This window comes from Tamandua tetradactyla, chromosome 3 (assembly GCF_023851605.1).
Source record: "Tamandua tetradactyla isolate mTamTet1 chromosome 3, mTamTet1.pri, whole genome shotgun sequence".
Classification (NCBI taxonomy): Eukaryota; Metazoa; Chordata; class Mammalia; order Pilosa; family Myrmecophagidae; genus Tamandua; species Tamandua tetradactyla.
The window spans coordinates 198,257,446-198,391,126 of record NC_135329.1 but is presented as its reverse complement, the minus strand read 5'-3'; the positions used below and the strand labels follow the sequence as shown (position 1 = coordinate 198,391,126).

Here is a 133,681-nt window from a genome sequence, read left to right as displayed (position 1 = left end):
TGGGGCCCAGGGAGTTATTAGCTCCTATTCTGATGTAATAAGGGGGTTCAGGGTTTCAGCAAAGCCAACAGTCTTCAGGAATAGGTGGACTGGTTTGATTCATGAACTGGAAAACTGAATTTAACATGTTGAGCAGGGGTTTCTTAGGGGAGGGAGAGGAATTTATGAGTCTGGGGGGCTGTGCCAGTTTTATGCCAGGGTTGAGAGCTCGATTAGGTCCTATGGGATTGTCCACTTTATGGGGACGGAACCTTTGAATTGTAAAAATGGTGCCTGGGCTGTGACCTGAGACATATAATCTCAATCCCCAAGTTTTTCCACCCGCCCAGGTTTGGCTATCCAGGAAGGGATAGTAATAATCATTGGGTTACAGGCGCTTTGGGTGCAACTGTTGGGGTTATGGGCTGGTGCCCTTGTTAAAGTTATGAACGGGTCTCGGTTAGTCCATTCTGCGATTGTTTCACAACCCCAGTTGGCACAGTAATATTGGCCTCCCCCTTGGCAGTTAGAACTTTCCTCCGCAGGACAGGCATAGTTTTGAGTATGCCATAAGACTTTTTCTTGGTGGGGGGTAGCACACCCATATCTGAGCATGTTACCATAACTACCCTTCCCCAGGTGTCCAAACAGTTGGCAGAGATCAAAGTGGAGGGTTTGGTTGGGAGGAAGTGGTGTTTGTAGCCACCAGTACTCCATCCACCATTTTTGTGAGTTCCTAGGTGTAGTTTATAACCTGGTGAGAATTTTTTCCCACGGACCCCACCAGGGATATTAAGAGGACCCAGAGGGATTTCTGGAAAGTCTTATTTTTAGTGGATCCTTGGTTCACTGGATGGTCCGTTTTTCGGGGATCTGGTCCGGGGCAGCCTTTTTTATCTGGGTGTGATGAATCCGGTGCCATTTTCCCACAACTTTCACTGCCATTGGAGTTGAGAGGATCACTGGCAGGGGTCCTGTCTACTGGGCTTCCAAGGTGGCTGGCTGAAGTTTCTTTATCCAGACGAGGTCTCCGGGCTGCACCTGAAATAGATCTTTTTAGGGGCAGGATTTGTTAGTCCCAGATGGGCTGCCTTCACCAGTTCCCGAGTTTGCTGGGTGGCAGACTGCAGGGCCTGTAATGATTTTAGAAGAGAATGGTTATTTAATTCAGCTATTTTTTCTTCCCCCAATTTAGGGATTAGTGGAGGTGGTCGTCCAAACATGATTTCATATGGGGTAATTCCCTTAACACAGGGAGTACATCTAGTTTTTAGGAGGGCAAATGGAAGGAGACTCACCCAGTTTTCGCCAGTCTCGAGCTTTAGTTTATTGAAAGTTTCCTTTATTGTTCTGTTCATTCTTTTAACTTGCCCTGAACTCTGTGGCCTATAAATACAATGTAATTTCCATTTGATATTTAATATTTTTGCTAACAATTGGGTAACTTGGGCGATGAACACCAGCCCATTGTCGGACCCCATTGCAGTCGGGAGGCCGAATCGGGGGACAATTTCAGAAACTAGTTTTTTACTACTATTTGTGCTGTCTCGGTTCTGGTAGGAAATGCCTCAGTCCATCCGGAGAAGGTGTCGATGAAGACTAACAGGTATCTGTATCCATATGGACCAGGTAATATTTCCGTGAAGTCTGTTTCCCACTGTTCCTCTGGGGCTTGTCCCCTCAGCCTGGTTCCCTGGGGCATTTCTCTCCCTCGGCCGGAATTTATCTGGGCGCAGATGTGGCATCTGGAAGATACCTGCCGGGCTTGTTGCTGCAATCGGGGAATTCAGTAATCCCTTTGTAAGAGTTCAGTTAGTTTTGTACTAACTACAAGATGTGTACTTTGGTGAACCTGGGCAACCAAATTGTGCCCCAGGCGCTCTGGCACTAGGATTCTCTCGTCCGGGAGAATTTTCCAACCGTCCGGATCTGTTTTGGTGCACAGTGTTTCACCTAGTTAATTTCTTCCCTGGTATATTCTGGAGAGCCGGCAGCACTCGCGCTGGTAAAACAGGAAGTATCTGCAGCGTCCCCACTGGTTTTGGGGCAACTTCTTTTGCCGTTTTATCAGCCAGGGCATTTCCTCTGGCAATTTGAGTTTCAGCAGTCTGATGTCCTTTGCAATGTATAATGGCTGCCCTTTTTGGTAACCAGATAGACTTTAGCAGGGCGAGTATTTCTGGTATATTTTTTATTTCCTTTCCCCCCGATGTCAAAAGTCCCCACTCCTGATACAGTGCCCCATGGACATGCGCAGTTGCGAAGGCATATCTGATGTCCGTGTAGATGTTGACAAGCTTCCCCCTTCCCCACCTTAGAGCCTGAGTCAGAGCTATTAGTTCGGCCTGAGCCCAGATGACCCGGTCCACAGTTACCACAGCTGCCCCCACATACCTGATTCCCTCTGAGACGTAACTGCTCCCGTCTGTATATAATTCTTCTTCGGGATTTGGCCAGGGGTTGTCGGTGAGATCAGCCCTCAGGTTCATGAAAGATTCCAAGATCTCGCAACAGTCATGGATGGGCTCAGATGGGTCATCATCCAGAAGCAAGGTGGCAGGGTGAAGAGCCACCGTTTTTAGGAAGCAGATTCTTGGGGGATCCAGTAGCAATACCTGATACTGAGTTATCCGGGCATTTGAGAGCCATCTCTCGGGTAGGCTCCTTAGTAATGTTTCTACTGAATGTGGGGCCACTATGTGTAAGTCCTGTCCCAGAGTTAATTTAGATGCTTCTTTTACCAAAATGGCAGTGGTTACAATGGATCAGAGGCAGCTCGGCCACCTGGGCAGCTACATAGTCTAGTCTTTTGGACAGGTAGGCAACTGGCCTTTTCCATGGTCCTAACATTTGGGTGAAGACTCCTTTTGCTATTCCTCAGGTTTCAGCAACATGTAGTTGAAAAGGTTTGGACAGGTCAGGCAAAGTCAAGGCAGGGGCACTCACAAGCACCTGTTTCAACATTTTAAAAGCTTTTTGCTCAGCCTCGGTGCAGGTTAGAGCTTCCTCCCTTCCCCCTGTGCTAGTGTACAGGGGTTTTGCTATTTCTGCAAATCCAGGAATCCAGAGCCGACAGTATCCAACTGCTCCTAAAAACTCGTACCTGCCTTTTTGTTTTTGGTTGGGGTATTTTTAGGATAGCTTCAATCCTACTAGAAGACAGAGCTCTTTTTCCCCCTTCTAATTCATACCTTAAGTATGTGGCTGAGCTGAAAAAATAGCTGAATTAAATAACCATTCTCTTCTAAAATCATTACAGGCCCTGCAGTCTGCCACCCAGCAAACTCGGGAACTGGTGAAGGCAGCCCATCTGGGACTAACAAATCCTGCCCCTAAAAAGATCTATTTCAGGTGCAGCCCGGAGACCTCGTCTGGATAAAGAAACTTCAGCCAGCCACCTTGGAAGCCCGGTAGACAGGACCCCTGCCAGTGATCCTCTCAACTCCAATGGCAGTGAAAGTTGTGGCTTTTTGGCTGAGACCCAATAGCCCAATTGGGCTAGTTCCTATAACAAGTTTTCGGTTGCTTTTTTGCAATTTGACAGATCATTAGCTGCCAGTAAGAGGTCATCCACATATTGTAGGAGGGTTATTTCTGGATGCTCTTGTCTAAAACAAGCCAGATCCTGGCTTAAGTCCTCATCGAACAGGGTGGGAGAATTTTTAAAACCTTGTGGCAACCGAGTCCAGGTTAGTTGTCCAGAGAAACCCCCCTCAGGGTCAGTCCATTCAAAAGCAAAGATGGGTTAACTTACCGCAGCCAGGGGAAGCGAAAAGAAGGCATCCTTTAAGTCCAGAACAGTGTAGACCTGCTGGCTGGGAGGTAACAGACTCAAAAGCATATATGGGTTAGGCACAGTGGGGTGAATAGTTTCAATTCTTTTGTTTACCTCTTGGAGATCTTGCACTGGCCGGTAATCATCAGTCCCGGGTTTTTGGACTGGGAGAAGGAGGGTGTCCAGGCCAAATGGCAGGGACCAGAATACCTGCCTCCAGGAGTCTTTTGATATGGACTGCAATGCCTCTTTTAGCCTTTAAGCTTATTGGGTATCGTCGGACTCTGATTGGGGTGGCAGTGCTAGTCAGCTGGACAATGATCGGGGGCCCGGTGGGCAGCTAATCCTGGTAGGTCAGTTTCTGTTCATACGCCTGGTATTTTTTCTTTAAACTCCCACAAATATGGACCAGGGGCTGGCAGTGCCACTTCTGCAGTAAGTAATACTCTTCTGATAAGGGGCAAGTGAGGAGGATTGCCAAGGGGGCTGTATCAAAAGAGAGCTCAGCCGAATCATTTTTGAAAGAGATGGTGGCTTATAATTTCTGGAGAAGGTCTCTCCCCAAAAGAGTGTATGGACACTCAGGCACCACAAGAAACGAGTGGGTGAGAGTTCCTTCCCCAAGGTCAGTGATCCTGGTCTTAGTCCATGGGTGAGACTTTGTCTTTCCCGTTGCTGCCTGTATGGGGGTTTTCTCCTTAGATGTGGCCCTTCTGCTCGCTGGAGGACAGAGAAGGTCGCCCCCGTAGCCACAAGAAAATTTACAGGCTTGCCCCCGATTTCTAATGTGACCTTGGGCCTCTGGGGGCTCAACGGAATGGAGCCCTGGCCCCGTCAATTCCCCTCTTCAACCAGAACAGGGGCCGGTTTCATTCCTTTAAGTCCTCTTTTAGGGCATTCATTTTTCCAATGTCCATTCTCTTTGCAGTAGGCACATTGGTTTGTACCTAGGCCCAACCTTTTTCCTTGGTTTCCCTTTCTTTTTTCAATAGTTCCCCATCTTTCTTTTTGTTTTTCCTGTTCAGCCATTGAGGATACTAAAATTTTGGCTATGTTTTTGGACTGCGTGGTCATGAGGTCATCTCTGTTATTAAAAGTCTTTTGGGCAATCTCTATCAGTTCAGACAGCACTTTACCCTCAAATCCTTCTAACTTCTGTAGTTTTTTGCTTATGTTTGGGGCCAACTGGGTGACAAATGCTATATTTACAGCTCGCCTGTTTTCGGGTGCCTCTGGATCTATAGGGGTGTACAAGTGGTATGTCTCAAGGAGGCACTCAAGGAAAGCGGCCAGAGATTCATCCGGCTTTTGTATGGTTTTGCTCACCCGAGACAAGTTGGTCGGCTTCTTGGCCTCCGCTCGTATCCCCCCGGAGCAGAGTCTGGCGATACCGATCAAGAGCCTCCTTACCTCTATCAGTGTTGGGGTCCCATTCGGGGCGGGTGGAGGGGGACACAGCCTCTAATCGGGTTGATTCAGTAGTAGGCTGTCCATCAGGTCCAAGAATGAACTTCCTCGCCTCTCTCCTGACTCGATCTCGTTCCTCAGAGGTGAAGAGGGCTTGGAGATGCTGTTGGCAGTCATCCCAGGTGAGCTGGCTGGTAAAAAAGACAGTCTCCAAGAGGGAGATGAGCCCTTGGGGCTTTTCAGAGAAAGAGGGATTCTGGTTTTTCCAATTATACAGATCGCTAGAGGAAAAGGGGACATAGACCATGAAAGGTGGGCTGGCATCCCCCGGGGCAGGGCCAACCTGCCTCAAGGGTAAAATTGGAACTCCGGAAGAATCCGGTGATTGTGAACGAGAACAAGGGTGGTGAGCAGAGCCACTTCTGGTATGGGGGGAGCTGAAGGGCACCTCCCGGCCATTAGAGGAGCTGGTCGCCACTTCTTGGCTGTTTCTCCCCTCTGGAGGTGGAGGGGCTGTTGGGTATGGGGGAAGGTCTATTAAGAGAGCGGATCCTCTGGTGGTCCTGTTAATACTGGGATCCCATTAGTTTTTTCTTTTTGAGAGGTTTTTATTAAGAGGGCCATTTTAGCTCTGGGGGGGGCCTTTCTTTTTGGAACTCCAGGCAAGACCGTAACCACTTGGGTTTTTCTGTTAAAATTTCAATCCAAATTAGTATATAGGGGATTTGGTCAGGGTGGCCTGGATCACCAAAAATCACCCTTTGGACTTTATAAGCTATAGATAGGTCTGTGGTGTCCCTCAGGAGGCCACCCAGAACCAAAAGTTGGCCACACCTGTGAGCAGAATTTTTCTAAGTCAGAGGCACTGACAGGGGCTCAATAGTCTCCGGTCTTCTGCCGAAATTCCTGGAAATGTTTCAAGAAACATTGAAGCGGAGTGCAGACAGATGAACTTGACTGATCCATGACAATTACAACAAAAACAACACAAAATGTGACAAGACCAACAATTAAGAGGAGGGACAAAACGAACTAAGACAAACAAATGCTTTATCCCTATTAGATTCCTAACCAGAATCCCGGGCAACGTCTTGCTCCAGGACTGGACTTTGGAAGTAATGCTGTGTCCAGCCTTCCAGAGGTCCCCACTGGATCCAGTAACAGACCTGTACTCACCGGTGAGGCTTCCATAAACAGATGACTCCAGCAGATTTTGTGTAATTTTGGAAGGTCCTGTAGAACCTGTCCAGTTCCTGGTCCTTGCCTGGGGTGGAGGAACGTCTCTCCGAGGCCTTCCCCTAGGCCAGAGGACCTCAGTTCTGGGGGCGATCCCCAGGACCCATGGTCACCAGATATTCCGTCAGGGATGATCTCGCTGGGGCCTCCAAATGTTGTGGGGCGCACCGAAAGAGAGACCACACAATTCAAAACTGCAAGCCAATTTGGAGTCTTTTATTAGCCAGCCGGCGACTGCCTCAGAAACCTCCAAGAAAGAGGATTCAGAGAGCAGCCCCTAGAGGTTTTCAAGGTGTGCTTATAAAGGCTAAAATCATGCTGTGGTTTTGTTTGCTTTTTTTTTTTTTTTGCAGTTGCTAGCAAGCAAGCGGTTCACAGAAGCAGAAGAATGCCATTAGCCGTTGCCAAAACCTATCCCATCCCCACAGTTTCTTAGCATTGGTCATTGTTTAACTCACAGGGACATTCCGCCCCACTGGCGTGGGGACTGTCCCTGCTTGGGCTTGATTGATTGCTCCTGCTTGGGCCTGACTAATTGTTCCTGGCCCTCCACACTAGTTTACAGTTCTAAGGCTGAGAAAATGTCCCAATTAAAACAAGTGTTTAGAAATGTTCAATCAAAGGTATCCATCCAGGGAATGATACCTTGGTTCAGGAAGGTCGATGAAGTTCAGGGTTTCTCTCTCAAGTGAGAAGGCACATAGTGAACACAGTCAGGTCTTCTCTCTCAGCTGGAAGGGCACACGGCAAACATGGTATCATCTGCTAGCTTTCTCTCCTGGCTTCTGGTTTCATGAAGCTCCCTGGGAGGTGTTTTCCTTCTTTATTTCCAAAGCTCGCTGGCTTGTGGACTCTCTGCTTCGTGGTGCTGCAGCATTCCCTGCTCTCTCTGAATCTCCCATTCTCCAAAATGTTTCCTCTTTTATAGGACTCCAGAAATTTATCAAGACCCACCCAAATGGGTGGAGATATCCCTCCAGCTAATCCAGCTTAACAACCACTCCTGATTAAATCACATCTCCGGGGAGATGATCTGATTATATTTTCAAATATATAATATTGAATAGGGATTAGTCTACCTTTATGAAATGGGATTTTGATTAAAACATGGCTTTTCTAGGGTACATACATCCTTTCAAACCAGCACATGGGGCACGTGGAATTTGGGTCATCTAGCTTCCATCAGGTGATTTCCTTCGGGGCAGCCAGGAAAATCCCTCTTTCAGTGCCCCTTTTTCTTGCAGTGTGCACATAGGTAGATTCCTAATTCCTCAGGAATTCCTCTGGCTGAGCCCAGGGCTCTTACCTTTGTGCTGTTGTCTCATCCTGGTTGTTCTCAATTCATGAAAGCCCTAAGAGTGTCATTTGCCTCCTAAGATATCGATCCTCAAGATCTGCTAGCTGTTGGAAGTACTGATCCTCTTTAACTTAATCCCTATTGTTATAAACTTTCTAAGCAAGTTCAAGCAACCTAGTGATAGGCAATCCTAGTCCTCCATCAATTTTCTTTAACTTTCTCTTTATGTCAGGAAACTGAGTAATAAAAGTCATTTTTAATTCCTGGCATTCCCTGGACTTTCTGGTTCTATATCTGTATACTGCCAATAAGTAGTATAAATTCTTTCAAGGAAAGCTGAGGGATTTTCCATTGGTCCCTGCATTACTTTGTTTATGTTTTGTAAGATTATAGCCTTAGGGACACTTTCAGTTTGCTAACGCTGCAGAAACGCAACATACCAGAAATTGATAAGGTTTTTCAAGGGGGTTTATTAGGTTACAAATTTATAGTTTTAAGGCCATGAGAATGTCCAAATTAAGGTATCAAGAAGATGATATCTGGTCCATGATGAAAGGACATCGGCATCTGGAACACCTCTTCAGCTGGGAAGTCAAGTGGCTGGTGTCTGCTGGTCCTTGCTTCCAGTTCGTTGCTTTCTTCTCTAAGCCTTTGTTGGTCCTCTCTTTGCTTTTCTGGTACAAACTGTGGATTTCATCTCTTAGCTTTCTCTCAGCTCTCTGAAGGTTCTGGGTCCTTCAGGTTCTGTGAGTCCTTGTTTAGCATCTCCTAGGGTAATTCTGTCTTCAAGCATCAGCCATTTCTTTGCTCTCTGTATCAGCTCTGAGCTCTCTCTATGCTTTCTGCCTTTTATTCTCTTCATAGAGGACTCCAGTAAAATGAGTAAGACCCACCTTGGATTGGGTGGGTCACGTCTCCATGGAAACAACCAAATCAAAAGCCCCACCCACAATCTGTCTGCACCACAAGATTGGATTAAATATACATTGCTTTTCTGGAGTACATAACAGTTCCAAGCCAGCATAGATTTTGTTTTGTAGACACGCCACAAGGCACTCTTTATAATATTCTAGTTCAGCCTGCATGATTTGGATTCCACTCCGGGTCTCTGATTGGTACTGCAAAACTTGCTCTAGCATACACTGGGTTGCCATGATTTTCTCCCTGTTCATTATTTGCTTCCTGCTTTGCCTTTTCTATTACCATCCTGTTCTTCTCCTATTATCAGGGCATTTAATAAGGTCCAAATATCAGCCCAATTTGGGGTGAAATGTTGCAAATATCGACATAATTAAGTTTCCCATTTTCTTTGGGTCCTCTCTATAGAATGGGGTGTTATTTTTCCAGTTATATATAGAGAATGGGGTATGCACATATGTGAATCCTCTTGGGCCTCCCTGTTTTTCTACTCCTATAAGCACTTGCTGGAGGGATAGAAGTTGTTGCCATGACTCTGCTGCAGGTTTTTAAGAGCAGTCTGACCAAACTGAATACCCTGGCAGGCATGGGAGGGGAGACCATTTTTATCTCAGGATCCTTTACCTCTGATAAAGGTGGATACAGAGGAGGAGGTAGGGGAGCTTCTTCCCTTTCTGATCTATCGGCCTCTTGGCTATAGGGTGGAGGTGGGTCAGATGAAGGTGTTTATAAATACTCTATTAGATCTTCCAGATTTGAACGAGGAAGGTTTTGGTACTAGACTGGAAACTCAGGGAATTTTCTCAAGAAATGATATTGACTTCAACTATCACTGTGTCAACAGAAGAAGTGATTGAATATTAGGAAACACATGCGCAATGGCCCAGTGCCTGGAACTCAAGGACCAGAATGGTAGAAGTTTAGGGACTAAAGAGGAGATGCGGGTGAGATGTGGACAAGAGTTGGACACTGCCAGGGCTTGAAAGTTGTGTTTAAGATTCCAGTCTTTCCCCTAAGAGCAATTCTAGCCTTGAAGACTTTCAGTTATAATGTGTTAAATGGATAGAATCTAAATAGTGTTTAATCATTTTGAGCACCCACTGCATTTTCTTTGTAAATATTAATTACTGTACAGTTGAAAATATTCCAAGTATCTGTCAAGTCATTGCTAGAGGTGATTGGGAATAGGGCAAAAAAAACAGAGTTGATCCCCTTCCCCCAAAATATTAACACACAGAAACTTGAATAAAAATAATACAGAGGAACAAACCAGGGCCCTGCCCCCCCAGACCCATGTACCCACACAGCCACATCCTTCCTGCTGCTGGGCACCAACACTCACATGCACCAGTGTAGTATCCTCAACCTGCACCTATACTTCCATGGCAATGCATCACTACACTGTTGTGCCCCATTTCATGCCCTGCATCTTGTTTCACATCCGACCTACAAATACAAGGCATTAGACTACTGATGGAAATCAACTTCCAAAGTAAACCAATCAAGATATTTAAATGCCATGAAGACAATAGATCACTAAGCATAGCATGACACAGACAGATACAGCCCAGCCTAATGACCAAATTAAAACACCAGAGAAGACACAGATGTTGGAACAACTCATCAAAGATGTTCATATAACTCTACCAAATAAAATAAAAGGGATGGCTAATGCCATAAAGGATATCAAGAAGACACTAGAAGAGCATAAAGAGGAATTTGAAAGAATAAATAGAAAAATAGCAGATATCACAGAGATTAAAGATGCTGTAGACCAAATTAAACATATATTAGAGACATACACAGCAAATTTGAAGAAGTAGAAGCGAGAATAAGTGAATTAGAGGACAGAACAACTGATTTTGAACACTTACAAAAGCAAATGGCAAAAAAGATGGAAACATATGAATTGGATCTCAGGAAAGTGATGGACAAAACAAAGTACACAAATAAAAGAATCACTGGTGTAAGATAGGAGAGGGACGTCTGCAGGAGGGCACTGAATTGAAGAGTACCAGTAAGGGTAACTCAAAGGATGAAAAGAGAAAGAAGGAAAGAATATATATATATCTGACAAATAAAATCCAAATGATAAGATGGTGGATTCCAGAAATGCCTTTTCAATAATAACTTTAAATGTTAACAGACTAAACTTACCAATTAAAAGCTACAGACTGGCAGAATGGATCAAGAAATATAATCCAGCTATATGCCACTTAGAAGAGATTCATTTAGACACAAGGATACAAATAGATTGAAAGTGAAAGGATGGAAAAAGATGTTCCTCACAGGTTGTAACCAAAAGAAAGCAGGAGTAGCTATACTTATATCAGACAAAATAGACTTTAAATGTAAAGACATCATAAGAGACAAAGAAGGACACTATATAATAGTAAAAGGGACAATTAACCAAGAAGAAATAATCATAAATGTTTATGCTCTCAATCAAGAAGCTCCAAAGTACATGAGACAGATATTGATAAAACTGAAGGGAGCAATAGATGTTTCAAAAATAATAGTAGGAGATTTCAATATACCACTCTACTCTATAGATAGAACAACCAGGCAGAAAATCAACAAGGAAATAGAGAAGTTAAACAACTTGATACATGAATTAGACCTAACAGACATATATAGATCATTACACCCCAAAAACACCAGAATATACATTCTTCTCTAGTCATGGAATTTTCTCCAGGATAGATCATATGCTGGGGTACAAAACAGGTCTTTATAAATTTATAAGCATTGAAATTATTCAAAGCTCTTTCTCTAATCACAATGGAATGAATCTAGATATCAATAACCACCAAAGAATGAGAACTTTCACAAATACATAGAGATCAAATAACACATTCTTAAACAACCAGTGGGTCAAAGAAGAAATTGCTAGAGAAATCAGTAGCTATCTGGAGACAAATGAAAATGAAAATACAACATATCAAAACTTATGGGATTCAGCAAAGGCAGTAGTGAGAGGGAAATTTATTGCTCTAAATGCCTATATTAAGAAACAAGAAAGAGCAGAAATCAAAGACCTAACTGCTCACCTGGAGGAACTTGAGGAAGAACAGCAAACTAACCCCAAAGCAAATAGAAGAAGAGAAATAACAAAGATGAAAGCAGAGTTAAATGAATGGGAGAACAAAAGGACAATAGAAAGAATCAATAAAGTAAAAAGTTGGTGTTTTGAGAAAATCAATTAAAGTGATGGGCCACTAGTAAGACTGGCAAAGAGAAAAAGAGAGAGGATGCAAATAAATGAAATCAGAAATGAGAAGGGGTGATTTACCACAGAACCTGAAGAAATAAAAGAAATCATAAGAGGATACTATGAGCAATTATATGCTAACAAACTAGACAACTTAGATGAAATGGAAAGATTCCTAGAAACACACAAACAAGCTACACTGACTCGGGAAGAAATAGAAGATCTCAATAAACCAATCACAAGTAAAGAGTTTCAATCAGTCATCAAAAAATCTTCCTACAAGGAAAAGCCCAGGGCCAGATGGCTTCACAGGGGAATTTTATCAAACATTCCAAAAAGAACTAACACCAATCCTGCTCAAACTTTTCCAAGAAATTGAGGAAGAAGAAACATTACCTAACATTTTATGAAGCTAACATCATTTTAATACCAAAACCAGGTAAAGATACTATAAGAAAGGAAAACTACAGGCCAATCTCTCTAATGAACATAGATGCAAACATTCTCAACAAAATATTAGCAAATCAAATCCAACAACACATTAAAAGAATTATACACCATGACCAAGTGGGGTTTATACCAGGAATGCAAGGATGGTTTAACACAAGAAAATCAATTAATGTAATACTGCATATTAACAAATTGAAAGGGAAAAATCACAAGATCATCTCGATTGATACTGAAAAAATATTTGACAAAATTCAACATCCTTCTCTGATAAAAACACTTCAAAAGATAGGAATCAAAGGTAACTTCCTCAATATGATGAAGGGCAAATATGAGAAACTGATAGCCAGCATTGTACTCAATGGAGAGAGACTGAGCGCTTTCCTCCTAAGAGCAGGAATGAGACAAGGATGTCCTCTGACATGACTATTGTTCAACATTGTACTAGAAGTTCTAGATGGAGCAATCAGGCAGGACAAAGAAATAAAAAACATCCAAATTGGAAAGGAAGAAGTAAAACTTTCATTATTTGCAGATGACATGATATTATTCTTGGAAAATCCTGAGAAACCTACAACAAAACTACTTCAGCTAATAACCACATTCATAAAGGTGGCAGGATATAAAATTAATGTACAAAAATCAGTAACGTTTCTATACACAAGCAATGACCATACTGAGGAGTCAATTAAGGAAAACATTCTATTCAAAATAGCAACTAAAATAATCAAGTACTCAGGAATGAACTTAACCAGGGACATAAAGGACTTGTACATAGAAAACTATATAACATTGCTAAAAGAAATCAAAGAACACCTAAATAGGTGGAAGACATTCCCTGCTTATGGATAAGAAAGTTAAATATAGTTAAGATGTCAATTCTACTCAAAATGATCTATAGATTCAATGAAGTACCAATCAAAATTCCAACAACCTACTTTGAAGACTTGGAAAAGCTAGTTACCAAATTCATCTGGAAGGGAAAGAGACCTCGAATAGCTAAAAGCATCCTAAAAAAGTAGAACAAAGTGGGATGGTTAACACTTCCTAACTTTAAAACTTATTATAAAGCCACAGTAATCAAAACAGCATGGCACAGGGAAGATGGCGGCTTAGTAAGACGCGCGGATCTTAGTTTCTTCTCCAGGACACCTACTAGGGGAGTAGAAACGATACAGAAAGCGCCCAAAGCCACAACAGAGATAAAAAAAGACAGCGTACCCCATCCTGGAACGGCTGGCTGGCTGAGAGTAGCAGCTCGGGTGAGATCGCCGAGGCGCGCGGGCCTTACCGGGCGGGGTGGCAAGCGGCCGGAGTTACTCCCTTCCCCCTTCACGGGCCGGCTGGGAGAATTGGAGAGGTGGTCCCCTGAAACCAAGGCGACTGGCGCCCACACCATGCGCAGCCCCCGGACCAACTGAGAGAATTGGATCGGAAACCCCCAGGCCACGGAGAACGGTGACCCCGTGACTCCCGGGGAACGTGCACTCTCTCGGGCGGGCCGCTGCCGCTGGCGCCCTCCCGCCACGCTTGTTGCCCAGGGCCGACTAGGAAATTCGGACGGGCTCTTTCCCTGGCTGCAGCGACCAGCAACCCTCCCTGCGTTCGGACACCCTCCCTGCGTTCGGACCCCGGGCCGGCTCAAGCCGTTTCGGCTAGCGAACCCCCAGGACGGCGAGAGTTTTCCAAAGTTTAAGGTCCCACAGCACCTTTTACTGGTGGGACCCGCAGACAAACGTGTGCCACGAGCGCCACCTACTGGGCAGGATAAGAAAAACAGAACCCAGAGATTTCACAGAAAAATATTACAACCTTGCTGGGTCCAACACCAAGAGAAATCTGAATAAATGCCCAGACGCCAGCAGCAGAAGATAACTGTCCACGCTCAAAAGATTGAGAATATGGCTCAGTCAAAGGAACAAACCAATAGCTCAAATGAGACACAAGAGCTGAGACAACTAATGCTGAATATACGAACAGAAATGGAAAACCTCTTCAAAAATGAAATCAATAAATTGAGGGAGGACATGAAGAGGACATGGGCTGAACATAAAGAAGAAATAGAAAAACTGAAAAAACAAATCGCAGAACTTATGGAAGTGAAGGATAAAGTAGCAAACATAGAAAAAATAATGGATAGCTACAAGGATAGATTTAAAGAGACAGAAGATAGAATTAGTGATTTGGAGGATGGAACATCTGAATTCCAAAAAGAAACAGAAACTATAGGGAAAAGAATGGAAAAATTTGAACAGGGTATCAGGGAACTCAAGGACAATATGAACCGCACAAATATACGTGTTGTGGGTGTCCCAGAAGGAGAAGAGAAGGGAAAAGGAGGAGAAAAACTAATGGAAGAAATTATCACTGAAAATTTCCCAACTCTTATGAAAGACCTAAAATTACAGATCCAAGAAGTGCAGCGCACCCCAAAGAGATTAGACCCAAATAGGCGTTCTCCAAGACACTTACTAGTTAGAATGTCAGAGGTCAAAGAGAAAGAGAAGATCTTGAAAGCAGCAAGAGAAAAACAATCCATTACATACAAGGGAAACCCAATAAGACTTTGTGTAGATTTCTCAGCAGAAACCATGGAAGCTAGAAGACAGTGGGATGATATATTTAAAATACTAAAAGAGAAAAACTGCCAACCAAGACTCCTATATCCAGCAAAATTATCCTTCAAAAATGAGGGAGAAATTAAAACATTCTCAGACAAAAAGTCACTGAAAGAATTTGTGACCAAGAGACCAGCTCTGCAAGAAATACTAAAGGGAGCACTAGAGTCAGATACAAAAAGACAGAAGAGAGAGATATGGAAAAGAGTGTAGAAAGAAGGAAAATCAGATATGATATATATAATACAAAAGGCAAAATGTTAGAGGAAAATATTATCCAAACAGTAATAACACTAAATGTCAATGGACTGAATTCCCCAATCAAAAGACATAGATTGGCAGAATGGATTAAAAAACAGGATCCTTCTATATGCTGTCTACAGGAAACACATCTTAGACCCAAAGATAAACATAGGTTGAAAGTGGAAGGTTGGGAAAAGATATTTCATGCAAATAACAACCAGAAAAGAGCAGGAGTGGCTATACTAATATCCAACAAATTAGACTTCAAATGTAAAACAGTTAAAAGAGACAAAGAAGGACACTATATACTAATAAAAGGAACAATTAAACAAGAAGACATAACAATCATAAATATTTACGCACCGAATCAGAATGCCCCAAAATACGTGAGGAATATACTGCAAACACTGAAAAGGGAAATAGACTCATATACCATAATAGTTGGAGACTTCAACTCACCACTCTCATCAAGGGACAGAACATCTAGACAGAGGATCAACAAAGAAATAGAGAATCTGAATATTACTATAAATGAACTAGACTTAATAGACATTTATAGGACATTACATCCCACAACAGCAGGATACACCTTTTTCTCAAGTGCTCATGGATCATTCTCAAAGATAGACCATATGCTGGGTCACAAAGCAAGTCTTAACAAATTTAAAAAGATTGAAATCTTACACAACACTTTCTCGGACCATAAAGGAATGATGTTGGAAATCAATAATAGGCAGAGTGCCAGAAAATTCACAAATACGTGGAGGCTCAACAACACACTCCTAAACAACGACTGGGTCAAAGAAGAAATTGCAAGAGAAATTAGCAAATACCTCGAGGCGAATGAAAATGAAAACACAACATATCAAAACTTATGGGACGCAGCAAAGGCAGTGCTAAGAGGGAAATTTATTGCTCTAAATGCCTATATCAGAAAAGAAGAAAAGGCAAAAATTCAGGAATTAACTATCCATTTGGAAGAACTGGAGAAAGAACAGCAAGCTAACCCCAAAGCAAGCAAAAGGAAAGAAATAACAAAGATTAGAGCACAAATAAATGAAATTGAAAACATGAAAACAATAGAGAAAATCAATAAGGCCAGAAGTTGGTTCTATGAGAAAATCAATAAGATTGATGGGCCCTTAGCAAGATTGACAAAAAGAAGAAGAGAGAGGATGCAAATAAATAAGATCAGAAATGGAAGAGGAGACATAACTACTGACCTCACAGAAATAAAGGAGGTAATAACAGGATACTATGAACAACTTTACGCTAATAAATACAACAATTTAGAGGAAATGGACGGGTTCCTGGAAAGACATGAACAACCAACTTTGACTCAAGAAGACATAGATGACCTCAACAAACCAATCACAAGTAAAGAAATTGAATTAGTCATTCAAAAGCTTCCTAAAAAGAAAAGTCCAGGACCAGATGGCTTCACATGTGAATTCTACCAAACGTTCCAGAAAGAATTAGTACCAATTCTCTTCAAACTCTTCCAAAAAATCGAAGTGGAGGGAAAACTACCTAATTCATTCTATGAAGCCAACATCACCCTCATACCAAAACCAGGCAAAGATATTACAAAAAAAGAAAACTACAGACCAATCTCTCTAATGAATACAGATGCAAAAATCCTCAATAAAATTCTAGCAAATCGTATCCAACAACACATTAAAAGAATTATACATCATGACCAAGTAGGATTCATCCCAGGTATGCAAGGATGGTTCAACATAAGAAAATCAATTAATGTAATACACCATATCAACAAATCAAAGCAGAAAAATCACATGATCATCTCAATTGATGCAGAGAAGGCATTTGACAAGATTCAACATCCTTTCCTGTTGAAAACACTTCAAAGGATAGGAATACAAGGGAACTTCCTTAAAATGATAGAGGGAATATATGAAAAACCCACAGCTAATATCATCCTCAATGGGGAAAAATTGAAAACTTTCCCCCTAAGATCAGGAACAAGACAAGGATGTCCACTATCACCACTATTATTCAACATTGTGTTGGAGGTTCTAGCCAGAGCAATTAGACAAGAAAAAGAAATACAAGGCATCAAAATTGGAAAGGAAGAAGTAAAACTATCACTGTTTGCAGACGATATGATACTATACGTTGAAAACCCAGAAAAATCCACAACAAAACTACTAGAGCTAATAAATGAGTACAGCAAAGTAGCAGGTTACAAGATCAACATTCAAAAATCTGTAGCATTTCTATACACTAGCAATGAACAAGCTGAGGGGGAAATCAAGAAACGAATCCCATTTACAATTGCAACTAAAAGAATAAAATACCTAGGAATAAATTTAACTAAAGAGACAAAAAACCTATATAAAGAAAACTACAAAAAACTGTTAAAAGAAATCACAGAAGACCTAAATAGATGGAAGGGCATACCGTGTTCATGGATTGGAAGACTAAATATAGTTAAGATGTCAATCCTACCTAAATTGATTTACAGATTCAATGCAATACCAATCAAAATCCCAACAACTTATTTTTCAGAAATAGAAAAACCAATAAGCAAATTTATCTGGAAGGGCAGGGTGCCCCGAATTGCTAAAAACATCTTGAGGAAAAAAAATGAAGCTGGAGGTCTCGCGCTGCCAGACTTTAAGGCATATTATGAAGCCACAGTGGTCAAAACAGCATGGTATTGGCATAAAGATAGATATATCGACCAATGGAATCGAATAGAGTGCTCAGATATAGACCCTCTCATCTATGGACATTTGATCTTTGATAAGGCAGTCAAGCCAACTCACCTGGGACAGAGCAGTCTCTTCAATAAATGGTGCCTAGAGAACTGGATATCCATATGCAAAAGAATGAAAGAAGACCCATCTCTCACACCCTATACAAAAGTTAACTCAAAATGGATCAAAGATCTAAACATTAGGTCTAAGACCATAAAACAGTTAGAGGAAAATGTTGGGAGATATCTTATGGATCTTACAACTGGAGGCGGTTTTATGGACCTTAAACCTAAAGCAAGAGCACTGAAGACGGAAATAAATAAATGGGAACTCCTCAAAATTAAACACTTTTGTGCATCAAAGAACTTCATCAAGAAAGTAGAAAGACAGCCTTCACAATGGGAGACAATATTTGGAAATGATATATCAGATAAAGGTCTAGTATCCAGAATTTATAAAGAGATTGTTCATCTCAACAACAAAAAGACAGCCAACCCAATTACAAAATGGGAAAAAGACTTGAACAGACACCTCTCAGAAGAGGAAATACAGATGGCCAAGAGGCACATGAAGAGATGCTCAATGTCCCTGGCCATTAGAGAAATGCAAATCAAAACCACAATGAGATATCATCTCACACCCACCAGAATGGCCATTATCAACAAAACAGAAAATGACAAGTGCTGGAGAGGATGCGGAGAAAGAGGCACACTTATCCACTGTTGGTGGGAATGTCAAAGGGTGCAACCACTGTGGAAGGCAGTTTGGCGGTTCCTCAAAAAGCTGAATATAGAATTGCCATACGACCCAGCAATACCATTGCTAGGTATCTACTCAAAGGACTTAAGGGCAAAGACACAAACGGACATTTGCACACCAATGTTTATAGCAGCATTATTTACAATTGCAAAGAGATGGAAACAGCCAAAATCTCCATCAACAGAAGAGTGGCTAAACAAACTGTGGTATATACATACGATGGAATATTATGCAGCTTTAAGACAAGATAAACTTATGAACCATGTAATAACATGGATGGACCTAGAGAATATTATGCTGAGTGAATCCAGCCAAAAACTAAAGGACAAATACTGTATGGTCCCACTGATGTGAACGGACATTCGAGAATAAACTTGAAATATGTCATTGGTAACAGAGTTCAGCAGGAGTTAGAAACAGGGTAAGACAATGGGTAATTGAAGCTGAAGGGATACAGACTGTGCAACAGGACTAGATACAAAAACTCAAAAATGGACAGCACAATAATACCTAATTGTAAAGTAATCATGTTAAAACACTGAATGAAGCTGCATCTGAGCTATAGGTTTTTGTTTTGTTTTGTTTTGTTTTGTTTTGATTTTACTATTATTACTTTTATTTTTTTCTCTATATTAACATTCTATATCTTTTTCGGTTATGTGGCTAGTTCTTCTAAACCAATGCAAATGTACTAAGAAATGATGATCATGCATCTATGTGATGATGTTAAGAATTAATGATTGCATGTGTAGAATGGTATGATCTCTAAATGTTGGGTTAATTTCTTTTTTTCCGTTAATTAAAAAAAAAAAAAAAAAGAGAAGGGATAATTGGAGATGAAGGGATACAGACTGTACAACGGGACTGGATACAAAAACTCAGAAATGGACAGCACAATACTACTCAATTGTAATGCAATTATGTTAAAACACTGAATGAAGCTGCATGTGAGGTATAGGTTTTTTGTTTTTGTTTTTTTTGTTTTTTTTTCTTTCTATTATTGCTTTAATTCTTATTCTGCTGTCTTTTTATTTCTTTTTCTAAATCGATGCAAATGTACTAAGAAATGATGAATATGCAACTATGTGATGTTATTAAGAATTACTGATTGTACATGTAGATTGGAATGATTTCTAATTGTTTTGTTAATTCTTTTTTTAATTAATAAAAAAATAAAATTAAATTAAAAAAAATTAAAAAAAAGTAAAAAAAAAAAAAAAGCATGGCACAAAGATTGTATTGACCAATGGATCGAATCAAGAATGCAGAAATAGACCAACAAATGGGAAACTGATGTTTGACAAGGCCCCCAAATCCACTGAACTGGGACAAAATAGTCTTTTCAATAAATGGATGTGGGATAACTGGATATTAATAGTCAAAAGAATGAAAGAGAATGCTTACCTTACACCCTATACAAAAACTTAACTCAAAGTGAATAAAACACTTAAATATAAGAACTAGCATCATAAAGCTTCTAGAAGAAAATGCAGGGCAGCATCTTTAAGACCTATTAATAGGAAGAAGCTTCCTAACCTTTACACCCAAAGCATAAGCAACAAAAGAAAAAATAAATAAATAGGAACTCCTCAAAATCAAATGCTTCTGCACCTCAAAAGACTTTGTCAAAAAGGTGAAGAGGCAGCCAAATCAATGGGAGAAAATATTTGGAAATCACACATTGGGCAAATGTTTGATATCCTGCATACATAAAGAAATCATACAACTTAACAAAAGAACAAACAACCCAATTATAAAATGTACCAAAGATATGAATAGGCATTTTTCTGAAGAGCAAATAGAGATGGCTCAAAAGTACATGAGGAGATGCTCATTTTCATTAACTATAAGGGAAATGCTGATCAAGACTACAATGAGATACCACCTTACACCTATAAGAATGGCTACTATTAAACAAACAGGAAACTATAAATGTTGGAGAAGATGTGGAGAAATTGGGACATTTATGCACTACTGGTAGGAATCTAGAATAGTACTGCTGCTATGGAAGACAGTTTGGTGGTTCCTTAGGAAACTGTTCTAGTTTGCTTCTTGCTGGAACGCAATATACCAGAAACAGAATGGCTTTTAAAAAGGGGAATTTAATAAGTTGCCAATTTACAGTTCTAAGGCTTTAAAATTACCCAAATTAAAACAAGTCTATAGAAATGTCCAATCTAAGGGACCCAGGTAAAGATACCTTGGTTCAAGAAGATCGATGATGTTCAGCATTTCTCTCTCAGCTGGAAGGGTACATGGCAAACAGGGCGGCATCTGCTAAATTTCTCTCCAGGCCTCTTGTTTCATGAAGCTCCCCAGGAGGTGTTTTCTAAAAGTTGCTGGCTGGTTGACTCCATGGTTCTCTCATCCTTCTGGCATGTTTCTGTGGCTCTCTGTGGACTTTGGGCATTATACATGATGCCTAATGAATGAAGGTAGCTGAAGGATGCACTGACTGAGAAGTGGATTGTATATACATATGATCAAATATTGTGTTGCTACAAAAAGGAATGAAGTCGTGAAGCATGCAATGATGTGAACAAACCTGTGTGACATTTTTGGTGAGGCAAAATAAGCCAGAAATGAAAGAACAATTATTGTATGGTCTACTTTGTAAATGCTTACAAGAAGACAGGGGCTAGATTGCAAGCTCTTTTAGCAGACACATTTAGTCTGGAGCGGTAATTATTATTTGTAGATTTTGAGAGGCTGTTTTATATATCTATAACCTGGTATTTAAAGATAAGAACAAAGGTCGGTATTAAGGTAATTCAGAACACAGACGTAAGGAAGACATTGTCTGTATTTTAGAACTACACCTACTCTTTGAGACCAAAGGAAGAAAGGTTTATTTTGTCTGCAACATAAATGTTCTGTAGCATGTAATCTAACTCAACCTGTCTGGATAGCTCATGTGAACAACTGAAACACAGGGAGGCCAGAATAAGAATGAGGGCCTTTAATCCTGTATAGCTTAATGTAATGCCTGGATACATCCTAGAATATACAACTCTTCCAAAAGCTTCCCTTTATCCACTTAAAAAGCTGTTCCAACATATTTGGAATTTGCAAACCACAGCAGCACCCCACTTCTCTGGTACCAAAATCTGTTCTAGTTTGCAAGCTGCCAGAATGCAATATACTAGAAATGGAATGGCTTTTAAAAAGGGGAATTTATTAAGTTGATAGTTTACAGTTCTAAGGCTATGAACATGTCCAAATTAAAGCAAGCTATAAAAATGTCCAATCTAAAGCATCCAGGGTAAGATAATTTTGGTTCGAGAAGGCCAGTGATGTTCAGGGCTTCTCGCTCAGCTGGAAAGGCACATGGTGAGATCTGCTAGCTTTCTCTTCAACAGCTTCCCCCAGGCTCTGTTCTTTTTGTTGGCTCTACTGATTCTGGTAGCTGTCCTGGCTCTAAAGCTTTTTTCAAAATGGTCCCCTCTTAAAGGGCTCCAGGAAGCAACCCCACCTTGAATGGGTGGGGCTATATCTCCATGGAAGCTATCTAATAAAAAGTTACTCCCGACTTCCGGAGAAGATGGCGGCTTAGTAAGACGCGCGGGTCTTAGTTCCTCCTCCAGAAAAGCAACTAAAGAAACAGAAACAATACGAAACAGCTCCCGGAGTCACGACAGAGACCAAAAAGACAGCGTACCCCATTCTGGAACAGCTGAACGGGCAGGGAGAATCTGCTGCGGTGAGCTACCCAAGGGGCGCGCGTTTTCCCGGCCGGGGCAGCTGGCGACTGGGGTCCCCTCCACGCACGTGGCTCCCCGGCCTGACTGGGAACGTTGGATAGCGGGGCCCTCCCATCACGCTTGGCATTTCGGGCCAGCTGGGCAATTAGGACCGGCACTCTCCCAAGCCGCGGCGGCCAGCGACCCCCACCTCCACGCGCGGTTTCCCGGGCCGACTGCGGTGCAGACAGACGAGCACCATGAGCACCACCTACTGGGCAGGAAAAGAAAAACAGAGCCCAGAGATTTCACAGAAAAAGCTTTCAACCAGCTGGGTAACACACCCAGGGAAATCTGATCAAATGCCCAGACACCAGCAGAAAATAATGGATGACGCTCGGAAAATTGAAGATATGGCCCAGTCAAAGGAACAAACCAATAGTTCAAATGAGATACAGGAGCTGAGACAACTAATGCTGAATATACGAACAGAAATGGAAAAATTCTTCAAAAACCAAATCAATAAATTGAGGGAGGACATGAAGAAGACATGGGCTGAACAAAAAGAAGAAATAGAAAATCTGAAAAAACAAATCACAGAACTTATGGGAGTGAAGGACAAAGAAGAAAAAATGGAAAAAACAATGGATACCTACAATGGTAGATCTAAAGAGGCAGAAGCTACAATTAGTGAACTGGAGGATGGAACATCTGAATTCCAAAAAGAAACAGAAACTATAGGGAAAAGAATGGAAAAACTTGAGCAGGGGATCAGGGAACTGAATGACAATATGAAGCGCACAAATATACGTGTTGTGGGTGTCCCAGAAGGAGAAGAGAAGGGAAAAGGAGGAGAAAAACTAATGGAAGAAATTATCACTGAAAATTTCCCAACTCTTATGAAAGACCTAAATTTACAGATCCAAGAAGTGCAGCGCACCCCAAAGAGAATAGACCCAAATAGGCGTTCTCCAAGACACTTACTAGTTAGAATGTCAGAGGTCAAAGAGAAAGAGAGGATCTTGAAAGCAGCAAGAGAAAAACAATCTGTCACATACAAGGGAAACCCAATAAGACTATGTGTAGATTTCTCAGCAGAAACCATGGAAGCTAGAAGACAGTGGGATGATATATTTAAATTACTAAAAGAGAAAAACTGCCAACCAAGACTCCTATATCCAGCAAAATTGTCCTTCAAAAATGAAGGAGAAATTAAAACATTTATAGACAAAAAGTCACTGGGAGAATTTGTGACCAAGAGACCAGCTCTGCAAGAAATACTAAAGGGAGCACTAGAGTCAGATACGAAAAGACAGAAGAGAGAGGTATGGAGTAAAGTGTAGAAAGAAGGAAAATCAGATATGATATATATAATACAAAAGCCAAAATGGTAGAGGAAAATATTATCCAAACAGTAATAATACTAAAAGTTAATGAACTGAATTTCCCAATCAAAAGACATAGAATGGCAGAATGGATTACAACCCAGCAATACCACTGCTAGGTATCTACTCAAGGGACTTAAGGGCAAAGACACAGACGGACATTTGCACACCAGTGTTTATAGCAGCATTATCTACAATTGCAAAGAGATGGAAACAGCCAAAATGTTCATCAACAGACGAGTGGCTAAACAAACTGTGGCATATACCTACGATGGAATATTATGCAGCTTTAAGACAGACTAAACTTATGAAGCATGTAATAACATGGATGGACCTAGAGAACATTATGCTGAGTGAGTCTAGCCCAAAACTAAAGGACAAATACTGTAAGGTCCCACTGATGTGAACCGACATTTGAGAATCAGCTTGGAATATATCATTGGTAACAGAGACCAGCAGAAGTTAGAAACAGGGTAAGATAATGGGTAATTGGAGCTGAAGGGATACAGACTGTGCAACAGGACTAGATACAAAAACTCAAAAATGGACAGCACAATAATACCTAAGTGTAATGTAACTATGTTGGAACACTGAATGAAGCTGCACCTGAAATATGGTTTTTTGTTTGTTTGTTTGTGTGTTTGTATCTTTTGTTTTTGTTTTTTTTTCTTTTTCCTTTTTATATATATATATATTATTAGTATTATTATTTTAATTCTCTTCTCTATATTAACATTCTATATTTTTTTCTGCTGTTTTGCTAGTTCTTTTCCTAAATTGATGCAAATGTACTAAGAAATGATGATCATACATCTATGTGATGATACTAAGAATTACTGAGTGCATTTGTAGAATGGAATGATTTCTAAATGTTGTGTTAATTTCTTTTCTTTTTTTTTGATTAATAAAAAAAGTAAAAAAAAAAAAAAAAAAAAAAGTTACTCCCCACAATTGGGTGGGTCACATCTCCATGGAAACAATCAAAAAGCTCCCACCCAGCAATACTGAATAAGGATTAAAGAATTTGGCTTTCCTGGGGTACACAACAGATTCAAACTGGCACTAAGTCCTATGTGGTTTTGGACTTTGCATTATAGGGCATCTAATTACATCTTGAGTCTCAGCTGTAACCTTTCAACTCTAACACTCAAAGCTTTAGTCCTTCTGAACTTCTTTCCATTGAACAAACAGGTTTCAGAAAGAGAAGAAAATACCCGGATCTCAAGAACAACCAGAAATGTAAATGCTTCTAGACACTTTCTCTCTTTCTGCTCTGTGCTCATCTCAGGGTGGGAGTGTTGTGTTCTCTCACTGCAAATTAGTTTTTCCAAGTGGTGGGAAACATGGTCACCAATGGCCCCAGACTTGTACTTCTTATGGCTTCCACCATTAAATAAAACAGACCTCAAGTTCTCTGTGTTCTCAAGTCAAAAATCTAGCATGGACCAGGTTTCCACCCCTGAACCAATTCATTTTTGTGAGCTACAGGGTACTATTGATCTCATATGGTGACTCCTTAGGTTTACCCTATAGATGAGAGAGAAAAGGAAGTCTGGAAAGATTATCCTAAGTGCCCACAATCATAACCATGAAGAAGAGAGTAATGAGGGAGTTAGGCTGACTTTATTAGTATATTTTATTATTTTTATTATTTATTATGTATTTCTAGCTGGGATAGTTCAGTGAATGGTGGGGACAATGAAAAAGATAGGGGGTATCAGAGTAAAAGTGAGTTTGAGGGAGATAAGGGGAAAGATAAATTTTGACATGTTGAGAATGAGAAGCCAGCCTCTTGGACATGCAAGTGCAAATGTTTAGAGGCTAGTAAGAAACATGCACAAAAGAGATATAGGTTGGAGATCAATGTCTAGGTGGTATGGGAACTGAGAGGATTACTTAGGAAAAAGATCACCAGGACATAACTGCAGAGCATTCCACATCGAAGTCAGGGAAAGTGCAGTATAGGAGGTAGAAGCAGCTTTGAAAGAGTTGATATTTTTCAAGTTTCATGATGTGCCAAACCCTAACGAACTATTTCTCTTAAAATTCACACAACCATCCTATGAGGTAGGCTATTATTATCTTTATTTTACAGATGCTGAATTGAGGCTCTTCAGAATTCAGTAATTGGCCCAAAGTCTCACTTAGAAAGCTATGCACCCAGGGTACTGATTTGTGACTTAAGAGTACTCTTAACCCTTCAATATATTGCCTTACAAGTAGAGATTGTAGAAAAATCCAAGAAGCCAAATTGAGGAGATTGGAGTCTTAAAAATCAGGAAAGGAGAATTTCAAGAATGAGGGAATTAGGAATAATATAAAATACATAAGAGTTTATTTTTCTTTTCTTTTCTTTTTTGTATGCTGTATGGCCGGGGTCACATTTCATTCTTTTTCCATGTGAATATCCCGTTATTGCAGTACCCTTTGTTGAAATTTTTTTAACAGGTTTATTTATTTATTTAACTTTTTCATCGTATAATATAACATACATACAAAACTAAGAAAGAAAACAGCAATAGTTTTCAAAGCACTCTTCAACAAGTAGTTACAGGAAAGATCCCAGAGTTTGTCATGGGCTACCATTCCATCATTTCAGATTTTTCCTTCTACCTCCTCCAAAACATTGGAGGCTAGAGGGAATAAAGTTTTTTTTATCATCACAATCAACTTCTGTGTGTGTGTGTGTGAAAAAAACATATATACAAAAAAGCTATAAATTTCAAAGCACAGCACAACAATTTGTTGTTGAAACAGATATTAGAGTTTGATTTGGGTTATAATTTCCACAATTTTAGGTTTTTACTTCTAGCTGCTCTAAGATACTGGAGACTAAAAGAAATATCAATTTAATATTTCAGTCATCATATTCATTTGTTAAACCCTACCTTCCCTTCTCTCCACCATCACCTTTGGCCTTTATATCCCACTTTTTAGGGGTATTTGGGTTATGGCCATTCCAACTTTTTTGTTGGAAGGGGCTGTCAATAATATGCAGTAGGAAGATGGAATTAGCTGATGTTTTGGAGAGGCTGGCCCCTCTAGGTTTCTGGACTTATCTGGTCCAGGGACCCATCTGGAGGTTGTAGGTTTCTGGAAAGTTATCCTACTGCAGAGAATCTTATATATTGCCCTAGGTGCTATTTAGGATTGGATGGAATGGTTTTGGTTGGGGTTTGGCAAGTTATGAGAGGAAGCAATGTCTAACTGAAGTTTGTGTAAGGGTAACCTCCAGAGTAGCCTCTCAACTCTATCTGAACTCTCTCAGCCACTGATACCTTATTTGTGACATTTCTTTTTCCCCTTTTGGTCAGGATGGCATTGTTGATCCCACAGTGCCAGCGCCAGACTCATTTCTGGGTATCATCTCCCACGTCGCCAGGGAGACTTTCACCCCTGGATGTCATGTCCCACGTAGCAGGGAGGGCAATGATTTCAACAGGTTTATTTTTAAAACAACTATTGTTTTGAAAATTAGGAAGTCTGTATTGATCAGCCTGATTTTTGGTAGGCCTAGGAGAATTCCTTTGTTCTGAATAGATCCATCAGTAGAACTCCAAAAGGATGGGAGGACTTTGGTCAGATCCTAACACTTTCAAAGTATTTTATAGAAGGGTTAGGATGATCCAGGAAATTTATAGTTAAAGGCATAGAAAATTCTGGCTGGAAAAGACCAGTTTTGGGTATACATAAAATAAAAAATAAGGCCACTTACAGTAAACAGTATAGTTTATAGCACTGCTTACCCTTCAGGAAATATAGAGTTTAACCTTAATACCAGACTTAATTTATATTTTCAGATCACTTTGGTTCCTACCTTGAATAAAATATCTAATATTTGAATGGCACTTCACAGGTTTTAAATTGTTTCCACTTACTTTATCCTCACAACCATGTGATGAGGTAGGGTCACTACTTTGTGGTGAGAAAACTGAGACCTGGAGGGGACAATGTTTGCTTTCAGAGAGGAAAGCACTAGACGTAATAGCAACATACCCACTTTAAACTATGCAGCTCCTATTTAAAATGTCAGATACAGTACTGCATTTTCAGAACCTCTGTAGGAAGGACTTCAGACCTGATAGCACCTCTTTCCCAACTAACTGCCCAGACCACAGGCATTACAGGCATGTGGCACAATCATTTCAGAAATTTTTCCCATATATATTATACATTTTACAGGCAAAAATAAAAATGATGGCACATCATCTACACAGGCTCTGATCCTCTGTGGTGATGACAGAGCTGGACTGTTTACAAAAGTCTGTTTGGGCAAGGAAGAGAACCGAACTTGAATTAGTTTTATAATAACCTTAGTGTTTTTTTCACAGTAAAAGTGATACCTGCTAATTATGACAATTCTGGAAATAAACTCACCACTCAAAGATAACCACTGTTAATACTTTAGTGTATATCACAACAGCTGTTTTCTTTTTGTCCACATTCATCTACATATCTATATTTTTAGTAAGATAATTAATGACAAAGATTTTGTTTAATAATTTATTTCATATAATATGTTATGGGCTTTTATTCCTTATTAAAAAATGGAGAGATCCAATGTCACTTTTGCTTTCCACAGTATTATACTGTATGAGGTATCATACTTTATGTAATCAAGACCCTATTGTTGGATATTTAGTTTGTTTCCAAATTTTCTCTATTACAAACAAAATGTTACTTTTGGGATTATTAGCCTATAATAATTCCAAAAGTGGAATTTCAGGTTGAAAGAGAACACATATTTAACATTCTTATTTATTTTTTCAAACTGTAATTTATATTCCCCACAGTAGTGTCTGGGAGTGCTAGCTGGAAAAAGCTTTGAACAACCAGCAAGAACTGGGAGAAACATCTTTCTTATAGCTCTAGAAAACAGTTAAAAGATTGCAATATTAGGGAAAGAGCCAAAATCAAGAAAAAGCTACTTAAGGGCAGTAGGATTTCATGGCTCGCCTCCACCCTTCACCAGCTTGGCATGCAGCCAATCTGTGCTCCAGTTTAGATCCCTGGTCCAGTTCCAGAGAGGGCAGAGTAATCCTTGTACATACACTATGAGCATATATGCCTGCCCAATCTGTCCAGGGGTGGCCTGAGGGACTTGAGGTCCCAGAATTTTCCCTGTGGGTATCAGCTTTTCTAAAGGAGATTTATTAAGTTACAATTTACAATTCTAAGAATTGAAAATGTCCAGACTAAGGCATCCACAGACAGATACCTTGACTACAAAGAAAAGCCGATTTTGTCAAATGGGGGGAAGGTACATGGCTGGTATCTGCTGGACCTTGTTCCCAGATGAAGGATGTGGAAGATGAGAAATGAATGCCTCTAGTGGTCTGAGAATAGCAGGAAACTGATGAGGAAGAAAACAATAATGAGAGCTGCTCTATTTCCAGAACCTATGTCATGATAAGAACTTTACTAGTTGTTCATTTATGATTATTATTTCTTAGTCCTTACAAGAATTCTCTAAGGTATTTATTTTATAGATGACACGAATGAGATTCAGAGGTCACAGAGCACTTTGGAGTGCCCAGAGTAGATAGCTGGTCAGCATTTAAGAAGACTACCACTCATTAACTGGGAACTGAGCATGAATTTTGGGAAGAGAAATACATTTGGCATTGGAAATATTTGCCATTAATGGGGTCTCTGCCAATCTATTGAGTACTATGAAGAGACAGTCTGCAGCTCTAAAAGGAAAGCCTATATAGTGAAAAAATACTTGATTGGTTGTCAGGGAGGCCTAAATTCAGCCCAGCTACTGCTCCCTTACCTGACAGCCTTGGAGGACTTCACTTACTATACAGTAGAAAGGTTAGAGGCAAGGCTCCTGTGCTGGTTTGAAAGGAAGTATGCCCCTAAGAAAAGCCATGTTTTAATATAAATCCCATTTCTTAAAGGTAGAATAATCCCTATTCAATACTGTATATTTGAAACTGTAATGAGATCATTTCCCTGGTTGATGTGATTTAGTTAAGAATGGTTGTTAAACTGGATTAGGGATGACATGTCTCCACCCATTTGAGTGGATCTTGATTAGTTTCTGAAGTCCTATAAAAGAGGAAACATTTTGGAGAATGAGAGATTCAGAGAGATTCAGAGAGATTCAGAGAGAGCAACACTACAAAGCAGAGAGTCTACCAGCCAGCGATCTTTGGAGATGAAGAAGGAAGACACCTCCCGGGGAGCTTCATGAAATAGGAAGCCAGGAGAGAAAGCTAGCAGATGACCCCGTGTTTGCCATGTGCCCTTCCAGCTGAGAGAGAAGCCCTGACTGTGTTTGCATGTGCCTTCTCACTTGAGAGAGAAACCCTGAACTTCATTGGCCTTCTTGAACCAAGGTATCTTTCCCTTGATGCCTTTGATTGGACATTTCTATAGACTTGTTTTAATTGGGACATTTTCTCAGCCTTAGAACTGTAAACTAGCAACTCATTAAATTTCCCTTTTTAAAAGTCATTCCATTTCTGGTATATAGCATTCCAGCAGCGAGCAAACTAGAACAGCTCCCTAGTGGAAATGTCTCAGCTTTGACTTGTCAGTTGAGTGATAAGTTTGTGACAGCTTGTGCCTCAGTTTCCTCATCTGTAAAATGGGGATAATAAAAGTACCTACCTTAGTCTTATGGCTGCTCTAGCAAGCTACCACTAACTGACTGGGTGGCTTAAAACAACAGACATTTACTCTCACAGTTCTAGAGTCAGGATGTCCAAAATCAGTTTCATCTGGCAGAAACCAAGGTGTGAAAAGGTCCACTCTGGAGGCTCTAGGGGAGAAACCATTGTTGCCTCTTCCAGCTTCCCGTGGCTGCCAGCATTCTGTGGCTTGGGGCCGCATCATTCCAAACTCTACCTCTGTGTTCATACTGTCACCTCCACTTCTTTGTGTGTGTGTGTGTGTGTCTGTGTGTCTGTGTGTCACATCTCCCTCTGGCTCCCTCTTACAAGGATTTATGGATTGCATTTAGATCCTGCTTTTATAATCCTGGATAACCACCCATTTCATGATTCTTAACTAAGTCACATCTGCAAAGATCCTGTTTCCATATAAGGTAACACAGGTTCCAGGGATTAGGACCTGCTGTCTTTGAGGCCTTATTCAGTTTACGGACTGTTTGTTGCAAGACTGAAATCTGCTAATGGCAGAGGGCTGAGCACAGCTGGTTTTTCTTTTAAAAACAGGTCTCACGATGGTTCCTTCAGGGGGCCGCTCTAAGATACAAACAGGGCACAGGTAGGGCATTTATCAAGGTACAAGGGAGATTAAAGAATGTAGTAGACACTGAGGCCTATAACAGTTTTCTCCGCTATCACTATGATTTGCACGTCCTTCTCTCCAGGGTGCCTCATTCCATCACTCTCCCCGCATTTCTGCTTTTACCCAGACCACACCCACTCACCTCCTCTCGGTTCGGATCAAGGATTCCCTAGCACGAAGCCCCGCCTCCCTTTGCACCCGCCCCTCGCCTCGCCTACCCAATTAGGCGTCCTCGGTCTTTAGTGCACTAAAGACTAGGGAGCCTTCGCCGCTGAAAAAGGCCGACTATCCATTTCACTGCCCGTCAAAGTCCATCCTAGTCTACTCAATTCTGTCTCTTTTTCCAGGGTTTTGGTTATTCTTCCAATGCAGCTAGATTTTATAAGATATAGAGTGGTAAAATGCTTGCATTTAGTTAAAAAGCGAGAGGAGGAGCTTCTGGAACCAGTCAGGCGATATTTCAAGATAACCCGCAGGGGAGGGGCCCGGTCCTCCGCACCTCCGTCGCAGAGACCCGGCCCTCTCGCCGCGCAGGCGCAGTACGCCCTGTTCGCCATGCCGACTGTCAGCGTGAAGCGGGATCTGCTCTTCCAAGCCTTGGGCCGGACATACAGTGAGTGCCGGCCCTATAACCTGCACTCTGCGCCTGGGCTCCCATACTCCGGGTGGCGTCCTGACAATATTCTGCTGCCTGAGATCCTGGCTTTGGCCCAGGACGGTCGGGGGCTTCACAGGGAGGGCTGAGGGGACCTCGCAGGGCCGCCTATCTGGGCGCACCTCCGGAACCGGCTCCGCGGTGTCTGCCGTTGCATCATGCACACGTGCCTGGCTCGCCGGGTCATTCATTCTTCAGTCGCCTATTATTCCGATCTTCGTGCCAGGTGCTGGGCTGGCTGGGTAGAATAGGCCTGAAGCCTCGGGTTGCATCTCTAGTATAGCCAGTTTAGTGCAGTAATAAGAGGGCTGTGGGAACTCAGTTTGTGAGTGGATGGGAATAGGAGTTGAGCAGGCGAGGGGGAGTGGTATTCTGTCTTTGTTTTACCTTATTAATGTTTATCGAGGGCCTGTTATGTGTCAGAGGCAATTTGGGAATACAGTGGTGAACATGAAACGTAAGATCCGTGAAAGCGACAGTCAGCAATTAACAAGCACGTTGGTGAAAGGACTTAGAATAATGCTAAATGCTGTGAAGGAAATAGAATGGCATTGTGCTAAAAATAGCATTAAATAGGGCAGTAACAGTTGAGATGAGAACTGAATGAGGAGTCTTTAGTCTATGGTCTTTGTCTTCGTGCTACACTTCGTCCCTTCTTCAAGTCTAAAAACGGCAGCATTTTAAAAAGTGGAATATTAAATACAGTTATCAAATGACACGTGCTCCACTCCGTAGTTATCAGCTTGCATAAAAGCTGTAGCAACAACTGTTCTTTTGGTTTTTAGGATAACAAAGCCCTAATCGGGTTAGTAACAGTTGGGCACAGCTTCCCAGCACAAGATATTTCTCAGATGTTAGGTTTACTGTAAAAATAAAGTTAACTTTTAAAGAACGTTTAAAAAGGTGTGTTTTTAAATTATATCAATTCTTAAAAGTGTTTTTCTCTGTAACGTTTTGTCGTAAGTTCCTGAGAGAGAGGTAATATCATTATCTTCTGAACCCAGGTCTCATTCCCTAATCATTTCTTATTTTGTAATATGCTTATTTATATTTCTTACCGATCCTTTTAAACCATATGCTCTCTAATGGTATACGATATACAGAATTCCCCAAAATGGTGTATGGCAAATATTTGCTCAAAGCATATATAATCAGTTCCCATCCAGGCATCTCTTTGGAAAATCAAATAAACCAGGTCTTTTAAAATAATGAGATTATACCCTGTATACTGTCATCTGATGTTTTAGTGTATTCCATAGCTGCACCTTCCTTTTTTTTTTTTTTTTTTTTCCCATGTTGGGAGAGATCAACTATTGGCTATTTTTGAAATTTCAGTAAAAAAAGATCGATGTTATTGAAATGTACTTTAGACCAGTCAGAAATACTAGTTTATATTTGATATGTTCATTCTTGAAACCTTTTTAACCCTTAATTAGGTTGAGGTCGGAGTTGGAAAAGCATGTTCAGGAAAGCATCTGGTTTCAAAATAGTGTGTCTACATCTAGTTTTTTACTCCCCCTGTTTTTTGCTTTTACAGTCTTTCTCTTTTTTTTTCCTTCTTGTTTCTAGATAATGTCTCATTTACTCTTTTCCTACCCACATTCTCTTTTTCTGTTATTCAACCTCTCAAGGGGTTGCTTTTCATCTATCCTAAATCCCATTCTTTCTACCAGTCACCACATTCTCCTCCTTCATCATTTCTTTGCTTACAATGATATTTGTTTCAAGCTTTTGTTATTGTTCTAGTCATTTTGAGTCTCTGACTTCTCTGGGGCAGATTTGTCCCCTTCTACTTTTTACCACCTTTCTGATCAATTTTTCCCTCCTGCTACCCATTTACTTGTTAAATGATTAATTCTTACTGTTCTTCAATTCTGGTCCTGTTCTGGCTTGGTGTAATGGATGGTAATACTGCCAGAGCTGTGTTTATTCATCATACAACTCCTAAGACATAGATATTAGGAGTGTCATTTTATTAGAGGAAATCATTAATTGTGCTTTTGTTGTTGGTTCTTCCCTGCTCTTAGCACATGAAGTGTAGCTGAAAGGAACAAAACAAATTATACGATAATTAAAATTCACTGTAGGGTTTTAATAGTTCCATGCAAGTTGGTCAGTAACCATTTTATCGTATCACTTTAAAACAACAAACATCTTTTATCTCATGCAGAATCTGAGGGTCAAGAATTGGAAAGTGGCTTAGGAGAGTGGTTCTGGCTCTGTGTCTCTCACTGGCTTGTGTTCAAGCAGCCAGAACCTGTAGCCATTTCAGTGTCCAACTGGCGCTGAAGAAGTCTGTTCCATACTTACTCGTGGGAATTGACAGGCCTCAGTTCCTTCATGGTTTTTGATCAGAACCTTTAGTTTCTCTCACATTGGCATCTCCATAGGGCTGCTTACAACATGTTTCCTCCAGAGTAAAAGATTTCAGAGAGAGCAGGCAAGTGAGAGAGTGTACAGGTACAGAAGCTGAAGTTTCTAAATAGCATCTCAGAGATGATATACCATCACTTCTATATGCTAGTGGTCACACAAACCAATCTGGATACAATGTGGGAGAGGGATACACAAGAATATGAATACCAGGGGCTACTGTAGGGGGCCATCTTGGAAGCTGACTAGCAGAGCCTACTGTCTGGCCCCCAGAGCTTCATATTCCTTGACATGCAAGATATACTTACCCCCTCCAAAGACCCTGAGAAGTGTCATCCCATTAAAACAGAGCAGCAACTTAACAGTCCGGAATCTCATGATTTAAATCAGGTACAGATACAGTTGAGGCTCTTCAGATATGATTCCTTAAATATAGCTCCTTGAGTATAGTTACTCTTGACCTACAAAACTAGAGACAGGTTATCTAACCCACACACCCCTAAGATACAGTGGTGGGACAGGAATAGGATAATAGGCATTCCTGTTCAAAATAGGGGAAAATGGGAGACAGGAAGGAGTCATATTCCATGGCATATCTGAAATCCAGCTGACAGATATCTCTTGGCCCTGCTCTTTGGGTTTTTGGTTTCCCAATACATCTTCCCACTCCAGCCAGTCATTGAGTCTTAATAGATTGTACTTCTTTAACATTTCTTGTTCCTTTCCTGTACTCATTGCTGCTGCTTTAAATCAAGCCCTCACTATATCTTGCCTATACTGTTGGCAGTAGACTTCCTGTTCCAATTCATCTTCTACCCTACCACTTATCTGCAATCTCTCTAAAATGCAGAGCTAATGAGATTTTTGGCCAACCGAAAATCCTTCAATATAACTCCCTAATCCCTGCAGGACAGTGTAAATCTTCTGGCATGTCATGAATTGGCTTCTTTCTGCTTGCTCCATTATACTGTCTACCACTCTCACCCAAATTTCTGCCTTATAAACTTTCTGTGAAGCCTTAGCTGATCCTGAACAGAGCTGAGTACTTACTTTGTGCCACCTCTGTACATTGCACTTAGTATATTTATTTGCGTGTCTGGTTTCTTTACTAGAGTAGGAAGTGGTTAAGGCCAGAATTGTGTTTTATTTATCTTGGCAACCAGGGTACCTAATTCAGTGCCTAGCATATAGAAGGGGCTAAATAAATGTTTGTTAAATTGAGTCAAAGTTCAATATCACGATTAAGAATATTAAGTTCAGCTTTTCATGAGAATATGGTCGTGATCATATGGTTTATGTTCAATTTTTGAAAACGAAAGCACTGGAAATGCTGTATCAGATAGCAGAACAAAATGAAATATAATTAAAAAATAAGGACGAGAACTCTATTACATATCTACTGTTTCAGGACCATTATCTATGCAATTGCATTTAAATCTTCCCAACAGGTCCATGTTATAAATAAATGCCTGTAAAATGCCACTTAAAGGATGAGACTCAGAAAGTTTATATAACATGCCAAGCTCTCAGAACTAGTAAGTGCCAAAGTCAGAATCCAAGCTCTAATTGATTTGTTCCAAAGTCCAGTGTCAGAACCTCTGAGAATTTTAAATGCTGCAATATATGATATTATCCCATTATATTGTTTTTCTTTTAAGTAAATGAAAAATTCCCAGTGCAGATAACCTAATTCTGTAGTTGATTTTGATACAGATCAGTCAGAACTTTAATTTTTCTATTTTCTTTTGGTTCAAGATTTTGCTTTTAAGTGTTAATACATAATGCCCAATGTTTAGTATTCTTGATGTCAGACAATGAATAGGAAAATGCGATTAGTGTATTTTCATTATGCTGAACAGATTAAAATTAACAATTATCTTTTATTTTTTTAGCCAATGAAGAATTTGATGAACTATGTTTTGAATTTGGTCTGGAACTTGACGAAATTGTATGTATTGGATATTTTTCAAATAATCTTTGTATAAACTATCACTTTTTGGAGATTTACTGTAGTTTATCTTTGTTATCTTAGAGTTAGACTAAATTGATACACTTGTCAGCCATGGTGATTTCTGTGTTCTTCATGTTTAGGGGACAAGGCTCTAGTTCTAAGGCTGTTACTTTGATTAAAGTCTCAAAAGAGGTTCACCCATTATTCCATATGCAGTCACCTCAAATTATCAAGCTCAGTGCTGTGAAGATAGGTATAATTACCTTAACTGACCTACAAATTACAGTGAGCTCCCTGACAGTGAGCTGCCATTTTGCATATAAACCATATGAAGGGACCTGAGAAGCAATGGAAATATTGCTTCAGCCAGAATTGTTCTGTTTGCTTTCTCCTTGTCCTTCAGCTGCCCCTACTTCTGTCTTTGCTTTCACCACACCCTTCCCCCATGCTTATTTAACCCACGTTGATTCATTCTTAATTCATTATTATATACATTGATCTCCTTGTAAAATGATCTCACATTTTTTAAAGAAATTGTTTATTAAACAATTTATTGTTTAATATTACTGAAATTTATTTATTGTCTAATATTAAAATTATGACATTCTTTCTTTGCCTTCTGATTATTGTGTAATGATTGAAATATTTTTAAAAAATGATATCTAGAGTAAACAAATTTATAGAAACTGAAAGTAGATTAGAGGTCCCCAAGGACCCGGGGTGTGGAATGAAGAGTTTTTGTCTGAACTCAGTGAAAATGGAAATCTTTTCTTTCTGTTAAGATTACAACATTCAGTATTTTCAAACTAATGTTTTTGTTACAGAAGAAAAAATGTATAATTATTGCCTTTAGGAGTGACAACTTTTACTTTTTAAAGTGTTTAGATTTATTTAATTTCATTAACTTTTTTTTTGCCTCATTTTAGACTTCTGAGAAGGAAATTATAAGTAAGGAACAAGGAAATGAAAAGGCTAAGGGGGCCTCTGATATAGTTCTTTACAAAATTGATGTTCCCGCCAATAGATATGATCTCCTGTGTCTGGAAGGATTGGTCCGAGGACTTCAAGTCTTTAAGGAAAGGTGAAGAAGCATGTTCATTACTTTGCAAAGTTGGGTTTCTCTTTCCTTTTTTTAATCCCTGTTATTATCAGCAAACTTATTTGAGTTTCTAGGGAAAAAAATAGTTTGGACAGTACATAGCTTTAGTTCTGCATAGATTAGAAAGAAGGATGGTTGTAAAGTGAGATTAATATTGATTATAATCATGTGAAAATTTGCCTGAATATTGAGTCATAGCCTTTCACTTTTTGGAGCATATTTTAAAACTGACATGGTTAATGATTTTATAACTTCCTGAATTTAAAAAATTCTTAAGCAGATTTGTGTGATTTCCCTCAGTAATCCAGTTGGAGTAGATAGTTCATTGGATTTTTTTAAAGGTTGGGAGGGAAAATAGGGATGCCAAAATTTAACATGCTGTAATCTTAAAAATGCTAAGAAAACTCAGAAGCATTGCTTCCAAATTGGGAAAAAGATCTTATAGTGACTGTATAATTTTTACCAAGTTAATTGACCTCTCTAGTTTCTATCTCCACGTCTGTAATGAAGTTTTTGAGGCACCTTATAGCTCTTCATGTAATGAATATACAAGATGATGAATAAAGTGAAAAAGCTGTTAAACAATAACAGCTTTCAGAAAATAATTATTTTGGGGTTTGATTATTTATACATTCTGTGATCAGTTGCAAAAAATAATGTAAGGGCTTCCAACTGATGGGCTGGACTCTGAAACTGTGAGGCTTTAAATGAGTGATGGGTGTTGGTGAAAGGGTTATGATTAGGCATTTGGTTAAGGTTGGTTAAATTTTGGGGTTGCCCCAGTTGGTTTCATGAATGACAATCAAATGCTTATATTTTGGGTCGGGGATAATCCCTTATTTAAAGTTGCGTTTCGCAAACTGACTGGATCAAAATCTGTATTTTTCATTCTTCTCTAGTGCTCAAGGAACATTCTCCAAGTTAGATCATATGCTGGGGCACAAAACAGGTCTCTATAAATTTAAAAATATTGAAAATATTCAAAGCACTTTCTCTGATCACAATGGGATGAAGCTGGATCTCAATAACCACCAAAGAATGAGAACTTTCACAAATACATGGAGATTAAATAACACATTCTTAAAAAAAAAAAATCTGTATTTTTAACAGGAACTTCACATGATTTTTATGGTCATGCAGCTTTAGGAAAGTGGTTTAAAACCTTTGCTACTCATGCTATGGTCTGTGGACCAGCAGAAGCTGCATCACCTGGGAGATTGTTAGAAATGCAGAATTTCAGCCTCTATTCAAGATCCACTGAATCAGAATTTGTGGTTTATCAGAATCCCCATTGATTGTAAGCGCTTTGAAGTTTGAGAAGCACTGTCTTAAAAGAGTAGTTTCCAACCTTTCTTGATGGTAACAGTTGCCTGGGGATGCCTTCAAAGTGTTGTATACCAGGGCTTTCCCTTGTATATCCCACTTTAGTAGGTCTGAATAGGAGGATCTGGGAATCTGTACTTTTTAAAAAAATATTTTTGTTATAAACAACGAACAAACACACATTCTTGACATACACAAATTCTTCACGTACTAACATTCTTGTCAAGGTTACAATCAGTGGCTCACAGTATCATCACATATTTTGTGTGGAATCTATATTTTTAATAAGCATTATTTTTCTTAGAAGTTCAGAGTCTCATGGTTGGGATAAAATTAAAAGATAATCTAATCCAGCCCCTTAGCTGAAGTTTAAATGCCCCCCCTACACAATTACTTTTGGTTTTAAAGCCTCTGCTGGAATCCTAATGATACGAACTCATTGCTATCTGAAGCATTATATACCATTTTTAGACAATTTGAAATGTTAGAAAGTTTTTTTTTTTATATTCACATAATTTGACTTGCTGTAATTCTAATCCATGCTGTCATTTTACGTACTTTCTATACATAGCATTAATATAATTACTTTTTTTAATGTTTTGATTAATTGTGAGTAAATTTGTTTTAATTTTCTTTAAGGATAAAGGCTCCAGTCTATAAACGGGTGATGCCTAATGGAGAAATCCAGAAATTAATTATCACAGAAGAGGTAATAAGAATAAATTTTAATTTTCCTTTTTTAAAAAATTCTCTTTTATATATACGGTAGGGAGGAAAAGAAACAAAACTGAAATTCTGGCATTTGTACCTTCTTTGACCATTTGCTAAAATGGATGTGTTTTAATGTTTCATCTCTGGTTCTTTAAAATTGTCAATTTGTTTTGCTAACAAATGATAAAGAACAAAGCCTCTGTTTTCTGCAAATAATTTTGGAACATAATGTCCAAATATTTTTTTAGACATATTTGGAATGTAAAAGCTAAAATTGTGATATATTAATAAAATTTAGAAAGAAAAATTTAAACTTTGGGGGGTTTTTTTGCTAAAAATACTCATGAACAAACTGCTTAAAAGTTAATTTTTGCTTAATTATTAATAAATTTTCAAAAATATTACTGAAATGTAAATCCATGATAGTGACTTTGTCTCTTATTCACTGCTCTGTTTTCTTAATATTTTGTTCAATAAGTGAATGAATGCATACCTGTAGGAAATGAAGATTTATTAATGTCAAGGGTGCAGTAATTTTCTACTACAAGATGCTGTTACAAAGAAAGGCTTTAATATTTATCATCTCTAATGGTATTGTGAATTTCAGACAGCTAAAATCCGACCTTATGCTGTAGCAGCAGTTCTTCGAAATATAAAGTTTTCTAAAGATCGATATGACAGCTTCATTGAACTTCAGGAGAAATTACATCAGAATATTTGCAGGTTCGTGGTTGCAGTTTCCTCTCTTCCTGCCTTCTCTTGCTCTTTTCACTTTTCCTCTTTCCCTTTTCTTTCTTTTTCCTCTTTCCCTCCTTTTTTTTAGCTTATGTATACTGTTTCTAGAGCATTTCTTAATTAGTAATATATGAGAATTTCAGTTTGTTTTGACAGATAGATATTCATAACTACTTATAAATCATTTGCATAGAGAAACAAAATATCTTTTTAATACTATAAAGAGAAGAAATACCTAATTTGGGATGTTTTCTTTCTTTTTTTTTTTGGTTCAAATCACTAGTAGCGGATTGTGCTACTAAATATAAACCCTGGTAATTTGAAGTATGATATAACATTTATTAAATGGTGTAAGTTTTTGGCTTCATCTCAGTTTTTGAGTGAGTATAATTATAAATTGACAGAGCCATCTCTAAGCTGAAACTTGAGACTTAAATGACTGACTTGATTTGCTCTGTCTTTGACACTGGAATCCATTATTGCCTATAGAGCTCTCTTTAGGGCAATGATCTTCAAATCTATATAAATCCTGGCTCATAGAGATCAAGGATGGTAATAGTAGGAGTCCTTGAACTAATTTTGGTATGTAAAAATCATAATAGAAGCTGTATTTATTGATGACAGGTGTCTGTAGAGGGGGGTGTGGTGGGCTTCAGGATCTACTTGGGAACCATGGTGGCTCCTTACCTCTTGAGCAGTGGAATGTGAATGTGCAGGTGCTTCACGGCCACCTGAATGTGCCATTTGGAGTGGTGGGCCAATGACACAGTGCCCAAGGCATTGCACCTCAGAAACATGCCTTATTAGAAGTCTTTCTGGAAAGGTCTTCTCATCAATGTAACCCATGCTTTCTGGCCAAAGGCACGATTCCTGAGAACATTGTTTATTGTTGAAGACAAGTACCCAGGCCTAAGATGCATGGGATTCCCTTTAAGCATCTGAAAGGACTAAGGAACGTATATACAGAATGTCATCAGCATAGAAAATGATGGTTTTGAATTCTTTTGGTTTTTACTAGGTAAGTAGCCACTTAAAAAGTACAGCCGGGGGTGCAAGGGTAGTTCAGTGGTAGAATTCTCACCTGCCATGTGGGAGACCCGGGTTCAATTCCTGGCCTGTACACCCCTCTCCCCGCAAAAAAATCAACAAATGGTGCTACACTAACAGGATAATCACATGGAGAAAGAATGTGTGTGACCCCCACCATACAGCATACCAAAAACAAAAGTGAAGCCAGGAGCCTCACCAGTCTCCCACAAAGGGCAAGTTCAGGGGCAGTCAGGGGAGTGCGGATGCCTGCTTTCTGAACCTCCAGGACAATTATGAATAGAAGTAACTTCCGGGAAGATGGAGTAGAATAGTCAGAGTTCACCCCTAGACTGTGGAACATCTGGAAAAAGGACAGAAAATGACCATGACAGCAGTTCCAGGGAACAAGTGACCAGAGAGGGGCTTCTACATTATATAGGGAGGACCTGGATAAAAAAGCGGAGAAATTGTGATTAAGAGGACAAGATGAATTTATTCAGTCATGACTACATCTAGGGCAGGCTGCTACATGTAGGCAGGTGTTGAAAGAGCGGTACACACCCTCATTCCCACTTCTGCAGCCAGCTTAAGAGATCTTCCCTCTCAGCTCTGCAGTCCAGGAGCTCCTGTGTGGGAATGTAGAAGCCAACTAAATTGGTATGCCTAAACACAGAGACCTTACTGCAATGCACGGTGCCTAGCCCCACCCTGAGGCAGGCCGCTGTGCGTGCCTGGTTTGGGCAGAGATTCATAGGAATCCCTGGGGAGGAGGGGACACCTTCCCTCAGGAGGAAGAGGAACACAGAGCAGAGTTGATTGGACAATTGGCTAGCAAAAGAGACATTCTGGGTCCTGTTACCTCCATTCTTTCTCCACAGAAGCTTGGAACATTCATGGCATGCACAGGTGGATAGGCATGGATGAGGAAGTGAGCTGCACTGTAACTCCAGGCACTTGGGGCTGGTTGTGGGCAGGGGAAGTTGAAATTCTCAGTCCCATAGACCAAGGTCATTCTATGTGGGAGCCTGGGACTCACCAGACCCATTATGCCCACAAACAGATTCTCTGCCAAGGTGCACAGCCCCAACCCCCTGCCCCAGGGTTAGCGACTTTCAGCATGCATGGAGATTCGTGGCCTCGACTGAAATTCCACCTGGTCTGGATCCTGCCCAGCGGCTGACAGGAAGAAGCAGGCTTGAGGGGAAGAGATGGCCCAAGAGTGACATTTGCTGGGAAGGCAGCAAAAGTGCACTCTGGCAAGCTGCCTCCATCCTAGCCTTTATCAGATCTTCATCTGAGGTTGCATCTCCCGCACGAGGTCCTGACCTTGGTTTGGTGGGGCATTACTACAAACCAAGTATGAACAGAGAACTTCAGTGCAGACCCAAGCAACTACAAAATCTTAGACGAGCAAGGGAAATCTTCTTTCAAAATAACTTTATCAAGTTAATAAAATGCCTAAAAATCAAAAAAAAGTTAATTTCTAAACATGTGAAAATGCAAGAAGATGTGGCTAAGCCAAATGACCAAACTAAAAAGCCAGAGGAGACACAAAATTTGTAATAATTAATCAAAGAAGTTCATACAAATCTCCTAAATACTTAAGTGTGTTGGCTAAAGACAAAAAGGATATCAAGAAGACACTAGAAGAGCGTAAAGAAGAATTTGGAAGAATAAATAGAAAAACAGCAGATCTTATGGAAATGAAAGATACTATAGGTCAAATTAAAAATATACTAGAGATTTGAAGAAACAGCAGATTTGAAGAATCAGAAGAAAGAATACGTGAACTCCAGGACAGAGCAACTGAATTCAAATGCATAAATGAACAGATGGTGAAAAAGATGCAAATATTGGAGTAGAATCTCAGGGAAATGATGTATAACATGAAGGACACAAATTTAAGAATCATTGATGTCCCAGAAGGAGAAGAGAAGAGTAAAGGGCTAAAAAAGAGTATTTGAGGAGATAATTGGCAAAACTTCCCAACCCTTGTAAAAACATAGATATGCAGTTCAGAGAAGCCCAGTGAACTTCAAATAGAATAAGTTCAAAGAGACCCACTCCAAAACACATTAATCAGACTGTTAAATGCTGAAGAGAAGAAGAAAGTCCTGCAAGCAAAAAAGAAAAGCAATTCATCTCATACAAGGAAAGCCATATCAGACTAAGATCTGACTATGCAACAGGCACCATGGAAGTAAGAAGGCAGCAGTATGATTCTGAAAGAAAAAAATTGCCAGCCAAGAATTTTTTACCCAGCATAGTTGTCCTTCAAAAGTGAGGAAGAGTTTAAAATTTTCATAGACAAATGCTGAGAATTTGTTATGAAGAGAGCTGCCCTGCAGGAAATACTAAAGAGAGTTCTGTTGGCTGAGAAAAAAAGATAGGAGAGAGAGGTCTAGAGGACAGCACAGAATTGAAGAGTATTATTAGTAAGGGTAGCTTAAAGGGTAAAAAGAGAAAGGGAGAAAAAGCATATTTGACTAATGAAAACCAAAGGGTAAAGATGGTGGATTCAAGAACTACCTTTACAGTAATAACTTTGAATGTTAACATACTAAACTCACCAATTAAAAGATACAGATTGGCAGAATGGATTTAAAAATATGCTCCATCTATATGCTTGTTTACAAGAAACTCATCTTAGACCCAAGCATATAAATAAATTTACAGTGAAAGGCTGGATAAAGTTATTCCATCCAACCTGTAACCAAAAGAAAGCAGAAGTAGCTATACCAATATCAGACAAAATAGACTTTAAATGCCAAGATATCATAAGAGACAAGGTAGAATACTACATATTAATAAAAGAGGCAATTCACCAAGAAGAAATAACAATCATAAATGTATGTTCAACCACTCAAGGAGCTCTAAAGTATATGAGGCAAACACTGGCAAAACTGAAGGGAGCAATAGATGTTTCTACAATAATAGTGAGAGACTTCAATACACCACTCTCTTCTAAAGATAGAATAACCAGACAGAGGATCAATAATGAAATAGGGAACATAAGCAATGTGATAAATGAATTAGACCTAACAGACATATATATATTGATACATCACAAAACATCAGGATTTACATTCTTCTCTAATGCTCATGGACTGTTCTCTAGGATATATCATATGCTGGGACACAAAGCAGGTTTTAATAAATATAAAAAGATTGAAATTATTCAAAGCACTTTCTCTGACCACAGTGTAATGAAACCAGAAACCAATAACCACCAAAGAACCAGAACTTTCATAAATATTTTGAGGTTAAATAACACTCTTAAACAATCATTGGGTCAAAGAGAAAATTTTAAGAGAAATTGGTAAATAATCTGGAGACGAATGAAAATGAAAATACAACATATCAAAACATGGGTTGCAGCAAAGGCAGTGCTGAGAGGGAAATTTATTGCCTTAAATGCCAATATTAAAAAAGAAGAAAGCAAAAACCAAGGATTTAACTGCTCACCTAGAGGAACCAGAGAAAGAACAGCAAACTAACGCCAAAGCATGTGGGAGAAGAGAAAGATTAAAGCAGAAGTAAATGCTTTATTTTTATTTATAAAAAAAGTAAAATCAGTAAAACCAAAAGTGTGTTCCTAGAGAAAATCAATAAAATTGATGAACCCCCAGTTTATTTGAATGCCATAATTACATGGACTGTTTTTCTTTTTTTAAAATATTTTTATTAACAAATCTTCACCCATGTAGTTTATGGGTGTTTACATATGGTGTGCAATCACAGGCTCACAGTATCATCATATGGTTGTGTATTCATCACCGTGGTCATTTTTCAGAACATTTCTATCACTCCAAAAAAAGAAATAAAATGAAAAAAACTCATACATACCATACCGCTTTCTCCCAAATTATTTTACCCCTTATCCCCCTATTATGTATTTATTTTTAATCCATATATTTTTTTATTCATCTGTCCATACCCTTTCTGCCAGCTTGAAAGGATTATGTGCCCTAAAAAAGCCATATTTTAATCTTGATCCATCTCCTGGAGGCAGCCGTTTCTTTTAATCCCTATTCAGTACTGTGGGCTGGAAATATGATTAGATTATCTATGCAGAAATGTGGCATGCCCTATTGTGGGTATTAACCTTTGATTAGAGGGAGATGTGACTCCACCCATTCCAGGTGGGCCTTGATTAGTTAACTGGAATCCTTTAAAAGAGAAAGTATTTTGGAGAAAGCTTCAGAACCATGAGAGCCCACGCAGCCAGACACCTTTGGAGATGAAGGAAAATGCCCCTGGGGAAGCTTCACGAAACAAGAAGTCTAGAGAAAAAGCTGATACTGCCATGTTTGCCATGTGCCTTTCCAGATGAGAGAAACAGTGAACATCATCGGCCTTCTTGAACCAAGGTATCTTTCCCTGGATGCCTTAGATTGGACATTTCCATATCCTTGCTTTAATTTGGATATTATCATGGCTTTAGGACTGTAAACTTGGAACTTAATAAATTACCCTTTTAAAAAGCTGCTCTATTTCTGGTATATTGCATTCTGGCAGCAAGCAAACTAGAATACCCAGGATAAAAGGAGCATCAGACACAAGGCTTTCATGATCACGCAGTCACATTGTTAAAGTTACATCTTTATACAGTCATTTTCAAGAGTCAAGGCTACTGGATTACAGCTCAAACAGTTTCAGGTACTTCCCTCCAGCCACTCCAATACATCATAAACTAAAAAGGGATAGCTATACAATGTGTACAAATAACCTCCAAGGTAATATCTCGACTCTGAAATCTCTCAGCCCCTGAAACTTTATTTTGCCTCATTTTTCTCTTCCTCCTTTTGGTCAAGAAGGCTTTTTCAGTCCCTTGATAGCAGGGCCTGGATCATTCCAGGAGTTTTGTCCCACATTGCCAGAGAGATTTACACACTGGGAGACATGTCCCACATAGCGGAGAAGGCAGTGAATTCACCTGCTGAGTTGGCTTAGAGAGAGAGGCCACTATCTGACCAACAGAAGAGGTTCTCTGGGGGGTGATTCTTAGCCCGAACTTTAGTGGGCTTAGCCAATCCTTTGCAAGAATAAGTTTCATAGAGGCAAACCCCAAGTTCAAGGACTCTGCCTATTGATTTGGTTGTACCAAATCAATACAGACAGTTGAGTAAAAAATTGATGGACCCTGTTGATAGGTAGTGAAGTTCAAGTGTCAACTTGGCCAGGTGAAGGTATCTAGTTCTGATGGCTGTGGAACTGAGTCAATGGCCTGTGAAGCTCATCTGTCACTGATTACATCTGTAGTCTACTAGGAGGTGTGCTTACTGTAATGAATGATGTTTGATTTAATTGATTGGATGCTTAAATAAGAGAGCTTAATGTAGCAAAGCCCAAGCAGCTCAGCATACCTCATCTCAGCACTTGCAGCTCAGCCCAGGCCTTTGGAGATGCAGAAAGAAATCACCCCGGGGAAAGGTGTTGGAACCCAGAGGCCTGGAAAGAAGGCCAGCAGAGCTCGCCCTGTGCCTTCCCGTGTAAGAAAGAACCTCAGTTGAAAGTTACCTGCCTTTCCTCTGAAGAACTATACATTTTTAAATAAATAAATTCCCCTTTTATTAAAAGCCAGTCCATCTCTGGTGTGTTGTATTCTGGCAGCAAACAAACTAGAACAGACCCTTAGCTAGGGTGATGATAAAAAGAGAGAATGCAAATAAATAGAGTCAGAAATGAGAAGGGGGCCATTACTATGGACCCTGAAGAAACTAGACAACTTAGAGGAAATGAACAATTTCTTGGAGACAAACAACCTATACTGACTTGAGAAAAAATAGAAGACCTCAACAAACCATAAGTAAAGACATTGAATCAGTTATCAAAGACCTTCTTGTAAGAAAAAGCCCAGGGCCAGATAGCTTCATAGGGAAATTTTACCAAGCATTCCAAAAAGTACTAACATATTCCTGCTCTAACTCTCCAAAAATTTGGAGAAAAAAGGAACACTAACTCATTTTGTTACGCTATCATCACTAATACCAAACCTGGATAAGGATACGACAAGAAAGGAAAACTATAGGCCCATCTCCGTAATAATTATGGATGCAAGCCGATGTCTGTCACATGGGAAGGCACATGGTTGGTGTCTGCTGGTCCTTGTTCCCAATTTCATTGCTTCCACCTTCTGATTCCTGAGGTTTCCTCTCTAAACATCTGTGGGCCTTCAGTTAGCTCCTCCAGGACACAACTCTGGGTTCTAGCTTGCTTAGTATATCATGGGAAGGCACATGGCGATGTCTGCTGGGTCCTGCATTTCCAGACATCCTTGTCTAGGCATCTGCTCTCTTTGTTGACACTCCAGGCAAATATTTGCATCACTGTCAGCTTTGAAGCTTTTTCCAAAATGTCTACCCTTTTAAAGGACTAATCAAGACTCATCTTGAATGGGTGGAGTCACAGTTGGGTGTGTCACATCTCCATGGGAAAATCTAATCAAGAATTCCACCTGTAATATTGAATCAGGATTAAAGGAAACTTGGTTGCTCCCACAAAATTGTATCAGGGAAAAGGATGTGGCTCTTCTGGGGCATATAACAGCTTTAAATTGGCACAAGTGGTATATGGGGAAAAAAGCTTTTGCATGCTATGGACTATATTAAACAGCAATACCTCACTAGTACCAATAATCGAGGTAAATAATTGGGGGGGGGTAAGGGATATGGGGTGTTTGGGGTTTTCTTTTGTGTGTGGCCGTGTCTGTTATTTATTTATTGGAGCAATGAAAATCACCTAAAATTGAGAGTGAGGATATTGTACAACTAAGTGAGGATACTGTGCGACATTGATTGTATACTTTGGATGAAATGTATGGTATGTGAATATATCTCAACAAAAACAGAGTCAAAAAAATAATAGATAGATGGACAGAGGGATACAAGTGCTGGAGAAGATATGGAGAGAGAGGTATACTTCTTCATTGTTAGTAGGAAAGTATAATGGTGCATCCCCTCTGGAGGGTAATGTAGCAGATCCACAGGAGACTAAGTATTAGGGTCACTTTAGGCTTAGGTAATCCTTTTACTAGAAATATACTCAGAAGAACTGAAAATAGGGACATGAATAGAGATTTGCACACTGATGTGTATGGGTGCATAATTCACGATAGCCAATGGATGGAGGTGGCCAATGGGTCCGTTAACTGAGGAGCAAAAGAGCAAGCTGTTATGGATGCATATGATGGAATATTTTTTTTAACAGAGGAGAGTTTTTCGGTTCTTGTTTCTTGCCCTGCTTGTATGGTGCCTTTTTCACCCCACCCTTAGGAGGGTCTATGTAGGTATTATAGACCCAGCTGGGTTTTCCTGGACCAAACTGGCCTCCTATCAGGGGGAAGGGGTCACCTGCATCGGTTTTCCCTGAGGGTGAGACCCAACAGGTTGAAAGAGTTTTCTGTGAAGTCTCTGGACTCTTTTTTCTATCCTGCCCACTATGTTGTACTTGTCTGCCTGCAGGTCCCACCAGCATAAGATGATGCAGTACCTTTAAGCTTGGCAGACTCTCCCTGCTGGGGCGTGGTGGAGACTGAGGAGAGGTTGTAGGCTGGTTTTAATGGCTTCAAATTACCAAAGCCTGGTGTCTGAATTCCTTGAGGGAGGGATTCCACCTGAGTTGGGCTTCACCCCTCCTCTGGGGAAGGCACAGGCTCCAGACAAGCCCTGAAGGGAGCTTGTTTCTGCCTATGCCTGGGGTAGTTGCAGCCTGAGAAGTCCTACTGCTGAATCCAGAGGCAGTCAAGCCTTTGTAGAAACACAGCCACAAAAATTTCTGTTTCTTTTCTTTTTTTTCTTTTTCCATTAGCCCAATGAGCGACCTCCACTTTGACCAGGTTCACCTGAGCTGGGGGCCTATTTTTAGTAGTCAGAATTTGTTAATTGATGCCACATTTGGTGTTTGGTTGGGCTCAGCCTCTGCTGCTGGTAAAGTCTCTTTCCTTTCCTCTCTGGGAAGCAGCCTGTGGGGAAGGGGTGCCAGCCACCGCGGCTTGGGGAACTCACGGTTCTGGGGGGGGGCTCGCAGCCGGTCCAGCTGGTCCAGACTGGAGTACGCTGTGTGTCCGGTCACTGACATGGCTCCAGGAGCTATTCTGTTCTGTTTCTGGTTATTTAGTAGTTGTTCTGGAGGATGAACTAAAACGTGCATGTTGCTAAGCTGCCATCTTGCATGATGGAATATTATGCAGCTACAGAAAGGAACAAAGTCCTGAGGATATTATTTTGAGTAAAAGAAGCCAGAAACAAAAGGACAAATATTGTATGGTCTCATTTTCTAAATGCTTATAAGAAAACTAGGGCCTAGATTATAAGCTCTTAAAATAGTCACATTTATTCCTGAGTTTTGTTATTTCTAAATTCTTAAATGCTATGCTCTTTGTGTATGATTTCATAGTTCGCTGGGTCTATGGGTACTTGTGTGACACCTACAACACAAAGTTAGAGTTTTACAGCTCTGAAAGTCAGTATTACTCCATATTGCAACTGTTAAAGAAAATGAAGAGAAGATCAGACTTTAATTAGGGATATGAATGAAACTAATCTAGTTGGGACTAAGGTAAGCCAGAATTCAAAGTAAAGAATGATACTGTGTATTTTTAAAACTTGAACTTCTGTGTAAGACCAAAGGAAGAGATGTTTATTTTGTGCAAAATTTAAATTTTCTGTAGCACACTAATTTAACCTGATTGGCCAGTTTATTTAAGCAACCTAAATACATGGAGCCTAGAATAGAGAATGACATCTGGAGCAGCCTCTTGTGTTGCTCCGATGTGGCCTCTCTCTAAACCAAACTCTGCAAATAAACTCATTATCCTCCCCCTTACATGGGACATGACTTTCAGGGACAGCGTGGGACATGAGTGCTAGGGACGACCCTGGCCTGGCATCATGGTGTTAAGAATGCCTGCTTGACCAACAAGGGCAAAAGAAATGTAATAAAATAAGGTTTCAGTGGCTAAGCAATTTCAAATAGAGTTGAGAGGTCATTCTGATGGTCGCTTTTATGCGAACTTCAGCCAGATAATATAAATTGCCATGGTATGCCAAGCCCCAGTCAACGGTATTCCTGAAAACCCTAAAGAAAACCCACACCTCTATCAGACTCTATAAAAGTTTTACTTATGAAGTTTATTTTTCAGGAACTTAAAACCTCCAGGTTATTCTTATACCAGGTAAGCCCTGAAATTTAGAGGTACTAGTCTCCTAAAACATCAACCAGTTGTACTCTTCTCCCTCACAATGTCAATACCCCTTTTCAGCATGAAGTTAGGATGGTCATTGCCCAAATATCCCTAAAGATTGAGAGTGCTCAAGTGAGAGTTGGGAGTTGTAACAGAGAAGTTAGGATTTGACAAATAATTATGACTACCAAATCATTGTATAGATACTGCTTTTTAGTTTCCAGTGTATTAGAATAGCCAGAAGGAAATACCTGAAATAATGGAACTGTAACCCATAGTATACTTTGAAATTTGCTCCTTACTTGCTGAACTGTACTTTGAAATTTGTCACTTTTCTGTATATATTTCACAATAAAAATTATTATAAATAAATAAATTCAGACCTATGATTCAACTCATTAGTTTTCTTTTACATGAAATATCTTTACTACTACCAAATAGTAGAAACAAAATTTTCTGTGATTCCAATAATATCTATTTCTAGTCTTTTTTATTTAAAATAAAAAGTACTTGTTTGCTAATATGTAATTATTAAGCACAAAACAGTAAGGATGTAAAAATTCTTTCAAAATAAAGAACAAGATAAGATTTCTGACAGGTATAGTGGTATTCCGGTAATAGCCTTTAAGTTGTTGAGTCGATTGTCTGTTTTGGACATCCCTCGTTTTAAGAATCTATTTTCATATAAGTCAAAAGGCATTCCTTCAGTTAATTCAGTTTTACATCTGCTTTATCTGATATTTCTAGAAATCATGAGCTTTTTCTAAGGAGTGAAATGGAACACATCCTGATACTTCTGGTGAACCAGAATCCTCACCTGTCAATAAACCCTAGTTAACCTCTTCTTGAGTGAACTTTGAAAGTTTATGTATTATAAGGAATATATTCATCTTATAAAGTTATACATTTATTGGCATAAAGTTATTCACAATGTTCCTTTATTATCGTTTTAACATCTGTAGCATATGTAGTGATGTTACCTCCGATTCTTCTGTCTTGTTTCTTTTTTTTCTCATCAGTATAGCTAGAGGTTTTTCCATTTTCAACCTCTGTTTTTCCATTTTCTGTTTCATTGGTCAATCTATGTTCTGTCTTAAGGCTGATTAATCCCTAATACTGAGGCAGCACCTTTCTGCCTGCTCTATACCTTGCCCCATGAATAATGAGCTCCATGCACTGTTCCCTCTAAATCCCTAAGGTGGTTCTTTCCTGGCCCCTGGTAGTTTCCGCACATGCGTGTGCTGATTATATGAGGGAGACCTCTGCAAATCTCCAGAGTTCTCTTCCTGTGTAGCTCTCTGCTTTCTGTTACTGGGTCCAGGGAACTTTGGCCGTCTTTGTATCCCCAAATCCTCAATAATCTCTCTTTAACTCAGGAGTCCATTGGGCTCCAAGGGGGTCGCCTTTTCCTGCATTGCAGCCTGGGAACTCTCTCCAGGCAGTAAGTTTGGGCAGCTGTAGTGCCCACCTCATTTTTTTCCTATCTCAAGGATTGCTGTCCTTCGTTGCCTGATGTCCAGTATCATGAAATGTATTGTTTAATATTTTTTTTTTTGGTCTCTTTTGTGGTTAAGTCAGAGAGTAAATCTAGTCCCTGTTATTCTGATCTTGCCTGGAAGTCAAAATGTTCAGTGAATTTTTGATTTCAGGTTTTTTTCTGATCTCTGGAATCTGGTACTTCAAAAAAATTTTGTCATAACATAAACAACATAAAGTTTGCCTGCTAATTATTTTTAAGTATACAATTCATTGATTACAATGTTGTAATACCAACACAGTCATCCATTATCAAAACTTTTTATGCCCACAAAAAAAACTACACCTATCAAGGAATAATTTCCCCTTCCTCCCTCCCTCTGTTCTTGGTAACCTCTAATCTACTTTCTGTCTCTATGCATTTGCTTAATGATTCCATTTTTGTAGTTCCTCTTTTTCTACTGATATTTCTTCATCTGTTCATTATGTATATATGTTCCATAATTTTTAAACATTATTTGTAATAGTGACTTTAAAAATCCTTGTGTGATCGTTTCAAAATCTGGATCATCTTAAGAGTCTTTTTTTAAATTTATTTATTAATAAAAAAATAAAGAAACAAAACAACATACATAATCAGTAATTCACAATATCATCACTTAGTTGCATATTCATCATTTCTTAGAACATTTGCATTAATTCAGAAAAAAATAAAAAGACAATAGAAAAAGAAATAAAATGAGCACAGGAAAGAAAAAAAAAAGATTATACCTCCCATACCCCTTACCCCTTGCTTTCGTTGATCACTAGCATTCAATTTAAATTTATTTTAGCATTTGTTCCCTCTATTATTTATTTTTATTCCATATGTTCTACTCCTTTGTTGACAAGGTAGGTAAAAGGAGCATCAGACACAAGATTTTCACAATCACACAGTCACATTGTGACAGCTGTATCATTATTCAATCATCCTCAAGAAACATGGCTACTGGAACACAGTTCTACATTTTCAGGCAGTTCCCTCCAGCCTCTCCATTACGTCTTGAATAACAAGCTGATATCTACTTGATGCATAAGAATAACTTCCAGGATAACCTCTCGACTCTGTTTGGAATCTCTCAGCCATTGACACTTTGTCTCATTTCACTCTTCCCCCTTTTAGTTGAGAAAGTTTTCTCAATCCCTTGATGCTAAGTCTCAGCTCATTCTAGGGTTTTTCTCAATCCCTTGATGCTGAGTCTCCGTTCATTCCAGATCTCTGTCCCACGTTGCCAGGAAGGTCCACACCCCTGGGAGTCATGTCCCACGTAGAGAGGGGTAGGGTGGTGAGACTGCTCGTTGTGTTGGCTGGAGCGAGGGGCCACATCTGAGCAAAAAAAGAGACTCTCTTGAGGGTAACTCTTAGGCCTAAATTTTAAGTAGGCTTGACCTATCCTTTGTGGGGTTAAGTTTCATATGAACAAATCCCAAGACTGGGGGCTCAGCCTATAGCTTTGGTTGTCCACACTGCTTGTGAGAATATCAAGAATTCAACTTGGGGAAGTTGAATTTCTCCCCGTTCTCACCACTCCCCAAGGGGGCTTTGCAGATACTTTTCCACTCACTGATGGAATCACTCTGGGATTCATCAGGGTATCACTCTGGACAAACCAGCAAAATCTCATGTCCTACCTGAGATTCCAAGTACTTATGGTGTTCAATCAAACTATCTACATAAGTTATATTAGGAAATGCACTAGACAAAATATAAATTTTGTAACTAATAAACATTTTTTGCTTTAGTCTCACACAGAAGGTGACATTTTAAAATATTAATTACCATCTATTTTCAGCACCCTGCAATAATGACGTTCCTTTGTTCTTCCTCATGCAAAAACATTTTTAAAATTGTACCTTGTACATTTCACTATTATTATATACTCTATGCATTCCTAGATTATACCATCTCAACCTTTAACATCTATCTTTCTGATTTCATTTATGTCTCTAGCCCTCCTCCCTCTATCATTCTCACATGCAGCTTCATTCAGTGTTTTAACATAATTGTATTTCAGTTAGGTAGTATTGCGCTGTCCATTTCTGAGTTTTTGTATCCAGTCCTGTTGCACAATCTGTATCCCTTCAGCTCCAATTACCCAATATCTTACCCTATTTCTATTTCCTGATGGTCTCTGTTACGAACAAAATATTCCAAGTTTATTCACCAATGTCAGTTCATATCAATGAGACCATACAGTATTTATCTTTAGTTTTTGGCTAGTCTCACTCAGCATAATGTTCTCAAGGTCCATGCATGTTGTTACATACTTCATAAGTTTATTCTGTCTTAAAGCTGCATAATATTCCATTGTATGTATATACCACAGTTTGTTTAAACATTTGGACATTTTGGCTGTGTCCATCCCCTTGCAATTATAAATAATGCTGCTATAAACATTGGTGTGCATATGTCCGTTTGTGTCTTTGCCATTATGTCCTCTGAGTAAATACCTAGCAACGGTATTGCTGGGTCATATGGCAATTCTATATTCAGCTTTTTGAGGAACCGCCATAGTGCCTTCCACAGTGGTTGCACCATTTGACATTCCCACCAACAGTGAATAAGTGTGTCTCTTTCTCCACATCCTCTCCAGCACTTGTCATTTTCTGTTTTGTTGATAATGGCCATTCTGGTGGTTGTGAGATGATATCTCATTGTGGTTTTGATTTGCATTTCTCTAATGGCCAGGGACATTGAGCATCTCTTCATGTGCCTTTTGGCCATTTGTATTTCCTCTTCTGATAGGTGTCTGTTCAAGTCTTTTTCCCATTTTGTAATTGGATTGGCTGTGTTTTTGTTGTTGAGTTGGACAATCTCTTTATAAATTCTGGATACTAGACCTTTATCTGATATGTCATTTCCAAATATTGTCTCCCATTGTGTAGGCTGTCTTTTTACTTTTTTGATGAAGTTCTTTGATGCACAAAAGTGTTTAATTTTGAGGAGTTCCCATTTATTTATTTATTTTTTCAGTGCTCTTGCTTTAGGTGTAAGGTCTATAAAACCGCCTCCAATTATAAGATTTCTAAGATATTTCCCTACATTTTCCTGTAACTGTTTTATGGTCTTAGACCTAATGTTTAGATCTTTGATCCATTTTGAGTTAATTTTTGTATAGGGTATGAGATACGGGTCCTCTTTCATTCTTTTGGATATGGATATCCAGTTCTCTAGGCACCATTTATTGAAGAGACTGCTCTGTCCCAGGTGAGTTGGCTTGACTGACTTATCAAAGATCAAATGTCCATAGATGAGAGGGTCTATATCTGAACACTCTATTTGATTCCATTGGTTGATATATCTGTCTTTATGCGAGTACCATGCTGTTTTCCACTGTGGCTTCATAATATGCCTTAAAGTCAGGCAACGTGAGACCTCCAGCTTCGTTTTTTTTCCTCAAGATACTTTTAGCAATTCGGGGCACCCTGCCCTTCCAGATAAATTTGCTTATTGGTTTTTCTATTTCTGAAAAGTAAATTGTTGAGATTTTGATTGGTGTTGTGTTGAATCTGTAAATCAATTTAGGTAGAATTGACATCTTAACTATATTTAGTCTTCCAATCCATGAACACGGTATGCCCTTCCATCTATTTAGGTGTTCTGTGATTTCTTTTAACAGTTTCTTGTAGTTTTCTTTATATAGATCTTTTGTCTCTTTAGTTAAATTTATTCCTAAGTATTTTATTCTTTTAGTTGCAATTGTAAATGGAATTCATTTCTTGATTCCCCCTCAGATTGTTCATTACTAGTGTATAGAAACACTACAGATTTTTTAATGTTGATCTTGTAACCTGCCACTTTACTGTATTTGTTTATTAGCTCTAGTAGTTTTGCTGTGGATTTTTCAGGGTTTTCAACATATAGTATCATATCATCTGCGAACAGTGATAATTTTACTTCTTCCTTTCCAATTTTGATGCCTTGTATTTCTTTTTCTTGTCTAATTGCTCTGGCTAGAACTTCCAGCACGATGTTGAATAACAGTGGTGATAGTGGACATACTTGTGTTGTTCCTGATCTTAGGGGGGAAAGTTTTCAATTTTTCCCCGTTGAGGATGATATTAGCTGTGGGTTTTTCATATATTCCCTTTATCATTTTAAGGAAATTCCCTTGTATTCCTATCCTTTGAAGTGTTTTCAACAGGAAAGGATGTTGAATCTTGTCAGATGCCTTCTCTGCACCAATTGAGATGATCATGTGATTTTTTGCTTTGATTTGTTGATATGGTGTATTACATTAACTGATTTTCTTATGTTGAACCATCCTTGCATACCTGGGATGAATCCTACTTGATCGTGATGTATAATTCTTTTAATGTGTTGCTGGATTCGATTTGCTAGAATTTTGTTGAGGATTTTTGCATCTATATTCATTAAAGAGATTGGTCTGTAGTTTTCTTTTTTTGTAATATCTTTGCCTGCTTTTGGTATGAGGGTGATGTTGGCTTCATAGAATGCATTAGGTAGCTTTCCTTCCACTTCAATTTTTTTGAAGAGCTTGAGCAAGATTGGTACTAATTCTTTCTGGAATGTTTGGTAGAATTCACATGTGAAGCCATCTGGTCCTGGACTTTTCCTTTTGGGAAGCTTTTGAATGACTGATTCAGTTTCTTTACTTGTGATTGGTTTGTTGAGGTCATCTATTTCATCTTGAGTCAAAGTTGGTTTTCATGCCTTTCTAGGAAGTTGTCCATTTCATCTACATTGTTGTATTTATTGGCATAAAGTTGTTCATAGTATCCTATTATTACCTCCTTTATATCTGTGGGGATCAGTGGTTATGTCCCCTCTTCCATTTCTGATCTTATTTATTTGCATCCTCTCTCTTCTTCTTTTTGTCAATCTTGCTAAGGGCCCATCAATCTTACTGATTTTCTCATAGAACCAACTTCTGGTTTTATTGATTTTCTCGATTGTTTTCATGTTCTCAATTTCATTTATTTCTGCTCTAATCTTATTTATTTCTTTTTTTGCTTGCTTTGGGGTTAGTTTGCTGTTTTTTCTCCAGTTCTTCCAAGTGGACAGTTAGTTCCTGTATGTTTGCCCTTCTTTTTTGGTATAGGCATTTAGGGCAATAAATTTCCCTCTTAGCACTGCCTTTGCTGCATCCCATAAGTTTTGATATGTTGTGTTTTCATTTTCATTTGCCTCGAGTTATTTACTGATTTCTCTTGTAATTTCTTCTTTGACCCACTTGTTGTTTAAGAGTGTGTTTTTGAGCCTCCACATATTTGTGAATTTTCTGGCGCTCTGCCTATTTTTGATTTCCAACTTCATTCCCTTATGATCTGAGAAAGTGTTTTGTATGATTTCAATCTTTTTAAATTTGTTGAGACTTGCTTTGTGACCCAGCATATGGTCTACCTTTGAGAATGATCCATGAGCACTTGAGAAGAAGGTGTATCCTGTTGTTGGGTGTAATGTCCTATAAATGTCTGTCAAGTCTAGCTCATTTATTGTAATATTCAAATTCTCTGCTTCTTTATTGATCCTCTGTCTAGATGTTCTGTCCATTCATGAGAGTGGGGAATTGAAGTCTCCAACTATTATGATAGATGTGTCTGTTACCCTCTTCAGTGTTTGCAGTGTTTGCCTCATGTATTTTGGGGCATTCTGGTTCAGTACAAAAATATTTATGGTTGTTATGTCTTCATGTTGAATTGTTCCTTTTATTAGTACATAGTATCCTTCTTCATCTCTTTTAACGGTTTTACATTTGAAGTCTAATTTGTTGGATATTAGTGTAGCTACTTCTGCTCTTTTGTGGTTGTTATTTGCATGAAATATCTTTTCCCAACCTTTCACTTTCAACCGATGTTTATCTTTGGGTCTAAGATATGTTTCCTGTAGACAGCATATAGAAGGATCCTGTTTTTTAATCCATTCTGCCAGTCTATATCTTTTGATTGGGGAGTTCAATCCATTAACATTTAGTGTTATTACTGTATGGGTAATACTTTCCTCTACCATTTTGCCTTTTGTATTATATATATCATATCTAATTTTCCTTCTTTCTACACTCTTCTCCCCACCTCTCTTTCTGTCTTTTCGTATCAGTCTCCTGTGCTCCCTTTAAGTATTTCTTGCAGAGCTGGTCTCTTGGTCACAAATTCTCTCAGTGATTTTTTGTCTGAAAATGTTTTAATTTCTTCCTCATTTTTTTTCTTTTTTTTCTTTTTTGTTTTATTAATTAACGGAAAAAAAGAAATTAGCCCAACATTTAGAAATCATACCATTCTACATATGCAATCAGTAATTCTTAACATCATCACATAGATGCATGACCATCGTTTCTTAGTACATTTGCATCGGTTTAGAAGAACTGGCAACATAACAGAAAAAGATATAGAATGTTAATATAGAGAAAAAAATAAAATAATAATAGTAAAAAAAAAAAAAACCTATAGCTAAGATGCAGCTTCATTCAGTGTTTTAACATGATTACTTTACAATTAGGTATTATTGTGCTGTCCATTTTTGAGTTTTTGTATCTAGTCTTGCTGCACAGTCTGTATCCCTTCAGCTCCATTTACCCATTATCTTACCCTGTTTCTAACTCCTGCTGGACTCTGTTACCAATGACATATTCCAAGTTTATTCTCGAATGTCGGTTCACATCAGTGGGACCATACACTATTTGTCCTTTAGTTTTTGACTAGACTCACTCAGCATAATGCTCTCTAGGTCCATCCATGTTATTACATGCTTCATAAGTTTATTCTGTCTTAAAGCTGCATAATATTCCATCGTATGTATATACCACAGTTTGTTTAGCTACTCGTCTGTTGATGGACATTTTGGCTGTTTCCATCTCTTTGCAATTGTAAATAACGCTGCTATAAACATTGGTGTGCAAATGTCCGTTTGTGTCTTTGCCCTTAAGTCCTTTGAGTAGATACCCAGCAATGGTATTGCTGGGTCGTATGGCAATTCTGTATTCAGCTTTTTGAGAAACCGCCAAACTGCCTTCCACAGTGGTTGCACCATTTGACATTCCCACCAACTTTCTCTGCATCCTCTCCAGCACTTGTCATTTTCTGTTTTGTTGATAATGGCCATTCTGGTGGGTGTGAGATGATATCTCATTGTGGTTTTGATTTGCATTTCTCTAATGGCCAGGGACATTGAGCATCTCTTCATGTGCCTTTTGGCCATTTGTATTTCCTCTTCTGAGAGGTGTCTGTTCAAGTCTTTTTCCCATTTTGTAATTGGGTTGGCTGTCTTTTTGTTATTGTTGAGTTGAACAATCTCTTTATAAATTCTGGATACTAGACCTTTATCTGATATGTCATTTCCAAATATTGTCTCCCATTGTGTAGGCTGTCTTTCTACTTTCTTGATGAAGTTCTTTGATGCACAAAAGTGTTTAATTTTGAGGAGTTCCCATTTATTTATTTCCTTCTTCAGTGCTCTTGCTTTAGGTTTAAGGTCCATAAAACCGCCTCCAATTGTAAGTTTCATAAGATATCTCCCTACATTTTCCTCTAATTGTTTTATGGTCTTAGACCTAATGTTTAGATCTTTGATCCATTTTGGGTTAACTTTTGTATAGGGTGTGAGATATGGGTCTTCTTTCATTCTTTTGCATATGGATATCCAGTTCTCTAGGCAGCATTTATTGAAGAGACTGTTCTGTCCCAGATGAGTTGGCTTGACTGCCTTATCAAAGATCAAATGTCGATAGATGAGAGGGTCTATATCTGAGCACTCTATTCGATTCCATTGGTCGATATATCTATCTTTATGCCAATACCATGCTGTTTTGACCACTGTGGCTTCATAATATGCCTTAAAGTCAGGCAGCGCGAGACCTCCAGCTTCGTTTTTTTCCCTCAAGATGTTTTTAGCAATTCGGGGCACCCTGCCCTTCCAGATAAATTTGCTTATTGGTTTTTGTATTTCTGAAAAATAAGTTGTTGGAATTTTGATTGGTATTGCATGAATCTGTAAATCAATTTAGTTAGGATTGACATCTTAACTATATTTAGTCTTCCAATCCATGAACACTGTATGCCCTTCCATCTATTTAGGTCTTCTGTGATTTCTTTTAACAGTTTTTTCTAGTTTTCTTTATATAGGTTTTTTGTCTCTTTAGTTAAATTTATTCCTAGGTATTTTATTCTTTTAGTTGCAATTGTAAATGGAATTCGTTTCTTGATTTCCCCCTCAGGTTGTTCATTGCTAGTGTATAGAAATGCTACAGATTTTTGAATGTTGATCTTGTAACCTGCTACTTTGCTGTACTCATTTATTAGCTCTAGTAGTTTTGTTGTGGATTTTTCCGGGTTTTTGATGTATAGTATCATATCGTCTGCAAACAGTGATAGTTTTACTTCTTCCTTTCCAATTTTGATGCCTTGTATTTCTTTTTCGTGTCTAATTGCTCTGGCTAGAACCTCCAACACAATGTTGAATAATAGTGGTGATAGTGGACATCCTTGTCTTGTTCCTGATCTTAGGGGGAAAGTTTTCAGTTTTTCCCCATTGAGGATGATATTAGCTGTGGGTTTTTCATATATTCCCTCTATCATTTTAAGGAAGTTCCCTTGTATTCCTATCTTTTGAAGTGTTTTCAACAGGAAAGGATGTTGAATCTTGTCAGATGCCTTCTCTGCATCAATTGAGATGATCATGTGATTTTTCTGCTTTGATTTGTTGATATGGTGTATTACATTAATTGATTTTCTTATATTGAACCATCCTTGCATACCTAGGATGAATCCTATTTGATCATGATGTATAATTCTTTTAATGTGTTGTTGGATTCGATTTTGCTAGAATTTTATTGAGGATTTTTGCATCTATGTTCATTAGAGAGATTGGTCTGTAGGTTTCTATTTTTGTAATGTCTTTGCCTGCTTTTGGTATGAGGGTGATGTTGGCTTCATAGAATGAATTAGGTAGTTTTCCCTCCACTTCGATTTTTTTGAAGAGTTTGAGGAGAGTTGGTACTAATTCTTTCTGGAATGTTTGATAGAATTCACATGGGAAGCTGTCTGGTCCTGGACTTTTCTTTTTAGGAAGGTTTTGAATGACTAATTCAATTTCTTTACTTGTGTTTGGTTTGTTGAGGTCATCTATTTCTTCTTGAGTCAAAGTTGGTTGATCATGTCCTTCCAGGAACCCGTCCATTTCATCTAAATTGTTGTATTTATTAGTGTAAAGTTGTTCATAGTATCTGTTATTGCCTCCTTTATTTCTGTGAGGTCAGTAGTTATGTCTCCTCTTCCATTTCTGATCTTATTTATTTGCATCCTCTCTCTTCTTCTTTTTGTCAATCTGGATAAGGGACCATCAATGTTGTTGATTTTCTCATAGAATCAACTTCTGGTCTTATTGATTTTCTCTATTGTTTTCATGTTTTCAATTTCATTTATTTCTGCTCTAATCTTTGTTATTTCTTTCCTTTTGCTTGCTTTGGGATTAGTTTGCTGTTCTTTCTCTAGTTCTTCCAAGTGGACAGTTAATTCCTGCAGTTTTGCCTTTTCTTCTTTTCTGATATAGGCGTTTAGGGCAATAAATTTCCCTGTTAGCACTGCCTTTGCTGCGTCCCATAAGTTTTGATATGTTGTGTTTTCATTTTCATTCGCCTCGAGGTATTTACTAATTTCTCTTGCAATTTCTTCTTTGACCCACTGGTTGTTTAAGCGTGTGTTGTTGAGCCTCCACGTATTTGTGAATTTTCTGGCACTCCGCCTATTATTGATTTCCAACTTCATTCCTTTATGATCCGAGAAAGTGTTGTGTATGATTTCAATCTTTTTAAATTTGTTAAGACTTGCTTTGTGACCGAGCATATGGTCTATCTTAGAGAATGATCTGGGAGCACTTGAGAAAAAGGTGTATCCTGCTGTTGTGGAATGTAATGACCTATAAATGTCTGTTAAGTCTAGCTCCTTTATAGTAATATTCAGATTCTCTATTTCTTTATTGATCCTCTGTCTAGATGTTCAGTCCATTGATGAGAGTGGTGAATTGAAGTCTCCAACTATTATGGTATATGTGTCTATTTCCCTTTTCAGTGTTTGCAGTGTATTCCTCACGTATTTTGGGGCATTCTGGTTCAGTGCGTAAATATTTATGATTGTTATGTCTTGTTAGTTGTTCCTTTTATTAGTATATAGTGTCCTTTTTTGTCTCTTTTAACTGTTTTACATTTGAAGTCTAATTTGTTGGATATTAGTATAGGCACTCCTGCTCTTTTCTGGTTGTTATTTGCGTGAAATATCTTTTCCCAACCTTTCACTTTCAACCTGTGTTTATCTTTGGGTCTAAGATGTGTTTCCTGTAGACAGCATATGGAAGGATCCTGTTTTTTAATCCATTCTGCCAGTCTATGTCTTTTGATTGAGGAATTCAGTCCATTAACATTTAGTGTTATTACTGTTTGGATAATATTTTCCTCTACCATTTTACCTTTTGTATTATATATATCATATCTGACTTTCCTTCTTTCTACACTCTCCTCCATACCTCTCTCTTCTGTCCTTTCGTATCTGACTCTAGTGCTCCCTTTAATATTTCTTGCAGAGCTCGTCTCTTGGTCATAAATTCTCTCAGTGACTTTTTGTCTGAGAATGTTTTAATTTCTCCCTCATTTTTGAAGGACAATTTTACTGGATATAGGAGTCTTGGTTGGCAGTTTTTCTCTTTTAGTAATTTAAATATATCATCCCACTGTCTTCTAGCTTCCATGGTTTCTGCTGAGAAATCTACACATAGTCTTATTGGGTTTCCCTTGTATGTGATGGATTGTTTTTCTCTTGCTGCTTTCAAGATCCTCTCTTTCTCTTTGACCTCTGAGATTCTAACTAGTAAGTGTCTTTGAGAATGCCTATTTGGGTCTAATCTCTTTGGGGTGCACTGCACTTCTTGGATCTGTAATTTTAGGTCTTTCATAAGAGTTGGGAAATTTTCAGTGATTATTTCTTCCATTAGTTTCCCTTCTCTTCTCCTTCCGGGACACCCACAACACGTATATTTGTGCACTTCATATTATCATTCAGTTCCCTGAGTCCCTGCTCATATTTTTCCATTTTTTTCCCTATAGTTTCTGTATCTTGTCGGATTTCAGGTGTTCTGTCCTCCAGTTCACTAATCCTAACCTCTGTCTCTTGAAATCTACCATTGTAGGTTTCCATTGTTTTTTTCATCTCTTCTGCTGTACCTTTCATCCTCATAAGTTCGGTGATTTGTTTTTTCAGACTTTCCATTTCTTCTTTTTGTTCATTCCTTGCCTTCTTCATATCCTCCCTCAATTCATTGGTTTGGTTTTTTATTAGGTTTTCCATGTCTGTTCGTACATTCTGAATTAGTTGTGTCAGCTCTTGTATCTCATTTGAACTATTGGTTTGTTCCTTTGACTGGGCCATATCTTCAATTTTTCTGGTGTGATTTGTTTTTTTTTGCTGGCATCTAGACATTTAATTACCTTAATTAGTTTATTCTGAAGACTGCTTTCACTTCTTTTACCTAGGGTTTTCTTGCTAAATGAATTTGTTGTCTATCTGTTCTTTGACCTTCAGTTCCGCTTTTTCCAGACCTCTAGCTTAGGTTTTGTTTAACAGAGGATAATTTTTCAGTTCTTGTTTTCTTGTTTCTTGCCCTGCCTTTATGGTGCCTTTTCCCTCCCCACCCTTCGGACGGTCTACTTAGGTATTAAAGACTCCAGCCGGGATTTCCCAGACTAAACCAGCCTCTTATCGGGGGAAGGAGTCACCTGCATCAGTTTTCCCTGAGGGTGAGACCCAGCAGGTTAAAAGACTTTCCTGTGAAGTCTCTGGGTTCTGTTTTTCTTATCCTGCCCAGTATGTGGCGCGTCTGCCTGCGGGTTGCACCACCCAAAGATTTTGCGGCACTTTTAAGTTTGGAAGACTCTCTCTGTTGGGGGCATGGTGGAGTCGGAGGAGAGGTTGTAGGCTGGTTTTAAGGGTTTCAAATTGCCAAGCCCTGGGGTCTGAATTCCTTGAGAGTGGGATTCCACCTGAGTTGGGCTTCACCCCTCCCCTGGGGAAGGCGCAGGTGGGAGACAGCCTGTTTCTGCCTATGCCTGGGGCAGCTGCAGCCTGAGAAGTCCTGCTGCTGAATCCAGAGGCTGCCAAGTCTCCGTAGAAACCCAGCCACTAAAACCTCTGTTTCATCCCCTTTCCTCTTCAGTGAGCCCAATGAGCGAACTCCGCCTTGACCAGGTCTAGAGTCTCTTTCCTTTCCCTCTGGGAAGCCACCTGTGGGGGAGGGGCACTGAGCGCCAGCGGCCGCGTCTTGGGAAACTCACTGTTTTGGGGAGGCTTGCAGCCAGTCCAGCTGGTCCAGACTGGGATACGCTGTGTGTCTGGTCACTGACGTGGCACCAGGAGCTGTTCTGTACTGTTTCTGGTTATTTAGTAGTTGTTCTGGAAGACGAACTAAAACGCGCACATTGCTAAGCTGCCATCTTGGCCCCTCCCTGAGTTTGTTTTTTGTTGATGGGTTTTGTCTGGAGAATGAGTCAGTCCTGTTTCTTCTCATGTCTACTCATTTTTTTTTCAAATTTTTAATTGAGAAATACACAAAAAGCAATAAGTTTCAGAGTACAATTTAATATAGTTATAGAATAGTTTTCAAAGTTTGTTATGGGTTACAGTCCCAGAATTTCAGGTTTTTCCTTCTAGCTGCTCCAAGACATTGGAGACTGAAAGAAATATCAATGTAATGATTCAGCAGTTATACTCATTTGTTAAATCCTGTTCTTCTCTGTTAAAATTCTTCCTTCTCCTTTGATCCTTCTCCCAATCTTTGGGCATATTTGGGCTATGCCTATTCTAACTTTTTTCATTTTGGAAAGGGTTGTCAACAGTTTGGGACGGGGTGGGGGTGGAACTAGTTGATATTCTTAGAGAGGCTGTCCCCTCTGGGTTTGAAGACTTACCTAGCCTAGGAACCATCTGGAGATTATAGGTTTTTGGAGAGTAAACTTAGTGCTTGAAACTTCTGTAGAATTTCAGATAGAACCTGGATGTTCTTTAGGGTTAAGAGGAATGATTTTGGTTGGAAGTTGACAAACCATGGCAATTAGCAATATCTAGCTGAAGCTTGCATTAAAAATGGTCCCTTGACTCTATTTAAACTCAGCTACTAATATCTTATTTTTTCCCTCTTTTGGTCAGGAAGGTGTTGTTAATCCCACAGTGCCACGGCTAGGCTTATCCCTGGGAGTCATGTCCCAGGTAGTCAGGTAAACTTTTACCCCTGGATGTCATGTCCTACGTAGGGGAAAGGGTAATGATTTTCTTTGCAGAGTTGAGTTTAGAGAGAGAGGCCATATCTGAGCAACAGAAGAGGTTTTCTGGAAGTAACTCTTAGACATTATAGGTAGGCATAGCTTCTCTGCTACAGAAATAAGTTTCATAAGAGCCAGACTCAAGATCAAGGGCTTGTCCTGTTACCTTGAATGTCCCTAATGTTTGAGAGAATATCGGGTTTCCTAGGTGAAAGAGTTTAATGCTTCCATGTTTTTCCTCCAGTCCTTCAAGGAACTTTGCTAATACTTTAAAATTATGTACCTAACATACTCTGGGATGTGTCCAGGTATTATATTAAGCTATATAGAATTACAAACCCTGGTTCCCAAACTCCATGAATTTGGGTTGTTTAAATGAGCTATCCGGGCAGGTTGAGTTAAATTGCGTGCTACAGAGAATTTAAGTTTTGGATAAAATAAACCTCTCTCTTTCTTTGGTCTCATACAGTAAATGAAGCTCTAAAATGCAGACAATATCATCTTTTGCCCTGTATTCTGATTTACCTTAGTCCCAGTCCCAGATCGGCTGGGACTATATTTTTAGTTTTTTTGAACTGTTATTGTATGTAGCAATGCTTGTTTCAAGAACAGCAGAACTCCAACTCTGACTCTTAGGTGTCACACAGGCACCCAAAGTTCCAAAAAAATACACATATAGCACAGCATCTCAGAATCAAGAAATAATATAACTCTTATCATGTTTACTGATTTTTTTTTAATTTTTAATTTTTAAACTTTTTAAAAATTGTTAAATATAACATATATACAAAAAAAAGCAATAAATTTCCAAGTACATTTTAGCAGGGTGTTAGAGAACAGATTTTAAAGTTTGGTATGGGTTACAGTTCCACGATTTTTCATTTTTTCTTCTAGTTGCTTCAAGACACTGGAGACCAACAGAAATATCAATATAATGATTTGACAGGCATACTCATTTGTTAAGTCCTATGATCTTCTCTGTTATACTCTTCCTTTTCTTTAAATAACATTATACATAAAAGCAATACATTTCAAAGTATATCACAACAATTAGTTGTAGAACCGATTCCAGAGTTTGATATGGGTTACAATTCCATAATTTTAGGTTTTTATTTCTAGCAACTCTAAGATACTGGAAGCTACAAGAAATATCAAGATAATGATTCCGCATTCATACCCATTTGTTAAATTTGACCATCTCTGTGCAATTCCACCATCACCTTTAATTCTTTTTCCAGTCTTTAGGGGTATTTGAGCTATGCCCTTTCTAACTTTTTCATTTTGAAAGGGGCTGTCAATAATATGGGATGGGGGATGGAGCTAATTGATGTTCTGGAAGGGTTGGCCCCTCTGCGTTTCAGGACTTACTTCTCTAGGGATCCATCTGGAGGTTGTAGGTTTTGGAGAGTTACCCTAGTGCATGGAACCTTTGTAATGTAATACCCCAGGTATTCTTTAGGATTGACAGGAATGATTTTTTTTTTTGGCATGGGCAGGCACCGGGAAATGAACCCAGGTCTCCGACATGGCAGGTGAGAATTCTGCCACTGACCCACCATTGCACTGCCTGGCAGGAATGGTTTTGGTTGGGGTTTGGCAAGTTATGATTAGTAGCAGTGTCTAACTGAAGCATGCATAAGAGTCATCTCCAGTATAGCCTCTTGACTCGATTTGAACTCTGTCAGCCACTGATACCTTATTTGTTACACTTCTTTTCACCCTTTTGGTCAGGATGGCATTGTTGATTCCACAGTGCCAGGGCCAGGCTCATCCCTGGAGTCATCTCCCATGCCACTAGGGAGAATTTCATCCCTGGATATCATGTCCCATGTAGAGGGTAGGGTAATGGTTTCACTTGCAGAGTTGTGCTTAGAGAGAGAAGGGCCACATCTGAGCAACAAGAGAGGTCTTTTGGAGGTGACTCTTAGGCATACGTATAGATAGGCTAAACTTCTCTGCTATATACATAAGCTTCACAAGAGCAAGCCTCAAGATCAAGGACTTGGCCTGTTGATTTGGGCATCCCTAATGTTTGGCACAGTATGGATACTCAGTGTTAAAGTTTAGAAATTCCATGATTTTTCTCCCATCCCTCAAGGGATGTGGCCAATACTTCTTTATCATCTGCTTAAGATACTCTGGGATGTATCCAAGCATTGCATTAAGCTATACAGGATTGAAGGCTCTCATTCTTATTCTGGGCTCCCTGTGTTTGGATTGTTTAAATGATCTATCCAGACAGGTTGAGTTAGATTATGTGGTATGGAACGCCTAGGTTCTAGACATAATAGAACTTTCTTACTTTGGTCTCAAAGAATAAGTGAATTTCTAAAATACATGCAGTGTCTTCCTTACCCTTGTTTTTATATTAATTTTTAAATTAAAAAAAATTACAAGAAAGAAACACAAACATTCTTAACATATGATCATTCCATTCTGCATATATAATCAGTAATTCACAGTATCATTACGTAGTTGCATATTCATCATCATGATCATTTCTTAGAACATTTGCATCAATTCAGAAAAAAATAAAAAGACAACAGAAAAATAAAACGAAAACAGAGAAGAAAAAATTATATGTACCATACCCCTTACCCCTCCCTTTCATTGATCACTGGCATTTCAAACTAAATTTATTTTAACATTTGTTCCTTCATTATTTATTTTTATTCCATGTGTTCTACTCGTCCATTGACAAGGTAGATAAAAGGAGCATCAGACACAAGGTTTTCACAATCACACAGTCACATTGTGAAAGCTTATATCGTTATACAATCATCATCAAGAAACATGGCTACTGGAACACAGCTCTACGTTTTCAGACAGTTCCCTCTAGCCTCTCCATTTCATCTTGACTAACAAGGTGTTACCTACTTAATGCGTAAGAATAACCTCCAGGACAACCTCTCAACTCTGGAATCTCTCAGCCATTGACACTTTGTCTCATTTTTCTCTTCCCCCTTTTGGTCGAGAAGGTTTTCTCAGTCCCTTGATGCTGGGTCTCAGCTCATTCTAGAGTTTTTCTCAATCCCTTGATGCTGAGTCTCAGCTCATTGTAGGATTTCTGTCCCACGTTGCCAGGAAGGTCCACACCCCTGGGAGTCATGTCCCATGTAGGCAGGGGGAGGGTGGTGAGTTTGCTTGTTTTGTTGGCTGGAGAGAGAGGCCACATCTGAGCAACAAAAGAGGTTCTCCTGGGGGTGACTCTCAGGCCTAATTTTAAGTAGACTTGACCTATTCTTTGTGGGGTTAAGTTTCATATGAATAAACCCCAAGACTAGGGGCTCAGCCTATAGCTTTGGTTGTACACACTGCTTGTGAGAATATCAAGAATTCAACTTGGGGAGGTTGAATTTTCCCCCATTCTCACCATTTCCCGAAGGGGACTTTGCAAATACTTTTCCAGTCACTGATCAAATCACTCTGCGATTCATTGGGGCACCACTCTGGGCAAACCAACAAAATCTCATGTCCTACCCAAGGTTCCATGTACTTATGTTGTTCAACCAACTATCTACATAAGTTATATTAGGAGATGAGATAGTCAAAATATAAATTTTGTACCAAATAAACATTTTTCACTTTAGTCTCACACATAAGTTGAAATTTTAAAATATTAATTGCCATCTATTTTCAGCACCCTGCAGTAATGACATTCCTTTATTCTTCCTCATGCAAAAACATTTTTTAAATTTGTACATTTAGTCACTATCATTATACACTCTAGGCTTTTCTAGATTATACCATCTCAATCTTTATCATCTATCTTTCTTTGTGATTTCATTTATGCCCCCAGCCCTCCTCCCTCTATCATTCTCACATTCAGCTTCATTCAGTGTTTTAACATAATTGTATTGCAGTTAAGTGGTATTGTGCTGTCCATTTCTGAGTTTTTATATTCAGTCCTTTTGCACAATCTGTATCCCTTCAGCTCCAATTACCCAATATCTTACCCTATTTCTATCTCCTAATGGTCTCTGTCGCCAATGAAATATTCCAAGTTTATTCGCTAATGTCAGTTCATATCAGTGAGACCATATAGTATTTGTCCTTTTGTTTTTTGCTAATCTCACTCAGCGTAATGTCCTTAAGGTCCATCCATGTTGATACATACTTCATAAATTTATTCTGTCTTACAGCTGCATAATATTCCATCGTATTTATATGCCACCGTTTGTTTAGCCACCCATCTGTTGATGGACATTTTAGCTGTTTCCATCTCTTGGTAATTGTAAATAATGCTGCTGTGAACATTGGTGTGCAAGTGTCCATTTATGTCCTTGCCCTCATGTCCTTTGAGTAGAGACAGCATATAGATAGATGGGTTCTGTTTTTTAATCCATTCTGCCAGTCTATGTCTGTTGATTGGGGAGTTTAATCCCTTAACATTTAGTGTTATTACTGCACAGGTAGTACTTTCTTCTACCATTTTGCGTTTTGAATTTTATATGTTCATATTGTAAAAGCTATATAGTTAGATAATCATCTTCAAGAATCAAGGCTACTGGAATAGAGCTCAACAGTGCTCTAGTAGTTTGCTAGCTGCTAGAATGCAACATACCAGAAATGGAATGGCTTTTTAAAAAAGGGAATTTAATAAGTTACAAGTTTACAGTTCTAAGGCCATGAAAATGTCCCAATTAAAGCAAGTCTATAGAAATTTCCAATCTAAGGCATCCAGGGAAAGATACGTTGATTCAGGAAGGCCGATGAAGTTCAGGGTTTCTCTCTCAAGTGAAAAGGCACATGGTGAACACAGAGTTTCTACTTCATGTTGAAAGGTACATAGCGAACACAGCATCATCTGGTAGCTTCCTCTCCAGCTCCCCAGGAGGCATTTTCCTACTTCATCTCCAAAAGTCGCTGGCTGGTGGACTCTGCTTTGTGGTTCTGCGGCATTCTGCTGTGGCTTTCTCGTGGCTGTTGTCATTCATTGCCCTCTCAGAATCTCCTCTTTAATAAAATTCTAGTAAACTAATCAAGACCCATGTAGAATGGGTGGAGACACATCTCCATCTAGTCAAGTTTAATACCCACACCTGATTAGGTTATCTCCACAGAGATGTGGCTCAATCAGGTTTCCAACCTATAGTACTACATAGGGATTAGAAGAAACCATTGCTCCCCCAAGACTGATTAGGATTAAAACATGGCTTTTCTAGGGTACATAAACCTTTTCAAACTGGCTCAAACAGTTTTAGGTACTTCTCTCCAGCCACTCCAATAAACCATAAACTAAAAAGGGTTATCTATATAATGCAAAAGGATAACCACCAGGATAACCTCTCAGCTCTGTTTGATATCTCTCAGCTACTGAAACTTTATTTTGTCTCATTTCTCTCCTCCCCTTTTTGGTCAAGAAGGCTTTCTCAGTCCCATGATGCCGGATCCTGGCTCATCCCTGGGCCTCAGGTCCCACATTGCCAAGGAAATTTACACCCCTGAGAGGGAAGAGCGCAGTGAGTTCACCTGCCAAGTTGACCTAGAGAGGCCACATTTGAGCACAAAAGAAGTTCTCTGGGGGTGACTCTTAGGCATAATTTTAAGTAGGCTTGGCTTCTCCTTTGCAGGAATAAGCTTCATGGGGGTGAACCCCAAGATCAAGGGCTCAGCCTGTTGAATTGGTTGCCCCCAATGCTTGTGAGAATATCAGGAATTCCCCATAGTTTACTATTTTCTCCTTTCTGATAGGTAAGATCTTGATTTCTACTAATTATTTTTAGTTTTCCTATCCCTGCTTTTTATTATGGTTGGGCATCTTTCCATGTTTTAGTGGCCTTTTCTGTGAACTTCAGTCTGATTATCTTTTTCTTGCTGATTTTTAAGTCTCTTTATATATCAATATACATATAAATCCTTTATAAATATATCAATCCTTTCTCTATACATATGTTGTAAACCTTTTGTAGCAGTGTGTCTTTTGAGTTTATGAGGTCTTTTGGGTATATAAGGTTTTCAATTTATCTATAGTCAAATTTATATGCTTCTACATTTTATGTCTTACAAGTAAGAAGGGGTTTCCTACACGGGTTTTGAGTATGTTCTCTTACATTTTCTTCAAATACTTTTTTTTGCATGGGCAGGCACCAGGAAGCAAATCTTCCAGGTATTTTTAATGAGCTCTTTTGTGTGTGTGTGTGTGTGTGTGTGTGTGTGTGTGTGTGTGTGTGTGTGTGTTTGGTTTGTTTTCAAGTGGCTTAACTCTTATCTGGAATTGATTTTTTTATGATTGGTTTGAAGTGGAAATTTTTGTGACATTTTGTGGTACTGTTTTAGGATTAAGCGATCCATGTTAGTATCTAAGAAGACATGGACTTTCTTACCTTATGGATCTGTCAGCTGCTAATTTATCTAAATGTTATTGAGCCATATATATTTGGACCTATGTTATTTCTGAGGGCATTATCTTATATAAGCACATAACTCATTGAGTTAAGTAACACTTCCTTTTTGGTTGTCAGTGATTCCATTCAGTTCAACCATGTTTATTAAATTCAAATTCTAGTTTACCAAGCTTAGATATTGTGGTAGTTAGATTCAGGTGTCAGCTTTGCCAGGAGAAGGTGCCTAGTTCTATTGCTGTGGACAAGAGCCATGGCATGTGAACCTCATCTGTTGCTGATTACATCTGCAGTCAGCTAGGAGGCGTGCCTGCTGCAATGAATGATGTTTGATTTAATTGACTTGTGCTTAAATGAGAGAGCTTAACGTAGCACAACTCAAGCGGTTCAGCATACTTCATCTCGGCACTCCAGCTCAGCCCAGGCCTTTGGAGATGCAGAAAGGAAAAGAAATTACACCGGGAAAAGGTGTTCGAACCCAGAGGCCTAGAGAGAAAGCCAGCAGAGATTGCCCTGTGCTTTCCCATGTAAGAAAGAACCTCAGTTGAAAGTTAGCTGCCTTTCCTCTGAAGAACTATACATTAAATCAATAAATACCCTTTTACTGAAAGCCAATCCATCTCTGGTGTGTTGCATTCTGGCAGCTAGCAAACTAGAACAGATGTTGACCAAATTTTATTTTGTACAAATTTTAAAGACAGTTTCTTAGCTCATGTAACATGGACCTTAATAAAATCTGATGATTAATGCATTTTTTTCTGTTTGGTGTGGGTATGTATAAATCCTCAATATATGTGCATATATATTTAAAATAAAATTTTAACAAATCTTAACACCATAAATTCTGACCCAGTTTCCATTTTTTAATTGGCTTTTAGAAAGTTGGAGCCAAATTTGTGACGTTCTGTGCTAAGCCGCGTAGGTCTTTAGATTCTAGTTGAGTGTTAACATTGTTCTTGACTTGGTTTTATAGCCCTAATTCTTTCTTCTCCCACTTTGTGTCTTACTGTAAATTACTCAGATTATCTTAAACCCTTTGCGAATAAGCTACGGGACAAATGAAATAAATAGCTTTTGAGCTTTCCTTACACTTACAGCTCTTAAAATATTTTTTTCCATTACTTAGGAAATACACAGATGTAGGACAGAAAATTTAGGAAAATATAAAAAAGCCAAAAGATAATTGTCTGCCACCTAATTTATTCGTATTTTCTTCATTTTTAATGAAAACATTTATGTTTACTTGAGGATACTAAGAAAAAATAGATTAAAAGAAGGAAAAGGCAGTGCTGACTTGGAAAATATCTTAGTAACCCCATATTTGGGCGAGCATAGTGGCAAGAAATGTATTTCACCTACTGGAATAATGTGTTTTAAGTAGCTTTGTAATTTCTCATTACTTTTAATGGTTGTGATGATACATTATGCTCTAGTAAAAATGCTGTATAGCAATAGGCTGTTTTAGAGAAGTGTCTAAAAATCATTTTTTAAAACATATATAGACTGATCTTCAAAATTTCTGCTTTGAAATATTCAGATGTTTCTTTCTCTCTCATTTAGGAAAAGAGCATTGGTTGCTGTTGGCACCCATGATTTGGACAGTTTGTCTGGCCCATTTACTTATACTGCAAAGCGTCCTTCAGATATTAAATTCAAGCCTCTAAATAAGACAAAGGAGTATACAGCCTGTGAACTAATGAACATATACAAGGTAAATATTCTTTTATATTATGGAATAGCTATGCGTATATCAAGAAATTTTTTCAGAGTCAACACACGAATGTAATGAGTGCTTTGTAAAAATTGCCAGTATCTGAACTCTAACCCAGAGGTACTGATTGAATTGGTCTAGGATGTTACCCGGTCATAGTTTGTTTATTGTTATTTTTCTAACTTCCTAGGTGATTTTAATGTTTGTCTAGAACTGAGAAAAATTCAAGTACACCATACTACATTGTAATCGTCATATTTGTCTCTAATTAATACTCATGCAAGAATATAGAACAGCAAAATTTAGCTAGTTTTGTGTGAGAAATACTGTTGCAAAGTATCTGCCACCCATTGTTAGGATTTTAGAGCCCAACAGTGTCAGTAAATCCAGTAGTCAGTTTAAATTCCATAAAATAAATAGTAGTAGTGGGCATGTTTAGAAAATGCAGCTATTTTCCGTGGCTGATTTGCAAGCCATTTCTTCCTATTTACCTATATAGTTCTTGGATGGTTTATGTTTTATTTGAGATGATTTTTGCGTTCTGGTATAAATCTGTTTTCATCCTTGAAAAACAACTCAGTTGTATAATCCTCATTTCCTGTAGTACAGGATGTTGTATAAAGATGTTAAGATATTATTATATCTTAGAAAACCTCCCAGAGTTAAAGCGTTCTATAATTGCGGGATGTTTTATTGTTTTTTGACTTTTCCCCATCTATTTTAGGTGTGTATTTAAACTGATTATAGTGATAGAAGTAAAAGACTGATTTTCTTTGACATATATTTTTTTCAGACTGACAACCACCTTAAACAGTATTTGCATATCATTGAGAATAAACCACTATACCCAGTTATTTATGATAGCAATGGTGTCATCCTTTCAATGCCTCCAATCATCAATGGTGAGTTCTTTCATAAGCATCATGAACTTTTGCTGTTTCCTCTTATTCTTCAGCATTTCTCTAGAATTCTCAATAGCTTTGGCTGCATCAAATAAAATAATTCTTACCCAGAGAATCTCAGGTCTTTTTGTAGATTTGATTGTGCTCTTTTCATTCATTTGTTGAACAAATGGATGATCTAACATTTCACTGCTGATTTTCATGTAATTTATATATTTGAAATTTCCTATGCCAGTCTCTAGAGTCTTTTATATTCTTCCAGGTTAAGTGCTTGACACAGTACCTGACACATTGTATACACTCAGTAAAGCCTTATTATTTTACCTTTGTTCTTCAATTTGTATTGGGAATTTAACATAAAAGTTATATATCCTCTTACTTCTGAGATGTCAGTTTATATTATATTCAGTTTAAAATGTAGTTTCTGTTTTGTTGTGCTTTTAGTGCCTTTATATTTCTGGAACTGATTTTTTGGTTATTAATTGCTTTGTGTTCCTTGCAGGGGATCATTCCAAAGTAACAGTAAAGACTAGAAATGTATTTATTGAATGTACAGGAACTGACTTTACAAAGGTAAATAAAACTTTTATTCTGTTTTTGTACTGTGAGACAGGAATAATTTTTGCTTCTGGGCCAAAGTTATGACTAAACTTTAAAATATTTTCATTTTGTAGATCGGAACATAGTTTAGAAATTTAGAAAAATATAGATATTTTATACTTTTTTGGTTATGGTGTTTTCATTCATTCAACAAATATTTAATAAGTGCTTTTTATCTTTCCAATGCCAGAATTTACTAATGAGTGATATTTCTTGATTTCAAGGAACGTGTAATCTAGTAGGAAAGTTTTCCATATAAAACAGAGAATGGGATAAGTGCTCTATGAGATACTCAAATTGTTTTATCTTAGTGGGCTTAATTTAAATGCTGAATAATTTGATGCCTTTGTTTACTTGGTAAGCGTTAAAAAAACTGGCCATAAAGAAGTTTTATTTAGCAAATTGTTAAAGGGCTTTTATGCACATGAAGATATCTAAAATATAGAGAATACTAATTGTTCATTTTCTTTTTGCCACTACATTTATTAGATTAGATTGCTATGAAAGCTTTTTTCTATTACCTGTACCTTATTAGGTAAGGCATAGAGTGGGCTAGCAATTAAGCAGATTAAGAGAGCTAAATTTGAATAGCAGGAGAAGGCTGGAGTATAGAAGTAGGGCAGATGAATGGCATTCACATACATGTTAGAGGATTGACAGTTATTGTAAGGTATTTCGTTTATAACTTTTATGTACCATATTTGCCTTTAGAAATATTGCCAGAGTAATACAGCTTTTATTATTTAAATTAAAAAAAATTATTCATGTAATAACAGGCTTAAAATATATAAGAGTGAAGCATGTATGAGTGAAGCATATATCCTGTTTATCTTTCCAAAGTATGTTTTTTTTTTTTGCTTTTTGTTTTTAATTAAAAACAACATTATCTAACAAATTTACATGGCCCTTCCTCTGTGCCTGGCGGTGCTCTGTGTGTTTTATGTCTATTAGTGCATTTAATCCTCATGGTAGGAACTTGTGTTATCTTCTCTTAACAGATTGAGAAACTGAGATACAGAGAGGGTAAATAACTTGTCTGAAGTCACATTGCTAGTAAGGGATTGAGCTAGGTTTAGACAAGTTGGCTTCAGAGACATTGATAAAATTTACTCCAGTATTTAGACGTTTCTTTCTCTTTTGAAACTGGTGAATCTGGTGGGGCAGAAAAAGTAAATGATTTATCTTAGTTGTGGATTTTAACTCTCAGAGAATTGCATAAATGTGTGCAACACCTAAAGGTAAGAACAGCCCTCCTTTCGCTCATAAGTTTTTATTAGGCTTCTTTTTTTAGAATGTGTATATATAGGTCCATTTTTTAGATGTTTATATTATATTAAATATTCATTTCCATCTGGGTGAAGAGAGAGTATATCTATAGATACTATATATTTGTTTTTTGCTTTGCAGGCAAAAATAGTCTTGGATATTATTGTCACCATGTTCAGTGAATATTGTGAGAATCAATTTACGTAAGTCCATTCTACACTTTTATTGATTTCCTGCTGTTCTGAAGACAAGGAACTAAGGCTTAGTGCTAAAAAATAGATTAAGATTGTAATCTTCTTGGAGAGATAAGGCATATACATAAATATTAAGTAAAAATGATTAAAAAAAAAAATCCCTAAAAAGTTTCACTGATGCTATGTGTAAAGGCTGTTTTGGGGGCCATCTGGGAAGGCTTCATGGAGGCAATGAAATTTCAACTTGTTTAAGGATCACTGGATTTGCGATTGTAAAGATGAGGGGACTGCAAAAAGAATAATTTTTGTAAGCAGTTAAAAGTAGAAAAGCATATATAAGAGCAAAGCATATATCCTGTGTGTCTCGAGAATATTATATATTTTGTCCAAAGCATACATTTTTTCAGTAAAAAAGTATTTAACAAATCTAGGGCGGGCAATGGCGACTCAGTGGCAGAGTTCTCACCTGCCGTACTGGAGACCTGGGTTCTATTCCTGGTGCCTGTCCATGCCAAAAAAAAAGAAAAAAAAAACATATATGGCCCTTAGTATGTGCCAGCATAACAGTTTATTCTAGAATATTAATTATAATTCAAAATAAATGTATAATTTTAGGAAGCATGCCTAAAAATATTCTATAAGTAGTATCATTTCTTTTTGTTTTGAATTGATTTGCATTTAGTGTTGTACCAATTAGCTTTTGTTGTGTAACACATCACCTTGGTGAACCTAGAATATGTTTATCAGTATTAGCAAGGAGTCCATATAGGATACATGTGGATGCTGCCTAAAGGAGAGTGGGAGCTGCTGAAGGTAGAATAGAGTATAATGTAATAAGATTAATTCCATTGTTGGAATGTGAATAGATTGAATGGGTTGGGACTATAGTTGTAAACCAAGTGAAAGGTTTGTTCACTGTGCATATTTCTAGAAATTTATGGCCCTTCCTGTCCTGACTGTTTAATCTGGTTTATTTTTTTACCTCAGGGTTGAAGCAACTGAGGTAGTTTTTCCTAATGGAAAATCATATACCTTTCCAGTAAGTATTTTAGAAGTGACTTGATGATGATGATGACAACAGTAACAGTAATGATAATAATGGCTGAAGATTGCATGTATTCACTTTTTCTATCATATCTAATCTATTCATCCATCCATCCACATACCAGATACTATACTGTGAGCATTATACAGGTTATTTCATTTAATCCTCACAATGACCATATGCGGGTGAGTGCTATTATTATATCCTTTTCCAAATGGGAATACAGGAGCCTTGAGATGTTAAATAAGTTGTCTCTTACTCTCAAGTGGTGGAGCCAAGTTTCAAGCCCAGACATTCAGATTTTCAACTCCCAACACACTATATTATACTGCAGCATTATATAGCCATTATTTTATGACTTTTTAACTTTTTTCCCAGTTAACTGGGTAATTTGTCGTTTCACCCCTTTTAAGATTACATATTCAGCCTTCCAAACTAATTAGCCTGTTCACACTAAAATTAACAGTTGCTGAAGACCCCCCTTGTAACTGATAAATCATTTCAAATAGATTAATAAGCCTAATTTAGGAGTAAGCACGATTATTGTCAAGATAAAGGATCTTGGTCAAGAAAAAACTAAATCAGCATTATTCTTAATTGACTCTGAGCTTTTTCCCCCAAAGATAACTTGATATAAAATTGGCCAATTTTAAATGTGATAGTATCACAGTCATTTAGCCATGGTTCTGATTCAGTGAGTCTGTTCTTCGATGAACTTTTTTCTTTAGATTTTTCACCATTTCTTTTATTTCTGAAGTGAATTAGAGCCTGGAGTAGTTTCTGCTATTTAAATAGCTTTTAAAGTAGATAGAATCTGCCAAAACCAAAACCAAAACCTTCCTCTTCCTGAAAACATTTGAGTTTAGAATCATAGTTTATTCTAGAGCATTATTGTAATTCAGAATAAAATATTTAATTCCAAAAGGCATGAAATTTTATGGGCAGTATCAGGTCTTTTTTTTCCTTTGAATTGATCTGCATTTTAGTGATTGCATCAGTTAACTTTTGTTGTATAAGAAATCACCCCAAGACTTGGTGACTTCAAACAACCACCATTTATTCATCTCACGATGCTGTGGATCAACTGGGTGGCCCAGCTGTGTAGTCAGCTGGTTGGTTGGCTGGCAGCTGAGTGATCTAAGATGTAGTAGATGCTCACATGTCTACTTCTTGGCAGTGGTCTCAACAGGACAGGCATCTCATAATCCTTCAGACTAGCTGGGTTTCTGATACAAGAGACCAAGTACAATGCTCAAGTATTTTCGAAGTCCACCGGCCAAAGCAAGTCATTTGGCTAGATTTTAGGGGAAGAGAAAGAGACTCTATTTCCTCATGGCTGGATCTGCAGTGTCACATTGCAAGGCCATGGATACAGAGAGAGGGGAAGAATTTGTGGTCTTTTTATAATAGTTGACCACAGTAGTACCTGAGAGCCAGAAATAGCTTTTTAGTCTTTGTCATTTTTATTTTAAAAGATTGTCTGGTTTGAAAAGAGTTTCTTTTTCTTTTAATAGGAAGACCGGTCAAGTGTTTATAAAAGTGAAATATGTTCTTTCAAGAGAGAAAATAGGAAATGTATTTTAAAATTCGTTTCATTCCTCTACCTCATGTAGATAATTCCTTAAAATCATTTATGCTATATAGGGCATCTATGAATTTGAAATGGCAGGCTTTTTAAAAAGGAGTGCAACATGGTTATTTCAGCATTTGTTAATTTGTGTCCTCTTGAACGTAGATTAGAAAAACTTCTCAGAGTGTCCTCCCAGAAGAGAAGGATCCCTTGGGGGAAATTAATTCTTTTTCACGTGAAATAGCATATTTTCCCAAATACTTTGAATGCTCTTTTCTATTCTTTTATATTTTATATAAATGAAAAGTCTTGGAATAAGAGAACTATGGGGGATAATAAGTGGTAGCGAGACTAATGCTTAATGTTGTGAACTTTGGAACTAGGCTGCCTGAATTTAATAGTTCATTAGCTCATTTGATGCTTCATGCATGCATGTATGCACTTACTCATGAAAAATATCCCAAGTGCATATTATCTGCCAAGCATTTTTCTAAGCACTAGGGAATACAGTGGCTCTAGGGCTCTATGACCTATCATTGTCATGATCTGGGACTAGTTATTTAATTACTCTAAAATTCAAATTTCTAATCTCTAAAATGAGAATACTTAAAGTATTTGGTGTGAGGATTAAGATTATCATAAAAATCCTGGTAATGCTTTAGTTCATAGTAACTACTGAGTAAAGTTTTGCTATTACTCTTATAATCACTATCATCTAGCCCTGTGCCTCTCAAACTCTAATGTACATTCACATCACTTGGGCATTTTTGAAAACATACAGATTCTGATTCAGTCGGTCTGTTGTAATTACCACAAGAGTAATTGCCCAAGAGTCTGCTTTTCTAACAAATACCTAGATGATGCTGTTGCTTCTAGGTTGAGAACCACATTTTGAATAGCAAGCCTCTGGTCCATTGCCTTTACTTGAGTCAAAATAGGTTTTTAAATTTAGATCTTTTTTCTAATAGCAGTTATACTTTTAATAGTAATTCCGTGGTGAGACATATTCGTAGTAATGTTTCCTTAGGGGCTGAAGAACCTAGGATTTATATGTGTTTGTTCCTGCTGACATCATACCATGGTAGAGTGAAGTACCATTTGAGAGAGTGTGAGTGCTAATTCATAAGATGCACACCTCTCCTGTACTATCTCCTGGAACAGACTTATAGCCTGTACAGGGGCATGGTTGCATTCTCTCACCTGAGAAATGATAAGAAAGAAATGTCTTCACAATGCTTATAGACTTAGCATGATAGCATGAGAGTGTGCTGTGATACTTCAATTACTTTCTTGGTCGCAGACACATTCTTGCATGAGATGAAAGTAAAAATCTTTGGCCAAATTTATGTGTCTTAGAAATAATGTAATGCACCATTGTCTAACTGGAAGGATGGTGGCTGGCTTTCTAAAAGGAAAACATGTTTGTCATTTTATATTATTTCCAAGCGGTATGAATTGTCTTGAAAGTAGAATGTTCATATATGAAATTAATGCAGTAAATTTATTCCTCGCAATAATGTTTTGAAGCACCAAGTATATTTTCAGTCTCTGGCTGTAATGAGAGCTCTTGGGACGATAATGAAATTGCAATAATAATAACAAAAATTGAATTAGAAAGAGTCTAAAGTTGTATTTGATAGGAAATACTTTAAACTTCTCAAGCTCTTCTTTTTCTCTTTAAGGAACTGGCTTACCGAAAGGAGATGCTGAGAGCTGATCTAATTAACAAAAAAGTTGGAATCAGGTATTCTCTGACAACTTCATTTATTTATTTCCTGTTGGAGAGAATTTAAGAATGAAGCACACACAAGAGGACTTAAGTTTTGCTGGAAGAATACTTAGAGTGGGTTTTCATATCGCTTCAGAGTAAATTAAATGATTATAAAACATTAGATGTTGGGATGTCTAGTGTCTAATGGAACTCAAAAAGAAAATTGACTATTTCAGGTAGTAGCACATTTTAAACCAAAATGTAAACATGTTTTACATGTTTACATGATGAAACTCATGTTTTGTACATTCTTATTTCAGAGAAACTCCAGAAAATCTTGCAAAGCTTCTGACCAGAATGTATTTAAAGTCAGAAGTCATAGGCGATGGGAATCAAATAGAGATTGAAATCCCTCCAACCAGAGCTGACATTATCCATGCATGTGATATTATAGAAGATGCAGCTATTGCTTATGGATATAATAACATTCAGATGGCGCTCCCGAAAACGTACACCATAGCTAATCAAGTAAGATTGCACCCTTAAATAAACACTCCTTATTGTTAGAAACTGATTATTGAATGCCAGGAAGGCTTCAAGAAAAACAGAACCTAAGAATTAAGCAGTATTTTGACGTGCTGTGCTATGAGAAGCATTGGCAATGAAGAGGATATAAAACAGATGCCCAGCTGATTAGAGTAGGTTGAAAACCTATAAGACTAGTTCTTTGAAGAAAAACAGGTTTCAAGCTTGGAGTCCTTTTGGAATCTCTTAAGTGAGAGATTCAGCCTGGGCCTGAAGGCAGAAGCTGTGAGTGGGAGGTGAACAGGGTGGGATTTGTCCATCTGGGTCGGAGTACTACACAGATGTACTAGCAGTATGTTACTGAAGTGGAAGGGTGATTTTCTTTCTGGTGATGTGTTCTGTATAAATCTCTTTATTAAAGAATAGGGAATTTTATTGAGATGAAATAAAATGAATCCTTTTTTTTAGTTTCCCCTTAATAAGCTCACAGAACTTCTAAGACATGACATGGCAGCAGCTGGATTCACTGAAGCCCTTACCTTTGCTTTGGTATGTCTTACATGCTTTTTCTACTTAGCTACCTATTTACTTTGAAACTCTGAATTATTTAATCTCTGATTACTTATGTGAATTTATAAATTCTACATGTTAAACTTTCCAGATTCGAGAAGAATACTTTTGTTATTTGTGATTGTATCATTTCTAGTAAATAAATCTTGAAGATTTATTTATTTTTTTAGCCATAGAAAAATATGAAGGACTAGAAAAAAATGTCTTACATGACAGATGACAACATAATTTATAGTTTCATGTAAGTGTTGGTTCTTGATGAATTTCAGAACCAAATTTATTAAGTTAGAATTTTTTGGTCTTAACTTGGTTGTGGTTGTGCCCACTAGATTCTGCCCTGGCTAAGGGTTTGTGGACTGTTCCACATTAAACTCATTTCTTTTTCTTTGAACATGTTCACAAACATTTGCTTTGAGTTGAAAAGCTGACATAAAAGGCCTAAATCAGGAAATGAATTTTGTTACAAAATCAGAAGGAAATCCCCCTCCCCCACCAGATTGACCATTTGAAGGAATAAAATGTGCATGCAATTTGTAGTTCCCTTTCTCTTGCTGAGCATTTCTATAGTGCCTACTAGAGTAGTACTGAAATATTCAGTAAGATTCAGCTTATTGATCTAGGGCAAATGAAAAGAGAACCAAAAGTTACCTCATGCCCCCCCACTCCTGCCCCAATTTCAAACCCAGCCCAAAATTCTCACCCTATTGAGAGGGACTTACAGAAGGTGGTAGTGGGAATCACTGCCAGGAAGTAGCAAGTTGGCAAGGAGACACAGCCTTTCTCACACCATTTTCTTGAGCGTCTGTGATTCATAGAATGTTAATATGGGAAGGACCCTTTGCAATCTCGTTCAACAGCTTCATTTTTCTTGTTCAGCTGTCATTCATGCAGCAGCATTAATTGAGCATCTTTTGTATGTTATACACTGTACCAGTGAGGAAGGCTGAGGCTAAGAAAGGAAGTGTAACATATTTTATACAGACAACAGTAGAACCATGAATAGAATCCTGGCCATTTGACTTCTAGGGCAGTGCTTTTCTGTTGTCTCAGATTGGGTAAGCTAGGTTTGAAGCACCATTTCATTTATATGTATTGTCCTGAGTGAAATCCAGGGAATAGCATTGAGAAATTTCCTTTACTTTTTTTTTTTTCATTATATAAGTGGCACAGAAATAAATTCTCATTTTAACTGATTCAAACTTTACAGAGCCATGTAGCATTAACCATGGTGATCTCCCTTTAGTTCTACTCCCTACTTCAAATCTTACTTTTCTCCCCAGAACTTACTGCTGCTTAGAGGAGCAAATACTCTGACTCCTAGCTAGTGGTTGTTCTCCAGGGAGTGTTTGCATTGTGCCCATAGTCGGTGTCCATGATCCTGTTTTTCCTCAGTGCAGCCCTGTTTGAGTCGGCATTCCTGTCTCACTCAATGGTTAGTTTGAATAACTTGTCCCAGTCCACATGGTTAGTCAGCTGTGGACCAAGGATTCATACTTAGGCCTGTCTGCTTCCAAGGCCTGTCATTCACTGCCATACCGGGGCTGTTAGGAATAGTCTGTTCTGTCAAAAATCACTTTGAAACATTATTTTATGAGGGACTAAGGAGTGAGGTGCCAGAGAGTTTCAGATTTGTAATGAGTTTTCCTTTCAGAATATCAACATTAAAGATGCTTATAAAGTCACAAGCTTTATAAACAAATCTAAACATCAAGAGCAAAGATGATATACATAGTTGCATCCGATTTTGCACTGGAGTTAACAGGTCTTCTCTTTCTGAAACCTTGTACTTGATTTCCAAAATGTCAGTGATTCTTACATCTCATTATGATTTTTTGCTGTATTTGCATACTGGTTATAATGTTCTCTTTTAAATTAACTTCTTTTAAAATTAAATACCTACTTTACTTTATCATAAAAAATATCTTTAAAAGTTGTTGGCTTTATTGTTATATTTTTTTCTAACACTTTAAAATAAACACGTACAAATCAACATTTTTAAAATGTCTGTTCCAGTGTACCTTATTATACTGCCACTTAGGATACCTTGATTTAAACTCCTCCTTATCACTATCCCTTATCCATCATTGTGGTAAAGCAGAAGGTCACTCAGATATATATCTAACTGCCATGTGTCCGTGAAGCTTTTTTCTTTTATAGATATAGTACTAGTTCTACTTGAGAATGGATTGTATTATGTAAATTGCATGTCCTAACTAGTTGATCATATTATATCTGAATCCTGTTATAAAAACTTCTTTGTTGTGTGGGAGAAATGCTTGCACCCTGCAAGTCTGCCACCATTCTCTACCTTTGTAGTCATAGCAGATCATGGCACTTTTTTCTGCTTAAGCCTAGATGTGACTTCAGTATCCTTCCCAAGATAAGATGGCAGGAGTCACTGGAACTGGCATAAATATCAATCCTTTTTACCATTTCATTTATTCTGCACCATCCTTTTTGTTCTAAGTAAACTACAGGCCAGCTAGACCTTAAAGACCATTTAGTAAAAACAGTACAGTACCATATTAGTACATCAGTCTTCATGTTAAGTTTTAAATTCTTTTTCAAAAACTTAGCATTAATATATGTGGTCATTGTTGTCTCTTAGCTGTGATTTATTAATCATCAATATTTGTTGAGCACTTACTGTGCCAGGTACTTTTCTTCCATTATCTCATCATCTCCTTTATTGGACCAATGTATCTTATCAGTGAGTTTTATTTTCAAAATTTCTGCCCACCATCCTGGTTTCTGAGAGTGATGAGCATCTTTCTTTCTGGGGGTCTGGGTGCTATTTGTTACTAACACAATATTTATTATGCATATGTGCTCAATGATAAAGTAGGACAAGCCATGGGTGGAGTTCTGGCCACTTGAATTCTGCTCTCCATCCTACCATTCTGCAGCAAGTCTATATGGGGTTAGCAGGGGCTCCAGTGTTAGGCAGTCAAAATAGAAAGCCATGGAAACACATGGAAGAGGTGGGGAAGTTGTCATTCAATTTGAGCCTTGGGGTGAGGGGTAGCAGCAAGTGGGACTGGGAGAGCATTTCAGGGCAAAGAGGCTTAGAGAATGGATAGAGAACCATGGGGTACTAGACTTACAAGGTAAACAGAAAGCATGCCTAGGAAAGACCCAGGTACAGGTTATAACCACCATCTCTATGTGAAAAATTGACTCAATATCATAATTAGAACTCATTGTAGGAGAACTGTTACTATTACATTGCATCTGTTGTGGACCTGAATTTAATTGAAATATGTTTGTTCTTACCTTATTCTTAACTTACAGATTTAAACAGAGAATGTACATTGTTATTAGAGCATCATAAATAGACTTTTACAGTATTAAATCATGTTTTATATGAAATTTAGTGATTGCTTTTCCATACTGATCTATTTTGTATGTACTTCTTAGTGCTCCCAAGAAGATATTGCTGATAAACTTGGTTTGGATATCTCTGCAACAAAGGCAGTCCACATAAGTAACCCTAAAACAGCTGAATTTCAGGTAAGAATTTTAAGTAGCAAAAATTTGGGTAAAAGCTGAGAAACAGCATGAGTTATGAAAAAGCTCTTCAGTTGTTACACCTCAGATGGCATAATCTTAGATCTTTTTTAAATCTGTTCTTGGGTTTTGGGTTGGTTTTGTAACATTTTCACTTATTAGTGATGTAAAAGAGTTCCATCTCTTTCATACTAATAAGCACACATTCAGTTTTTCTTGCATATGCAATTCTACATTTTTTTAAAGCCCAAGCTTTAGATAAAATCATATCTTCTTGAATTAAAGAGAGTCTAAAGAGCATATCTGGAAGGGTATGCTCTTAAGAAAGTTAGTGCTATTATAAAATAGTATCTGAACTCTGTGATTTGAGATAGTTACTTTCTTTGGACCTTGGTTTTCACTATTGTAAAAGTGGGAGACTGCATTCTAAGAAATTGTGAAAATTCTAATATAAAATTTTATCTAGAATTACCAACTATTGTGTAGATTAGAGCTGTACAATTTAAATAACTAATTAGTAATATGCATCAAGTACGTGAGTTCTTTCTGTACATTCAGTTTCAGAACTTTGAAGAATTCTTATACTAGTGGTGGAAGAATTGTGATAATGAATTTCATATTTTGTTTTATGAGATCCCTGAGCTTTTCTACTGCTTTTAAAAGATGCCTACAGTGATCTTTTTAATACGAGATATTCACGTTTGTTTGGATAAAGTAATTTTTCAGTAATATCAGGGTTTTTTTTTGTGTTTATTCTGAATTTTCTTATTTCTTCCAGTTTCATTTATCAAGCTTCATAGATACCTTTTTGTCCCCTTCATTAGAGAGTTTGGGTTTATGGAATAATCATGCATAAAATACAGGATTCCTATATACCACCCTATTAAGAACACCTTTCAGAGGTGTGGAACATTTGTTAACAGTTGATGAAAGCTCATTTTTATAATTGTGCTATTAATTATAGTCCATCGTTTAACTTAGCACCATGTAGTGTAGTTACATGGATTTTTCTTTTTTTTTTTTAATTTTTATTCTGTTACGATGTATACAATGTAACATTTTCCAATTCAGATATATGTATGTCCCCTTTTCAGATATATATATATATATATATATATATTTCAGTGCTGTTAATTATGTTTGCGGTGTTGAACTACAGTCACTGCCATCCATTATCAAAACTTTTCTGTTGTTCCAAATAAGAACCGTCTACATTTTTTATTTTTTTATTTCTTAGGAACCCTGTATATTTTAAGCCTTGACTTCCCTTAATAGATGTTTTAAGATGTGGTAACTGCTATGTTCTTTAGGGTTTACTGCTTTTCTTATCTATTTTATATAAGTGAAAGGAAAACAAGTGAGAAATGTATTAAATGTCACTAAAAATAGCTGTGGCTTAGCATACTTTAATAATCAATATTTCTGCATAAAATATGTTAGAATTGAAAGAGAGTCTATCTTTTAGACTTGACAGATTCTATGTTTTACTCCTGCCTTACCAACAGATCTGTCTTACCATCACTAATGTATCTAAAGGGTTTATATTTATTTATGGTTAAATTACATATAAAGTTTGTCTAAGCCCAATCTTTTTCCTCCTACGTAATTCTTTGGGTTATCTTCTGAAAGTAGACATATTAGAGAATGTACAAAAGAGAAATGTTATTTAGCTAAAACATGTGAAGTTTTATTATATTTATTATAAACAAAATTACGCTGTATTTTCACATCCCCCCAAAATAATAAAATTCCTTAATGTCCTCAAATATACAGTTGTTCAGATTACCCTAATTGTCTCATACTTTTTTAGTTGATTTGAATTGGGACCCAAATAAAATTTGTTAATTGAAAGTTGATTGATGTGCTTTTTTTTATCTATAAGTAGGCTCTCCATCCCTCTGTGTCTGTTTCCCCACCCCCCACCCCCTGCCCCCACTCCCACTTTGTTTGTTGAGGAAATTGGATCATATGTCCATAAAGTTCCCACATTTAGGATTTTGCAGAATGCATTTCAGTGGTTGCACCTGTATTTTTGTGAAATTGGTAGTTAGATTCTTGGCCAGATTTAAGCTTGATTTTTTTTTATTGCTGTAGGTTGTTAAATAAACAAATAAGGCTAATCTATAAAAGAAACAAAAAACTAAGAAAAGTTATCCACTAAAGTAGTTTTTCATTTTCCCATACCTTAAACTTTCTTTCGTGGGATTTTTACACTTGATCTTAGCCAAAAGGCCGAGAAGCGATCTTTCGTGGGATTTTTAATGCCAAGTTAGGGTACCATAAAAAATTGTCTCCCTGAACCTTTAGCGGAGGGACCTTCCTAGGTTCAGAGGGTTTCTTGCTGATTCATTATAAAAAGGTTAGATATTAGTTGGACTCTATCCACAGCTACTGAATATTTATTTATTGGTTAAAGTACCCATTACAAAAAAATGAATTGGTATTCTCTTTGCAGTCTCCCTTCAGTATTTCTAGATGAATCAAGTTGAAGGTTTCACTTTGGTGTTAGTGTATCTTTAAACACTTTTCTGACATTTATTGATACTCCAGTGTAACAAAGAAAACAGCAGGCAGTAGGATCCACTTAGAATTTGATGATATGATTCTATTCACATTGTATTTATTTTATGCTATGAAGAGATTAACTTCCACTTAGGCAGTGATATAGAATTTCCTTTTCAATAAATTTTGTCTAAATTAAAGGAATAAAAGTGACTTAATGATAGTAGGGAAGCAACTGTATTGGCAGAAATGGTCACTGGTTGACGAAAATCAAGGAAACACTACTATAGGGGAGAAAAGTTTTTTTTCTATGTCTTCGTTTTATTCATCTAAATTCTTCATTGTAGTTTTGTTTCTGTGAATGGTTTGGGCACTTGGGTAATTTTTTCCCCCAGTTGAGAAAGTGAATAGTGTTTTAAAAAGCACTGAATTGAAGGCTAATAGCTTGCTGGTAAAGTAAATGTGATGTGAAAGGTATTGTCTTTTTGCTTCAGTGTACAATCTAGCATCTCCTTATAGTGGCTTACTATTATTTGTGCAGGGTCTATGAGGGGCTACAGTTTCAGGTCAGAGCAGGCCACTGAAAGAGAAGACATTTGAGCAGAGACTTACAAGAAGTGAAATATCCATGTGCAAATGTAGAGGAGGAATCTATGTACAAGGCAGATGAAACAGTAAGCACATGGGCCCCAAGATGGAAACCATGTGCAACCCAGACCGGTGTGGCTGGAGCACAGGCCAGTGTGGATGGAGCACAGGAAGCCATGGGAGAGGCAGGAGAGATGAGGTTGTACAGGAGCCAGGGTTGGATCATAGAGGGCCCTAAGTAAAGCATGGATTTTATTCAAAGTTTGATGGAAACCTTTTGGATTTTTTGAGCAGGGGAATCATGTTCTCTGACTAAGTCTGAAAGGATAACTCTATAGAGAATGGACTATAAGATAGCAGGAGTAGAAGCAGAGAAATCAGTTTAAGATGCTCATACAATAGTCTGGGCAAAAGATGATGGTGGCTGAACTAGTGATCCCATGTTTGGGCTCAGGAAGTCTGACTGCAAAGCCCAGACTTTGAATGATCATGTCATACCACCACGCATAAAATCTTCCTGCCAACGTGGTATGTTGGGAGCTGACACATCTCACATAGCTTAAAGTGGGAATTCATTTCACAGACAAAAGCAGGGAAGCTTTGCCTTTTTTTTAAGAGTGGGGATGTGTATTCTCATATATAGTACAAATGAAATAACTGTTTCATTTGCTTTGTTACAGTTATAGAAAGCTGAGAACTGTGATCACAGCCTGCCTATAGCAGCTATGTGGTTTTTTACGGCATATATACTTATGTTCCGTTTTCTTCATTGTCCTGGCACTTTGATTACATTTACATTTTCCCTGGTCCTGGTTTTTAAATTTGTATTTATTCCATTTAAATGTTTGTACTTATTACAGTGTACTTTAGTCTACTCGTTTGTGGAATGAGGCAGGATATGAAAATTTACATATTTAAAATCTTGAAAGTTAACTTTAATTTTAAAGATGATAATGAATAAAATAACCAATCATAAATAAAAGCAGTCTTATTTAAGTTATGATTATTTGTTACTCACATTATAATCAAATTCTTGATTTCTCATTTTGTAAATTTGGAAGTCAGAGTCTTTTGCATTCTTTTAGGGTTCTAGAATTGAAAATTAAAAATGACTTGGGTATTTTAGGCATTTCATTTTCCAGAAGCGTTTTTCCATGAAGCCATGGAATCTTCCTGCTTTGTCTTTATCCAGGTGTGTCTGCTTGGTCCCTATTTGGTTAGTGCAATTTCACATCTTCTCCTGCAGGTGGCGCGCACTACCCTACTTCCTGGCCTTCTAAAGACAATGGCAGCAAATCGGAAGATGCCCCTACCTCTGAAGCTGTTTGAAATCTCTGATATTGTAATAAAAGATTCCAGCAGAGGTAAGAATGAGTTCCCTTTGTTTTATATACTTAAAAATGTTTTTCTCTTGTTATGGAAAATTTCGAATATATATAAAAGTAGTGAAAGTGGTGTTAATAGTATTAATACCCCTATTGAATCTAGCATCCAGCTTCACCAGTTCAACGCTTGGCCAGTCTTTCATCTAAATCCCCACCACCATCTATACATAGTGTGTAAGTCCTACATAGCCTATCAATTTATCAGTCAACACTTGAGCATGTTTATTTAAAAGACAAGGACCACCACTTTTGTTTTGTTTATACAAAATGGCAACACCTTTATCATACCTTAATATCTTTAGATATCCAACTAGTATTCAAATTTTCCTGTTTGTTTAATAAATTTAGTTTTTATAGCTGATTAATTTGAATCATAATCCAAGCAAGGATATTTGGTTGCTGTTTCTTACCTCTTTTAATGTAAAGCAAATTTTAACAAATAATTTAATTTAAAATATTTATGAAGAGCCCCATCAAAGCCTCAACTTGAAAAGTACACAGAAAATTTCTTATTTCTTACATTATGTAATTTATGTGCATACTATTTTAGTGTACTCAACATCTTATTCTAGTTTAGCAGTGACTCTTCACAGCCGCTGTTACATCAGTGATTGTGAGTATATTTTACTGATTTTCGTCCATTTTGATTATGACCTGGACTTTATTTGGAATAGTGATCATTTAATAAGTATATCATATTTTTAGTAAATACCTAAACCTGATTGCCAAAGTCTGTCCTATTCAAACATCTTGTCTCCAGTCTCTGCTATAAATCAAACTGTGATTGTTCGGAGCTGTATATGTGGTGATCCTTTGGTGAGCAGTGTCATCCAATGACTAAATTGGTGGCAGTATTTTCTGTGTTGAGGATTTAAGAGTCCAAGTCCCAGCATTGTTTATTCAGTGATTCTTATTCAGAATGTATGCTTTTGAATCAGTTGGCAAAAGCAGGTGTTCAGGCCTATCACAAACAGGCTAATGTGATATCGCTCCTAACTACCAAATGTAGTTTTAAAATAATTGTCTATAAATTGACACATCTTAAGAAATAGAAGTATAGAGATATGACCACTTTGACTGTATGTGGGCCGTCCACAGCAAACTTCTTAGAGCTGGATTCCGTTTCTTCCTCCAAATGCAGCCTATCTTCAGTCAGAAGCATTACCTTGCATTTGTATGATGCTTTTTACTTTGCAGAAATACTTCTTAAACATACTTTTTATCTTTTGGCTGTTAAACCATTTCATTGAGGCAGATGGCACAACAACAACAACAACAATTACTGTCCTCAGTTAACATGTAAGAAAATTAAGACAGAAAAGGGTTATTTGCCCAGGCTAACATGGAATAGTAGACTTGGAGCTAGAAATTTAGGTCTTAGTACACATATCCCTAAGAATAAAAGTTTATTTGAATATCAGTCTATGCAGAATTTTCTTTTGGAGGTAAACTTGCTGTAATAGATATCAGAAAACATTTTCTGTGCCAGCTGCAAGTAGTTTGAGGGTTCTTGTGCCTTAGTGCAGATAACTGAAAATTTGTTTATAATTCCACTGTCAAAATTTTTTGTAAACTTTAACTTGTTTTCTTTCATCTCAGTTCTCTTATTTTTAAGCTGTTTTTTTATCCTTTGTTATATCCATTCATATATATAAATATAGGAATAGGTTAAACTAGGTTTCGTCAAAAATTTTGAAATAGTATTTTCAGCAATAGGCCTCTTCCCTGTAGGGCTCCGCAGGCTAGTGGACTGGGGTACTCACAGGCAGGCAGCTCCATGTCTGGCAGGCCAGAGTGGGGAGCGAGCAGGGGTCCCCATAGTTGCCACAAGGAATGTTTTGCTGTAGACATGGAGCACTTTACTGTATTGCAATTCTGGGTGGAGGTACTTTTTCTGTTATTCTTTTAATCTGTGTTTGTTGGGAAGGCCTAGACTCAACTCTGTTTTTGGCCCCAAAGCCCATGCTTGGAGATAATCCTCAGATTTAGAGAGTGAAACTTAAGTACCAATGTCATCTTTTAGCAAATCACTCTGGTGATGATCATCCCAGAAACCTAGTCATATACTTTCTTTTTTTTAGTCATATACTTTTTAACTCAAAGATTTTCATTGCTGACATTCTTTGTTCATCTCTGTAGCAGACCTTATTTATTCCTGTTTTGACTGTATTCTCCTTTGATCCCATCAGTTCATCTGATCTTACCCTTTTCTGTTGTCTTGCACCACAATGTTTACCTCATTTGCTTTAAATTTTTCTTTCATATCAATGGTAATTGAAGGAAGGCGGGCAGGTAAGCATGCACAGCACAGTAAGTCCACCATCTTGAAAGCAGGAGTTTAATTTATTTGATTTAGAGTATGTTTTATGTTAGGAGGCCTGAGTTTATTTCATAACAAAATAAACTTTCCTGCTGGATTATTCTAAATATGTACACATGAATTCCCTGCTTGTCACCCGGTGTGGCTGTACTCTACAGAGGAGGCAGCATGCCACCGTGCTGCTGAAGAGAGACTGAAACCAGAGTGCCCAGGTTTAAGTCAGGGCTCTGCCACTTAACAACTGCTTTACTTTACTTTAACTCTCTGTTACTCACTTTGTCCCACTATACCATGGAAATAATGATAGCATCTATTCTATTAGATTTGTTACAGGAATTAAATGAAAAAATGCATTTTGAAAAGTTCCAACCACATAATTAGACAGTTTGGTGTGTGCTCTTATTATTGAGGTATTAGCAGTTCTCGGGCCAGATAACCTAGCATCAATGGGAATTTCCTCCTGGAATGATTTTAAAACCTTAACTGGCCATTAAAGAGTTAATATCACTTTGCTGAGGCTTCTGCGGCCAAGTTTATTCTAACCTTTGACTTAATTGGTTTTTCTTTTGTACCCTGTTTGTATGGAATCAGAAAAACTCTGAGTACTAATAGGGGAATTTACTTTCCAAAAAAAAATTGTTTTCCTCTGTTAGATTTATATTAGCCATATCCTCCCAAATAATTAGACTATTTTATTTGAGAAAAAATCTAGGCCATCAAAAATCAAATGAGAGAGGAGTTTTCCAGTGAATATGAAAACTTCTCAAATCTTCAATAGTGGAGGCAAGCCACCCCAAAAGGATAGAAATGGGTGATGAGAGTGGACAAGACATTCCCATTCAGTGCATTGGAAGAAAAGTATTTTTGAGTTCCTTTTCTTTGCTAGGGACTGTTAGGAATACCAGGAAAAGAGTTCTTGGTCTTGAGGGAGAGACAGACTGGTGAACCCATTCTTACATCTTGTTCTCAGAGGGAATGGACAGGGTTCCCTAGTAGCACATAGAAGGGAGCAATAGCTGCCACTAACATGTTTTGTAATAGTAAGAAAAGACCCAACACTCCCAGCTTCACATCAGTTTTGTGTAGGCAAGCATATCTTCTAAAATGGACATGAAAATGAAATCCAGCCTGGATTTCAATATGCCTCCCACAAATTTTCTCTGACCTGTGTTCCCCACTCCCTGGTGAGCAGAGACTTCTGTCCATGAGGCCTGTAAGCTGACCCAGGCAGACTTGGTGGCCGGATTGGGCTGCTGGTGTCTGTGCAGCCCTGGGGCACTGGGCACACAGCTGCCTCCTGTGGGTACTGGTGGACATGGAAGGTGTGCTGGCTGACTTAGTTTCCTCAGTGAGTGCCATGTGTGTTTCTCCGACTAGCCCTTCATCAAGCTGGAGTTGCAGGGCAGCCTCTGGCTGTCGAGCAGCACAGCCAGCTGCAGCCCAAGCTTAGCAGGAAGGCTGTCAACAAGTAGGAGCCAAAGAATTTCGTTTTTGAACTTGAGCCTCTTCCAGGGGCTGTGGAAGCTGTGAAGCAAATGACCAACTTAGAAAATACATGTGTTTTCATCTGCACAAGCTCATCCAGATGTAGAAATACTGTCCTATGAGGAGTACTCTTGGGTGGAGAAGCACTTACTTAGGTAAGTGCTTCTTTCTGGAGCAGTTAGGTCAGGCTGCCTAGAGATAAGATGCTGGTCTCTGCTGACCGCCTCATAGACAACCTGCCAGACATTACATTACCAAGCCAAACCCCAGCTGGGAGTACGTCCTCCTCAAAGCCTGCTACAACCAGCCGCTGCAGCCCCTAATTGTAGGCTGCACCCATGGGTAGATGACTAGAAGATCCTCCTGGACAATAGGTTGTTTGGCTAAGCTGGACTGTGCCTCAGTTCCCCAGTGTAGGTCTGTGGGATGGCACCTGCAGATGCTCTAGATCATGACGACTGTTTTAGTTTGCTAGCTGCTGGAATGCAATATACCCTAAATGGAATGGCTTTTAAAAGGGGGAATTTAATAAGTTGGTAGTTTACAGTTCTAAGGCTGAGAAAATGTCCCAATTAAAACAAGTCTATAGAAATGTCCAATCTAAGGCATCCACCCAGGGAAAGATACCTTGGTTCAAGAAGGCCGATGAAGTTCAGGATTTCTCTCTCTCATGTGAGAAGGCACATGGCGAACACAGTCAGGGCTTCTCTTTCAGCTGGAAGGGCACGTGGTGAGCAGAGCATCATTTGCTAGCTTTTTCTCATGGCTTCCTGTTTCATGAAACTCCCCTGGAGGCATTTTCCTTCTTCATCTCCAAAGCGCTGGCTGATGGACTCTCTGCTTCGTGGTACTGCAGCATTCTCTGCTCTCTCTGAATCTCTCATTCTCCAAAATATTTCCTCTTTTATAGGACTCCAATAAAACCAATCAAGACCCACCCAAATGGGTGGAGACATGTTGTCCCCTAATCCAGTTTAACAACCATTCTTGACTAAATCACATCATCTAGGGAGATGATCTGATAACAGTTTCAAACATAAAGTATTGGATAGAGGTTATTCTACCTTCATGAAATGATATTTTGTTTAAAACATGGCTTTTCTAGGGGGCATATTTCCTTTGAAACCAGCACAGCAACCTTACACTGTACGTCTCTTCTTCGCCAGGCCTACAAGGCCTTAAACCAGTCTCTGGACATGTGCCCCTGGAAATTGAGGCAGGCCTCAGGCACAGGCCCTTATGCTGCCAGTGGTGCAGGGAGTTAAAGCAGGAGGAATCGAGGGGCACTTTTCAGAGGTCAGCATCGCCATGGGAGCCCTTGAAATCATAACCCACTTCCCAGGGTCTGTAGCCAATGGAGTCCTGGCAGGAGCTGACTCATGATGCTTCCTGGCTCCGAGTAGGTGGTGAGGAGCCCATATTCCACCCCATCCCCCAACCCCACCCTCCCACCTGCTTTGGTCTTACCAAATGATATCTTGTGTATTCTACAAACCCTGAGTACTGGGGCATGCTGGGTTCTGTGCCAGTAGGACATACACAGGCCCTGCCTTTGGTGTGCTCAGGGGATTCTTATTCTCTGTCCCCAGACCTGCTTGAGACTCAGAAAGAATAAAAGGTTAAATGCATTTAAAAAGATGCTGTCATACATTTTTTTTAATTTAGAAAGTTGGATGGAAGACTACTCACTTCTATTTTCACGTTTGACCTAATTGGACAGTTTTATTATTCTATTGTGGACTTTTTTTGACTGACCATCTCTGTGGTTATGTTTGTCAGTCTGCCATGTTAGAGATTAAGTCAGGCACACTTCTCAGGTACTTATACCTCCACTCTAAATCAGACATGTTCAGGTTCTTTTAGGCTGAGCCAGCCACTGCATTTATCAAGCCTCAGGATCCAAAGGCTTTTTTTTTTCTGCACTATTTTAAGAACTTGGTCATGACTCAAGGGACTAAGCTGATTTATCCCTTTCGATGGGTAGAGTGGCATGTGTTTTGGGAAAGAAAAGTTGAATGCAGACTGCCCTGGGGTAAATTTTTCAGCTGTATAGCAGGGAAGTCAGCAGAGCTGGCACTGAAGTCACTCATAGGAGGCTGCTGTGTGAATTATTGGATGGTTTCGGTCTTTAATACTTTTGTTTATTCTGTTCAATATTCAGAATAACTAAACTAATAAAATAATAAGGCAAATTACTTCAGAAGTGTGAAGGACCTAATTCTGAATTACTAATCTTTATGCCCAGAGAACCAATTACATTTTACAAAGTTAAGTAGTCTGATTTTTATTAAATGCACATTGAAATCTGCAGTCACTGAATAGTAATTCATTGGTCGCCGAAGCTGACAGTATACCTAGAATCCCACAGAAATTACAGGAGAAGATACATCCCAGAGTTGAGTCTAAGTGTAAAGGAAGCAAGAGCCTAGGAAAGTAAGATTTGGTTTGGCTTTGTAAAGTAACAGAGCGATTCAGTTTTAACATGATATAATCATCCAGTTGTCAACTTGACATATAACTGTGGAGAACCCTGTAATCAGATTGCCACATGCCTTAGTTTCAACTAAAAATTTTGAAGTTTTAATAATTATTAAAGTAGATGGAATTGTTTAAAAGCCCTTGACCACCCAGAGGGCTCCAGTTACCTTGCTCTCCTCGTCAGGCACACTTCCTTTAACCTTCCCTTCCTGCTCATGCCATTCCCACTTTCTCCAAAGCACTGCCGCAGTCCTGGTTCAAGCCGCACTTCCCTGCCCGCCAAATTACTGTTTAAATAGGTCCTACATTTTCATATTCTCCATGAAGCTTTTCTCAATCAGAGAATGAGTTACTTCTCTTCACCCTGCATTCTTTGTATACCTAGGTTTTTTTCCTTATCTTTAATTTCAATATATATTTAAGAGGCCTATTCCTTTCTCTTCCCTGGATCACCATGGCTGCCATAGAGCATAGCTGATTCACTGTTCTTAACATGGTTTGGTTTGCTTGTCCAGTCTGCTGATTTGTTCCAAATAGGTATGTATGTCGGTGTTCATGTATCTGTCTTCATTGTAAGCTACTAAGATACAGGGACTGGATTCTTTATAGTTTTTGTATAATTTTGTGCTTGATAAATAACTCATTAAGAGCTTTTTCATTATGGGCTTATGAACTGTTTCAGCTCTGAGAAATTGTCCATTAATTCTACAGCCATGAACTAACAGGAGATTATCTAGCATCCACATGTGGAATGAGGTTTTCTGGAGAGAGCTTATGTCACCAGTCTGGATTAATTTAATTTTGCTATTTCATAATTTTGGCATGTAGAATTTCCAATTAATAATTCAAAAAATATGGGTGTAAGGAGCATTGACATTAACAATATTTGAAGTAGCATCATTCGCATTTGTGATGGCATCTTAACTGTAAATACATCATTTTTAATATAGAAAGTTATTTTAGTATGTTGGCTCCACATAGTTAAGATCTGCTAACGTGAGTATAATATGCCCTGTCATGCATTGAATATTGTATTTTTTTAATAGATAAAAATCCATTCCAGGTTTATGTTAACTAAATGAAAGTCAACCCATGAGGACAAAGCTTTTTCATTCATGCACTGAAAAGCTCATAGGTTTCTCCTCCCATTTATTTCTTGGCTTTTCAGCATTATTTAAACAAAGAAAACCTATACTTTAAGGAAAACTTCCATTATATTTTATTGTGTTTGTACTTAAAATTGAAATTATGTTTATAATATCTTTAAGAGTTTTCTGGAATAAATATTTTTAATTTGAGTAATCCTATTCTTTTCCTAGTTAAGAAAAGTTCATGTGCCGCTTTTCCCCAATCCCATTCTTCGAATTAGTTGCCAGACATTTTTTATGTGTATGCAACCATATGTTTTATATTTCTACGTAGAGCCGTAGATGTGAATAAAAACTTTTTATCTGGGATGATACTTGACCTGTCCTGTCTTGCACCTTCCTCCTATGAGCATGTATTGTAAACATTTCTGCACCTTTTTTAATGACTGTGTAAGTTTCATCGTATGGGTACACTATAATGTACTTACTCAGATCATGATAATAATTTAGATTTGTTATCAAATTTTTACTAAAGCATAAGTGTTTCAATGAATGTCCTTGTACTGTTGGGCAGATACATATTTTTAGAAATAGTATTAGTCAGCCCAGGAGTGTGTACATTTAAATGTTTGATATTTTGTCAAATTCTCCTCCAAAAAGGATTTTGTACAAATTTTCAGTCTTACTAAGAGCATATAAGGATTTCTATTTTCCCAAATTAGATATAATTTTTAGAGATGTTATATGTCTTAATAGGATTTTTGCAGCTTTTGTGAATCAATTAGATCTGCATTGAAACTCTTGAGGAGTTATGTAAAATTTTCATTACAGTTATAGTGCCTTAGGTACCAATATTAAAATAAATTTGATTGATGGAGTAGATTTTAAAAGACAAACTGATTTGTTTTTATTTTCTGAGCTTGACCAAACTATTAAACTCAAGCCCAGGAGCCTTTTCAGACTCCCGTTGTCCCTTTCTCCTGGCATCTTTACTTAGACTTCCAGGTGAGTATGAGACTAGGGGTGGAAAGGTTCTCATGAAGATGGCCATTTTACATCTATAATAATATAACCTAGCTTTTTGACTTTTAACCATTGGTACTTTGGTGGAAGAGGACCTACACTAAGCAGGAACCTATTCTAAAATTTTGAGTTGTATGTACTTGTCATCTACTAGGGAACATCGTGCATCATTCTGTTTCCTTTTCTTTCTTTTAAAAAAATTATTTGGCATGTTCTTTCAGCTTATGAAATTGTAGCCAGCCAACCCTCCTTTGGGTGGTTTAAAGCAGCCTCTCCAGGAAGTACTTTGAAGTCTGTGAAATACATGTATAATTTAGGCTGACATACTTGGCAGCCCCATTTAAAAAGCAGAATTGTTTGATGGCATGACATAAGAGGTCTGTTAACTGAATTATAAAGAACTGAGGCATTCCCAACAAACCCTAGTTTCGGCATGAAATCTAAATAGTTCTTATTTTGTGGTGTGCAGTCAATGAACTTCCTGTGATGTAATATGGTCTCTTAATACAAAATACTAGGAAATGGGAATTTTACTATACCTAGCAATTTCTCCAAGGAGAAGTGGATGGAACTGAGTATGTAGTTATTTTCACCACAGAGAATATCTTTGCAAGATGTGAGAAAGCAAGTGTTTATGGAGTTGTAGCCCTTGGGAGAGGTGAAAAATCAGCCAATCAGCAGTTGGGACAAGGGGAGGAATCAGCTAATTAATGAGTTTTTCTAATTCTTGTGGTATGTTTAATATATATAGCTCTGAAAGTCAGTGGAATCTCTTTGAAATATTGCAAAATTAACACTAAAAAAATATAGTTTTCCTGTAAATCTGCTGCTACTCAATTAAAGTTCATTATTACATGTGTATGCTGTAAACACCCTGAAACCTTTCCTTGAATGAAGTAGAAAATAATTTTTTAAAGGCCTTGTATTTCTTATTTTGGTTTTATTACTCTGATCATCAAGTATCACTTAATTTAGTGTTTAAAAATTTTAACTTATGTGTGAGACTAAAGCAAAAAATGTTTTTTTGGTACAATTTATATTTTGACTTGTGTATTTCCTAATATAACTTATGTAGACAGCTTAATTGAACACCATAAGTGTTAATGGAACCTTGAGTAGGACATGAGATTTTGTTAGTTTGTCCAGAGTGATGCCCTGATAAATCCCAGAGTGATTTGAACAGTGAATAAAAAAGTATTTGCAAAGTCCCCTTTGGGGAATGGTGAGAAAGGGGGAATATTCAACTTCCCCAAGAGGAGAATTCATGATATTCTCACGAGCAAGTGCGGATAACCAAAGCTATAGGCTGAGCCCCCCCCCCCCCCCAATCCTGGGGTTTGTTCATATGAAATTTAACCCCACGAAGGATAGGTCAAGCCTACTTAAAATAGCCTAAGAGTCACCCCCAAGGGAACCTCTTTTGTTGCTCAGATATGGCCTCTCTCTACAGCCAACAGAACAAGCAAACTTACCACCCTCCCCCTGTCTACGTGGGTCATGACTTCTAGGGGTGTGGACCTTCCTGGCAACGTGGGACAGAAGTCCTAGAATGAATTGAGACCCAGCATCAAGGGGTAGAGAAAACCTTCTCGAACAAAAGGGGGAAGAGAGAAATGAGACAAAATAAAGTGTCAGTGGCTGAGAGATTCCAAACAGAGTCGAGAGGTTATCCTGAAGGTTATTCTTACACATTAAATAGATATCACCTTGTTAGTTAAGGTGTAGTGGAGAGGCTGTAGGCAACTGCCTGAAAATGTAGAGCTGTGTTCTAGTAGCCATTGTTTCTTGAAGATGATTGTATAATGATATAGCTTTCACAATATGACTGTGTGATTGTGAAGACCTTGTGTCTGCTCCTTTTATCTACCTTATCAACAGACGAGTAAAACATATGGAATAAAAATACATAATGGGGGAACAAATATTAAAATAGATTTAGATTGAAATGCTAGTGATCAATGAAAGGGAGGGGTAAGGGGTATGCTATGTATGAATTTTTTTTTCTATTGTCTTTTTATTTCTTTTTCTGAATAGATGCTCATGTTCCAAGAAATGATCATGATGATGAATATGCAACTATGTGATGATATTTTGAATTACTGATTATATATGTAGAACGGAATGATCAAAAGTTCAGAATGTTTGCGTTTGTTTGGTGTTTTTTGGCATTTAAAAAAAAAGAGCATCACTAAATTTGTCTTTTAGAATTCCAAGTCTTTAATCCACATGCTGCTACTCTTATCAGAAAGGCAAGTTTTACATAATTTGGAGATCAGAAAAGAAGTAATCCAAGGCAAAGGTTACCAAAATAAAGCTTCTAGTTATGTAGCTAAGCTCTGAATGGTGACTGTACCGTGGGGCTGTTCCCTCACAGCGAAAATGGAACTACAAAGTAGTTGCAGTCTGGGTCTGTGCATTAAAGTGGAAGCATGTGACACCAACAAATGGGTTCCACATGGCAGAGATACCCAGAAGCAAATCAGTATTATGAAAGGGATAATTTAGTTCTGTTTCATTTCATTTTTCCCCCTTTGTGTGTGTGTGTGTGTGTGTGTGTGTGTGTGTGCCCACAGAAGAATCAGGCCCCTCATTTTAGGGTATGCTTGGGGCTGGGGCAGTGGGGTTTTATGCCTGCCTGGTTTGAATATTGCTCTTTAGTCTTATACCTTTGATTATAGTTTTTAGATACCAAAGTTCTTCTCCTTGAAAATGATAGGGACAGTAGTACATCACTTATTCTTCCACATCAGCTATCTCTTGGGTGGACTTAGACATGTGATTCATTGTCTGGTTGGCCATAGTTGATGTTATTTGTGTGTGCCTTACCTCCTTTACCAGGCTTTATTCATTTATTCAGAGAATAATGATCAAGTGTATATTCTATGCAGATTCCATCCTGGCTTTAACTTTTACCCTCTGGGATACCTGGGAGTGGAGTACCTTGAATTTAGGAGTACTTAGAAATGTTAAATGATAGCAGCTTAGTCAGAAGTTGAACTCAGAGTACAATTCCCCTAAATTACAATACTCTTGACGGCCAGAACCTTTAGTTAACTGACTTGTAAAAATAATTTATTCCAATTGCTTAAATAGAATTCTTTAATATCAAGGATATACACATGAAAACCTTTAAAAATTAAAACATCTGTTTATCATATTGTAGACATTCCAGGAATGTGCATCATTGACTGTATTAAGTAAGTTTACATCCAGTGCATAAGTCTGTCCTTATGTTGTTTGTTTCCATCTAAATCCCTTAAAGAGCTAGATGTAGTGGAGCACATAGCATGGGTTTTAGAGTCAGCCAGTGCTGCTCAAATCCTGGTTTTGCAGCTTCTTAGCTATGTAATTAAAAATTAGCTCCCGCAAGTTAGCTTAACTTTGGGCAAGTTACTTGATATTTCTGAGCTTTTGTTTCCCTGTCTGTTGTGTAGGGATAATAATAGCTACCTTTTGTGCTTGTTTTGAGAATTAAATAAGATATTAAATAGATACTAGGTACTTGGCACATAGCTGTTCATTAAATGTTAGTTTCCCTTTTCTTTTTACCCTATTTATGTGCTTATTTACATATTATTTAGTAGTAGAATACAGTGTCTTAAAATATCCATGTTTTATTTGAGTGGAAGATAAAAGTCTATTTTGTGTCAATTATGGCTAGTAGCTATTACCTAAGGGAATAAATCTGTGAAAGAGCTGTTGTTCAAAATATGCTAATATGAAGTAGCTTTTTATTTTCATTTGGTTTCCCTGGGTAGGCATTAATTCTTTCTCCTAATTTGAAAAACAAAATTAGATCAACATTCATTCAGTGTGTTGTGTTAGAGCATTGGTCTCCTCCAGGATTTATTGAAGGGCTGCAAGTGTATACCTGTTATAAAGCTAAATGATCGCCATTACATTTTAGTCTACCTTTATTATGCCATGCAATTCTTTTTTTCTTTTATTTAAACAAGTTTTAACACAGGTGTAGATTTGAATAAACAACACCAAAGTCAGGATACAAAATTCCATCACCCCATGTTGCACCACCATAGTCACATCTGGTCCCCACACCTAACCCTACGTACCATGATCTTCCCACAGGTACCACTGATTTCTCTATAAGTTTTGTCTTTCCCACAATATCACATAAATGTAATAATACGGAATGTAATCTTTTCAGACTAGCTTCTTTCTTGTCTTTCACTAAGCCTAATAATGCCTTTGAGACTCAAGTCTATAATAGCTTGTTCCTTTTTAATTTTTTTTTCTGTGTTTGGAGTTATTTAGCTTATACGTATATTTACATAGTTGCGATTGTGCTCTTCATAAACCTTTGTAGATACCAGTGTAACCATTACCTAGATATTTGCACTTGTTCTGTTACAGTAGATCCTCATAATGATGCTTTTTAATAGCTGCACAGTATTCTGTTGAGTGAATGTATATGTACTTGTATTCCTTCCCCAATTTAGGTAAAGTTTTTCTAATTTTCAGTATTGGAAATAGTGTTGCAGTGAATGACTTTTTACATAAAGCTTTTTGTTGTTGTTAACTTCTCATTGTGAAATAATTTCAATGTAACAAGACAATTACAAAAATAATACGATACTCAGAGAGCATTCCAACATACCTCCCGTCTAGATACTATATCTACCAGCTTCTAAAATTTTGCCACATTTGCTGAATCGTACTTTTCCATCTGTTTATCCATCCATCCATTCGCCTATATATTTTCTAAATCTTTGAGAGTAGATTGTATTCATCGTGGTCTTGAACACTTTAATACTTCAATGTATATTTCCTAAGAACATAGATTTTCACTTATGTAACCAACTTAAGTACAGTTTACATAAAGCCCTTTCTGTGTCTGGGATTATTTCCTTTAGGTAGAAATACTAAATACAAGGGCAATGATGTTTTAAGGCTCTGATTGCTAAATTCTTTGCAAAGATTTTACTAATTTGCACTGTGATTAGGCATTTTCCTTGTACCAACATTGAGGTTTTCACCCATCCTGGCAATTAAAACCCCCTTAGGAAATTTGGTGGTTAAGGAGTCTATTTTATCTTACTTTGCATTTCTGAGGTTGAATGCTTCTCTATGTTTATTAATTGATTTTCTTTTTTGTTGTCTTCGCCCAAATTTGTGTTGGGGTAAATGATTTTCTAAAGTAATGGCTAATGTGGCCTTATGACTAATTCTTTTAATTTTCCAGATGTAGGTGCAAGAAACTATAGGCATCTCTGTGCTGTTTATTACAACAAGAACCCTGGGTTTGAGATAATCCATGGGCTGCTGGACAGAATTATGCAGCTGCTAAATGTGCCTTCTGGTGAAAAGAAGGGGGGATATGTGATCAAAGCATCAGAAGGTAAGAAAGATCTACTGAATCCAGAGTTAGTGGTAATGCAATGATAAAATGAAGCCCTATTTTTGCTAAAGTTTTTTTTTTTTTTTGGTTTTGATTCAGGAGGGGTAAGATTTTATTTCAATTAATTGTTAGTATTTTTCATAAAATAACCCATTTTCCCCCAGCATTTTGAAAGGACTTTTCAGAGCTCTTGTAAGTGGACATACAATAGACTTCTGTTCCACTTGAACCAGAGTTAAGCCATAGTTACTGGCACCTTCAAGCCACAAGCACCTTGGTAAACTTATACATACACACTGGAAGTGGGGAGAACCCTAACTGGAGATTTGGGCTCAGAAACAGCCTGTCTGAAGCCTTTGGGCAAAATGTAAAAACTTACTCTGAAAGACTTTACAAATATTAATCCAATTACATTTAGCAAGGTGGGAATCATCCTTCCTAAAAGCCCAAGTACAGTGAAGTCCTTGTCATGAGGGTTTAAGTTAGGAAAAAATTCATAGTATATATACTTCTAATATGTTAGTTCCCAAGGAACTCAGGGAAATTTTTGACTCTCATATCCCTGTAGCTTGAATATAAATATATTTTGCTAGGCAAGATTTGGAAACAACTTGAAAGAAATATTTTACTGGTGATTCCTACTGTTTACCTCATTATTTTTTATAACCACTGTAGGCATCTTCAACTTCTAACAGAACATTCATTTTTTAAAATGTTACTTGCAGTTACTTGTAGTGGTATAAAGTATGAGGAAAAATAGTTCTGCTTTTCTCTTAGCTTTACTTTTCTTAGTTTTCAGAGTTTATTTTTGTTTATTTGTTTTAATTTTTGGCTTTGTTTTATTCTGAGACTTCATTAAAAATGCATTAACCCTAAAATATATATTGAGTCTTTCTGTTGAAGATTTCTGGAGCTGTCTTTTTTGTTGTGTTTTTTAATTTTCAAAATTATGACTGAGAGATTAAACAATGCACGGAATTATTATTTTCTACCACATCTCTCATAAATAATCCAGTGAAAACATGTTATTCTTAAAAAATTCTGGAGTCTTAGAATGAAAGGGATCTTGGAGTTCATCCAGTCCAATCTCCTGGTTTTACAGGTCAAAGAAGTGAGTCCAGCACGTTTAGTGAAGTGGACTGGGTCACACATGTCAAGCCCAGGACTTCTGCCTCCTAGTGTTCTTTCATGAGACCATACCACCTGACTTCTTAATGATTTTTACACATTCAGTGGTTTGTTCTTCTAGATTTCTGCTCTAAGACCTTGCTGTTCAGTTTAATGACAACCTGTAGTCCATAGTTTGCAATAGTTACTTTTTTCCCCATATACCACTCTATTAACTCTTTGTACAAATATCATACATTTGTACTAGTTCATGAAATAACATTTATATTTATAGTATTAATCATAAGCGTCGACGACCACAAAATTCACTGTGTTATACATTCTCTCACTGTCCTTCTGGTTACATATATTACTCTAAACAGCCCCTTTCAACCATATTCACCTACAGTTCAGCACTATTACTTATAATACCAATAACAAGTTTTTACTGTCACCTCTATCCATTTCCAAACATTTACGTTCAACCTCGTTAAAAGTTCTGTACATGTTTGGCAACTTTCCCCATTTTCTCGCTTCTTCTATTTCTTGATAACCTATATTCTAAGTTTTATTACTATGAATTTGCATATTCTAATTAGTTCACATCAGTAAAATCATACATTTTGTTTATTCGTTCATAGGTTTGTAGATACTTGGGTTACTTTTGTCTTTTCACAATTGTGAATAATGTTGCTATGAACATCGGTTTGCAAATACCTGTTTTCATTTCTTTGGCGTATATACCTAGTAGTGGGATTGCTGGGTCATATGCTTAGCTTTCCAAAGGACCACCAAACTTTCTTCCACAGCAACTGCACCATTTTCAATTTCCACCAGCAGTGAATGAGTCTTTCTGTTTTTATAATAGAAGCCATTCTAGAGGTTGTGAAATGGCATCACAGTGCAGTTTTGATTTACATTTCCCTAATGGCTAATGATATTGAACATCTTTTCATGTGCTTTTTGGCCATTTGTATATGGTCTTTGGAAGTTTTTTGCCCATTTTTAATTGGGTCATTTGTCTTTTTGTTGTTTGATAGAAGGATTGCTTTATATGTTCTGAATACTAAACGCTTACCAGATGTGTGGTTTCCTAATATTTTCTCCCATTGTGTAGTTTGTCATTTTTCATACTGAAGTCTTTTGAGGCATAAAAGCTTTACATTTTGATGAGGTCCCATTTATCTGTTTTTTCTTTTGTTGTTTGTGCTTTGGGTGTAAAGTCTAAAACACCATTGCCTACCACAAGGTCCTGGAAATGCTTCCCTACATTTCTTCTAAGATTTTTATAGTTCTAACTACTATATTTAGGTCTTTGATCCATTTTGAGTTGATTTTTGTATGTGGTGTGAGGTAGTGGTTGTCCTTTACTTTCTTTGCAAAGTGTATTCTCAGAAATCTTACTTCATAAATAAGTTAATTGAAAAAAATTTGATTTTCTGAAATAGATTGTGCTATGGTCTAATTTCATTTGTACATGAAAGGTTGCATAGAGCTGAGTGGCAAATCGGAGAATTTGTTGTAGATTTGGTAACTTTACATAACTTTTGTACTGACAGTTTTCCTGTACACCAACAACTTAATATTGTGACTTTCTTGTATCAGTAAGTTCCTTAAATATTTATTTCTCAGAACGTTCTGAATGACCAGTCATGAGACATGCTACAAGAAGACAACAAATAGGACACAAGCCCTACTCCTACTCTCAGTATGTAGGGAAAGAAGACCATGGCAGAATAACTCAAACCAGACTGCTAAGATAAGATGCATGTCTTGAAATTTCAAAGCAAGGAGATGTTGTAACTTTTTAAGGGCATCAGGCAAAACAAAACATTAGGGAGTTTCTGGGAAATGAAATGGGCCTTTGAAGGTGGAGACAGGGGATGTAAAACAAACCACATGAGCAAAGTCAGAAATGATGGGAACATGGTTATGTGTATACAGCAGCAGGAAGTCTAGTTTGTTTCACTTTAGAGTACAGAAGGAGTTTGGGACTATCTTTACAGAGTTCTAAATGCTGGAATAAGGAGTTTCAACTAATTAGGGGGCAATTGAAGCTTCTTCAGCTTCATCCACCCTCCCCCCCTTTTTTTTTAAAGCAGGTGAATGATGTACTTGAGAGGACTTAATTTGGCAGCCGTATATATAGGTTGAATAACATGGAGCATAGATGTGGAGAGAATTGTTGGAATATAATATATTCTAGAGCATGAGAATGAGGACTTGAACTTACCTGGTAGCCATGGTTAAATCAAGAAGAGTGATTTTTAAAACTTCAGGAAAGTAGACTCTACAACATTAAGTATTTGGAAAATTTCTGTTGAAAAATTTCATATGTGCTTCTTAGAACCTTGTATAATATAGCTCATATGTGTTGCTCTCCTTGTAAAAAGTCAGATTTTTTATTATGTTAAAACTTTGATGTTGAAAATTGGACCCTTTTTGTTTTAGCAGCAAAAAAGAATTTTTTGTGATTTTCTGGTGAATTTCTGGTGATTATCCTTACTTTCCCTTCTATGTAATGTCAGCTAGGGGAGTGTGTTGTGTTTTTTGTTTTTTTTTAATTAGGAATTACGTTAATAAACTACTTCTGAAGAGGCTGTATATTTTTATGTTTGGTGTTTTAGGCCAGGTTGTTACTGTAGTTTTTTATTTTGAATGCGCATTTACAGAATCAATATTGAGTTCCCTTTTACATCTACTTTGCCTCTAATAGAATATTGTATTGTTCTGAAGTTTTTACATCTATGAAATGTCAGGTATATATGAATTTTTTTTTTACAATTGAGAAAACATTTAATAAATCATTATCAATTTTATACTGTTTCAAGCCCATTCATTGTTGATGGCCTCTACATTTATATGGTTAAGTCATTGTTACTCAGTTTCTGATCTATGACAACATTATTTTTATACCCCTTCATTTGTGGCTTTATGAGATGTTTGCAGAAGGTTCATCCTGTACTCCAATACAGATTCACTCCCTCTAGCTGCCTTTTCTAGCACCAATATGCTTTTTAAAAAATAAAAAGCACAAACAACAAGCCAGTTCTTCAGTTGTTCAGATTAATAATGTAGCATGCTAAAAAAGGTATATGTATGTAATAGCTGGAGATGGTATATGGCCCAGAGTCCAGCATAGAATATAATCCTTTCTGGACATCCCCTCCATTCCCCTAACCTGAATACATGCATTAGAATATAGCAAAACCCTTTAGCTTCTCTTAGCCAACTGCAAACTTATCTGTTGCCACGAGTACAAAGGTATGGGAAGTGAACCTGTATATCACAAAGAGTTCTTTAGCCACTTCAGTTGGTGACAGACACAAAAGGAAAATTCCTACATAAATTTGAGAAGCTTGAGTAGAACTTCTCTATGGACATGGTTGTCCTGGATCAGTGCATACTTCCATATATCGTATCAGGCTGTCTTTGGAAAAGGGAGGATATTTACTTTGATGGCCCCATCATGGCCTCATCTCCCTGGAGTCTTGGATATGTGCCTGGTTCTGAGAATGCTTTCTGTAAAAGCCATCAACTCAAAGAGAATTAGTATCATTATAAATAATAGTTCTTCATTTCTTGTAAGGATTTCTAAGTCTGTTGTGATTATCTTATGACAAATACCATTATCATTTTTTTATTGCTAAAAAAAATCAAGGCCTAAAAGAATGGCTTGTCAAAATAAGTCAGTAAAAATGCTGCTATTTCTTCTTCATCTATATATCTGTGTATAGATCTTTATGGATAGATACATATGTCACAACCAAAAAACAAAATTGGTTTTCAGTCTCCTAAATTAATCTGTAAACACAGGAATTTGGTTACTGGGGTGTATTTAACTATATCATCTCCTCAGATTTATTGTTACTTTGCATATAACTTTTTCTGCTAAGAAGAGGTCTTCAGAGTATCAAAAGGCAGAGTGGAAACAGATTAAGAACTACCATTTCCTGCCATTCTTGATTACTGAGTTATATTCTATTACTCTGGCATATGGTTTACTTTTTAATAATTAAAAATCCCTGGTGGCTTTGCAATGATAATTGAGCTAAGTCTGCTCACCAGAGATCCTGCTAATGTCAGTTATGTGTGAGTTATACCTAATTTCTTTCTATCTTTTTTAATGAACAGTACCTGGGTCCTTTTGTGGCTTTGTTTGGTGTTAGGGATGAATGGGACAGAGCTTACTTCCCTTTGAGAAGCTTTGCCCTTGTCCATTTTAAGAGAAATCTGGAAACTTACTCAATTGATCATCAAATTGATCCCCAGAAGTTCTGTTACATTGAAGTGTAACCTTCTCCACTGTGCAGGCACAAGGAGTCTCTGCAGAAACCCTCATTAAAGCCCATGGCTGTAGACAGAGTTGAATTATGTATTTTTCATTGACTGAACACCTTTGCAATTAAGAGCATAAAGTAAGAAAGATGGTCAAGTTAAAGGTAGAATAAGATCAGCTGTTGAGTAAAAATGAAGAAAAAGAAGAACCTCTAACTTTTAACAGAATGCAGAGCATTTTAACAGTTTCAGAAAGACTTTAAGTGCTTTAGTACACATGATCAGATTATTACAGTATATGTATATGCTTTTTTTCAGGCTTCTCCTTCATTTTTGTGGTTTATTGCAAACTAAATTATGTATGTTAAAATGCATTTACCCTTTTTCAAAAACCACTTCTACTCAAGAAAAATTCTCGGTATGTTTGTGTTTAGAGCAGTTACGTGGTTATGGGGAAAATCAATGACAAAATAATTTCTTGAGTAACGTAGTGGGGCTTTGTTTGTGGTTAGCTGCATAAACTTGAGAATATGTCCACCACCACCATCCCTTAATGTGTTACCTTTTTCAATTTTGATTATTCATAATTTTACAAAAAAAATTTCAGTTTAACTTGAGACGAGATCCCTAATGTAGGAAAATAGGAATTTTAGAACTTTTAGTTTTGACAACTCTAGTTTTCATGCTGCTCAGAACTCACTTTGTGAAATGAAGAATAAGCTGATAAGTAATATGCACAGTCAATTCTAATGCCATATGTACAAACAGTGGTTATTTAGGTACCTTCTGTGACAGTAACATCTAAATGATCATTGACTTGACCTGTAGGTCATGACCTTTTTCCTCTTTAAGGAAACTTGTGAAAGATTTTAGATGCTAAAAAATATGGATGAAATTGGGATGTTTCCCTGGTCTTCACACTGGGCTTTAGTATAATATGAGCTTGGAAATATATGAGAAAATGTACATTGAAGAACTTGCTGAAGTAAAGTATTCAACTTATGCTTTGATTTACACAGATCTTTCTGTTCTAGAATAAAGGGATGTGTGTATGGTATGTCTATATTTAGTTACCATCAGAAAAGACCTTGTTCTCCCAAGGTATGGTTAAAAAAAAAGCTTTTGGAAGTTTTTAAGGAGCTTCCTGACCTTATTGCTCTTGATTCTCTACCTTTTTTGTGTTTAAGGCAAGCTTTTAAGTACTGTCTTTTTTATTAGTTTATTTGATAAACTAAACTGTCTTTTTTATTAGTTTATTTTATTAGTTTTATTAGTTTATTTTAATAGAATAAGGGATCAGAAGACTCAAAACAATATTAAGCAAATCAGCAGTAGTTGCTACACAGTCAAAACTGCTACTATGGGGCCAAAATGTTTATAAAAGCTTTTGGCAGTCATCACACTATTCAAGTGGCCCTGTATTGGTTTTGAGTGTGTTCACTGTTCTTGTCTCATTCTCTTACCTGCATAAGGCAAAGTTCTCCACTCTCCACTCTCCACTTACAAGCTCTTTTGTTTGGTGTGATACTTAGACATTTTATTATTTATAGCAAACTGGAGTGCTCGGTTCTAAGTCTCTGACCAGTTCAATTTTCCTTCTGCTAGAAATTGCTATAGGACAGTATTCCTCAACCGTTTAAAATTCTCTTTCCCCATTGGAACCGTTTTCACAATTTTACTACCGTGAAATACTAATGCTACAAACGTGTATCTCTTAGGTGTATCTGTGCTTTTATACATAAAAAAGAGTAAGTGTAAAGCATACTATTTTTATGTATTGTAGGGTTAAGAAAGACTAAGTAAAAATTTTAAGTTAAAAGTTAAATTTAAAAATATAGAAACTATTAACATTTAACTTAGCTTTTTAATTGTTTGCTGAATAAATTATAATGTATGAAATTATATGTGCCAGTTAGCAAATTATACAAATACATAAAAAGTGTAATCACAATTAAAAAGACATTCAAAAATTTTTTTTTCATAATAAAAACCAAAGTGACTGCCCCAGGGAAGCCTGTACCATGCAGCTGTTGAAGATTGGGGCACAGTCCTCTGCGGGAAAGGGTGAGGGGAAACCCCAGGAAAAAGCTCCTGCCAGGATTGCTGCCCATGGAGCCACACAGGTTCCACCACCTTTGCTATAAATTTTTATCTGTATTTGGAAAAATACTGGCCAGAAGGGAAAAATGAAAAATTTTTCCTCATGGTGCATAAACAAGGACAGACCTGACTTTGTAAGTAGTATGAACACCACTTCTGGAAACAAAAGTCATAATGAGCTGTCTTTCTTGATCCAATGTATAATGCTGTTTCATTGAATATAAGGATTTTAAGCTGCTATATCGTTGGTGTGTAGCTCTTTTCGTTGTGGGTGGAGTTAATGACACTGAGAACGAGATGGCTGTCTATGAATTCATCCATAACTTTGTGGATGTTTTAGATGAGTACATCAACCAGGTGAGTGAGTTAGATATAATGCTTAATTTGGATAAAGTACACATCATTTTGGATGAGATGGTGTTCAATGGCTGCATTGTAGAAAGTAACTAGGCAAGAATTCTTAACCCTCTACTAATTTTTGATAAGATGACAGAAAGCTAAATAATGGAAGTCCTGGCCTGACAATACTGATTTGTAGAAAATGATATGATAGGAAATACCTCTCAACATCTGTAATACAAAATAATCTGGAAGACCACACATTGTGAAATAAAGTATCCTTTCAAAGACATTATAAATAGAAAACTGTGTTTTAAAATACAGTGTACAAGAATAATTTTTATCTAAACTGAGATGTAAGTTTTATTTTCTTATTTGGCATTTTATTCACACTTTAAAATTTGGGAGAAAAAGGGCTTTGGTCTATGCTTTCACCTATTAAAAAAATTATTGTTGTGACATATATATTACAGTATTTGCCATTTTAGCCATTTTTTTTCTTTTTTTCATGGCCAGGTACTGGGGAATTGAACCCAGGTCTCTGACATGGCAGGCAAGAACTCTGCCTGCTTAGCCACCATGGCCCACCTTTAGCCATTTTTAAGTGTGCAGTTCAGTGGCATTGCTTTTATGAAGTGTTGTACTACTATTACCACCTTCCATTTACTAAAACTTTATCACCCCAAGCAGAAACTGTACCCTTTAAACAATAATTCCCCATTCCCCTTACCTCCAGTACCTGGTAATTATCTCTAATATACTTCTTGCTCTATGAATTTTCTTATTCTAGATATTTTATATAAGTGGAATCATACGATATTTGTCCTTTTTGTTCTGGCTTATTTCATTTGCATGTTTTCACAGTTCCTCCATGTTGTAGTATGTATAAGAACGTGAACGTCTTTCTATAGGTGTTGGATATACCACATCTTGTTGGTGTCCATTTAGCCATTGATGGACAGTTGAATTGTTTCTACCTTTTGACTATTGTGAACAATACTGTTATAAACATTGATGTACAAGTAAAAAAACAAACTTATTTTTTCAGCTAAAATAAAACAATTGTGGAAATAACTTCTTAATTATTTTTAAGGAACTTAACTTTTGCTTGCTATGATAAATAAGTTTTAACTGTTACATATTGTCAACATTTTTTTCTTTTTAAAACTTAATTAATAATGGGTTGAATGACTTCTTTGAATTAATGAATAAAATATGAACTATGTTTATTAAATTCTCCAAGCCTTCCATACACAGAAGTTCTGAGGAGCAAACATACAATCCACACGGCAGCCAGTGGTGGCCCACAGGCACAGGCAGGCTCTCTCTTACTACGTGATTTTGACATTGAGCAGTTAATGGAAAGGAAGTTCTCCATTCATAGCCATCTATTTGCCATAGTTTTGTAGCCCTGATCCTCTCTACCTTTTGTATATTTTTGTGTCAGTGTTGTGTATGTGATACCCAAGAAAAACCCATAGAAGAAATTAAATATTAAGGAATAAGATTTGTCAAATAGGGCTGAGCTTTGGAGGGCCACAAATCATTGCAATTTCTAAGCTCTCCCTCCAAGAACCAGTTTTCACCCTGTTGAGAATGCATACTGTAACAGAATGCATACTCTGGAGTTATTCAAATTCAACTATATATACTGGGTGGAGAAGAAAGAGAAAGTAATATTTATTTTTTTCTACCACTTTGTACTTTTTTTTTCCTGCCCCCAAGCTCGACCTTGTCTTTTACTATATGGTAGAGCAAAGCCCAAGTGCAAAGAAATGCAAAAGAAGTTCATTTGTAGCTTCTGATCTTTCAAAGGCCTGGGTCCTGAAAGTTAAAAGGATTTTAGGGTAATTTTGGCTACTCAGTTTTTATCTTACATATATGACTTAGCTTCACTTTCTTAACTAAATTGCTTACTTAGTAGCAGTTTTACACATTGGTCAAAATGTGGCAGCACTTGGTTTTGGTACCTATTTCAATTTTGATTCATAATTGAATAATCACTTGATGTGCTGCAGCTTATTGGTTGAGAACCTCTACCCGGCGTTCCTGAGGATGACATGTTCTGGTACATTAAATGTCAACTCTCTAAGGGGCCTGTCCAGCTCTTAAATAGATGGAAGGATTAACAGAATGGCTGTGTAGGTGGATGGAAAAATAGATAAACATATTGAATAAATCTCTGGGGCTGGCCAATGTCACGTAGTCTGCTGAGAATACGGGGCCACTCAGAATAAGGCCCCATTTCCCCGACACGCTTGCTCTGACTTTGACATGAGAGAAAAATAAACTTCCTTCTTGTTTAAACCACTGGTATTAGGCGTTATCTCTTCTTCAAAGATTATTAAACTAACCCTAATTTATAGGGTATATTTTAATTTTTACCTGCCTGAACTCTTTGACAGTTGCTACCAAACTCTTAAATTGCTGAATCAAGTTTCAAGCTAACTTTTAAGTTATTTTAAAATTAGCGCAGTAAAATCATTCCTTATATTCCTATTCTCTCTATCCCCCTCCCTCAAAAAAAAGTTGGAAACCTACTCTTAAGACAATCAGAAAGTTCGTGAATGCTGTATTTTTATTTTATTTATTTATTTTTAAATTTTTTTATTTTATTTTATTTTATTCACAAGGTTATAAAATAAAAATGCAAGGTGCAGTACAAAGAACTTTTTCCTGAACTATTTGAGACTAAACTGCCAACCTGATGTCCATTATCCCAAGTACTTCAGTGTGTATTTCCTGCAGAGAAAGACATACTTCTGCATAGCCACAATATAGTCATTAAATTCGGGAAATTAACATTAATGCATTACTTCCTTAGACCTTAATCCTTAGACCCTATGCAATTCTAATCAATTTTCCTTTCTAGCAAAGAACTACTTGTCTTCTGGGGACTTTCACTTTATGAGTTTGATACTTTTGAAGATTACAGGACAGTTATTTTGTAGCATGTCCCTCAGTTGCGGTTTGTCTGATGTTTCTTCACTATTAAATCTGAGTTAGGCATCTTTGGAGAAATATTACAGAAGTGATGCTGTCCTCTCCATGCATCCTATCAAGTAGCACACAATTTCCATTTATCCCATAAGGAATGATGTTCACTTTGATCACTTGATTAAGATTGTGTCAGTGAGGCTTCTTTTCTGCAGTTATTCTATACCCTTTCATAAAGAATAAAGGGAGGAACTTTGAAAGTATGTAAATATCCTGTTCCTTCCCAGTCTTCCTTTTATTTATATCCATGTAGACTCATGATTCCTTATTTTATTCCAAGCATTTTAGTTTGTTAGAATCATTACTGATTTTGATGTTTAAATTGTCCCCAGTTTGGACAGTGGGAGCCCCTACATGCTTCTGTGCTCTATTTACGTGTTTCTGTTATTTTTTAGCACTTTTTTTTAAGCACAAAATGTTCCAGGCTTATCTTGTTTTTTTGTCCAAGCTTTGGAGTCAGTCATTTTTGCAACCTGGTTTCTTTTAGTGGAAATGGTATCTATAAGCCAATAGCTGGTGTCAGACATGTTTATTGCCATTGGTGCAGGAGGTGCTTTTCCAAGGCCTTCTAAGAGGACTGAACTAGGGAGTATGGTGTAATAAATGTGCACGCACGCACACATTTGCATCTGTATTCATTTCTCTACCTATCTAGTTATCTATCATCCATCTATCTATCTAAAAAGATATATAGAGATAGATATATTTTAAAAACCATAAGTATACAACAATACTACCAATTTCAGGCCAATACTTGGGCGTTCATTCAGTTTTCCCCATTTCATATTCGTACCTCTCTTCTCCAGCAGTGGGCAGTTGCCTCCCATTATTTCACCCATGTCCCTGATTGTAACCAAACTCTCCTGCAGGTATGACCTACTCCCCACTTGCAGACTCTGCCACTCTTTGAACTGTTTCTACATAAGCACTCTTCTCACCCAGCTCACTCGAGGAGGTCCTTCCCACCCACTTAGACTCTGACACCCTGCACCAGCCTGTGCCCATGTGTAAGGTGATTTCTGGGCCGTGCAGAGTCCCCTCTCCACACTCACATAATGGGCACATAATGGCCTCAGGTCTGAATTGTTCGGGAAAGGAAGGGAAAGAGAATTTTTTTTCACTCTTGAGAAGTCTTCGTTGGTAGTGAGATTCTTGTGAAAATGAAGGGGAGAAAATGATTATATATTGAGAATTCCTGGAATGGGGTAGTAATATAGGAAATCTGTTTCTGGGCTCATCTTATGTATAGTTTCTGCCTTAGGCCTGGAATCGGCCATACTTCCAGGTTGCCCTTGGTCCTTTTAGTGAAATCAGATTGAGATGTCAATATGGCTGCTAAGGTCACTCCCTGTTCTTGAGTGAGTCATTGTTTCTAGGACACTTTAGAGTATCCAGAGCTGAGAAGGCCTTTTTCTAAAAAGAACCAGAAATACCATTAATTCGTATGGATGTTTCCAGTTAATATTCAGGATTAGAGGACTTTTACTAAACATGTTTAATTTTATATTTGTACCTCTTTTTTTTTCCCACATTGAAAATTTTGGTTCTTAATAAATTAACATTATTGCTTATTTGTTCTATGTATCATAATTTAAAAATAGCAATTGCAATGTTATTACCAAAAATAAAAATACTTTAAAATTTATCTCTGTCTTGTACTTAGGATTTTTCCTACAAAACAAGATTCATAGAGAGTTCTAGCCTCCATACTGTTCTCTCCCTTTATATGTTATGATTTTTCTTAAGTTTTCAGTTTATCCTTCTATAATTTGATCTTTAAATATGTGTGTGTGTGTATTTGTATTCTCGTCCCACTTGCCAACTAAAAAAAGTATCATGCTTTATGCACTGTTCTGTACTTTGCTACTTTTTACTTCATCTACACTGGAGATCACTCCATTGCAGCATGTGGAAATCTTCCTGCTTTTTCAGTTTGCAGAGTCCTCTATTGTATGGAACACATAGTATACTCAGCTAATTCCTTATCGATGAATGTTTGAGTTGTTTCCAGTCTTTTGCTATTGGAAATAGTGCTACAGTGAATAGCCTTGTGCATTTATTACTTGGTATTTTTGCCATTGTATCATTGGGATATATTCCGAGAAGTATGGGATTACAGGGCAAAGGGTAAATGCCTATTTTTGTTAGATCCTCCTCCATAGGGCTTCTGGTTCTAATATTGTAGAAACCCAGCAGCAACGGATGAAGGACCAGGTTTTCTAGACCCTTATTAACAGACTAGGTTGTCAGGCTTTTCAATTTTGGTCAGTCTTACAGGTAAAAAAATAGTGTCTCACTATGGTTTCAGTTGGATTGCCTTTACTATGAGCAAGTGTAAACACATTCTCTTGTTTGCAGGAACTTAATTCCTTTTCTGTGAACTGTCTGTTCATATCACTTGCTCATTTTTTTCCTTTAAGTTTGTTGGCCTTTATCTTTTCTATTTTTTTAATATTAGGGATTTTAATCCTTTGTGATATACAAACATGCCTCAGAAGTATTGTAGGTTCAGTTTCAGACCACCACAATAAAGCATGTCATACCAATTTTTTGGTTTTCCAGTGCATATAAAAGTTATGTTTATACTATAGTCTTTTAACTGTGCAATAGTATTATTTCTAAAAAACTATGTACATACCTTAATTAAAATCTGACGCAGAAATACAGAGTGAACACAAGGTGTTCGAGAAATGGCACCAATACACTTGCTGACAACAGGGTTGTCACAAGCCTTCAATTTATAAAAAATGCAGTATCTGTGAAGGACAATAAAGCAAAGCACAATATATGTTTAACTATTTTTTGTCAGTTTGTCAACTGTCTTTTGACTTTATGATGTTATTTGCCAATGCAGATTTTTAAAAAGTGTTAAGAACTCAGTTTTTTTTGTCTTTTTTCCTTTTTGCTTCTGGATTTTGAGTCATAGTTAGGAAAGTTTTACTCTGATTAGAGAGAATTTCCCCATGTTTCTTCTAGTGCTTAAAGGTTTCAGTATTTTACATTTGAATCTCTTACCTAATTGTAGTTTATCCTGTTGTTTTACAGTGTGAAAAACAGATCTAATTTTATCTTTTCCCATAGTTTGAAGATTTTTAAGTACTCATTGCTTTCTAATTATTGCTGTGGCTTTTTTTTAATGGTATTCTTTACCTTCCTAAATTCACCTTGTTTTATGGTAAATATATTTTGAGATCTGTGAGTAAATAGACATCTAGAATTGTGTAGTCTTTGATATATTAAAAGATTAAATGATTTTAAAAGGCCCTTATTCAGTCAAGTTGGATAAGTCCAGGAGGAAATGAGGAGATATTTGAAACTAGGTATGAATAGGAATCACAACTGTGGTCTACATGCAGAGAGTTCACAGATCTACAGAGCTTTAGTAAAGATAAAACTTGCTGCAGATTCCTTTTTCAGGAAGTGAAGGCTTCTATTAGTCTCTTTAATCAACTCTGCCCCTCTTGATTACATTAAAAGTCCTTCTTCCCAACAGTAGAATAAATTTATTGTATCTATAAGTAAAGTGAGATAATTAGAAGTTAAAGTAAGACCATGGTTTTGAAAATTAAATTAATACATAATCTCTGATTTTCATGTTTTAAATAATTCGGTATATATGTATAAGATTCAGAGAGGTTCTGAAAGTGAAACTTTTTGCATAATTAAGGAACTTACAACATATCTAGCTGCTGCTCTCTTTATGTTTTGGATTTTTATAACAGTTTCAGAAATATATTATGGGTCAAAGTAGAGGACTCTGGTTCTTACGAGCTGATTTACAGTGGGGCTGGAACAAATGTTGGTATCCATCATCCTTTCAAAGCACTTTTCAACTTAATAACCAGGTTTCCCATTTAAGGGCATTGTTGATTGTGATGTATCTGAGGGCTTTTTTTTTTTCTCCTCCTGACTTTGCTTTTGTTATTAATCTACTCAGAATAATGAAGTTATTCCATTGAATCCCAACACCTTTTTCACTGTCTCTGTGTTGTTCCCGCTTTGCTTAATTGAAACAAAGTTGTGTTTTGGTATAGTAACTGTCAGTGCTCTGTAGTTAATAGCTTATTGTCTGTTACTGTTTAGGAAATTGAAAGATTATTATAAATCACTCTCTGAGAAAGATTTTTCCATTATATGTATGTTTTAACAAACAAGCCTTTAGTAACCAATGCTTCTTCTGATTTTTAAAAATATGGCAACCCATGATCTGCTTTGTATAAAAATTAGAAATATATGTTTTATTGTGGATTTGGGGCAGGGGAGAAGCAGAAACTTAACCAGACATCCATTAGATATCTGTCATCTCCCAGAGTTTCTTTCATCTGTTATACTCCTCCCCCCGTGTCTTCTTTGTGTAGACAGATTCCCTTCTGCCTTTTGACTTGTATTACTTTTCTATATATTACCTCATTGCAGACATCCAATAGATACACATCCATTTAAAATATTCCCAATATTTTTGTATATATGATGGGTGGGCTGTTTAACGTAATTGGGATCTCAGTTCTGGTTTTGATCTTGATGAGTTATTTTCCTTTGTGCTGGTGTTAAATAGATGTGACCTAACATTGACCTGTTGAGAAATGAATGCTGTCGTTCACATGGTGACTTGAGCAGCCTCTCACCCCACTGGAATTATTTCCAAGCACCTGCTGGCTCCTGTGGGTTCTGGGTCGGGAGCATGGTCTTGCTGAGGGAACCTTTCTTTTCAGGAAAGGATCTGACTTCAATTTCAGTTGACATAGATCTGTGTGAACTTAATTTTCAGCCTTCTTTCTCATTGTAAAAATAAAAATTTGGTCCCTTTAGCTTTAATTTAAGCTAAAGGAGATTGGGACAAATCCAGTGGAATAGAAAAACCTACCAGCCCCTGAAACCACATCCCTGGCAGCCGGGCATCCCTGTAGCCCTCTTCAATGAGAAGAGCATATTTAGGAAGAGATGAAACAATCAGTGTGGGGAATAGCTCCAGTGCCTGATACATTCAAATACAGGCAATGGTTGTTTACTTGCCTTACTTTTTTTTATTTTTTTTTGAGTGCATGGTCTGGGAATCGAACCCGGGTCTCCTGCATGAAAGGCGAGCATTCGACCACTGAACCACCCGTGTGCCCTACTTGCCTTACTTTTTAGACAGTGAACCATGTGACTGTATTTACAGTACTTTTATTTCTTCTGAGTGACGTTGAGGCATATGAAGAGTAAACACTTAAGCAAAAGTAGATAAAATCCTTTGCCCTAATCAGCCCCAGAACTTCCTCTTGTCTGTATCGTGAGACATATTTTGATGTGTCTAATATTCATTGATAGCTCTTAAATATTTTATCAAGATTGTTCTCCCTATCACTATACTTTGGCACTCACCTTCCAGAGGAGAAAGGTTTCTATACCTTTCTTCATCCCTAAATACTTCTGAGTCCGTTTATGAATTGCATTCTCTAAGCAAGGTGTCTTCTTGGAATTGTTTTCCTTTGCTACTTTGAGGCTTTTTCTTTTCTTTCTTTCTTCACTAATAAAATTGGGAAAAAAACTTAGGGCTTAGTATTGTGCAGAAGAAAGTTTTTATCTGTGTTATACAAATGGGATCAGTTTATATTAAGTTTGTAGTTTTTTTGCTCCTCCCATTGCTAGTCTAAATTTTTATATATAATGAACTCTAAGATGATTCATATTTTTTTACTTGTATGATACTCTTTGGAAAAGAAAAAGAATCAAAGAAAGCCAAAAATAATATATATGTTTATAGAAGACCTATGTATAATAGTGAAATATTGGAAACAATTCCAACATAAAATATTTTAAGAATAATTTGGCCAAAATATGATATATAAATTAAAATGGAATGTAATAAAAAGTCTTTAGACATGTGTATATATACCGAATGAAAAAAGCAGGTCCCAAGATGATGTATACTCTAATTATAATTATAGGAAAGAAAACTTTGTTTGTTAAACCCTAGGTTGCATGATTGTCACCTGTGGTACAGTAAAAATAACAGTGAATGTTGCCTGTCACCTTAACCATGTGACTTAGGACTCAATCCCTTGGAACCACAGTTTCTTCATTGTGAAATGGGAATGGATATCTGTCCTGTCCATACCATAGGGTTGTGAAAGCACTTTGGAATGGGTAAAGCACTCCCCAGAATGAGGAGTTGATATGGGTCTGAGGAAAACAACATTATAAAAATCATGGACTGGGGTTCAAGAAGACCTGGATTCTGATCTCATCTCTGCTGTTAAATATATATTTGGAAATGTGCTAGATTTTGTCAGAATCATGTTTTGTTAAAATAATATCGTAGAGTATTTCTGGCTGTGTACCAAGGTTAAAGGTGGCAGATTGTCACAGCCATTATTTTCTTTAAGTTTTGTTTATTTTAAACCAGAACAGTTTGCAGACATGAAATGGACAGCTTGACCAAAAGCTTAAAAACATTATTTTATAGGCCATATCTGCCTGTGGGCCACAGACAAAGAGGTACCATTTCAGTGGCCCCCCGTGTCACCTTTGGCTTCTTTCTAACCTATGCTATTGCTTGCCTTGGGCAAGTCACCTAATCTCCTTGTGTTCACATTTCCCCATCTGGAGCAAACCTGTCCCACAAAGGGCTTGAGGAGGCCTCACTGGGACCGATGCCCTGCTTTTTCTGGGGATGGAGGAGATGAGTAAGAAGCAGAGTATTTTTACAGTGTCATTATTATTATTATTATTATTTTTTTTACATGGGCAGGCACCAGGAATCGAACCCAGATCCTCTGGCCTGGCAGACAAGCATTCTTGCCTGCTGAGCCACCGTGGCCTGCCCAGTGTCATTATTTTTAATTTTCCTTCCTCACGGCCCTGTTTATCAGCTGAAATCTAATCCAGAAAATAAAACATATCTATGATAATTACATGTTCGAAGTTATGTTTACTCCGGGTTAGCCAAAGGTCTCAATTGAATAAGTTAATTGTGAAATTATGGCTAGAATCTCTTATATTCAACATTTTCATTCTTTCCTTAATTAGCCCTACAGCAGTCTCTACTGTTATTATTTTTAATATTTCACTATAATTGTGAGAAATAGCCCTCTTACAGGTTTCTATCAGATGAAAGAGTAGGCCAGGAAGGCAGGATGATACATACCTTTTATTTTTGAAGTTGCTGTTTTAAATTTGTACTAGGAATATTTAAGAAATGTGAAAATCCTTAGAAAAATGATTTAAGTGTCAGACAAGTGTAGAATAATGGGATTACTTTAGGAATAGGAGTTTTCAAACAATGAGGGTACTTGTTAACCTAGAGTTAAAAATCCTTTGATTAGGTAGAGACAGATTTAATACTGCAGTTAGATCATATTTAAGCTCTTCCGATATTTATGGCTTTCTTCGTGTTTTACAGTATGTATGTATATGAGATTCATAGTTTAGGCCTGAAAATAGATCTTATGTTTTCCTGGCATTTTCCATTTAATCATTTAGTATTTGTCCTGTTAACTAAGTATTTTATAAGAAATGTTAAAAAGTGAGAGCCATGGAAATAAATTATAGATTTCTCTTCACAAGACTGGGAAAATTTGAAGTTATATTTATATTTAGTCATAAAGAGTTTGTGGTGATTTAGGAAAGATCGTTCTTTAAGGCATTTCTTCATTAAGTAGAAGACTAAACAGTCTGAATTTCACTGATTGCTTTTTGAGAATAAGGTCATACAGGATCTTGTCTTTATTATTTTTGCCGTGTCCTGTCTTGATAGGATGTTGCTGCAAACACAGGCTTCCTCGCAGGTCCTTGCTATGGGGTTAAGCCCAGGCCAGTTCTCTCCCAGCAGCTCCTTGGCTTTAAGAGTTAATGATGTCTGCAGGTGTGTTGGGATTAGCACTGTAAAGTTGTGTAAGGGCCTTTTCTTTCTTTTGATCTTCAGAAAGGGATGAAAGATAGCCATTAAACTCAAGGGATTAGGTCCCCTCTCTTTAAAGACTTTAGGTACCATAAATATTTCACTTCAGATGTAAGGTGAAGAATTGTATACATCTCGGGGGAAAAAAATGGTGTTTTATATTACCAGTTGGAAATTGTTCAGTCTCCACTTACAAATTAAATGGTCCCCACAGAGACATTTTCTTCCAACCCAGAGTGTACTGGATCCAAAGAAGTGTGTATGTGTTTGTGTGTGTGTGTGTGTAACTCAATAGTTGAGGGTTATTTTTCTCCCCATATTTCTAAACCTTTCCTCTTTCTTTCTATAAATTAATATCTTAACTGTATTGTGCCCCTTTTCTCCTCGTTTCTCCCCGCTTTGTGTAATTCCATTGAGGCTTTAAAAAAAACCCTTAAGAATGACATACTGCTTACATGTATGGTATCTAAGTGTTCAGTTTTTCTAGGCTCTATATTTCTGTCTTTTTCTCTTCCTTAAAATTAACATTATTTAGAAAAGAAGGGGATATTGATGTGCTAACAGCAGAGTTAGACAATTATGGGTATTACATCCTTGGAAAGCTGATGGGAAATACGGAGAAAGTCCTACATAGGAAATTAGGGTTTTGGCCTCATTCTACTCTTTTCCCTGTCACCCACTGTGCCAGTTTCATTCCAGAATAGAATACCTGAGCACTGGAGAATTCTTTTCCTTTCTGTCATTTCTGAGGATGGGTCATTGGACCATGGAATGAATTATTTCTCCATATGTGATGATTCTTCTCCCTACTCACCCTATATTACACATTCAATCATTTAAAACAGAGATTTAAAATATATTCAGTTGACCCAAATATCCCTGTAATTCTGTACTTTGTATTTTGGACACTTGAATTGTTGTGTACTCATTTATTTTAAAGCTCATGATAAGTAATAGTTTCTATTAGTTGCTATTATCCATGGACATTCCTTTTCTGGTGTTCCCCACCACACCCCTCTTTTATTTATTTAGATTTTTTTCTTATGTTTGTAGAAATTTTGAGTTGTAAAGAACCACATTGTTAGCAGTTGTGTATGTGGCTTGTATTAAAATGTACAGAAAAGAAACAGTTACAAAATTGTATAGGTAGATGATTTGTAGAGATGGGTTAAATAAAATACCAAGTAGATTAGTTGAACACAGCCAATGGCGGGGGGGGGGGGGTTAAGTAATGAAGAGCTTCATGCTTGATGACACCATCTGATACTCTCAGTTACCACCTTAAGCTTCTACTTCTGATGCTTCATAAAATGATAGGAATGACGCTATGTGTAAAGTTTATCCAGACTTTGGGCTTATAATATTCCAAAAGAAAGATGGGCGGTGTATGGGGGGGAGAGGGAGCAAAAAGAAACTGTGAAAGGTGTTTGGCAACGAGAAAGAGAGGGAGCTTACAAACTCTTTGAAGGTCAATTAGCCAGAAAATTTGCTAAAGACTAGGTGCTGGGCTGGATTTCTGGCTGAGATTTACCCCCCAGGTCCTCAAAGTTGTCCTGCCATTTGAGTGCAGAGAGACAATTATAGACCTTGAGGAGATGCTACAAAAGCTTTCATTAAGGGACTTACTTACACCCCACTAAGTTTTGGAAATTAAATTCTTATTTGTGCTTAACTGATGTTTCTTTTGTCTGAGCTTCCGCATGTATTTCAACAGAGAACACTATTTCCTCTAAATCTGTTTTTTATGTGGGGAAGCCATTTTATTATGATGAATGCCAGCAAAGCTGTCGGTTTAATTAGTGTAAGGAACTGGAGGGAACATACACTGAGAGGCTCTTTGCTGGGGAGTATTTGGGCACAGGTTGAAAATTGTACTAGTTTTGCCCCTTGATAGACCAGTAAACCAGGAACTCTGTTTAGGCATAAATAAGTAAATAAAAGAAAACGGAAATACTTGGTAGAATTTGACATTTAGAATTCCCATTTACAAGGCAACACAATCATTGATTGGCAGCATTCTGTCTCTAGATGCAGCATGCTACTGTTCTCCAGAAAGATACTTTTGTTTATTGATGAGATAAAGTAGCCTTTGGCTACCATCTAGGTTTGATTTTCTACAAACCTCGACCCATGTTTAGGTTCTGTTCAGATGTGGTTTCTTTACTTCTGGGAAGATTCTAATTTCACATGCTTTAGTCCTGGGTATAGCAATATGTTCCCATTGCTTTGCCTGCATTACCAAGCTCAGGTATTCTCCTGCTGCTGCTGGCAGTGATGCTCTCAGCCTTGAATTCTGGCGGGGTTGCTGCTGAGTGGGATGTGTTCCCTTGCATTTGTTGGTGAAGCAATTATTCTGTTATTCTTAGAAATGACTCCCTTTTGTCAGTAAAACTTGATTAGAACCATTGAAGTTTTTAAAAAGTCCTAACAAATGCATGTGTTTTGATAATTTTAAATTTTCTTTTAGTATTCCCAATTCACATGCAATATCAGTCAATTGGCACATTTTTTTGTCTTTCTCTGTGCTGCTGATGACTTGTAGGCCCTCTTTTGTACTTCAGTTTGTGAATATGGAGAACAGAATTTCAGCCTTGAAATTGAACAGAGGAGTCCATAAGAGAAATTCATGGAAGTATTTCTATCACAGTCTGACCTGGTTAGAAATGAAAACTGGAAGGAAAAGTTTAAATTGTCATCATAGGTGGGTTAAAGTGTACAGTTCGACAAAGGAGAGTTTATACAGAAATTATACTATAGGGGTAGTTTCTCCAGGGAGGAGGGCGAGCGCTTAGTATTCCATGAGACAGTGGGCCTGTTTATTGCCTGCTCCATGCAGAAGCAGCTCTTCTGCAGGGAAGCCTTCTAACCGAGGAGCCATTTAGGGGGACTGGAGAGGTTCAGATGGTGGTTCCGGCCATTTGCTGGTTTGAGAGCTTCTGATGTTGATATTTTTCAGAATATTGTCATATGTGGATGTTTTTAATCCGTCATAATTTATTATAATTTGTTAATTTCAGTTCTCTTTGCCTTTACTTGGAAAGAGGGAAAAATTGAATTTATTGATAAAAAATATTTTTGTTTGGCCATGTTTCTAACTGGTTAATGAGCTAAAGAAAGTTTGATCCAAACTTCTGCAGAGAGGTACAGCTGACATTATCATGCTTGTTAACTGAAGCAAAAGTTAATTGAATTTTGCTTAAAAAGTGCTAATCCAAAAAGTTGTTTTTAAAGTAAAAATTCTAAGTTCTTAACTCTTAAACTTTATTTTGCTAACTGTCAGAAAGTAGCACATCTGGCTTAGATTCTAAAATAATTTGGTTTTATGCGTCAGTAAAAATGAATCCAGTCAAATGGGAGTTGAAGATAGAAAGAAGCATTTGGGTACAATGAGGATTCTTAAACATTACAAGGTTTTCAGGGGAGATCTTAAACCTCCTTTCTAAATGGCCTTTAAAAGTAGGCTGATGTCTTTTTCAGGTAGGACCCCAGTGTATTCTGGTGTAGGTCTATATAAAGGGGTAGCGATAGAATAAATTACTTCTCAGCATTCCTTTCAGTTCTGTGATCCTTGATTATAATGCTTACCATCAACACTTCATACATGCTTCACTTATTTGTCCCTGGAAAATTAATTTTATTTTGGGGGGAATAGTTTTTTTGAGTTAGGATATCATTTTGATAGAATTAAAATTTGCCATCTTTATCATATTTAGCAAAATTGATATTTCGTGAAGTGCTTTATTATCAGTCGGATTGTTTTCTGGATTATTTGATTTGATTTCCTACCCCACCCTTACCCCCAGGTATGAATTAGTACACAAAGCCAAAAATGTAAAGCCACCTCACTGAAACTCAGCTTTAATAGACAGTGAGACAGAATTGTTTAGTTTGGGGATGTGACCTTATATTTCAACCAGGTTGCATTGGGAATACTTAAGAATAACAACTGGGAAGGTTTTTCAAGTTTCTCCCCCAAAATATAAACAAGTATTCTTCTATGCTGGTCTGGAAATGCATGCAATTGTCCTGTGTGGTATAGCTCCATACTAACCTAACACTAGCAGGTCTCTTTCTCCTCCAACCTGAAGCTGTATTTCCTTAATTATGCTGACCTTGGAGCCATTAGTAGAGACTCAGCAGTTATTTCATGAATAATGCATTCACTTACTCTGAAAATGCAGGCTTGTGGCTCAGCTCTTTTGGGTTATTTATAGGTTATGCCAGTAAACGTTTCTGTTCACTTAGTCAAGCTCTGGGCTTGACCCCTTTTTCAAGTGGTGGTGAGAGAAATGAGTCAGCTTTTTTTTAAACTTCAGTGGAGTTGATAAACTTCTCCTGAGGCACTGGCAATTTTGTGATTATGGAGTGGGCCTTGTACTTCATTTCTTTTTTTTAGCTCTTTAAACCTGAAGAACTGTTATTGGTTTGGTTAGCCATTATCAGTGCACTGGCACCCAAATGAAGAGAGAACTTCCTGCCTGTCTTCAAGTAAATTAGGGGATCAACCCAGCCTTCTTTGGGGCTGGCCTTTGCTGTGGTTTTACAGAAGATGCTCCAAAGCTGCTTAGAACACTTTTTACAGGTAGGCATGTAGGTTGCATTCTGGTGACCTGGTTCCCCTCAACCTGCTAATGACACTGCAGCTCATGTTTCTCTGTGTAGTAAGGAAGAAAAGAGTGATATTTTGAATAGTAAACAAATTCAGTATAGACTTTTTATCCAGCAAGTATTTCTATGGAAAAACCGGTTTCAAAACAGGTTCTTTCTAAGCAAGTTCATCAGTTTTATATTTCATGTTTTTTCTTTGTCTCTTTTAGGACCAGTTCCAAGTCCAGGCAGAGCTCCCCTAAGACTTCTCCTGACTGCTCCTTCCTTCCTGTGCCTTTCATCCTTCCTGCCAGGACTTCTGTGAACAAAAATACAGGGCCCTTGTTTTCATATTTCCCCCTAATTTTCCTTGCAAGAGCTTCTTGGTGTGGTATCAAATACTTCTCTTAATCCTAGAAAGTGTGAGGAAGGACTCTCTTTTCACAGCCAGCAGTTTAAAGAAGAATAGTATTTTTAAAGCTAACTAATTTAGTGTGCTTTTAGGGTTCAGTATCTACTGATATTTTTGCCAGTAGAAACATTGATTTTTTTTTTTCTCACTTTGTGTTTTTCAGGCACTGCTTTCTTCCCCGGGCGATGTGCTGAGATCTTTGCCAGGGGTCAAAGCATTGGGAAGCTCGGGGTCCTTCATCCTGACGTTATCAACAAATTTGAACTAACCATGCCCTGCTCCTCCCTGGAAATCAATATTGAACCCTTTTTGTGAACTCAGTCTCAGTTGTAAGGTATCCCCACCCTCCCACAGTGTCCTTCAGCCCTCCTCCACAGGGAACATCCATTTGGGCTTTAATGTTTAATAAAGTAGAAAACACTGTCTGGCTCCATTTGTAGGTAGCACCATTTCCCTGTATTAGTCCAGCTTGTGCACTATTTCAATGTGGTATCAGTGTGCAGGAAACTTCATTGTTGGGCAGAAGCCCAGCAGAGGGTGACAGAAATGGACTAGCTAAGTGTGGGATCAGCTTTGAACATCAGAATTGCTTCTTAGACATCAGAGCTTCATACTGTAACTGATTGCTCTTGCATAACAGGATGCCATTCTTTTCCTTAGTGCATGAAACAAGATAATTGATTAGAGCACATATTGAACAAGTATGAACATAACTAAGGGTTTCGCTTTTATTTCCTACATTTGACCTGTGCTTGTCATTGGGTAACAATAAAATAACACTATTTTTAGAAATTGTTTAAGAATCTTATACTCAGTATTGTGAATTTTATCTAATATAAAGGCTTAGTCTAGTAGATATAACCTTTGAAGTCATTTTAAAGTGAAAGAGTAACATACAACAAAGTATTCATAATATTCAAGGTTGCACAGTATCCATGATACTCTGAAATAGAATTGCAGTACATACAACATAGATCTGTTCTGCTGGAAAAGTTAAAATGGACAGATGTTGCTATCAGTCCAGTAATATAATGAACAATTAAAAATTAATTTTTAAACCAGGCCATATATGCTACTATAATTATCAGTTGTAAAATCATGGTTTTAAATACTTAGTTGAACAGCTAATTTCTGTCTTATTTTACAGAGAGATATTAGGTCTCTCCTGCTCTGAAGCAAAGCATCTGCCATTCCTCTTGTCTTATCTCCTAATTTCCTCTCATACTTTGATCTAGAATCTATAGGTGGTATCTCTTGAAGCTAGATCTAATGTTTGAGAGAAATTCCTAATTATTGTTGAGATGATAGTAAACACAGTAAAAAGTAAAACTTTTTAACTTTTTAAAATAAGCCCCAATAGATGTGGCTAACAAAGCTGGTAAAACAAGAGTTATATTTATGGAGCTCTTGCCAAGCCAATTACTAAAATAAATAAATAAATAAACCCAACCTTATTACATCCTTGAATCAGGAATGACAGTGTTAAACTTGGCATATTTTGTGAACATACAAATTTCCAGCGATTCCTTCCCAGATCCATATAACATTTTTTTAATGAAGGGAGATAAACTCTTAAAAAGCAATATATAAAAAATAAAGAATTCTTGCAACTTAAGGCAAACACTCCAGTTTTTAAAATATATATATAAAAGATTTGAATGGACATGTTAGAAAGAAGATAAATGAATGGCCAGTAAGCACACAAAAAGATGTTCAGCATCATCAGGAAATGCTAGTAAAAACCACAATGAGATGCTACTACACAGCCATTAGAATGGCTAAAATTTAAGACTGTCGTACCAATGGTTTGCTAAGCTGCTCAAAGCAGGTACATAAAATGGGTTGGCTTTTAATAATGGGAACTTACTAACTTACAAGCTTACGGTTCTGAGACTATCAACTGTCCAAATCAAGACATTATCAAGATGATACCTTCTTCCTGAAGACCAACTACTAGCAATCCTGGACTCCTCAGTCATGTGACAGCATCTATTGGTCTCTCCCTTCTCTTCTGGTTTCATTGCTTCCAGCTTCTTGCTTCCCTGGCTTTCTCTCTCTTTGTCTGAATTTCATTCCCTTATAAAGGACTACAGTAAACGGATTAAGACCCATCCTGAATGAGGTGGTCACAAGTTAAGACCCTACTCATCAAAAGATCCTATTTACAATAGGTGTACATACTCAGGAATGGATTAACTTTAAGAACATACTTTTCTGGGATACATACAGCTTCATACTGTCACAGCAAACATGTGCATTGTTGGTGGAAATGTCAAGTGAAATAGCCCCTTTAAAAAATGGTTTGGCAGTTTCTTAAAATGTGAAACATTTGCTTTCCATATGATCTAGCCATTCTCCTAGTTACCCATTTGGTCATAGGAAGACTTGTATGAGTATTCACAGCAGTGTTATTCTACATGGACATATTCTACACTTTGATTGAGCTGAAAGTTGCACTTAAAATTTATATCAGTAAATCTGGGAGAAAAAAATGTAATGCAACATGTATTTTAATAATTTTAACTATACAATGCTAGCAGATACAGACATAGGGTCAAAGAACATAAATTTTTCTCAAAAGGACTTACTGGTCCACTTCTATTAATGAGATATCCTCCCTAATTTCAGGTTCATTATGCTTCAAATAATGGCTCATGCATCATGAGATAGCCATTAAGAAGTAGGCAGAGCCAATTTTTTTTTCTGTTAGCAGCCAGCCTCCAGGATATTTTTGGATGGTCAGAAATCACTTGTAATGAAGAATTCACTGATACATAATTGTATACCCCAGCGTGAAAGGGGAAAGATCAGCTCCATCCATCATGTAGATGTTTCTGCCCTTTGAAGCAGGAAACAGTAGGGAGAAACACAGAAGAAATGAACCTTCAACTTAACAAATTGAGGCTCATAACTGGATCATCTTGCATTTACATTGAGTGAAACGTGAACTGGAGCTAGGGCAAAAGCTTTTAAGGGAGAAGATGCCACCTTAGTAAAAAAAAAAAAAAAAAGATACCCTAGTATTTAAAAAAAAATTAAATATACATGAATCTTTTTCTAGATTACAGGTCATTTCTAGTTCACCTTGACATTGCTCCATGGCTCTTCAGTTTGTTTTCATGTGATATTGTTTCAACTTTAGATTTTTTTTTTTTTTTTTTACAATTGTGGAAGATAGAATAGGAATGCTCCCTCACTTATGAGAACAGTTGAGGTTCAGAGAAATGATGCCTTGCCTAAAGTCACCTGGCTAATACATGAAATGGGTTTTAGACACCTAATAAGACTGACTTGGAGTCTATGGCTCAGGCTATAGTTTACTTTATGTACCTACTTACCCATAATCTTTAGACTTATAAGTTTTTAATATAAAAAAATACCAAAAATCAAAAAGTTATAAATCATAAGCCCACTTCTGTAAACCATTGTATTAAGTAAGGCCTTCCCAAGCTAATCTACCCTCCTCCTAATCTCCTTAAAGTGACTACTGTTGAACAATTTATCTTGTCTTGTTTCTGACATTTTCCTTAAATTGGACAGTCAGCCATACACATACATGCTCACATTTTTTGGATCATGTTCTGTTTACTGGCTTGCAATAAGTTTGTTTCTTAATGGCATTTTATTTAATACATTTTTCCAGGTCAGTGCCTACAGACGTACCTCATTCTTTGAAATGATGTAATAATCTATTGTATGTCCATGGTTTGTTCAACTATTCCTCTACTGGTGGACATTTACTTGTTTCCAACATTTTGCAATTGCAAACAGTGCTCCAGTGTAGACTCCCATATCTTCCCCCCTGGAATTGCACTGGCTTAGGACTCACAAAATGCCAGTCCTAGTGGAAGCAAGGTTGTTTGATAGAGACATACAGAGATAAAGAGGCTAACTAGATTTTCTTAGATGTGACTTGTTCTTGACCTTTGTATTTCTGTAGCCTAGATTCCTAGAAGCCAGGTCAAAGACTGTGTGTTTCAAATTTAAAATGTGTCTTTGAATGACTGTTTTAACCTTTCAAAGAGGAGTAGCCTAATTAAAAACCAAGTAGCCTAACTGCTGCTCCTGTTCTGGGCCCATCAGTTATGGTAAGGCAGAATATTGCTCAAAATCCTTCTTCTCAGGCCTAGCCCTCTCCATTTGTGCTTGTTTGTATATATAAACATCACTATCCCTAATGCTTGGGTATTGACTATGGCTCTTTTGTCCATTTTATCTAAAAATAGACAGGTGACCCACACAGCTGCACTAAGCAAACTGCCTTCTAAAGCAACTGAAGCATTTGACACATCTGATGGCTCCCAAGTTGCGGCTTATTATAAGGATTTTGAGTAACTTTATGTCTGTTACTGAAAATTGACACAGAAGTAGAGGCCAGCATGCATAATGTAATTCAAGACAGCAGTAACCCTCCAGGATAATTTGGAGCACAGACCAAGTCATGTGGGGAAGGAACATGACTTCCTTGGATAAAGGTGAGAAGCCAAATGGCTTGACAAACAAGCCAAGCAGCAAGAAGGGCACAGGAGACCCTATAGTGCTCTTGATAGTGGGGCTTACTGCCCGCTGGGTTTAGAGAGTTCTGCTTGCTGTTGGCTTTCTAGTAGACAGAGAGGATCAATCTAAAAATTGCTGAGAGCCTCAGGGTTGAACAAAGACCCCCAGCAGAGGGTTTATTGATTTGTTTTTTCTCCCCCAGGTGACTAGTGCAATGTGAAAAGAATATACTCAAGGTCCTTCCCTAGCTTTTCTCTCCTCAAAAGGTTTCCTCTGTTGTCTTTAAGGAAGCTAGGAACTTGACCGTGATTCTGCGTTAAAAAAGATTTTTTAAAAGCCCACCAGTGTTGGGAGGAACGTGCTGGGCTATGGGAGATACCAGCTACAACAATCAAATTACAAAGTAAATCTGTCCTTTAAGACAGAAGAGTGAAGACGTTGAGGAAATGTTGTACCTGTTGGATACCATACCTGGTAGCAAGAGAAAATTCCTACATTTCACAAGTAACAAGTTTTTGTCATGACGAATGAGAATAGGCCTGCACCTAAAACAAGCAGTGACTTAGAGCCAACGAGAAACCAGTGGTAATGGATGTAAGCCTGTATAAATATACACATTTGGGTATACTCTGGATACAGAGTAAAAGACCAATCAGAGATGGATTGATTAATTAGAGATATTGTAATTGTGAAGATTGGCAGAACATTTGAATGAGGATTATCTAAGGTTACACTGAGGAGGGTGAAGCAAAATATTCCAGGCAGAGGCAACCCATAAGCAAATTGTGTTGTAGGGAGGAGAGTTATCATTTTGGCAAGATGACTTGTGGAAAAACCTGGATGCAACATTTATCATATGGGTGGCACAAATGGGCTGCCCAAGATGGGTGTTTGTATTGGAGGATAATGGACTCAATTATGGATCAGCTAGGAAGCAAGTTGCTGAAGTATCTTGAGGATCAGAGGAATTTAGGGTGAGGTCAGCATTTCCCATTTATGTTCAAAGGACTCTGCTAAAAACAGGGGTTCTGGGGCCAAATGAATTTGGAAAGAGCTGCATCTGTCCCCTGGGTAGAGGCTCACAGTAAGGAGAAGCATGGGCTTTGATTCCAGACTGCTGGACAGACTCAGCTCTGCCACTTTATCAGAAGGTTGACCTTTCTGAACCTCTTTGTGCCTGTTTCCTCATCTGTAAAACATGAATAATAGTTCAACAACCACAGGGTTTTGTGTGGATTAAGTAAGTTTGTATATGTTGAGCATGTATGAGAAATCTGCGGTAGTAAATAAACTTGTTCCATGATGCGAAGTCCAGTTTTTCCATTTAATAACATTCCTGCAGAACCAGGGAAAATGCCACTGTTAGGAATGTCTAAAGCATAGAACTTCAAAATTTTGATCAAGGAATGAAAGTGATTTAAAATTATTTTTTTAATAAACATGAGTAGGTAAATTTATATGAAAAAGACTCAAAATAGTTGTGAGAAGGATTGCCTCTGGTGAAGATGAAGAGTAAGTGGGGAGTAGTCACTAGGAGATGAAATCAGCTACAATAGGTTCCCTGGCAGATTCCCCAAGAGAAGGGCTTCAGTAGATTCTGGGGAACCCTGAAGCTCACAAGGACCTATTGGAGTAATCATTTTTTGCTCCTTACAAGGCAGAGAAAATAAGATCCTTTCTCCCCATTTTTATTGCCCGTCTACATACACATGGATTGAAGAATATGGATTTCTTCCTTCTTTCCAAGGAATGTTTGCCTGCTAATGAGGCCTATTCAGCCACTTTCTTCACTGGTACTCTTATCTTTCCAGATAGACAAAATTTGGGATTCCTGAAAATAGGATGTGGGTTTCTACTTCCAGCCAAGATGGCATAACACGAACTGGACTTAACCTCCTCCAGAAACAACTAAAAATCCAGGAAAAAAAAATACAAAAAACAATGGTTTTCAGGACCTGGGACATCAGACAACAAAGGAGAGTGATCCCTGAGAGGAAACAAACAAGGCGAGCCAAGAGAGAGTTTCTAGGCTGCATTGTAAGAAGGGGAGACCCAAAACAGGGTGTGGAGGTCTCCCAGAGTTGAGGAGTCCATAGTGACCAAGGCAGCCAGAGGTTGCAGGGAAGACTCCCCTATGAGTCCTCTGCTGAGTTCTGGTCAGCACATGCATGTAAGGAAACTGCCTTAAAGTGGAGAAAGAACGATCCAAAAGGAACAGAGGGAACAATTTCTGGAGCTCACACAGGACAAGTCAGAGTATAAAACCTGATCAGTCAAGAGGCAATGAGCAGAGTACTCAGAACGAATTTACCTCAGTGGCAGAAAAGTAACCCTAGATCAATTCCAGAAAAAAGCTCCGTATTTATAGATTCTATAATATCCAGCATACAATAATGTAAAATTCATAATATCTGGCATCCAATAAAAAATTGCCAGAGATACAAAGAAGCGAGGAAATACAACCCATAAGGAGGTGGGGGAAATCTTTTTTAACTGACCCAAAATGGCACAGATGATAGAATGAATAGACAATATTATAACTA

At 37.6% G+C, this 133,681-nt stretch overlaps 1 protein-coding gene and 3 pseudogenes across 2 annotated transcripts; 3 read left to right on the top strand and 1 right to left on the bottom strand.

Annotated features, from left to right (window-relative positions):
• The first annotated feature begins 31,467 nt into the window (after positions 1-31,467).
• On the top strand, positions 31,468-133,477 carry FARSB (phenylalanyl-tRNA synthetase subunit beta). Of its 2 annotated transcripts, none has more exons than XM_077155262.1 (17): positions 31,468-31,548; positions 35,856-35,911; positions 36,939-36,995; positions 38,976-39,045; positions 39,655-39,770; positions 72,674-72,824; positions 73,618-73,726; positions 74,229-74,299; positions 75,734-75,795; positions 76,774-76,825; positions 80,084-80,145; positions 80,433-80,640; positions 81,106-81,186; positions 84,625-84,717; positions 89,051-89,168; positions 102,784-102,939; positions 126,805-133,477. In XM_077155262.1, exons 2-17 carry the CDS (start codon positions 35,859-35,861, stop codon positions 126,954-126,956), a joined length of 1,611 nt encoding a protein of 536 aa, XP_077011377.1. In that variant the 5' UTR covers positions 31,468-31,548; positions 35,856-35,858; the 3' UTR covers positions 126,957-133,477. The 2 variants fall into 2 exon arrangements, with proteins under 2 accessions (XP_077011377.1, XP_077011376.1); XM_077155261.1 differs by having other exon boundaries at positions 31,474-31,548; positions 36,841-36,995.
• On the bottom strand, positions 86,826-86,958 carry LOC143678334 (U2 spliceosomal RNA; annotated as a pseudogene).
• LOC143676856 (5'(3')-deoxyribonucleotidase, mitochondrial pseudogene) lies at positions 91,457-94,422 on the top strand (annotated as a pseudogene).
• On the top strand, positions 109,130-116,202 carry LOC143676855 (AP-4 complex subunit sigma-1 pseudogene; annotated as a pseudogene).
• Positions 133,478-133,681: the final 204 nt, after the last annotated feature.

Coding starts and splice junctions, on each gene's coding strand:
- FARSB (XM_077155261.1), top strand. CDS start 31,491: ATGCCGACTGTCAGCGTGAAGCGGGATCTGCTCTTCCAAGCCTTGGGC. Junction 35,912..36,840: donor GTCTGGAACTTGACGAAATT/GTATGTATTGGA, acceptor GCCTCATTTTAG/ACTTCTGAGAAGGAAATTAT. Junction 102,940..126,804: donor TGTGATCAAAGCATCAGAAG/GTAAGAAAGATC, acceptor TGTGTTTTTCAG/GCACTGCTTTCTTCCCCGGG.